We start from the raw sequence: 144,179 nt of genomic DNA on the forward strand, positions 1-144,179 counted from the left end.
GGAAGGTGACAGAGGTTAATGGTCAATGGAGATCTCTCTGTGGAAAGGCATGGTACCAGTGGTGTGCCTCAAGGTTTGGTTCTTAGGCCTATTCTTTATAACATTTTTGTAAGCAATATTGCTGAAGGGTTGTCAAGTAAGAATTGCCTCTTTGTGGATACCAAAATCAACAATAGAGTAGATACCCCTGATGGCGTGGAATGGATAACATGAGGAAGGACCTAGAAAAGCATGAAGAATGGCCTGAAATTTGGCAGCTAAGATTTAATGTTAGAAATATAAGGCCATGTATTTGACCTGCAAAAACCCAAGGGAACGGTAGAGTTTAGGGTGTGAAGAACTTTTGTGCACGAAAGAGGATTGGGACTTGGGTGTGGTAGTATGTAATGATCTTAAGGTGGCCAAACAGGTTGAAAAGGTGACAGCAAAAACCAGAAGGATGCTTTTGCTTGGGTGCATAAGGAGAGGTATGGACAGTAGAAAAAAAGAGGTATTGATGCCCCTGTATAAGACTGGTGAGACCTCATTTGGAATATTGTGTACAGTTCTGGAGACCACACCTTCAAAAAGATGTAAACAGGATGGAATTGGTCTAGAGGAAAGCTATTAAAATGGTAAGTGGTCTTCATCATAAGGCGTATGGGGACAGAGTTAAAGATCTCAATATGCATACTTTGGAGGAAATATTTACCAACAGCGTGCTTAGCCAATGATATTACTAGGAGAGTGGATCAATTATTTATGCAGTACAAAGATAATCAATTTAGATCATCCCTTCATACTATCACTAGAACCTATAGTATAGAAAGACCCTCAGAGATGCCACCAATATACTCAAATTTTGTTTCATAGTATATGGTTTAATGCATCAAATCCTCATCGGGTCCAGTGTTTACCGGTTCTTCTAGTTTGTTAAATAAACCATTATTTTTTCAAAGATGTTTGTAGTGTTCAAATACTTAGCTTAATGTACCTGGTCAAATTCACAGGGACTAACCAGCCAACATGTTTCACCAGGGCGTGGGGAGGGGTTCTTCAAGGCTATTATCCCTACAGACAATGAAATAATTATTATATATTAATTTAATGTCCCCTATTCAATGCATTATTAGACTTCATAACTAAAAATACATCCATCAAATTGGTTTCATATAAATCCAATATAAGAATAAATAAATAAATATCTTAGTGCAGTTTTTGCCCATAGTGCAGTTTTTGCCCAGTGAGTATACCAAGATGACCGCGGTGTGTGTTTCTCACCATAAATACCTCCCATAGTCAGCTGTTAGCGATGTCAGAAAGACGCCACTAACGACCTGGCCATGGGGGGAACTAGATTTAACAATTTTTCTTATATTTTATTATTGCTAATGCTCATCCTCTATGTTTAAGTAACTTTACTTGTCAAATTATCAAAGACCCCCCTCACCCTTCCATCTCAGAGTAGTGTTTGCCATTCAAATTCTAAATTTAGACCGAAAGGGGTAACCGTGTTAAGGTGGTAAATCCACCTTTGCTCCATAGAATTGAGTTTCCTCATTATTCCCCTCGTTCTTCGGCCCTACCAGTTTGGAGGAAAAGTGGGAGAGGGTAGATATAATAGAGACTTTTAAATACCTACGTGGCATAAATATGCATGAGGCAAATCTCATTCAATTGAAAGGAAACTCTTGAATGAGAGGGCATATAATGAAGTTAAGAGGTGATAGGCTCAGGATTAATCTAAAGAAATACTTTTTTACAGAAGGGTTGGCAGATGCATGGAATAGTCTCCCAGTAGAGGTGGTAAAGACAATGTCTGAATTCAAGAAAGTGTGGGACAGGCACATGGGATCTCTTAGGGAGAGGAGGAGATAGTGGATGCTGCGGATGGGCAGACTGGATGGGCCATTTGGCCTTTACTTGCCATCATGTTTCTATAATTCCTAAAATAAGGATGTCTTTCAAGTATGAACAGTTATTTTTGTAATTCTATCCTCCTTTCTTGGTCGCTTTGTTAAACTGCATTCAGTTGGCAGCTGTATTCAGAAACAGGCATTGGAAGAACTGGCTGCTACCCTTATTTGCTGAAAACTAGTCTGATACAAAACCTTGAAAGTTACAATACTCTTTATAATATAGCAATATATTTCATAGCTAAAATAAACTATTATGTTTACATCTATTTAAAAAAGCAATCAGTTCAGAGGCAGGATGCAAGTTCATAGTTAAACTGACTGTTAACATTTTCTAACACAAATATATATGTTCTGGTTATCCTACAATTCTTTCTTTGCCGTTTCTCCTTAATTATTGCATGACTATTATTTTAACCAATGAAAATCTTAAAATCTTAAAAATAAGTTGCTGCTTAAGTGGATGAGCCTATTGGTTAGAACAGTGGGCTGTGAAATAAGGAAGCCAGATTTCAAATGCTGTTGTCATTCTTTGTGACCTTGGATATGTCACTTATAGCAATGACTGAAATTGAAATGGCTTTTTCCTTCCTGGATTTATTGAGTCCTTGAGTTGACTCATATACTGTTGCTTGATGGTAAAGCACATTGCCTCAGGTACAAACTTAGGGGTCTTTTTACAAAGCTGTGGTAGCGATTTTCCTGTGGCAAATCCACTGAAGTCCTTAGGGCTTTGTTGCATTTGCCCGTGGGGGAATTGCTATTGCAGCTTTGTAAAAGGGGCCCTTATACTGTAAGCCTTGTGGGGTCAGGGAAATACCTACTGTGCCTGAATGTGATGTACCATAAACTTTACTGAAAAAGTGGGAGCTAAATTTTTTAAAAATAAACTCTAAGTCTGAACTGGTTCCATTGCACCGACAGAATTATTTCTAAGGCTAAACTTTGTCTTCCGTACACTCCAGTGATTTACGGTGTCTATTTGGTATTAAGTTGATATGCAGTTTATAATAAATGAGTGTCATGCTTGCTTTGTTTTGCTTACTTTGCTGCAATTTGTGAAATTGTTTTCTTCTTTATTTTCTATGACACAACACGCAAGACTATTGTTTCTGTGGTGGCCCCGACACTATGGAACGCACTTCCATGTCATATCAGGAATGAAACATCCTTATCAATTTATAAAACAAATCTAAAAACTTTTCTGTTTAAGGATGCCGTTATCTCTTAAGAAGTTCCCTCCGGTAGGCAGTGCATTTAATTACTCTTACCCCTTCCCAATGTGTCAGGCCTTTGATTTCCTTTTTCTTCTTTTTTTTTTTTAATATTGTATTTTTTCCCTATTCCTCCCTATCTCTTGTCTTTTGCTTTTATAATTGACTTTTACAGTATGATATGTTGTTGTTTGTTTTCCCCTTTGGTTTTAACCTTGTATTTTTATTGTAAACTGCCTAAGCGTAACCTATAAAATATGCTTGTTAACCCTTAAGTCACTTCTTATAAAGCTCCAGCTTTCATTGACAGACTTGATTCCTTAAGCTCCCACTAGAATACTCAGATCTAATGATCAACATTTACAGTCTGTTCCCTCCCTTAAAATTATTAACACTCGAAGACAATACATTTTCTCAGTCACGGCACCACAAACGTGGAATTCCCTCCACATCTACTTAAGGGAAGAGCGTCTTATAGACCGATTTTTAAAGCAAGTTAAAATGCTTTCTTTTTAAAGATGCTTTTGACTGTTAGCTCCCCAAGCTAAGATTGCACCCTCAAATTTTGACCTCTGATCTCTCCTAACCCTTCTCGCTTACCCCTTCCTTTTTCTCATCTTCTATCAACTATTGTATTTCTTACCCTTTCATCCTCATGGTTCGGTATGTCCTGTACATCAGGTCTACGTTACATGTATTGTTTCCCTGAACGTTGTAAATAACTATTTTAGCCATGTTCATCACTTAGAAGTACGATTAAGCGATTAATCAAATTTTAAATAAAACTTGAAATCAACTATAATAAACTTGAATCCTCTTATATCCTTATCCATGAACGCAACAAAGAGACTATTGTTAAGAAAGAGTCTTGAGCAGATTACAAACGAATTAGCTCATGGTAACTGTTGCCTTGTAGGCAAAGCAGCACACACTCATTTATTTGCATGTTAATTGTTATGCCACGTTAGGGGACAGGTTATGGACGGAAATGGGTTTGGACTGCACATTGTAGTTAACATACAGTACTCCTTAAGAGAAGGCATTATGTGCATCCACGCTAATTGTGAATAAAAATACAATACAGAACTATTCTGTATGGCATCTTCAAGGGGCATGCTGGCTAACAGCACTTACTCCAAGCAAGGTTTTACTTTTAAAGCACAGTAAGTGCAAGAATTTACCATACTTTAGTAAAAGAGCCCCATAATGGCTTACACAGGCTGTGCAAACAGAGCTATCATAGAAACATAGAAATAGACGGCAGATAAGGGCCAAGGCCCATCTAGTCTGCCCACCTTAATGTCCCTCCCCTACCTTCGCCCTATGAATAGATCCCTCCCCTACCTTCGCCCTGTGAATAGATCCCATGTGACGATCCCATTTGGCCTTAAAATCAGGCACGCTGCTGGCCTCGATCACATGCATTGGAAGACTATTCCAGCGATCAACCACCCTTTCTGTGAAAAAGAATTTCCTGGTGTCAGCTCGTAGTTTCCCTCCCCTAATTTTCCACGGATGCCCTCTTGTTGTCGTGGGACCCTTGAAAAGGAAGATATCTTCCTCCGTCTCTATGCGGCCCGAGAGATACTTGAACGTCTCGATCATGTCCCCCCTCTCTCTGCGCTCCTCGAGTGAGTATAGCTGCAATTTGTTTAGCCGTTCCTCGTATGGGAAATCCTTGAGTCCCGAGACCATCCGGGTGGCCATTCTCTGAACCGACTCCAGTCTCAGCACATCCTTGCGATAATGCGGCCTCCAGAATTGCACACAGTATTCCAGATGGGGTCTCACCATGGATCTATACAGCGGCATAATGACTTCCGGCTTTCGGCTGACGAAACCCCTGCGTATGCAACCTATGACTTGTCTTGCTTTGGATGAATCTTGCTCCACTTGATTGGCAGCCTTCATGTCCTCACTGACGATCACCCCTAGGTCACGTTCTGCTTCAGTTCTTGTTAGGATCTCTCCATTTAGGGTGTAAGTCTTGCATGGATTTTGGTTGCCCAGGTGCATAACTTTGCATTTTTTGGCATTGAAGTTGAGTTGCCAGGACCTAGACCAGCGCTCCAGTAGGAGTAGGTCGTGCATCATGTTGTCGGGCATTGAAACATCATCTATTGTGCATTTGCCCACTACATTACTTAGTTTGGCGTCATCGGCGAATAATGTTATTTTACCCCGAAGCCCTTCTGCCAAGTCCCTTATAAAGATGTTGAATAGGATTGGGCCCAAGACCGAGCCCTGCGGCACTCCACTGATCACCTCCGTCATTTCAGAGGGTGTGCCGTTCACCACCACCCTTTGAAGCCTACCTCCAAGCCAGTTCCCAACCCATTTCGTCAATGTGTCACCTAATCCTATAGAACTCATCTTGCTCAGCAACCTGCGGTGTGGTACGCTATCGAATGCTTTGCTAAAGTCCAGGTACACGATGTCCAGGGACTCCCCAATATCTAGCTTCCCCGTCACCCAGTCAAAGAAGCTGATCAGGTTGGATTGGCACGATCTCCCTTTTGTAAATCCATGTTGACGGGGATCCCGTAGATTCTCCTCATCCAGGATCTTATCCAATTGGTGTTTTATTAGAGTTTCCATTAGTTTGCTCACTATCGATGTTAGACTCATCGGTCTGTAGTTTGCTGTCTCCATCTTGGAGCCTTTCTTGTGGAGTGGAATGACGTTAGCCATCCTCCAGTCCGACGGGACGCTGCCTTTCCTAAGGGAGAGGTTGAAGAGCTTGGACAGTGGCTCCGCCAGGACATCACACAGCTCCCTTAGCACCCTGGGGTGTAGGTTGTCAGGCCCCATTGCCTTGTTAACCTTGAGCCTTGATAGCTCACTGTAGACACTGCTGGGCGTAAACTCGAAGTTACTAAACGGGTCAACTGAGTCAACCCTTGTCTGTAGCTGAGGGCCAAGTCCCGGCGCTTCTCGGGTGAAGATTGAGCTGAAGTATTCATTTAATAGTTGGGCTTTTTCCGAATCCTTTTCCACATAGTCTCCATCTGGTTTCCTAAGACGTACAATCCCGCCTGAGTTTTTACTTCTGTCACTGATATACCTAAAGAAGGATTTATCTCCCTTCTTGATGTTTTTTGCCAGAGACTCCTCCCTGACTGCCGTTTTGACGGCTTTTGATTTGGTCAAGTAGTCTGCTCTAGAGACCTGTTTCCCTGATTGTTTGTAAGAGATGAATGCTTTTTTTTCCTCCTTGATAAGGGCTGAGATCTCCGCAGTGAACCACTTCGGCTTATTGTTCCTTCGCCGTTTACTTACTAATTTAACATAGCGGTTTGTCGCTTCCTGTATGGTGGTTTTCAAAGTCGACCACAGTTCATCCACACTATCGGTTTCTGCTTGTCCTTGTAGCGCCTGGTGAACGAAGTCTCCCATTTCTTTGAAGTTTGTATCCTTGAATTGGAGGACCTTAGTCAGTGTGGTAGATTTAGTGAAACCTTTCCTAAGATTGAACCATACCATGTTGTGGTCACTGGAGGCCAATGTGTCGCCCACCGAGACCTCTGTGACACTTTCTCCATTGGTAAGTAGTAGGTCCAGTATTGCCTGATCCCTTGTTGGGTCCAACATCAGTTGCTTGAGACCAGCTCCTTTCATAGAGTTTAATAGCCTCCTGCTGCTGCCGGAAGCAGAGGTAAGTGTATCCCAATCCACATCAGGCATGTTGAAGTCACCTAACACTACTGTGTCCCCACGCAAGGTGATATTTTCTATATCACTAATTATTTCCATATCCAGGTCATCATGTTGTCTTGGGGGTCTGTAAATTACACCAAGATACAAGCATTTGTCCTTCCCTCTGGCCAAATTAACCCAAAGGGATTCCCCAGTGTACTGGACATCTGAGATTCTTGTGACCATAATGTCATCTTTAGTATATAATGCTACACCTCCCCCTATTCTGCCCTCCCTGTCCCGGCGAAGCAAGTTGTAACCCGGTAAGACCATGTCCCACCCGTGGGAGTCTGTGAGCCAGGTCTCAGATATTGCCACCACATCCAGGTCAGCATTCCTTATTTCCGTTTCTAATTCCAGGATCTTGTTTCCCAAACTGTTGCGTTGACGTACATAGCCCTCCATGTTGTATTTTTGTTACGTTTCAGTGGGGATGTTCCTGCTTGAGCTACTTGAACATCTTTAGCATTGTTTGTAATCTCCCTAGACTCATAACTACAATGTGTACTTGTATTCTCCCTAGACTCATAACTACAATGTGTACTCCCCTTGGACCCAGAATTACAATGTGTGCTCCCACTAGACTCAAAATTACAATGTGACCCATAATTGTCATATGAACATACCCCCGATTCGAAAGTTTTCGTACTCGCCCCTGACCCAGAATTACGGTGACTACTTTCCTCAGCCCCAAAAAAGTATTGGCAGTTTAGTTCGCCAGGTATGTTGTATGTGCCTGTACCCTCCCCCGACTTAGATACTTTAGCTGTAGGGTTCTTAATGTTGCTATGTGTATTTTATTATAATTGTTGGTTTGTTACCTGCTGTGGGTGTGTTTTGAAAGGACTGGTAAAATATCAAATAAATAATTGGTTTTAACTGATTTTAACCTAATTTTAGGACTTCTAAATCAATGTTTTTAAACTTTCAATCTGTGGCATAGCTAGAGGTATTTCCTCTTCCTCCCTCCCTGCCCTCCCCCCCTCCACCAACTTAAAAAATGAATACCTTGGCTGGTGAGGCTCTCCAAGCCCTGCCAGCTGAAGACGTTCTTATCCCAGGCCATCAGAACATCTTAGTGGGATCCTCTTATTAAGCCGTGCTAAATGCTAAAGCGGCCATAGAATATAATGGATGCCTTAGCATTTAGCATGCCGTAATAAAACGACCCCAGTGTTAGCAGTTGCGCTTCCAGATGCTGGCATCTCGCATATGCTCAGTTCTCATACAAACTGAACATGATTGCCATGGTGCAGATTGCCATGGTGTTCTAATGACTAGAGGCTTTGAGCTGAGGATGGACTTGGGAATCCATACCAGCTACCTCAATGGTCCACTACCACTGCTGGATAGGTCTGAGCCAAAAATGGACAGACCCAGGCCCTCCTAGCCCACGTTTGGTTACACCTCAGCTTGTAGTCTTGGCTCGGCCCTGTCTTTTATCTAATGTGACTATTTTAGGTAAGATATGAGGGGAGGTATGATTGAAGTCTACAAAATCCTGAGTGGAGTAGAACAGGTACAAGAGGATCGATGTTTCACTCCTTCAAAAATTACAAAGACTAGGGGACACTTGATGAAGTTATAGGGAAATACTTTTAAAACCAATAGGAGGAAATATTTTTTTCACTCAGAGAATAGTTAAGCTCTGGAACGCTTTGCTGGTTTTAAGAAAGGTTTGGACAAGTTCCTGGAGGAAACGTCCATAGTCTGCTATTGAGAAAGACATGGGGGAAGCCACTGTTTGCCCTGGATTGGTAGCAAGGAATGTTGCTACTCCTTGGGTTTTGGCCAGGTACTAGTGACCTGGATTGGCCACTATGAAAACGGGCTACTGGGCTTGATGGACCATTGGTCTGACCCAGTAAGGCTATTCTTAGAAACATAGAAACATAGAAAAAAGCAGCAGAAAAGGGCTATAGCCCACCAAGTCTGCCCATTCCAAGTATCCCCTCCCCTGAATTTACTCCCTTAAAGATCCCACGTGAGTATCCCATTTTCTCTTAAAATCCGTCACGCTGCTGGCCTTTATCACCTGGAGTGGGAGTCTGTTCCAATGATCCACTACTCTTTCGGTGAAGAAGTACTTCCTAGAGTCGCCATGAAACTTCCCTCCCCTGATTTTCAGCGGATGCCCTCTGGTGGTCGAGGGTCCCATGAGCCAGAAGATATCATCTTCTGACTCGATGCGTCCCGTGATGTACTTATATGTTTCAATCATATCTCCCCGTTCTCTTCTTTCCTCAAGTGAGTACAGCCGCAATTTTTTTAATCTTTCTTCATACGTGAGATCCTTGAGCCCCAAGACCATCCTGGTGGTCGTTCGCTGAACCGACTCGATCCTCAGCACGTCCTTTCGGTAGTGTGGTCTCCAAAACTGAACACAGTACTCCAAGTGAGGCCTCACCATGGCTCTGTACAACGGCATCATAACTTCAGGTCTCCTGCTGACGAAACCTCTGCGGATACACCCCATCATTTGTCTTGCCCTGGAGGAAGCCTTCTCCACTTGATTGGCAACCTTCATGTCCTCACTAATGATCACCCCTAGGTCGCGTTCCGCCGTGATCCTAACCAAGGTCTCACCATTTAGTACATAAGTTCTACGCGGGTTTCTCTTACCCAGGTGCATTATCTTGCATTTTTTAGCATTGAAGCCTAGCTGCCAAGTAGTTGACCATTGTTCCAGCAACAGTAGGTTATGTGTCATATTATCAGGTAATAAGCTTTTGCCTACTATGTTGCAAAGTTTGGCGTCGTCGGCAAACAGTGATACTCTTCCTCTAAGTCCTTGCGTCATATCTCTTATGAATAAGTTAAATAGAATCGGGACCAGGACCGAGCCCTGCGGCACTCCACTGATCACGTCCGATGCTTCGGATGGGGTACCGTTCACCACCACCTTCTGAAGTCTACCGCTCAGCCAGTCCTCAACCCATGTAGTTAAGAGTGTCTCCTAATCCTATCGATTTCAGCTTGTTCAGTAATCTTCGATGAGGGACGCTATCAAATGCTTTACTGAAGTCCAAATATACCACGTCCAGTGACTCTCCGGCGTCCAGTTGTCTAGGGGGAGGTTGGAGGAAAGGCAGCATGTCACATTGCTGCTAACATTTGGCTTCTTGCAGCATTTAGGAAGTTCGGATCATGTAATACCACTATTTCTGTAATGTTTGCATGAAAGTTCTAACAAAATACGACTTGGTGGCTGTAAGCCATGTGAATCAGTCATGCATTAGTTGACATATTGGAGACTGGCAGAAGTCAAGGGGAGAATGGGGAAGGGTTGAGATGAGCAAAGGCAGCCTTAGTGCTAGCACTGACTTGTACAACCATGAGAAATTGTGTCCTCCATAGCTGGGGTTCCCCTTAAATAATTTTTTTTGTTTGCTCTCAAGGTTTCTGCCTATGAAAATAAACACTGACATTTACCTGAAAAAAAAAAGTCACTTGTATCCACTGATTTTCTACTGTTTCTCTTCTTGTAATAAACACTAATAAATCCCAGGTAAAGAAGCAATGAGGGAAATGGTAAGGAAGAAACTTAGGAACACTTCCAAGAAATGGCAAACAGTAGAACATGCTTGGTCTTTTTTCAAGGACACAGTGGAGCGAGGCGCAAAATCTGTATATCTCCAGATTCAGAAACGGGTGTAAAAAGAGTCAAACAAAAGACCCGGCGTGGATAACTAAAATAGTGAAGGAAGTGATAGGAAATAAGAAAAATTCATTCAAGAAATGGAAAAAGGACAAAACTGAGAAGGACTGGAAAGAGCACAGGAAGTATCAAAAAGAATGTCACCGTGTGGTTTGAAAAGCCAAAAGAGAGTATGAAGAGAGGCTAGCCAGGGAAGCACAAAATTTCAAACCTTTCTTCAGATATGTTAAAGGGAAGCAGCCGGCTAGGGAGGAGGTGGGACCGCTGGATGACGGAGACAGGAAGGGAGTGGTGAAGGAGGAGAAAGAAGTAGCAGAAAGACTTAACGTGTTCTTTTCATCTGTATTTACAAATGAAGACACATCCAACATACCGGAACCTGAGCAAATCTTCAATGGAGATCAAGCAGAAAAATTAAACATCCATGGAAGTGAGCCTTGAAGACGTACGCAGGCAGCTAGAAAAATTAAAAACTGACAAATCCCCGGGTCCGGACAGAATCCATCCAAGGGTTCTGAAGGAACTAAAAGAGGAGATAGCGGAACTACTGCAGCAAATTTGCAATCTATCCCTGAAAACAGGCGTGATCCCGGAGGACTGGAAGATAGCCAACATTACGCCCATCTTTAAAAAGGGATCAAGAGGTAACCCAGGAAACTACAGACCTGTGAGTCTGACTTCCGTTCTGGGGAAAATAGCGGAAGCACTGATAAAAGACAACATTGATGAACATTTTGAAAGAAACAAACTTCTGATAACCAGCCAACATGGTTTCTGCAAGGGGAGATCGTGCCTAACGAACTTATTGCACTTCTTCGAAGGAATTAACAAACGGATGGACAGAGGAGACCCTATAGACATCATATATCTAGATTTCCAAAAAGCCTTTGACAAGGTACCCCATGAACGCCTACTTCAGAAACTGAAGAACCATGGGGTGGAAGGAGACGTACATAGATGGATCAGAAACTGGTTGGCGTATAGGAAACAGGGTACGAGTGAAGGGCCACTACTCGGACTGGGGGAGGGTCACGAGTGGTGTCCCGCAGGGCTCGGTGCTTGGGCCGCTGCTATTTAATATATTTATAAATGATCTAGAAACAGGGATGAAGTGTGAGATAATAACATTTGTGGCGACACCAAACTATTTAGTGGAGCTCGGACTAAAGAGGACTGCAAAGAATTGCAAAGGGACTTGAACAAACTAGGGGAATGGGCGATGAGATGGCAGATGAAGTTCAACGTTGAAAAATGTAAAGTACTACATGTGGGAAGCAGAAACCCGAGGTACAGCTATACGATGGGAGGGATGTTATTGAAGGAGAGTACCCAAGAAAGGGACTTGGGGGTAATGGTGGACATGATAATGAAGCCGACGGCACAGTGCGCAGCAGCCACTAAGAGAGCAAATACAATGCTAGGTATAATCAAGAAGGGTATTACAAGCAGAACGAAAGAAGTTATCCTGCCGTTGTATCGGGCGATGGTGCATCCGCATCTGGAGTACTGCGTCCAATATTGGTCGCTGTACCTTAAGAAGGATATTGCATTACTCGAGAGGGTTCAGAGGAGAGCGACACGTCTGATAAAAGGTATGGAAAACCTTTCATATGCTGAGAGATTGGAGAAACTGGGACTCTTTTCCCTGGAGAAGAGGAGACTTTGAGGGGATATGATAGAGACTTACAAGATCATGAAGGGCATAGAGAGAGTAGAGAGGGACAGATTCTTCAAACTTTTGAAAAATAAGAGGGCATTCAGAAAAGTTGAAAGGGGACAGATTCAAAATGAATGCTAGGAAGTTTTTCTTTACCCAACGTGTGGTGGACACCTGGAATGCGCTTCCAGAGAGCGTAATAGGGCAGAGTACGGTATTGGGGTTCAAGAAAGGATTGGACAATTTCCTGCTGGAAAAATGGATAGAGGGGTATAGATAGAGGATTACTGCACAGGTCCTGGACCTGTTGGGCCGCCGCGTGAGCGGACTGCTGGGCACGATGGACCTCTGGTCTGACCCACCGGAGGCATTGCTTATGTTCTTATATCCTTGTTAATTGAAAAGGGAAATGGTATTTGTTAAGAATGGCATTTTAGCAAAAGAAAAACAAATCAGAATTGAGAAATCCAGGTTGAGTATCTGCTCCTGTCATGACAATAAAGTGTAGTCTTGGCTATCCTGACTACCCTCCCTCCTTCTATCCATTTCAAGTCCCCTAGTATTTTAAAATAGCACCTGACAATTTAGAACCTGTTAAAATACATGGAGAAATGGACATTTATCTGTTGGTTTTCTATGGCAGGAGCATTCAGTTTAGAAACATACCTCCTCCTTTACAAAGCCATACTAGTGTTTTTAGTGCCACCTGCTGTTGTAACAGCTCCGAAACTCACAGAATTCCAATGAGCATCTGAGCTGTTACTGCCCTGGCCGGCGCTAAAACCAGCTGGAAAAGTGGGCGATAAAGTGGCAGATGAACTTTAACGCAGACAAATGCAAGGTAATGCATCTGGGAAAGAATAACAAAGAACATGAATATAGGATATTGGGTGTGACATTAGCCAAATGCGAACAAGAAAGGGATTTGGGGGTACTGATAGACAGAACCCTAAAGCCATTGGCTCAATGTGCGGTGGTGGCGAAGAAAGCAAACAGGATGTTGGGCATGATTAAGAAGGGGATCATGAGTAGATCGGAGGACGTCATAATGCCACTTTACAGAGCAATGGTCAGACCACACTTAGAATACTGTGTCCAACACTGGTCACCATACCTTAAGAAGGATATAACTCTACTGGAGAGGGTGCAGAGGCGAGCCACGAAACTAGTCAAAGGTATGGAGAATTTGAGCTACAAAGAACGCCTCAGAAAACTGGGACTGTTCACCCTCAAAAAGAGAAGACTGCGAGGAGATTTGTTAGAGACTTTTAAAATATTAAAAGGATTTGATAAAATTGACCAGGAAACAGCATTACTGACATTTTCAGATGTGACACGGACAAGAGCCTGAAATTGAGCGGCAGCAAATTCAGGACAAATGTCGGGAAGTTCTGTTTCACACAACGAGTGGTGGGTGCTTGGAATGCTCTCCCAGAGGAGGTTGTGGCAGAGACTACTGTTCTGGGTTTCAAGCGCAAGTTGGATTCATACCTTCTTGCAAATCACATCGGGGGATACGGGAAATCCGGGTCTCCAATAAGGAGCACCTAACTGGGCCTCCGTGTGTGCGGATCGCCGGACTAGATGGACCTAGGTCTGATCCGGCGAAGGCGTTTCTTATGTTCTTATGTTTGCACGGCTTTGTAAAGGAGGGGGATAAATGTCTAAAATATCAACATGGGCACACAAACATATTTTATCTGCTGCCACATAAATGTTTCTTATGAAATAGCAACTATCTTGTCTTGTGACTGCACCATTCTGAACAAATGAGTGTTCCTACCAGCAGATGGAGATTGAAAAAACTAATTTTTTTTTTCTCTGTGAACTCACCAGTATACCTGCTGGTACTCAATGGAAATGCTCTGGGTCCCTGGTCTAGTTCCCCACGTCACGGGCTCAACCTTGCTGTGTGACCTTGGCAAAATGGCCGCTTTCAGGTACCTGGTCTCTTGATCGGACCTGGTTGAGTATGGAGCATGATTCTGCTACTTCCAATCCCCATCCCCCTCCCTTTTCTGGCCGTACACCCTGCGGCTTCCATGGATTAACACCCCCCCCCCCCAACCACCAAATCCTGATTTGATTTGCATGGCTCAGCTTTATTCCCCTGTGTGGAGATATAAAGCTAATTAAGTATAAAAAAATAGGAACAGTGGAGATGCTGGGGCTCCAGGATATGGTCAACTCAAGTAAGGAGGCTGGTCTGCACACTCTGGCTATGTGGCTAGACATGCCTATCGGCAGATACTATGCAGTCTGTAAAAGCCAGAAGCTTAGAACAGCTGCCAGATCTGTCTGCCCCTCCTGTGATGGGCTCCTTTCAATTTCCTGGGACCAAAATTTGGTCCTCAGCATGCTCTCTGGGGTTAGAGTGCATCTTTGATCAAGGACCTTATGCTTCAAGTCAATTTTTCTTGTAGCTATCTTCTTGGCTCAGAGAGTCTTGGGGTTGCAGGCATTGTCTTGCCGGAACCCATTCCTCTCATTTTCAGAAGATTCAGTGTACATCTGCATGGCTTCCTCCTTTTTTGCCTAAAGGGATGCTCCATTACATGTGAACCAGCAGGTCTGTTTGACCTCCTTTCTAGAGAACAGTTCTTATCCTTTGCCTAGCACTACATAAGCTTAGATGTCTGGAAGACATTACTTCACTACCTGGAGCAGACAAATGAATTTCACCTTTCCAGCCATCTCTTTGATCTGTTCTATGGCTCTTGTAAGGGCCAGGCACTTTTGAGGCTAATATTGTGTGTTGGATCAAGGCAGCCACAGAGTCTGCCTATGTTTTGTAGAAATTGGCCAGTGCCTATTTGATGAGGGCTCAGGCAACCTCTTAGGTGAAGGTCCAGAAAGTCACCCAGGAGGATATCTGTATTGTGGCGACATGGTCATCGCTTCAGTCTTTTGTGAAACATTATGATAGACATGCTTGCATATTACACTGTAGACCCAATATAATTGGATTAATTTATAAAGTGGTAAGATATCTTGGATCCTAATATCTGCATTATATCAGGTCTAAAATATACCCCTGGAAACACCTTTACTGAATGCAAGTAGAAATACATGCACTGTAGATCAACTTGTGTCCTTCCCTCATTTACAAAGTATCATCAAGCCTTAACAGTAGACAAACAATATTTCTCTCAATGCATTGAACAGGCTGACATCCAACCAAGCACCTGTTGAGTAAAGTAAACAAACTACTGCGACCCCTACAACAGAATCAGCCTGTCCAGTCAAAACTGAACTGCAATGACTTTGCTGTATACTTTGCCCAAAAAAATTAAAGGTCTCTGTTAGGATTTACAGGCAGTCCCATCCAGTCTCCAATCAGCTCATCAGGAGTGCACAAACTTGCTCCCTCCTGACACAGACATATGGGACTCTTTTAACCCAATAAAAGAGGAGAGCCTTGACAAAATTCCAAGAAAATTTTAATTGTCTATCTGTTCCCTTGCTCTCTAAAACTTCTCAATTAAAAAGTAATTTTTCTTATAGCCCTCACATCTACCCACCATCTGAGTGAACTTCAAGCCCTTGTCTTGGATCCTCTAAATAAAAGACTATCATGATAGAGTAGTCCTCTGATCGTATCCTAAATTCCTCCTTATAGTAGACTCAGAATTCCACCTTAATCAGTTTATAGTTTTACCTGTCTTCTTTCCAAAACCATATTCCCATCCAGGAGAAGCAGCTCTTCTCGCCATAGACTACAAGCATGCTCTGGCATACAGTCTGGACTGGACTAAGCCTCATAGGAGGTCCTCCCAGCCCTTTGTAGCTTTTGACCTTAACAGATGAGGGTTTGTTCTTTCCATGAGAACCATCTCCACTTGTCTAGCAGATTATATCTCCTTCACGTATTCTCAGGCTGGGCTGACCCTACAAGGCTGTGTGACTGCCCAAGATGTATGGGCTATGGCTGCCTCAGTAGCTCATTTCTGCTCTGCCTCTATTGAGAACATCTGCAAAGTGGCTACTTGGTTCTCAGTACATAAGTTTACCTGTTATTACTGTCTGGAACAAAACTCCAGAAGAGACAGTCGGTTTGGACAAGCAGTTCTGCAAAATCTTTTCACTTCCTGAGCGCCAACTTTCCCTCCAATCCTGTTGGATTTTGCCAGGCTCTTGTTTATTCTATACATCCTGGCAGTTTGGGAGTCTCACCATAATGCCTGCTTGTCCTCAGAGAAAGCAAATATACTTACCTGTAGCAGGTGATCTCTGAGGACAGCAAGCATATATTCTCACAAACTGCTCACCTCCCCTAGTTGGCTTTTTAGGTTTTTTACTGAACTGATGTTCTTGCAAGTTGATGTTGGGCAGGAAGGCACCGGCTCGCATGCGGTATGGGCACTGTCTAATGATTTAAAGTGACAGTGCACTTAGCAGTGACCGTACTGGGTTCCATGGATGATATCACCCACATATGAGAATATATGCCTGCTGTCCTCAGAGAACATATGCTACAGGTATCTTCATTTTCTTGGCGGTGACCATTGTGTTTCATAGGAGGGTGAGTGAATGAGCATTGCTTCCTCTCCACTAGATGCCAAGGATCCCTGGTAAGTCTGGGATCTGAGTTAGGGAGAGGAAACTAGCGGACCTATGCCAGTTATGGGGGCCTCGAGTCTGTGGGGGAGTTGACAGGGAGGATGCTATGTGTCCTGCTCAACGATGCACTACCGAAACTGATCAAATACAGTTTTCTGCAAGGGACTCTGCTATCCCTCCTATTATTCAATCTCTACATTAGGCCTGTCCTAGACACAGCCTGTAAATACCAAATACAGATTCACTTCTTCACGGATGACATCCAACTATACCTACTACTAGGAGAAAACCATGACACCCACATTGCAAAACTCCTAAATGGCTTCTCAGAAATCAAAATCTGGATGTCAACAAATTACAATTAAACATCTCCAAAATGGAACTCCTTTTCAATCTGCAATGAACACTGCGATTGTGCCTGTCCTTCGTTATGCTGGGACTCGACTAACGTAACTGCAAAAGACAAAGCGTGCAGCCTAGGAATACTCCTTGACTCCAACCTATCACTTTCCAACCATATCTCTCAGGTAGTATCTTCCTCATTTTAAAACCTGTGACAACTCTGGAAAATAAGGAACTGCTTTTCTGAATCTGACTTCACCCAACTTCCTCAGTTCGTGCCAAACAGGTCCCTCTGCTTTCAGGATTTAATATGCCTCAAAATGCCCCCCCCCCCTTGGGTTGTACTCTTCAACTGTAAACTGCCAAACGATGTTCTTACTCCTACTTCATACTGAGCCATTGGAATCAACTGCCTTCGCAGATCAGATCTCTTGAAGGACTCCTCAACTTTAGGAAAGCAATAAAAACATACCTCGTCACCTAACTCTCCTGCTTCGATCAATGGATCAAAAAGAGGTATATATTGGTACTAGATCCTCGATATTTGGCACGTTGGAATAAAACTTGTATTGAAACATCTTGAACTGTAACTATAGCAAATGTAACCTTTAAACTATGTATTATGTATATTGGTTTTAGATCCCTAGTATGTATTGAATTAGGATACAAACTCGTATCAAAAACTTGTACTGTAACTATGGTAAATTGTAACCTGTTAATTGTATATTATGTATGTTAAACTGTAACCCGTTCTGAGCTCTTTGGGGAAAACGGGATAGAAAATAAATTAAATAAATAAATTTGTTGGGCTCATGGCCACACATGATGGCCTTCCCTGTTGAGGGGCATCCAGGGAAGTCTTGTTGATGTTGGAGGAGGGGTACTTGCTGATGTCAAGAGGTGGGGCTGGATGCTTGATTATATGCCAGGAGGGGACTGGAAGGCTGGGATTGAGGTGTGAACATGTGAGGGGGTGGGGGAGCTAGCATTTAAACATCTGGGTCTCTCCAGCCATTTAAAGGCTGCCATTTAGATGTGTGGATTCTCCTAAAATAACCACCTACTATAACTTGCCTAAATACAGATGACCATTTGTTTGAAAGTGGTATTTAAAAAAAATGTATGGGTCCAACTCTGAATGATTATAAAGCTTGGATTCAACTTAAAATATGTAGGGCCTGATTCATGGTATTTATTTGCCATTTACTATCTTACTAGTAGGTCTACCCCAAGGGCCGGAATCCAGTCGGATTTTCAGGATTTCCCCAATGAATATGCACGAGATCTATTTGCATGCACTGCTTTCAATGCATATTCATTGGGGAAATCCTGAAAACCCGATTGGATTCCAGCCCTCGAGGACCGGAGTTGCCCACCCCTGGTCTACCCCATCTGCCAAGGTTGACATCTTCTCTCTATTTTTCTATCATTCCCATTGTGGAAATCAGCACCGGCTTCCTTCCTCATTTCCCCACTAACCTCTCAACCCTGCTCCCATCACCACCCTCTATAACTGGCCCAAGAATGTCCCTTTCTTTCGGATCTTATTCTCATTTACCTCCACCATCCTTTCACCTCTGTCATCCCTACCTGTCCCAAGCATTTTAATTCTGTCATGGTTTTGGTTGACTTTACCTTTTTGGGTCAACTGTTCCAGGCACCAGCCCTCCTTTCTGATAATTGTACTTTTTTGTGATTAAAAGAGCAGACTATGAGACAGGTACTAAGTTAAATATTTTCTTGAACCCTTCCTCTTTGCAGTTTCACATCATGTCCTTTTGTCTTTTACGCCAATGCAAGAAGCCTCATGGCCAAGATGGGTGAACTAGAGGTCGTAGCCAAGGGGGAGGACCTGGATATAATTGGAATTACAGAAACATGGTGGACAGAGGAAAATCAATGGGATGTGGCGCTGCCAGGGTACAAGCTCTACAGGAGGGACAGGACCCACAAGAAGGGGGGAGGCATAGCACTATATATAAAGGACTCTATCTACTCGGTCGGGATGGATATGGCAAAGAAGGCAGAGGGGCTGGAATCGCTATGGGTCAAATTGCCGGGAAACAAGGGTACAGACATAAAACTGGGGCTGTACTATCGCCCACCTGGTACGCCGGAGGAAATCGGACACGACTTGGAAGCTGAACTGAGACAAGAATGCAGGACTGGAAGTGTAACAGTGATGGGGGACTTCAACTACCCGGGGATTGACTGGAGTACGGGTCACTCCAACTGCACTAAGGAAACAGGATTTGTAGAAGCTGTGAGGGACTGCTTCATGGAGCAACTAGTCAAGGAACCAACACGAGAGAGTGCTACTCTTGACCTCATCTTAAACGGATTAGGGGGGCCTGCAAGAGGGGTAGAAGTGGGAGGACCACTAGGCAACAGTGACCACAACGCGATCCGATTCACATTAGAAAGGGGGACACCCACAGTAAAGAGGACCGCAACAACTGCGCTCAACTTCAGGAAAGGGAACTATGTTGCTATGAGGGAAATGGTGGGGAGGAAGCTCAAAAACGTCCTTAAGATGGAGACTGTAGGAAGCGCCTGGACCCTATTCAGGGACACCCTGCAGGAAGCACAAAGAATGTACATCCCAAGTTTCAGGAAAGGTGGAAAGAACAAGCGGTCAAAGGACCCGGTTTGGATCTCAACAGAAGTAAAGAGGGCAATAAACGACAAGAAAGTGTCCTTCCGGAGATGGAAAAAGGACCCAACGGAGGAAAATCACCAGGAGCACAGAAAATGCCAAAAGGAATGCCACCGAGAGGTTAGAAAAGCAAAAGGGAAATATGAAGAGGGGCTGGCCAGGGAGGCGAAAAACTTCAAGGCATTCTTCAGTTACGTAAAGGGGAAGCGACCAGCGAGAGAGGAGGTGGGGCCGTTGGACGATGGGGATAGGAAGGGAGTGATCAAGGAGGATAAAGAGGTAGCTGAGAGGTTGAACACGTTCTTCTCGTCGGTTTTCACGAGAGAAGACACATCTAATATACCGGACTCAGAGGAGCTCATGAGTGGGGAACAGGCTGAAAAATTAGAACACATAGAGGTAAGTAAGGAGGATGTCCTCAAGCAGATAGACAGGTTAAAATGCGGCAAATCGCCGGGCCCGGATGGGATCCACCCAAGGGTTCTGAAAGAACTAAGACAAGAAATAGCGGGCACAATCCAGCATGTTTGCAACCTATCCTTGAAAACTGGAGAGGTACCAGAGGACTGGAAATTGGCGAATGTCACACCTATCTTCAAGAAGGGATCGAGGGGTGACCCCGGAAACTACAGGCCGGTGAGCCTGACTTCAATTATAGGGAAGATGGTGGAAGCTATGATCAAGGATGGTATTTGCGAGCATATCGAGAGATATGGCCTACTGAGAACAAGCCAGCATGGATTCTGTAAGGGAAGGTCATGCTTAACGAACCTTCTGCACTTCTTTGAGGGAATAAGCAGTCGGGTGGACAATGGGGAACCTATAGACATCATTTACCTTGATTTTCAAAAGGCTTTCGACAAGGTGCCACATGAAAGGCTGCTCAGGAAACTGTGGAACCACGGGGTGGGAGGGGATGTGCACAGATGGATCGAGCACTGGTTGTCGGGTAGACTGCAGAGGGTCGGAGTAAAGGGACAATACTCTGACTGGCGGGGAGTCACGAGCGGTGTGCCACAGGGATCGGTGCTGGGGCCGTTACTCTTCAACATATTTATCAATGACCTGGAAAAAGAGGCAAAGTGCGAGGTTATAAAATTTGCAGACGATACCAAACTGTGCGGCAGAGTTAGGTCTAGGGAGGAGTGTGAGGACCTGCAAAGGGACCTGGACAAGCTGGAAGACTGGGCAAACAAATGGCAAATGCGCTTTAACGTGGAAAAATGCAAGGTCATGCATATAGGTAAAAAGAACCCGCTGTTCAAATACAAATTGGGGGGGGCATTATTGGGAGACAGCAGTCTTGAGAGAGACTTGGGTGTGCTGGTAGATGCATCACTGAAGCCATCTGCACAGTGCGCAGCAGCCTCGAAAAAAGCCAACAGAATGCTGGGCATCATAAAGAGGGGCATAACAACCAGGACGCGGGAAGTCATCATGCCATTGTATAGAGCTATGGTGCGTCCACATCTGGAATACTGCGTTCAATATTGGTCGCCGTACCTCAAGAAGGACATGGCGGTGCTTGAGAGAGTCCAAAGGAGAGCAACGAAACTGGTAAGAGGGCTGGAACACTGCCCATATGCCGAGAGGTTGGATAGGCTGGGGCTCTTCTCTCTGGAAAAAAGGAGGCTCAGGGGAGATATGATAGAGACCTTCAAGATCATGAGGGGCATAGAGAGGGTGGATAGGGACAGATTCTTCAGGCTGAAGGGGTCAACAGGCACGAGGGGGCATTCGGAGAAACTGAAGGGAGATAGGTTCAGAACAAATGCAAGGAAGTTTTTCTTCACCCAAAGGGTCGTGGACACTTGGAATGCGCTACCGGAGGAAGTGATCAGGCAGAGTACGGTACAGGGATTCAAACAAGGATTGGACGGATTCCTGAGGGATAGGGGGATCGTGGGATACTGAGAGAGGTGCTGGGATGTAACACAGGTATAGAAAGCAAACCAAGTAATAAGTATAGAAATCCGACCAGGTCGTGCATGTGCAAGACCAGAGGGTTAGGACTTCGATGGGAAGATAAAACTCAATGGGAAACCAAGGTGGCAAGGGGGCCCCTTCTGGTGTCTCAGACAGGCCGTGACCTGTTCGGGCCGCCGCGGGAGCGGACTGCTGGGCAGGATGGACCTGAGGTCTGACCCAGCGGAGGCACTGCTTATGTTCTTAATAGTCTTTTCTATGGAATATTTCACTCTCCTGTACTTTTCATTTCAATTTTACCATTTAAACAGTTGCTCTAAACCATTAGACTTAATCAATGCATTTTCACCACCATTTTAGAAAGGACATAGAATTTGGAATTGAGAGTTCCAAGTCAGGATGTCTTAAATTTGATTAGTATTTTAGAACAGGCTCTGCTAATGTAGAGGTTATTCTAAAATAGATATTTACGGTATGTGCCAAGTGCAGGTGGTATAATATCCATTTTAGAAAAAAATTTTGAAAATGTCAATGGGTTGAAAACGAGCACAGACACCAGCAAATACACATTTATTTTTACTATTTTATAAAATGAAACTTGTATTTTCCCAGCGCTGTCACAGAGACTGGTTTCCCTTGCCAGTCTGACATTTAAGGGGGACAAAAACCACTGTGGGATTAACAGGGCAATTTCCCCTAATCCTGATAGTGGAGTGCTGTTTAATGGCAGGTGTTTACCAAATCCTAAATATGCCTGGTAGCAGCTGTAACTTTAAATATGGATTTTTTAGCACATTGATGTTTAGTCCCCTTCAGAAATGGGGACTAAATATCTGTCAACTTGCCATGACGTTGTCCTGCCCAAAATATGCCCAGACCCTGCCTCCTTGGGTTTGAGATGTGCATATCCCAGCTTTGTGAAATGGGGCCTTAGACATTCCTGCAAGATAGATGAGAAAGACATGGGGGAAGCCACTGCTTGCCCTGGATCGGTAGCATGGAATGTTGCTACTCCTTGGGTTTTGGCTAGGTACTAGTGACCTGGATTGGCCACCATGAGAACGGGCTACTGGGCTTGATGGACCTTTGGTCTGACCCAGTGAGGCTATTCTTATGTTCTTAAGTGCCTGTTTATGCATGTCTCAAATGTTAATAGGATTTGTAAAATGGATTGAAATCTCTCAACTATTTGACAGTTTCTGTTATGTTTTCCCATCCCTTTCCTCCAATGAGTACATTTTAAGTGACTTATAAAGGGGATGGGACTTGATATACTGCTTATTCTGGGTGGTTACACAATCAAAGCAGTTTATATATTTTAGACAGGTACTCAGTCCTCAATAGCCCCAGGTACGTTAGATAGATTGTGAGCCCACCGGGACAGAGAGGGAAAATGCTTGAGTACCTGATTGTAAAAACCGCTTAGATAACCTTGATAGGCGGTATATAAAAAAACCTAATAAACTTGAAACTTGAAACTTAATACTTATTTTGTACCTGGGGCAATGAAGTGTGATTTGCCCAGAGTCACAAGGAAATCAAAGTCACAAGGGAATCACAAGGGAATCAAAACTCACAATCTCAGGATGCCGAGGCAGCTGCTCTAACCACTAGGCCACTCCTCCACTTATGCCTTTTCTGTGTTGCATTAGTGGTCCTTTCTGAACTCAGTGTCCCTATGAAGGCATGACTTCCAGAAAACAAAATGCTCTTCAAGCTGGGATCCTAAAAGTGACCTATACAGCAGCTATATTATCTTCATTTTTTCCGGCTGATAATACCTCTCTGTATGCAACCAAGCTCTCTCTTCTGCTCTATTATACTGACAGGTTATTACAGTCTCTTAAGCTTTCTCATATTTTACATCTTTGGGAAAAGATCATGATGAATAAGGCCCTAAATGAATTCTTGAGCCTGTCAATAACTAACCAGTTAAGAGCCAAATTTTCCATGTGCACAAAATGGGAGAAATCTTTGGTAAACCTGGCTCTTTGTGTTTAGCGGACTAAGTTACTATGGGGGCCTTTTTACTAAAGCTAATTAGAGAATGACAGGGTGACAAAATTCATCTCCGTTCCTGTCCCTGCAGATAACTGTGGCAAAAAATCCCGTGCCATTCTTTAGTGTCTATCTCAACCTCAGTCCTTCTACACTAGCATTCTTCAATGCAAGGCTTGAGGGTCAGTGGTTGGGCTCATTCATACTCTGATTCTTATGTGAGCCAAGTATAAGATAATGAAGCCATTGTGACATCACTGATAAGCTCGGCTCTTATTGGTGGAATGAGACATTATGACATCACAATATCTGCTCTGGATGCCAGAGACTGTTATTCTCCTTCTACACCAGCATTCTTCAATGCAAGGCTTGAGGGTCAGTGGCTGTGTCCATTCATACTCTGACTCTTCCCTCTCTCCCTGAAGAATGAGATCCGCGGGGTTGGGAACGATGTCGAGTTTTGTCACCGTGTTTTTCTCTACTTTGCATGTGCTAACAGACATCACTATGCACTAAGGCCATGATTCTCCAAAAGTGCGTCCCGATTTTAGGCAGCTGTAGACGTCCTACAGCTGTCTAATCAGCCAATCGGGATGCACGTTTTAAAAAAAAAAATGCTCCCCAAGCAGGCCGCCCGGGAGAGGCGTCCTATACTAAACGCCGATTCTGTAACCGGCGTCTTTAGAGAATCGGGTTAAATTAGATGCGGCCGCTATACTTATGGCAGCAAGGGATCTCCCTGCTGCAATATGTATAGCGGCCGCGGTTGTTGCGGCCGCCTGTCCCATCACCGACAGGAGAATGCCTAACTCCTCCTGTCGGAACCCCGAGCCCCCTCCCCCCCAAACTCGTAATCGCCGACAGGAGGATGCCCAACTCCTCCTGTCGGAACCCCGGACTCCCCTCCCCCCCCAAACTCATAATCGCCGACAGGAGGATGCCCAACTCCTCCTGTCGGAACCCCGGAACCCCCTCCCCCCCAAACTCGTAATCGCCGACAGGAGGATGCCCAACTCCTCCTGTCGGAACCCCGGACTCCCCTCCCCCCCCAAACTCATAATCGCCGACAGGAGGATGCCCAACTCCTCCTGTCGGAACCCCGGAACCCCCTCCCCCCCCCAAACTCGTAATCGCCGACAGGAGGATGCCCAACTCCTCCTGTCGGAACCCCGGAACCCCCTCCCCCCCCAAACTCGTAATCGCCGACAGGAGGATGCCCAACTCCTCCTGTCGGAACCCCGGAACCCCCTCCCTCCCCAAACTCGTAATCGCTGAGGCTCCCGGAGGCGCCTTCAGGCCTGCCTGGGGAGCATTTTTTTAAAAAAACGTGCATCCCGATTGGCTGATTAGACAGCTGTAGGACGTCTACAGCTGCCTAAAATCGGGACGCACTTTTGGAGAATCAGGGCCAAAGTGCCCTGTGATCCACAGATATAAAATAGGTCATGCAGCATTTAGCAGGCTAATGTCTGTTAGCATGCACAAAGCTTTAGTAAAAGGACCCCTATATATATGGTCTGACATTATCCTATCAGACCATATATGACTATGAAACAGAAAAAGCAGTCAAAACATTTTAGCTCTCCACCCCATGCCATTTGCCTGTAAGGAATGTTGTCCACACGGAAGGTGGGTAGGAAGGGCACAAGTGGTAAGAAACTTATTAGCTCCTGCCCCTAAACTACACAGTGCAATCCATAACCCTGGTCAACTGGCTGCTCCAATTTTCCTTTCCATATGTCATCTTGTTCTCAGGCCCTCACATTTCTTTTCTTCAACAAATACTTTCCCCCACATATTTTTTTCTCCCGTTGCTATGCAAGAACTCCAATCTGCCAAGACTTACCTTCCATACCTGCCCCTTTACTAAGCCAGAAGTTAAGCAGGCACGAAATATAATTTTTTTTCTGCGTGATCAGCTAAGCAGAAGCACATCAGACCCTAAAATGAGCCCAATTGAATAAAACAAGTTGCTTCAGGTTTTTTTTTTCCATTTGTTCTAAATAATCTAACAAGGATGATTAGAATGTGTTTTACCTCTTAAAACCATAAATGCTTCTTCCCCAGAGCTTAGTTTCTGCTTAGCAGCTGCTTGAACTGGTATAAGGGGTTGGGAAAGATGTGGAGCTGACCCCAATTGGGCTATCCGACAGTGATGTTTGAGGGGTGCCTACTGCCACACTAATCCCTTTAGTCTCAAGCATGGCAGAGAGGAACTGCTGCTGCTGTTGCCGCAGGGCATCCACAATAAGCAACGGGAGAGAGTTCAAATGGGAAGTTATCTGTTCCAGTTTAGATTCTAAACTGCCAATCTGCTTCTCCAGGTCCTCGCTCCGATCATTCAGCTCTGTGATGAGATCATACATCACATTTTGCATCTATGAGAGAGAGAAGATACCAGCAAGATTATCAGGGGGGCAGTCAATGCACACCTTTTATTCAAACAGAGCCAAACCTTATAATTCTTACACTTTGGCTGTCGGACACTGTGGCTTGTCATATGTACAAAATGGAACTCACCATTGCAACGCAAAAAGGTTATGTGAGTAAATTTCAGAAAGTCTGGGGACCGTTAACAGATTTTTGTAATGAATGATTAACTTTTCCCATGATAAGATATTTGATTAGAGGGGAAAAGGGGTGGGATTTTATTTCTGATTATTACATAATATATCAATATTTGAATGAATTCACAATAAAGATGATTTTATGTATTATTGAATTGGGAGGGAGGGATGGGGGATTATTATATTCAATAAGAATGATATAAATTTAGATTTAAGAACATAAGAACATAAGCAATGCCTCTGCTGGGTCAGACCTGAGGTCCATCGCGCCCAGCAGTCCGCTCACGCGGCGGCCCAACAGGTCCAGGACCTGTGCAGTAAACCTCTATCTATACCCTTCTATCCCCTTTTCCAGAAGGAAATTGTCCAGTCCCTTCTTAAACCCCAAAACTGTTCTCTGCCCTATAACGTCCTCTGGAAGTGCGTTCCAGGTGTCAACCACACGTTGGGTAAAGAAGAACTTCCTAGCATTCGTTTTGAATCTGTCCCCTTTCAACTTTTCCGAATGCCCTCTTGTTTTTTTATTTTCTGAAAGTTTGAAGAATCTGTCCCTCTCTACTCTCTCTATGCCTTTCATGATCTTGTAAGTCTCTATCATATCCCCTCTAAGTCTCCTCTTCTCCAGGGAAAAGAGACCCAGGTTCTCCAATCTCTCAGCGTATGAAAGGTTTTCCATCCCCTTAATCAGTCGTGTCGCTCTCCTCTGAACTCTCTCGAGTAACGCCATATCCTTCTTAAGGTACGGCGACCAGTACTGGACGCAGTACTCAAGATGCGGACGCACCATTGCCCGGTACAGCGGCAGGATAACTTCTTTCGTTCTGGTTGTAATACCCTTCTTGATTATACCTAGCATTCTATTCGCTCTCTTAGCAGCCGCTGCACACTGTGCCGTCAGCTTCATTGTCATGTCCACCATTACCCCCAAGTCCCTTTCCTGGGTACTCTCAGTCAATAACATCCCTCCCATCGTATAATTGTGCCTCGGGTTTCTGTTTCCCACATGCAATACTTTACACTTCTCAACATTGAACTTCATCTGCCATCTCTCAGCCCATTCCCCTAGTTTGTCCAAGTCCCTTTGCAATTCTTCGCATTCCTCCTTCGTCCGAGCTCCATTAAATAGTTTGGTGTCGTCCGCAAATTTTATTATCTCACACTTCGTTCCTTTTTCTAGATCATTTATGAATATATTAAAAAGCAGCGGCCCAAGCACCGAGCCCTGCGGAACACCACTCGTGACCTTCCTCCAGTCCGAGTAGTGGCCCTTCACTCCTACCCTCTGTTTCCTTCCCTCTAACCAGTTTCTGATCCATCTATGCACATCTCCGTCCACCCCATGGTTCTTCAGTTTCCGGAGTAGACGTTCATGAGGCACCTTGTCAAAAGCTTTCTGGAAATCTAGGTATATGATGTCTATGGGGTCTCCTCTGTCCATCTGTTTGTTAATTCCCTCGAAGAAGTGCAATAAGTTAGTCAGGCATGATCTTCCCCTGCAGAAACCATGTTGGCTGGATATCAGAAGTTCGTTCTTTTCAAAATGTTCATCGATGTTTTCTTTTATCAGTGCTTCCGCCATTTTCCCCGGAACCGAGGTCAGACTCACCGGTCTATAGTTCCCCGGGTCACCTCTTGATCCCTTTTTAAAGATGGGCGTAACGTTGGCTATCTTCCAATCCTCCGGGATCACACCTGTTTTCAGAGATAGGTTGCAAATTTGCTGTAGTAGCTCCGCTATTTCCTCCTTTAGTTCCTTCAGAACCCTTGGATGGATTCCATCCGGACCTGGGGATTTGTCAGTTTTTAGTTTTTCTATCTGCCTGTACACATCATCGAGTCTCACTTCCATGGATGTTAACTTTTGTGCTTGATTTCCTTTGAAGATTTGTTCGGGTTCTGGTATGTTGGTTGTGTCTTCGCTTGTAAATACAGACGAAAAGAACATGTTAAGTCTTTCCGCGACCTCTTTCTCTTCCTTCACCGCTCCCTTCCGGTCTCTGTCGTCCAGCGGTCCCACCTCCTCCCTAGCCGGCTGTTTGCCTTTAACATATCTAAAGAATGGTTTGAAATTTCGTGCTTCCCTGGCTAGTCTCTCTTCATACTCTCTTTTGGCTTTTCGAACCACACGGTGACATTCTTTTTGATACTTCCTGTGCTCTTTCAAGTTTCCCTCAGATTTGTCTTTTTTCCATTTTCTGAATGAATTTTTCTTATTGCCTATCGCTTCCTTCACTATTTTAATTATCCACGCCGGGTCTTTTGTTTGACTCTTGTTGCACCCTTTTCTGAATCTGGGGATATACAGATTTTGTGCCTCGTTCACCGTGTCCTTGAAAAAGGACCAGGCCTGTTCCACCGTCTGCCATTTTTTGGAAGTGTTCCTAAGTTTCTTCTTTACCATTCCCCTCATTGCTTCGTAGTTTCCCTTCCTGAAGTTAAAAGTTGTCGCTATGGTTCTCTTTCCTTTCAGTATTCCTAGTTCCACCTTGAACTTGACCATATTTCTTACATAATATTTTAACATTATAGAATACTAATTTCCTAATGAAATGTTAAATTTGATGCTAATATGTGAGTTAATCAAGTGTGTATCTTTAAGTTTTATATGAGTTTAATTGATACATTTGTTGTAACATACAAAAATGAATAAAGAATTATAAAATAAAATGAAGCATAGTGCTGCTGATAATCTACTGCTGCAGCCAAATCAATTGAGATGAATAAGTGAATGCGAGAATTATTGCAGCGACAAGAGAAGAGTGAGAGTTGTGTCAGAGGAGCATGAAGAGCGTCGGTGAACAGATAGGGGACAAGGAAGACTAAGGAATGGGGACAAGCAAGTGGATTAAAGGGGCTGTTAACTAAGTATGAATGAACGGATCAAGAGGGGAAATATGTGGGGAGAGGTGATCGAAAAGAAAAAAAGGGCACATGCAGGATTGAGGGAAGAGTATATGGTTAGTTAATGGAAGGGGTGAGGGAAAGAGGTGGCAAGCTATAGGTAGACACAGTGAAAGAGGGAAATTGAGGACTGAATAGTAAAAAAGAATTTAGACAGAGGCAGAAAATAAATTGAGAAGGAAGACCAGGGAAGGGAGCGGAGAGTGGAGTGGAGAGAGAGATGCCAGAGCAGGGGGGAAGGAGAGGAGACAGATACCAGACCAATGGGGGTGAAAGGAGAGATGGAAGGGGAAGGCATACAGTTTCTGGAAGGGACCTAGAAGGAGAGAAGATGCCATATAGGGGCAGAGAGATGGCAGACAGTGGATGGAAGGAAGAGACTAACAAGAAGATGAGGAAAGCAGAAACCAGAGAAGACAAAGGTAGAACAAAAATTTTCTATTTATTTATTGCTTTAGGAGACATGTGTCACTGTTTCTGTGGTATTGCATTGTATGCAGAGTCCAGCTTCTTGCTGGTTCAATTTAACCTTTGTCTATGTATTTCTATTTTATCCCCCCTTTTACAAAACTGTGGAGTGTTTTTAGCACCAGCCGTGGTGGTAGCAGCTCTGATGCTCAGAATTCTATGAGCGTCAGAGCTGTTACCACCGTGGCTAAAATCCACACTATAGTTTTGTAAAAGGGGGAGGGGTAAGTTTGTGAGGACATTCCATACTAGACGAAGGTGTTCTGTGTGTTCGAAAGACATGGTTTTCTGTTAGGATTGACTGCAGGATTGATCTGTACTAGTCTGGCTTGTTTAGTTTTACAATGGGTGTATTGCTGTTGTACTTCTCACTGCAGTATGTAAGATGCTGCTTTTTCCTAGGTACTCATGTGTGACGTGTGGCTTGTTACTAAAAATCATGTTTTTCGTACAGATGGGGGGAGTGCCAAAAAATGATGGGCCCCAGGTGTCACACATGCTAGGTACGCCACTGCTCCTGGTTCCCTTTCTGCTCTTGTCTGCAATCCCTCTTCCCTGTTCTTCTCCTCTGTTTCCTATTTCCCTTTTGCCTAAGATCCTTCTTCTCTTTCCCTTACTCTGAGATTCCATCCCCCATCTACCAGATCCCTTCTCCTTCTCCTATTCTCTAACCCTTATTTGTCCTGTTTGTCTGTTTTAATTAGATTATAAACTGTATTGAGAAGGGACCCAGGCAAGGTCGACCAATGGCTGAGAACGCTGTCTGATGGCGTCACGAAGGGGGCGGGATAGAACTATATCGGGAGGGTGTTCCTTAAAGAACGCTTTTGCCGTTTCCGCTGGCTTCTTAACTTTTTTCAAACCATAGTAGTGGCGTACCAAGGGCAGTGATGTGTGCCAAAAAAATGATGGGCCAGGGGGGTGTGTGTGTGTCAAAAAAATGATGGGTCCCCGGGTGTCACATACCCTAGGTATGCCACTGTATGTACTAATGCCCATTTACTCAGATTCTACTAATGCCCATTTACTCAGATTCTTTTAAATATGAAATTTCAAATTACAACCTGAAATTAAAGGACAAGGGATACACAAGGTAGTCAATAAAAAGAAAAATATAAAACGAGAAAGGAAATGGGAAGAAGAAGAAAACACATTCCCCAAGTCCATCATTAAAAGAGGCTGAGGGAAACCAAGGAAATATCCATAAAAAAGCTCTATATTTGAACATGTAATTATTACCTGCTAAATATTCATAGATTCTCTATACACTTCTCCCTCCGTATTCGCTGTGATAGGGGATTAACAGACCCGCAAATACAGAAAAACCGCGAATAACTTTTTCATATGTTATTCGCTGTTTTCTATTAAAAACCATTGTGAATATGGTGAAACCGCGAATAACATGGTGGGAGACCTGGCCTATTCCTGAAGGAACGGCAAAACAAGGTGAAGAAAGTGCTGGGAATCAGCGATTTTCTCTGTAAATGCTTGGAATCAGCGATTTCTCTATGCAAGCTGCTGTAATTTGGGGGGAGGAGCCAGCAAGCTAAAAAACGTGAATAATCGAAACCGCAAATATGGATGGAGAAGTGTATAACACCTGTAGACTGAAGCTCTCTACACATTTCCCCTTCCTATTTCCCTAAAATTCTCTTAATATGGCTGAAAAAAAAAAAAAGATATAAAATTTCTAGCCTGATCTTTAACAATACATAACCTAGGAAATTTCAAACATTTACCCATTTAAAAGCTTGATGAAATTGGTGGGAAAATATTATCAAGCATGCTGCTGAGTCTCTGTTGTTTTCATCCTTTCTTTTGAGATACTGAAATCTCTGTTTTGAGGCCAAAGATGTCTTGGGAGGAGAAGAGCCTGGGAGAGACACCCTGCTGTACATGATTGGAGCATTCTTATTTCGGATGCTTAGTGACAAAGGGCTAGTAGGAATAGCCCCAAAGTGGCATTAAAACACTGAAGCAGAGCATCCTTGAACCACCTCTGAGAGAGAAAGCAGCAATCAGTTATCTGTACAGCACACTGACACTCACTTCTCTGTATGAAGGATCGCGTTAAACCCTTCTGTCAGATCTAAAACAACCTAACTGCACCTGCTCCTTAACCGGAAGGTAAATGTCTGGAGTGAATGAACATCTGTAATGTCAGATCTCTCCGCTTCTAGTATGCAGAAAGATGCTTTGGTTCAACTTCAATGATGAATTATGTCGTTAGGGCTGCATTACGTTTGGGAATTTCTGCACAATGCATAATCTGTCAGGCTATGAAGGGGGAAGGTGAAAGACTTGCCTTGGAAAGGTCAACCAGTGTGTTAGCTTGGTCACTTAGTTTTCTCTGCTCCATTTTCACACTCCTTAGCCTGTAAAAGAGACAGAGGCATAAGAGGAGATCCAATTACTGGTGTACTAAACTAAATATCATGATGAGAGTACTTTCCCTAAGCACAAAATGGGGTGTAAAAATCAGAAACGCAATATATCTTGCAGAACTGCTGAAAAATGTATAAGTGGAAAAAAAGACCTCAAGAATTTTTGAATGTGCCCCTGTCATTGCTGATAGGAGGGACTAGTCTAACAGTGATATGCTGGTGTGTTTTTGTTTGTGCTTCCAACACCACTATAGGGTAATAGTTTAATCAATAATATTATCCCTGTTTGACTACTGTAATGCCCTACTACCTGGAATGCCAAAGAAACTAATGAAAAAACTTCAAATGATACAAAATACAGCGACAAGACTAATATTCTATAAGTCAAAATTTGATCATATCACACCCCTATTGAAGGAATTACACTGGCTCCCAGTGGAGAAACAAGAATTTAAATTATGCTGTTTGACACATAAATCCTAATACGGAGACACCCCCAAAAGCTTTTCCATATAGGCAGATCCATATATCACCAAATCTCAGATAAGATGATCTTATCCTTCACAACACTAAAAGGAGTAAAATACAAATCATCACACTACAAATCATCTATCAAACTTTAAAAATCTGGACCTCATTTCCCATAAAGACTCATACAACCTCCAATTACCTCCAGTTCCGGAAAAACCTGAAAACATGGTTCTTCCAAGAAACTATACTATATATAAGAACTCAGTCTAACCAAACAACAAACTATATACAACAAATACTGCAAATCAACTGAAACCTCAAAAAACCCAAACTACTGTTCAATGCAAGTACAGTGCTCCCCCAAAATTCACGGGGGTTACGTACCTGGAATGACCACAAATTGCAAAAAATTGCGAATATACGCAATGTTCCCTTAGCCACGTCCACCGGAAACAGGAAGTCACAGTAGAGATGACAGGAGTCGCACTGGAGAAGAGTGCATGACTAATCCTTGGAAAATGCTCAGGAGAGCATCCGTCCCATGCCGCAGTTCGTTATAGACCTTACTCATACCCGGTAAAGAACATCACGAGCCTGTGAAGCATCTTCTAGGAAAGTCTTCCTGCGGAGGGAAAAACCGCGAATTCTGATCCGTGAATTCGCGGGAGAGTACTGTACAGTAAAACCTTGGTTTGCAAGCATAATTCATTCCAGAAGCATGCTTGTAATCCAAAGCACTCGTATATCAAATCGAATTTCCCCATAGGAAATAATGGAAACTCAGACGATTCATTCCACAACCCAAAAACTTTAATACAAAATACTGTACTGTTGTGCATGCTTGTTTCTTGCTTATATTGTGCTTATTTGTGATGCCTGTGCTGTATTCAGCTGTGCTCAGCGATGCGATGTGCGTACTTGTATGTGGCGTGCGTCAACGTGCTCGTCTTGCAAGACAGCGCTCGCTGATCAAGTTAAAATTTTATAAAATGTTTTTGCTCATCTCGCACACCAAGTTACTCGCAATCCAAGGTTTTACTGTACTCTGCTACAAGCAATCTGTTTTTCCTAGATATCCAAAACACATCCATCGCAGCGGTAACAGCTCTGACGCTCATAGAATTCCTATGAACGTCAGAGCTATTACCACTGCAGCTGTTGCTAAAAACCGCGCTACGGTTTTGTAAAAAGGGGGCGGGGTGTCAATGTAAGAACTTTTCATCTAACATTCATCGCAAATCACTACATTGTAAATTCAACCTTATCCTGGATTCCACAATATATCTCTGTTATGCAACTTGTATCTTCCTATTCTGTAACAAATCTATCTTTTGATCTGATACTTCTAAGTTCAACTAAATGTACCTCTCATATTTCTGCATTGTATCCTTCTACCTTTCAAATAGTAGTGCTCCACACTTAAATCTCCAAAAATACGGATGGATTACTGCTTCAACCACATTTCTCATATGAAATTGAATAAAAGAGATTTATAATGGATCTCAAGCGCTCACTGTTGCACTGCCACTAGAGCAAGTCTCGGCGTACAACACGCTTGTGAGCTATCATCGGTCCTTCATACTCTTTATTCTTATCAAATTCTTTTTTTTTTTTTTTTTTTTTTTTTTTTTTAAATTCTTTATTCAGTTTTAACTCTTGCAACAAGTGTACAAAATTCAATCAAATAATTTGTACAAATCACTTGACATTCTAACAATTATTGTCAAATGCATATAAAAAAGACACCTCCCCCACCCATCCCATTCATCAGGAATAAACCCACAAGCCAGAATTTAAAAAAAGCACATTTGTTACTGAATGCAAGGACTATGTGCTCTGAAAATTACCATAAAGAGCAGTGCATTTCTACTATGTGTATTTCATTGTAATATTTTCCTAACACTATAAGCTGACCATATTTGTTTTTAAATTCTTTATTCATTTTTTTTTGTGTTACAACAAGTGTTACAAATAAACTCAATAGGAACTTAAATACACACTTGACTAACTCATATATTAATATCAAGTTTAACATTAATATAATATTCCCCTGTCCCACCCTCCTTCCCAACCAATAATACATAAATCAATTTTATTGTATATTCTTTAAATATTAATTTAGTATGTAATAATCAAAATTGAAAAACCCACCCCATTTCCCTCTTTACAATTATCTTATCATGGGAAAAGTTCATTAGAGAAATCATGTTAACGGTCTTTAGATGTTTCCAGTGTTATTTATGGGAAAAATTATCCTTCATTACAAAAATCGGTTAATGGTCCCCATATTTTTTTAAATTTATTCATGTATCCTTTATGTGTTGCAATAGCAAGTTCCATTTTATATATGTGGCATACCGAATTCCACCAGAACATATAGTTCAATCTATCATGTTGTTTCCAATTGAATGTAATTTGTTGTATTGCAATTCCAGTTAAAATAAATAAGAGTTTGTTATTACTGGATGAAATTTGGCTTTTTGCTCTCATAGTTGTTCCAAATAATATAGTATCATATGTCAAGGCTACTGGATTTTCTAACATTCTGTTAATTTGGGGCCAAATTGATTTCCAGAATGATAGGATAAATGGACAAAAGAATAAAAGATGATCTAATGTCCCAATTTCAATGTGACAGTGCCAGCATCTATTAGATCTTGAACTATCTATTTTTTGTAAACGAGTAGGGGTCCAAAAAGCTCTATGAAGAAGAAAAAACCAAGTTTGTCTCATAGATGCTGACACCGTACATTTTAGCCTCCAAGACCAAAGTCGTGGCCATTGAGATGCACTAATTTGGTGTTTTATCTCAATGCTCCAAATGTCTCTAAGACCATTTTTTGGTTTTTTATTTATATATCCGGATATTAATTTATACCACTGTGCGGCTTTGTGACCTATTGAGTCCATCTGGAAACATAAGAATTCCAAACTGTGATATTTAGCGAGATCTTTCCATTCAGGGAACCCTTTCTGAATAGATTGCTTCAATTGCAACCATTTAAAATATTGTGTTTTATTGAGACCAAATTTTTGTTGCAATTGTGAAAACTCCAGCAATTTATCATTTTTAATTACATCATCCAAAGTGCGAATGCCTGCTGTTATCCAATGTTTCCAGATGACTTTAAAACCGCCAACTTTGATCTTGGGGTTTAGCCATATAGTTTGGTTGGTTGATTTACTAATTGGAATTTGAGTAAGATTACTTATGTATTTTAGAGTTTTCCAGGTATCCATAAAAATTTTATGATCTTTGTATAACCTTGGCATTTTGATACTAATTACATGATTAAGACGTAATGGAAACATAAGCCTCCATTCTAGCCAAAACCAGTCTGGAATATTATCTGTGGGTTCTGGGAGGATCCAATACATACCATGACGTAAGATATAGGCTTGATGATACCTATAAAAATTGGGAAAATTTACCCCTCCCTCCTTAATTGGTTTTTGTAATGACGCTAGAGCAATTCTTGGTTTTTTATTAAGCCATATAAATTTTGTCAAAGTCCTATTTATTTTTGTATAAAACGAATCTTGAAAGAAAACTGGTATCATCCCCATTTGGTAACATACTACCGGTAAAATCATCATTTTTACAGTTTGTACTCTTCCCCACCAAGATAAGTGCAAAGGATTCCATTGCTCACACATTTCTATTACTTTTTGTAATAAGCATTTTTCATTAATTTTCATTGTTTCATCTACTGTTTTTGTTATCAAAATTCCAAGGTATTTAATATATTCTTCCTTCCAAACAAAAGGGAATGTATCAAATAAACCTTTTGTACAATGTATATTTAGTGGAAGAATTTCTGATTTATTCCAATTAATTTTATATCCTGAAAAATTTCCAAATTTCTCAATCAATTCAAGTAGATGTGGAATGGTGGATTCTGGATTCTTCAGATATAGTAATAAATCATCTGCATAAGCAGATATCTTATATTCTTTATCTGAATGAGGTATACCCTGTATCTCCTTAGCTTGTTGGATAGCTAATATTAAGGGTTCTAAAACAATATCAAACAGCAAAGGGGATAAGGGACATCCTTGTCTAACTCCTCTCTGTAGATTAAATTTTTCTGAAAACGTATTATTAATATATAGTCTAGCAGAAGGGGAGCTATACATTGTTTGTATCATTTGTATAAATCCAGGACCTATACCAAACCATTCCATTGCTTGATACATAAAAGGCCATTCTACTCTATCAAAGGCCTTTTCTGCATCTAATGAAATTGCAAAAGTAGGTTCGTTCATTTTCTTTGTTAAATATAACATATGGAATGTTAATCTGGTATTGTGAGATGAATGTCTTTGAGCAACGAATCCTGTTTGATGCATACCTATTATATGGGGGAGAGCTTTAGCTAATCTTAGCGCAAGTATTTTTGCTAATAATTTTCCATCTACATTTATTAAAGATATTGGTCTATAGTTTGATACCAAAGTGGGATCTTTATTGGACTTTGGCAAAACAATAGTCAAAGATTCTGCTATAGTGCCTTTAATACAACCTTTATTAAGTTGATATTGATAAAGATTTAATAAATAGGGTAATAAAAAGTTTTGAAATGTTTTATAAAATTCCACTGTATATCCATCACCACCTGGAGCGGATCCAACTCTAAGAGACTTCAAGGCTGTTCCTAATTCTTTTAGTGATATTGGTTCTTCCAAACTTCGTTTTATATGTTCAGGAATTTTTGGACCCTCTAACATTTTTAAAAATTCAAAACCATCTTTTTCTTTATTTAGATAATTTTCGGAAGAATAAAGAGATTTATAGAATTTTAAGAATTGTTTTAAAATAGGTTCAATTTGTGTATATGTATTTCCATTTTCATCTTTTATTGCTATTAATTTTGTTTTTCTTTTTTTCGCTTTAAGATAATTTGCCAATATTCTTCCTGATTTGTTTGAATTACCATAGTACAATGTTTGTTGAGAAAATAAATCTTTCCTAATCATCTTAGATGAAATTTCATTATATTTACCTTTTAATTTTAATAATTCTTGTTGAATAGAATATTCCCATTTTTCTATAAGTTTTGATTCTAAATTTTTAATCTCTTTTTCTAAGATTAAAAATTGTTTTTTAATTTGTTTTTTTAGAAAAGCCGAATAAGAAATTATTTGTCCTCTAATGGTTGCCTTAAAGGCATCCCATAAAGTTTCTCTGTTAATATCATCATTATCATTTATTTGAAAAAATTCTTTCATTTTTGTTAGAAGATTTTCACAAAAATTTTTGTCAACCAACAATGTACTATCCATTTTCCAAATTGGTCTGTTATTATTTTGATCTGTAGTTTTAATTTTGATCCACACTCCACCATGGTCAGATAGAATAATTGGATCAATGGCTGCTTGTGTCACTTGATGTACAAGATGTTTTGAAGTAAAGATATAATCTATTCTTGAAAAAGAATTGTGAACATGAGAACAGAAAGAAAATTCCCGACCATCAAAATGAAGTATTCTCCATATATCTATTAAATCACAAGATTGAATCAAATTATCTAGTCCCATAGATTTCATAACTCTACTTGGGTTTTTATCTAATAAAGGATCCATTACAGCATTGAAGTCCCCTGCTACTATAAGATTTGAAGTAGCCAGTGGTATGATCAGTTGTTGAAGAGTTTTAAAGAATTCATTTTGGTTCGAATTAGGGGCGTATATATTGATTAACGTCATGGTAGTATTTCCCATATTCATTTCCACCATTATCCATCTTCCATGAATATCTGAAGCTTTTAATTTAAATGAAGCAGAGCATTTTTTGTTAATTAAAATAGCAACACCTGCCTTTTTCCCTATAGCTGGTGAGAAAAAACACTGTTTGACCCAGCCTCCTTCTAGCTTTTTAGATTCTATATGTGAGAGGTGGGTCTCTTGTATAAGGCATATATCAGCATCTTGCCTTTTTAAAAATGATAGTGCTTTTTTCCTTTTTATCATATGATTTAGACCGTTAACATTTAAAGACATAATTTTAATATCCATTTATTTTTAAATTTTCAGATATTAAATTATGTATATTTTCCCAGTGTTTTAAATATTTCATTTCTCTTTTTTCCTTTATTCCCATGATTTCCTTATATATTTCCCTTTTATTCCCTCCCATCCCTCTTATCCCTCCCTTCCCCCCCTTATTAATTACGAAAACTTGGATACGCAGGTTGAGGTTAGATTTAGATAACTCCCACAAGCTATTAATAATTATCTAAAGTACTACCATTTTTTCTCTATTTTGTATATTTTCTTTTATTTTATTATTAATTATAAGAATAAATAAAAAGTTTTTCATTCTTATGTATTGAAAGATTATTTTCTGTATTTGTATATCTTTAAATCCATAAGAATGATTATATTAAATCAATTATATCTAATAACATTTCAATTACTATTCATTTCTTTTCAGGTGGTATATTATTTTTACTTTAAAAAGCTTTCCAATTTAGCCTCTTTCCTCAGAACTGTAACAAGAGTTTACAGCACAGGAATCCACTCATCTCTTATATTCATTATTTTCTTATGATTCACGAGAGAGTTGTCAATTAAGAGGAGCCAACATTCCCATCAGTGTTCTTGTAAGTTCTGTCTCAATAGCATACTCTCTAGACATCTATGATTTTAAAGTATCTGAGGCCTGTGCAGACAAGAGTGAAGTCCTGTGCCAAAAACTCTCCTTTTATCTCCCATAGAGGATTCACAGGTTGAACTATTGTGGATACTAAATTGAACTTAATAAATGAAAGAATATAAAATTTGCGTTTCAGATTTATTCTTTTCATATATTTCGTATTTGAAATGCATTTTAATGTATCTGAAACGCAAAATTAAACCTGAAGTACCACCTTCAACCGGAAATACAACAAACCAATCACTTCATCTTTTTTTTTTTTTTTTTTTTTTTTTTCGGATTCAATCAGTACATTTTTAAGTTTGTTGAAGAAACTTCCTTCGTCATCATTTGAGTTCGGAGATGTGTTTCAAATCATTTACGTTCCTGCCATTCAGTTTATTCTATTTATTCTGAATAGAATTTTTATATTTTTCAGTTTTTTTGTTTTCTATGGAGAATGTTGCAAGTTGTTTAAGTCTTTAATTTGATTCTTGTGTGTTCTTTTTCCATTGCTTTCCGTTTTGATCTATCTTTAACCGTCAATAGACTTTAGTATGAACCGATTAATTGTTCTTTAGATTGTCATAGGTTGCTCCAGTTGATTTATAAATTCCTGTAGTTTTTCTGGATTTGTAAAGTTTTGCGTTTTGTTAGCAACGGTAACCTTCATAATTGCCGGGTACAGGAGCCCAAATCTAGCTCCTAGAGATCTTAGTTGTGGTCTCATGTCTAAGAATTGTTTTCTTCTTGTTGCTGTTTCTTTTGCAAAGTCCGGGACAATGTATATTTTTGAATCTTGGCATTTAAGATTTTTGATTTCCTTGGCTAATTGGCATATTTCAATTGCTTGTTGGTGTCTTAAAAGTTTGAAAATTAAAGTTCTTGGACCTGTTTGAGTGTTATTTCTTTGTGTTGGAATCCTATGGGCTCTTTCAATTTCCAGTTCCGTTTTAAATTTCAATGGTAGTATTTTAGGTAGAAATTTTTCAAGAAATGCAATCGGATCATTCTTTTCTACTCCTTCAGGTAATCCGATTATTCTTAAATTATTCCGTCTTTCACGATTCCGGCTGTCTTCAAGATTTTTTTTTATCTCTGTTATTTCTTTCCATATGATTTTGCTGTGATTCATGTCAGTATTTAATTGTTCTGTAATATCTTCTAATGTTGAAATTCTATTCTCTGTAATGTCCACTCTTTTAGTTAGGATTGCAGCATCTTCCATTGCTTTTTGTAGTTTTTTGTTACTATCTAAGACGATTTCTTTTATTTGTCTTAGTTCTTCCATAACATCCAGATTTTTTTCTGTTGGTAATGGGATTTTAGAGGGTGTACCTGGCTCAGGTTTCGACCTCTTATTGCTTCCTGATGTTCCAGCTCCTAAGTCAGCTTTATTTTGTTTAGTTGAAGTCATATTTCAATATATATTTTAGTTTCTTTAAAATATTTAGTAGTAATTCTTTTTAATATATTTTTAATATATTTTGCTTATAAGGAGCTATTCGTTTATCCAACTATTCGACAAAGCTACGCCCCTTTTTTTCAGTATTCTTAAAGCAACTGTAAGTTATTTGTCTTAGGCTCTATTGCAGACTCTTGTTGTCATCTAGCCTAAAAAAAAATTTGCAGCCTTCTTGTTCTAGCTCTCCTCTTACAAGCCCAATCGCAGCTTTTACCGAGGAGAGCAATGTTCCATCCAATATATTTACTTTAATCTTTCAATGTGCATGTATATGTATTTCAGTGTCTCTCAACTGTCTCAATGTCACTTTTCTTCAGATCAAAGAAATTACCAATCCTTTTATTTGACCTTCCTCAGAGCCCAAAAACCTATAGTCTCTTATATCTGAATCTCTTGAATTATAGCAGAAGAGATTAACATTTATACTGATCCTTCACAGTTTATTTTTGAAGTTAGCAGCAAGGAAATAGTTAAAAAAAAAAACCGTTGCCAAGTAGCTTTTACTGCAGATCTCTCCTCATTTCCAGCAGAGGACAGCTATTTCAAAGCCCATTCCCTGATTCAAACAGGCATCAGGCATTTCAAAAAAAAACTAATCCTTGTCATTAGGCAGCTCACCGGCAGACCCAGACTTTGTAAAAATTTCTTTTTTTTTTTTTTTCCGATCCAAGATGGCCGCGGTCGTGGTGCACCGAGCAACTGCCTGCTAACCCCCACCTTCGGGAAATCTTTCCTCTTGCTCTCTGCCAGAGATCGTGCTAAAGAGGAGGGGAAGGAAGCCTGACCTCACGGCGTCCCAGACCAGCCCACCCTGGCAACGTTTAAAAGTAAATCTTGTTGCCTCTGCCTGGGGGACCCAATCTTGCCGCCTTTGTCAGCGGGACCCGATCTTGGTGTTTTTGCCAGCGGAGACCCGATCTTACCGGCTCTGTCAGCAGGGATCTGATCTTGCCGCCTTTGTCAGCGGGACCCGATCTTGCTGTTTTTGCTAGCGGAGATCCGATCTTACCGGCTCTGTCAGCAGGGATCCGATCTTGCCGGCTCTGCCTGGGGGGCGATTTTGCTGTTTTACCGTTGAGACGGATTCAGCCCTCCACACCTCGTTTCTCAGATAACAAATGAAAACGGCACCTCTTTCTCCCGATTTTCCCCTTCAATTGTCTCTCTCATCTAATCAAAGAGGCAACTCCAATTTATAATACCATTAATAACGTTTTTTTTGTAGTTTTTCTGAAATTTAAGCTTGTTTATACAGGAGCTCTTTCTTCATCCAACCGTCATCGTTCGCGTCCAAGCCAAATTCTTTATGTTTGTTTATTTATTATTTTTTCCTTTTCTTTTAATCTCTATTTTGCTAAAATTATCATAATAATCCCCTTGCGTTGTAATCGTTATGATTGTACTTAACTTGAAACTCTCCTAAATTGTAACCAGCCTCAAACTCACCTAGTGAGAATTTGGCGGAATAGAAGACCGCATATAACATATAACATTGCGAGAGCTGATGAGTTGTGATACAGAGATGCAGTTCTTTCCCCAAGGAAGCCCCTTTTGTGGGGATACCTGTTGAGACATTTTGAGATTTCTGGATGACCTTTTATGTCTGTTGAAGTTGATTGGGTCCTGGATTTCAATGCCAAATACAGTTGCAAATATATTTTGTGGACAGGGTTTTTTCCTGAAACAGGACCTTTATTTACATTATTGTGAGAACTGCTGAGTTATGCTTTTTGGGATACTTTTGCCAAGTTCATTTGCTAAATAAAATAATTTTGAAGAAACTGACAGTGGAGGTTTTGTTTTTTGTTCTGGGGGGTGGTTGGCTTGAGGCAGGCGGGAGTGGGTATCTCTCCTGCTGACTTCAAAACTAGGTTGGGGGTTCCCTGCATTAGAGGGTCATCCCATCCATGCATCAGGAGAGGTGGGTCTGCCCATGCTTGGGGGGCAGATTTGGCCCATCTGTGCATCAGGGGGGTCATAGAAACATAGAAAAATAACGGCAGAAAAGGGCCATAGCCCATCAAGTCTGTCCACTCTATTGACCCTCCCCCTTAACCCTCTGAGAGATCACACTCTGATGGCCATCCCCTTAACTCTACCCTCTTAGAGATCCAACATGGGCATCCCATTTATTCTTAAAATCTGGCACGCTGCTGGCCTCGATCACCTGCACTGGGAACTCATTCCAATGATTAACCACTCTTTTGGTAAAGAGGTACTTCCTGGTGTCGCCATGAAATTTTCCACCCACTTATGCTCTGGAGGGTTGGCCCGAGGCAGTGGTCATCCCTCCTGCCGATTTCAAAGCAAAGTATGGGAGGTGCCTGTATTGAGGGGGTCATCCTGCCCTTGCATCGGGGGGGGGGGGGGGGAGATAGTCAGCTTGAGACAAGAGAGAGTGAGCATCCCTCCTGCCGATCAACTTAAATGTACAAGGAGTAAGGGATCGCAGCATCAGAGGGATTCCTACTTTATTTATTGTTTATGGGCGCAGCTGCTGTGCATATGTTGCGTGCTCACACCACACATGCACAGCAGCTACAATTTCAGCACCAGTTATTCAGTGCGGGGGTGGGGGGGGCGCATTCCCTTTAGTGCATCACAAAGAGACCCTTAGAGTACTAATGAGCTCCTTGTAATGCATTTGCAAAGGGATTTCAGTGGCTGCTATGGTGATTGGGTGATCAGTAACAGCCATGGAGAACACTTTTGAACAACAGGAGGACAACTTTCCGTACCAGTAAGAGTGCTTTAATGACTGGTATTGCCATGGAAAGCTTTAGAACAGGGTTGTTGCCCAATGTCGGACCTTATGGGTCACAATCTAGTTCGGTTTTCAGGATTTCTCCAATGAATTTGCATGCACTGCTTCCATTGTATACAAATAGATCTCATGCTAATTCATTGGGGAAATCCGAAAATCTGACTTGGCTTTAGAGCATCGGGACCTGAGTCTCTGCCCATGGCCCCATATCTCTATACATTGCTATCAGATTGCCTCAGAATCTATTTTGTTTTCCTTCTGTCCTTTGATAGCATGGGACTGGGAAAACTGTTTTGTCTACCAGATCCATTTATGATTTTCTATTGACAGGAACATCCATTTTTTTCCCCCTTTTCTTTTACATCCCTCTCCACCCTCCTGCATTGGGTTTTTTTTTTTCCTGTAATCAAGATACCTACTGGTGGATAGCCTGCAGGAACTTTCTTTGGTGCTTTCTCACTTTAGCATGATCAATTTTCTTCAATAGCTTTGTGTGTTTGTAAATGAGCCATGTTTCCCGAAGGACATTGGCTGCAGCGTTCTTGATCTGGAAAGAGAATAAAACAGAGAGCTGAAGCCAGGAGAGCTACCCTTTTCCCCTACTAGACAGTAGATGTGTGCAGTTATTATCCAGTCAGTATTCAGCCTACAGTAGTCAGCATTCTGGCACTGGCACTGAATACCCAGAGTTCCAGTGCAAATAGGGATGGTATGCTGAACCATAGGGTTACAGCATCAATATAAACAATATAAAAAGCTCTGAATACTAAGGAACAAAAATGGATTTATTTTTTAAACACTTTGGCTCCCAAAGGTCTGAACGAAGAAATTGACTGGATGTCCCTAGTTTAAACGATAGGTTTTCTTAAGTTTATTAATATTAATAGTAATTAAGATAATAAGGATCTGAGTTACTTATAATTATATCATCTTTGGTTGGCTCTTGCCGGTCCTTCGGATGATATCCGCCCCCCTCCATATAATTAGTTCCGGTTTGAAGTTGTATTTTAAACCGGAACTGACGACAGACGCCAACATAATATGATATCTTTTGGAGAGGAGCACGATGTAAGTTACTATATTTCAAAGATAAGAGAGATGTCCTGGTTGGAAATTATGAAATAGGTAATATAGAATGAAAGTTAAGAGCAAATTTTTGAGGTTCTCAGTGGCTAAAATTGCTTAATTTTGTATTTTTTAGATTACATGTGGGAGCCTCAACCCTGATGAAAAGTATTCTTGAAACATGTGCGTGTTGGAAGAGGCGCTCCCAAAAATCAACTATATATTAAGCTAAGTATTTACAATATTTATAAAATATGAAAAAAGTTGTTAAATATATATACAAAAAAAGTACAAAATAATGATCCTATGACGATCGGGTTATTGTGATTTGTTTCACATAAACCAATAAGGGTTCTTTATCCCTCTGAGGATCATATAAAAAGATAAAAATAAATTAAGAAGACTGGGGTGTTTATATTGATGCTGTGAATAGGGACCAGCCTATGAATAGCCCGCGATATTAAAGCTAAATATTAGAGAACCATATGCATCTGTGCTCGTGAGCATACTGCAGAATATGTCAGTCACAGCTTTTCAACTCCTCCTCGGTCCCTGCTGCCCCCACAAGCATGAAGGTGTCTCTCTGATCTGCTCTGTTTATTTCTTTATTGTTTTGCAATGTTTTGTTTTGGTTTTTTTTGGCTTTCGACCTCATGGCAACTGCAAAGAACAAAAAAATGACTCGGTTCTTCAGCCGAAGATACAAATCCAGAAATGTGGGGCTAGACACACTGGTTCAACCATGGCCATAGACCATGCTACTGTATTTGTTAACCCCCCCCCCCCCCCCAGCCCAGGCTGGGTGATCCACCAAATAGCAAATCACCCAGAAACCCAGGCGGATCTCAAACGCCTGCAGAAGGAGCAAAGTCTCAGATTCTAGGTGCACCCAGACTTGCTCTCGCAGGTGCCACTTGCCGTAAAAGATCTGGGACACTTTGGTCTTACGACATGGTTCTTTAGCACACTGTGTTAGTCCAAAAAGGATATTCAGAGGTAGTCATTGCTACTCTGCTTAGAGCCAAAAAGCCAACAACGGTTTCAGCATATGCTAAAGCATAGGAGACATTTCAGCACTGGTGCAGCAGAGAAAAGTCAGAGCCAGGCAAAGCCACAATCTTGTTGATACTGGTCTTTCTCCAAAAGGGCCTTGACAAGGGATTAGCAACGGTGTCCCTTAAAGTTCCAGTAGCAGGGCTCTCATGCTTCCGGGGCCGAGAAGGGAATGCATTGTTAGTGGCTCATCTGGACATAGTCATTTTCTTGAAAGGTGCCCTGAGACTGATTTGAGACCCATTTCCATCCTGGAATCTTAATACAGTCTTAGCAGGACTCAGCAGGGCTCCATATGATCCCTTACAGGAAGCCTCCTTCATGGATCTATTGGTCAAAGCAGTATTTTTGGTTGCAATTACATCTGCCAGGAGAGTCTCAGAATTGCATTTTTATCCCACAGAGTCCAAAAAAAAAGACAAGGCCTTAAAGGTTTTGGACGTCCGGAAAGTTCTCTTGCGTTAACTGGAGGTGACTAATGAGTTTCATCTCTCAGATCATCCTTTCGTGTTAACCAATCAGGTAAGATGAGGTAGACCCACTTCCAAGGCCACCATCTCTAGATGGATTCATAGAGTGATATATTCTTACATACATCAGTTGCGGAAAACAGTCACCTATATCATTGAAGATGGAGGGTAGGGAAGACGGGTTTTGTTAATCCTTGCTCTGTATTATTTGTGTTTATAAATGGCAATTGTACAGAATATTATTTCTTTTTATACTTTAATAAAATAAGTTCAATAAAAAATAACTATTCGAGGTTTGTGCGGATGGGATCAGACAGTTTGTGGGGAGAGGTCAGGGACAGGACAAATTTTTTTTCCCTGTATCATTCTCTATGCTGAATCCCCTGCCCAGCAATTTATCTGATGTGCCTACTTTCTGATTCAGCACCATAGCTAAGATTTTCTGTCAGTCAAACTATTGGATTAGGAAGGGACTGTATATAGGATTACAAGAGAGAAATGGTTGGACTGTTTATGTTTCTTACTTAACTTGTATTTTCTTGGCTTCATTGTTCTTTTCAGAGGCTTGTTAATGTTTTAACTACATTACTGTTTCTTCATTAACTGTTTTAACTTCATCTAAGCAGATCAGAAACCTGGTTTCAGGGAACTTCTTATATCCCTCCTTCTCCTGTCTTCTTCTGTAGGGCTGTTGCTAGTTTTGATATGAACCGAAGGGGGCAGCCGAGACCATGGAGAAGGAGGAAGAGTTGAAAAGCTTTGATTGACATCTTCTGCAATCTTGAGCACAGATGGATAACCTTATAGGTCATTATACCAAACCTATCTACTGGAAAAATTATCAAGGTAAGAATCTAATCTCTTTTTAATTTATTCCTCAGCCCCTCTAATGCCCCTCCCCACTCCATCCCGGCCCTGGTTCCAATCCTAGTCCAAATCCTATCTCCCCCTCCCCCCAAATAGCTTTAGTGCCTTTGCTGTATTCATTCACTTTGGAACATTCTTGAATTTTCCACTCTCCATACCCTTATACACGCTTTTGTTATATCTCACATTGACTATTGGTTTACGGTTTATTATTTATTTATAATTTTTTCCATTAATCAGACAAGCATAATCAACATATTTGAAAACAAATTCACAAAACTTAAATAGGTATCATATTCTAAAATGGGAGAAAAATCCACCCATATCGGAGAAATTGTTACTATATAGTCCACATATAATAGAGTCAAGAAACAGAAAAAATAAAAGAAAAAAAAAAATCTTAATTACCATGGGAGTATTCTAAGAGGACACAGCTGGCAGCCAGTTCACGTTATTCTTTAGGAATAGTAACAGAACCTATTATGAGCTCCCCACTAGAGAATGACACGGGGAAAAAATTTGTCCCCGTCACCGCCCTGTCCCTGTGACCACCGACCCTCATCCCCACCCCATCCCTGTGACCACTGTCCCCATCCCATCCCCGCAACCACTGTCCCCGCGACTACTGTCCCCGCAGCATCCATACAAGCCTCAGTACTGCAATATTTAGCTTATTCCTTCCTTATAAATCAAAGTTCTGGCTGCTGAACTAGAGAAAGAGATGTTCAGCTGGCAGAGCTTTGACTAATATACTACTTTAAAAAAAAATAAAAAAAAAATATATATATAAATTATTTTTTTTCTACCTTTGTTGTCTGGTTTCTGCTTTCCTCATCTTCTCCTCATTCCTTTCCTTCCATCCACTGTCTGCCTTATCTGTCTCTTCCATATGCTCTATTACTGTGCCTCTCCCTTCCATCTCTCCCTCCATCTCCCCCCCCAATTGGTCTGGCACCCATCTTCTTCCCTCCGCTCCCCCCATAGTCTGGAATCTCTCTCTTCCCCATTTCCCTTCAGCATCTGTTCCTCTCCACCCCACCTTCCCCAGTTCCCTTCAGCATCTGTTCCTCTTCACTCCACCTTCCCCAATTCCCTTCAGTGTCTGTCCCTCTCCACCCCACTTCTCCAGTTTCCTTCAGCATCTGTTCCTCCCCACCCCACCTTCCCCAGTTCCCTTCAGCATCTGTTCCTCCCCACCCCACCTTCCCTAGTTCCCTTCAGCGTCTGTTCTTCTCCACTCCACCTTTCCTCCCTTTCTTTCTCCCTGCCCCTTACTTTCATGGCAGGCAATTTCTAAATTTGCTTCCTACGAGCAGCCGGAGTGTTGAAATTACGTGTGGCTGCAGGAAAGGTCAATGCTCCGGCTGCTCGTAGGAAGCAAATTTAAAGAAATTGCCTGCCGCAAAGGTAAGAGGCAGGGAGGGGATGCTTAAGTGGCGGTGATCAGGCAGCAGCGATCAGTAAGGAGGGAGGGAGATACTTGGGCGGCAGCGGCGGCGGCAATCGGGCGGCGGTGGCTATCAGTAAAGAGGGAGTGCGATCGGTGACTGTGCGCATTCCCTCCCTTAACTACGAAGACAAAGCCATTCACCGCTCCACGGGGCAGTGAATGGCCTTGTCCCCGTAGCCGCGGTGAACACTATTTTCTCCCCCACCGTTTCGGCAGGTTACCCGCGGCTTACCGCAGTTAACAGCCACCATGTTATTCTCTACTCCCCACCTTCTCTAGCCACAATAAATTCTAACAATTGTTTAGGCTCAACGAAAATAAATTTTTTCCCAGAAAGGTTTATGGTTTTAGTTATATCCCCCCTTTAACAAGATGGATTACAATATCACATTCACAATAAGCATTACAAACAGCCATAAGACACACATGCGTAAATTTCATCGAGATATCATACAGATTACCCAGTAAAAAATACTCAGCACCCATGCTTCATTTCACAAAAAAGATGTCTCTTCAAAAGCCTCTGAAAAACAATCACATCTTTTTGCTTTCTAATATACATATTCCGACAGTGAAACAGCTGCGGCTAGCCTTGTCTAGAACTAGCATGTTTTCGTGTGTGGGTCCTCAGGAGTGGATATTTATGACTGCAAAAAAGGATATTTATGACAGCAAACAAGTTTGAGAAGTTTTAAGAAAATGTTGAAGAAACACCTTTTCTTTAAGATGAAATATGGGACTTGATCTATAGTTTTTTGATGCGAGGCGCTGGTAGCCTCTTTGTAATTTTAGGAGGCTTTACATTATCATTATTATGTTTTATTGATGTTCTATCTTTTGTAATATAAGAATAGCCTTACTGGGTCAGACCAATGGTCCATCAAGCTCAGTAGCCCGTTTTCACGGTGGCCAATCCAGGTCACTAGTACCTGGCCAAAACCCAAGGAGTAGCAATATTCCATGCTACCAATCCAGGGCAAACATGGTACAGGATTAGCAATTAAATTTGTATTTATTTATTTATACCCCACCTTTCCCAAGGTGGGTCACATTAAAGTACATACATAAGCAGAATCACAAACATTCTATTACTAGGAATCAATTTGTCATCTCTAAGTTTTCCTTTTTAATTATATTTATGCTTATATTTGTTCATTTTGCTACTGTTATGTTGTTAACAAAATTATAAATTTTATGGCAGTTGTACCTGCTGTATACAGTATTCCCAAGAAATTCACAGGGTTTCCGTTCCAGGAACCCCTGCGAATTTTGAAAAAACATGAATACAGTCTTAGGCAGGGGAAACAGGAGAGGGCAGCCGGAGAGGCATGAGAGGGCAGCCAGAGCACCGGTGAGTGAAGGAAATCACTCGCTGTATGCTCCTACCACCTCTTCCTGTATTAAAGTTGGGCAGCTCTTGATTGGTAAGGCCCGACTTTAGTACAGGAAGAGGCGGTCGGAGCATACAGCGAGTGATTTCCTTCACTCACCGGTGCTCTGGCTGCCCTCTCATGCCTCTCCGGCTGCCCTCTCCTGTTTCCCCTGCCTAAGACTGTATTCATGTTTTTTCAAACTATTTTTTAAACTCTACTAAGCCAATTACTTTCACCATATTCCACTCCACTCAGTATTTTACAGACCTCTATCATGTCTCCTCTCAGCTATCCTTTCTCCAAGATGAAGAGCCCTAGCCATTTTAGTCTTTCCTCAAAGGGAAGTTGTCCCATCCGCTATCATTTTTGTCACCCTTCTCTGTAGCTTTTGTAATTCCTCCATTTCTTTTTTGAGATGCGGTTACCAGAATTGCATACAGTATTCAGGATGCAGTCACAAAATGGAGCAATACAAAGGCATTATAGCAGATTGGCTGCTGAGAACACATATAGGATTAATATAAAGAATCCTTTTTTTATTCTCCATCATGAGTCAGTTCTTCTCTGGTACTTACCCGCTTTGTCAGTTGAGTATCCATCATAAAATTGTGCACATGCTTTTCAGCTTTTGTTAGTTCCAGTTTTCTTGCAACCACAGCGACTACTAGTGCAGTGCATCCTGCACCCTATGGTCAGAATGGAAACAGAAATAAGACAACTTATTAATTCAAGCAGATATTGTACACTTGTTTCATGCACAGCATCTGTGACCATTAAAACAAAAAGGGCTAAACCTTGGTTAGAGAGGTAAGCAACCAGTCATTTTTTTTGGATCGCTAAAAGTGATCACTTTTTTTGTGCATTGGAAAGCCATGTTAGAGCATCAATCGCTCATGGCATTTCAAATTTGCATAGTCGGATCGGAGAATGAGCGATCGTGCAGAAAACCACATGGTGAGTCGTTTTCTGCATTGGGTCGGTAAAGGCGATCTGGTTTAGCGACGTTAGACGATTGCTGACTTTAGTGCATCTGGCCCTATAGCAGTAAGGTTTTGCCCAATCATGATGTTTTCCTTGTTTGAGTTTGAAGGTTTTGCAAGAAAGAACTTGTTTTTTTTCAGGGTTTAGTTTCAGTTTATGTTGTATCATCTAGTCTTCCATTGTTCTCATAACCTCCTGGATTCGTTCTGATTCCTTTGAAGGTAGAGAGGGGTTTGGGAGAATGACCATGATGTCATCAACCTAACTATAGCTCTTAACTACTGTTGAAGCTAATTGGTTCTCCTGTGAACACAGATAGACATTAAACAGGATCGGGGACAGTGCGTGATCCAGACAGGGGAGAGTTCACTGCTGCAGAAGACTTGGTATAAGCAACTTGTCAGAAAGCCCCAGAACCAGTTCAGGACAGTACCTGTGATGCCAATAGCATCCAGGCAAGAAAGAAGTATGTGGTGGTCCACTAAGTCAAAAGCACTGCTCAGGTCAAATTGCAGAACAAGGGCACTCTGTCCTCAGCTACAAGGTTGGTAGATTTCATTCAGTAGTAAGTCTAGAACTGTCTCTGTGGTGAAGAGTAGCCAAAAGCATGACTGGGAATCATGCAGAATATCGCGCTCTTCTAGGAAATTAAGCAGCTGGTGACACACTAGTCCTTCTAGTAGTTTCACACAGAAACTTAAATATTAGCAGATGCATTGGCAGATCAATGTATGGGATTCAGTTTTGGATTAGCAGGGTTATGCAGGGAAGTGTTGTGTATTGGTAGAGCGCTAGGCCCCTATTATTGTGTGTTTTGAAGCTTACATAATACCTGTATACTGTATCTGATTCTCTCAGTAATATTTTCAGTCTCATTAACTTTTTCTGTATAATTTTAATTTAATTTTTAATTTAATTTTTATATACCGCTAATAACCGTGAGGTTTCTAAGCGGTTTACTAAAATTAATGCATTAAAAGATACAATAAATAAAAATAAATAAGATAGGTACTTGGAAATTCCCTAACTGTCCCAAAGGCTCACAATCTAACTAAAGTACCTGAAGAGACAATTTATGAAAAATAAAGATAAAATATAAAGACAGAGATAGAGATAGAAATGAATATTCCACCAAGTAATGAATAAATACATTTAAAGATAGAATTAAAAATAAATAAGTAAAATAAATAAAAAATAGAGATAAAAAATAAGTATCAAGAGAAATAAAAAATATATATTTAAAGTGTTCTCCCCTGCTGGATCGGTGCATAACCACTGTATAGACCAAAGGTCCATCAAGCCTAGTATCCTTTTACTAAAAGTGGCAAACCCACCTGGCAGGATCCCAGAAGAGTGAAACAGATTTCATGCTGCTTATTACAGGAATAAGCAGCAGATATTCTCTTAATAATGGTTTATAGACTTTTCCTTCAGGAACTTGTCCAAACTTTTTTTAAAACCCTGTTACGTTTTACCACATTCTCTGGCAATGAATGCCAGAGCTTAATTATATGTTGAGTGAAATGTACGGCTTAGTGACTTTATTGTATGCCCTAGAAAGGGTAAACAAGTGATTATGCTTTATTTTTAATTTGTTATACCGCTTCATTTGCTGTAAGCAAGTTGAAGCAGTGAACAGTTAAAAAGCAAAGATAAAAGAAAAGGCAACGAACTCCGTGTAATTAAAGGAGAGGAATTAGACAGAACAGACTCACCCAACTTTTAAAGAGGCTAATAAAAACAAAGTAATAAACTAAACATTTATTGCCTGATATTCAGTGGTATTTAGCCAGAAGGGATGGCTCCCAGCTGGCTAGATACTACTAAGCCAGCTATCCACCGATTTTGAGCAAGAAGAGATAGCTGGCTGTCTCCTGATGAATATCCTGCTCAGTGGATTAGCCAGTGACTGGCTATATCACGCAATATAGACAGTCACTGCTGGTTTTCATTGGCTGACAGGCTAAGTCTAGTGTCTAGAAAACAGGTCTGTCTTTGGCTGTTATGTCTAAGCTTGCCAGATGATGAATTTCGGCTTGGCCAGATAAGTCTTCGCAGCCGCATCTAACCAGGATCCCTCTGATGCTGGATATGACCCCAGTACTGAATATCTGGGTTCGCTGCCAACCATGGGATGTAGCTGGGCTGCCTCCTGTAGTCCGAATATCGGCCCCTCACTCTATATTCCATAGTTGAGATAATCTCCGTCTATCCATTAAGACTTCTACTACTTATCACTTATATAGCGCCGAGAGGCATACACTGTGCTGTACATTTTGGCATTTTTAGACGGTCCCTGTTTGGAAGAGCTTGCAATCTAACTTAGACAGACAAGGCATGACATAGAGGGTAGGGGATGCAGAATCTAAGGTGAGAGTAGTTGTCGAAAGCACTCTCAAAGAGGTGGGCTTTTAAACGGGCCTTGAACACTGCCAGAGATGGAGCCCAGTGTAGGGATTTGGGCAGCATGTTCCAAGGATATGATATAGTAAGGCAGAAGGGATGGAGTCTGGAGTTGGTAGTTGACAAGAGGGGCACAGATAGTAGGGGGACTTACCATAATAATAGTATGCTTATGTTTATTTAAGATTTGATATACCGCTCCTGCATTTTACTGACCTAAGCGGTTTACAAAGTATGAAACTAAAATGAAATTAGGTACTTGAGAAAAACTACCCTATCTGTCCCGAAGGCTCACAATCTAGCTAAAGTACCTGATAAACAAAAAATATGTAATAACAACATATAATACATTTCCAAGATCAAAAATCAAAGAAATGGAAAATAGAAATAATGAAAAGATTAAAAATAAAATAAAACAAATTTAAGAGATGGAAAAGTCTCTGAAGCAGTCTGATAGCAAATAGTCATATTTTAGTGCAGGTCTTAATACAACTCCCGGCACAGCCCATTTCACTGGCAGAGCTTGAGAGCATCAAAGAAATTAGCATGTCTAAAACATATCCACTAAAACTGTTATATGAAATAAATCCAAATCAACACGAATCAGTACAAATTAAGGCAGATGGCGGTCCCCATTCCTTTATTCAATTTGGGAGAGCCATTTGACGTCTCTTGAAATGATTCTTCCTTCCTTAACTCTACTGGTAAATTGTTCCACAATATCGGAACCAAGTAGAAAAATGCAACATTTCTGGTTGAGGCAAGGTGAGCTTTTGAGATATTGCTACCTGTAATTGTAATGCAATTTCTTCCATCCAAATTTTTCATATACACACACAATATAATCTTAATACATAACGGTGACCACAAAATTAAAAAAACCACAAAGCACACTGTACGCAGAGAAAACGTTAATTATCATTTATATATGGGGGATTTTTTTTTCAAAGAGGTCAATACAGATGACTTTAAAATATGTAATATCACCTCAGTAACAACTATAGAAAAAAAGACAAATATAGTGCAAAATATAGACAGCAGATATAGGGCTCCTTTTACAAAGGCGTGCTAGGGCCTTAACGTGCGGAATAGCGTGCGCTAAATTGCTGTGTGCGCTAGATGCTACCCCCTCCTTTTGAGCTAGCGCCCGCTAATCCGGTGCATGCGTTAAAAACGCTAGCGCACCTTTGCATGTTTAAATGATTTTTATTATTCCAGCAGTAAGAAGCAAATACAAACAGTAGTACCATTCAGGAAATAACATTTTCAACAATATAATCAGTTCCCCTCCCCTCCCCAAGAATCCATGGCCGGTCCAACAGCTGAGAGTGGGAATAAAATCTTAAAGATTCAAAAGTCTACTGCGAGCACGCGGTGTGAGGTCCTGCCAGAAGTGCTCCCACACCTGACAAAATTTGCGACCTGGGCCAAGAGTCAAGTCTCCCACCATACGTCTCTCCAGTGTTGCGTGCACTATCTTTAGGGATCGCCATTGTGCATATGACGGGGGATCACGGGAGAGCCAGTTGGTGAGGATGGCTTTTTTCCCCATCAAAAGGGCTCTGGAGATAAATGCTGACATTCCCCTGGGTTTGGGCGAGGCTATATTATAAAATCCAAATAACGCCCTCGGTTGCGGAAGCCATTGCCTTCCCCAAAGCGATGTGGTATATAGGCCAAGATGTCTCCAAAACTGTTGGATTGCGGGGCAGGCCCAAAACATGTGACTCAAAGATGCGTGAGCCTGATTGCATTTCGGGCAAGAATGCGACGCAGTAGTCCCCATCCGGGCTGCACGTTCCGGTGGAATGTAAAGTCTAAGAACAATTTTCAATTGCATTTCCCAGTGAGTTAGCGCACCTTTGTAAAAGGAGCCCATAAATTCTCAAAACTGACACATTTCGATCACTAAATTGCTGTGCTTTTCCTTCTTTTTTTTTTTCAGTGCTTTATTTCTGGGTACCACTGCTACTTTTTTGCTGAGTTGTCTTTTTTCTCTTTTGATTTTTTTATGATGGCGTTCTCCATAGTCTCTGCTATGTTGTTTTTTTTCACTCTACATTGAGTACCTTAAAGCACTAGTGTTGTTCTTTTGCGTTTATGTTGCCCGCTTCATACTTACTATGGAGGTTTTCTTATTCTATGTTTTGCATCTCTGTAGCATTGTTGAAGTGTCTGAGTGCCATCTATCGGGTATGTTTTGAATTTAATTTCTTCTTCTCTCATTGTTTGTGAAATGTACAATTTATTTTACTGCATGTTATTTTTAAGAGGATGTGAAATGGTCAAGCATTCACTTTTTTCATGGAGCATACGGTCCTTTCCATTTAATGTTACCTTTAAGAGTATTTTATCATGTGTATTTTATTATCCTTTTTATCTTTTTATAATGTTTGAAATTTTTAATCATGTTCATTTAAATTATCCTTTATTTACAGCTTTTTTTAAAAAAAGTATTTTTCTATCATACAATTTTATTATGTTATTCTTAATTCAGTATTGTTTTTATAATCTTCCCATCCTTTCTGTTATCATTGTCACTTTTATTATACATATTTTTGTTATTATGTATGTAGGTATCATTTTTGTATTTGATTGTGTTTGTGTTTTTTCTAGAATATCACCTGTACCCCTGAGGCAAGCTTCCTTTTTGTAGCCGAAACACGGACCGTGTCGTGTCTACAAGGATTTGCAAGATAGATTGGGCATTGTACATATTTTGGATTTTAGCAATTTATTGTACTTAAACTCTATTTTATCTCAGGTTGGTGTGTACTGTTCCTTCCCCACTTTCCCTTTTGTTGCATTTCTTTCTTGGGGGTGTTTGCCTTGTTTTTTGGATTGTATTACAAAGACATCTTACTTTACATCTTTATAACTATCTGCTAAGAGATATTACATAAATGCACTAATAAATAACTGTGTTTTCAACAACTTCTTAAAATTTACATGATCAGCACAAAGTCGCAGATTCCCTGCTAATGCATTCCACATTTTCACTCCAGCTACTGAAAACATCTTAGCCCTCGTCACAGCATAGTGCACTCCCAATTCCCCAATCACTGTCAATCTCAACCCTCCCTTGGACCTCAGCACTCTTCCTGATCGATATATTTCCAATAATGTTTGAAAGTACACTGGGCCATCTGATATAGAACTTGATGCGCACTGTGGATAACACCTTAAATTGCACTCTCTGTTGTACCGAAAGCCAATGTAACTGTTTCAGGATAGGTGTAATATGGGTTATTCTATAGACCTTATTCACTCAAAAACAAGCCCCACACGGACAAACGATACACACACCCAGCAACACTACAAGGCCTTACTTACAACCCACAACATTCACACTCCCCAAAAAGAAAGGGAAAAAGGAAAAAGAAAAGAAGTGGAGAAAAAGGCCTCAGTTCAGCTTCATCTGGCCAAAAAAACTCCTCTCCTACAAAAGCTGTTTATGTGTAAATGCTGAAAAATAGTCCAAGAAAACAAGGCAACTAAAGTAGCCTGCCAGGTGGTATCAAACGGCACACCTGCCTGCCTGGCCTGGATTTGGAGGCCATTAGCAGCTAAGTTATTTTTTCTTGCTTTTGCTGTGGATGTTATGAGCTGGACTATACTGCCTTTTGTTACATTCACCCACTGACTTTCATCTGTATTAGGCGTGCCGTTTGATACCACCTGGGATTTAAGGGTAAACTAGATGCACATGCCGAATGGAAGCGGTTGTCGAGGCGGAAGCGCCATATCTGAGGTGATCGGCATAGACTCTAACTCCCTGCAGCGATGCAGATTCGGATTTCCTACTGGCAATGCGACATCAGCATGACGGGAGGTCCGAGAATGGCTTTTCATCATGCCTGGAGTCTTACCGCGCCTGATGTCCCACAGCCGACTTGGATTACTGTTGTGAGTGACGGTAACATCAAGGGTGAGGACTGGTTGAGTGAGCTGCATTGTCCAGACCAAGGAGAGGTGAATTGAAGCTGTAATGGACAGTACTCCGGAAAATCGAGAAATGCTTCTCTGCTTTGAAAAAGTGGACCCATGGCTGATGTACAGAGGTCGATGATGGCGGTTCCCCGGCTGAAACGGCTAAAGCACTAGGGATGATGATGTTGATGATCGATGGAAATGAAATTAAGTCCTTCTCAACTTTTGTTCTATTATGCATATTATATCTATTTCTTATTTATCTATTTGTTTAGTTTTCATTTAAAATTTCTTAGAATTCTATTGTTTAACTGTTTCTCTTTCCATTCTATTCATATGCCTTCCTCTACCTTTTCTTCTTTCCTCACTTCTAATGTTTATTTTTCTTTTTACATTTCTATATTTGATTTAATTCTTAAAATTATTTTCTATTTAATTATTTTCTTTCCATTACATTATTATTTTGGAATGTACGTTTTGTTTTTAACAGTATGGTATTGAGAGTTCAATGTATTCTTGTTAGGATGCTTCATATCTCATTTTTTTCCTCTATCTTTATTTTCCTCTCTATTATTTTACTAATTTGTTTGTTCTTGGGTACTTTAGTTAGATTGTGAGCCTTCGGGACAGTAAGGGAATTTCAAAGTACCTATTCTTTATTTATTTATCTTATTTTTATTGTATCCTTTAATGTATATTTCTCTGTAAACCTATATTACTTATAATTTTAATGCACCCTATTGTCTATTTTCTGTAAACCGCTTAGAATCCTAACGGAGTTTAGCGGTATATAAGAAATACATTACATTACATCTCCTTAAGAGTGGCATAGGGTAAGGGTAAATTAGATGCACATCTCCCTTGAGAAGCATACAGTGATATGGGGACTAAAACTATGCCAGGGTACACCTGGCGGGGCCTCCGTGTGTGCGGATCACCGGACTTAATGGATCCAGGGTCTGATCCGGAGATGGCAATTCTTATGTTCTTATTGAAGCAAATATATTTAATAAATATACTGTATATAAATACCATTGGGGCGATTCTGTAACTAGGTATTTGGTTGGAGTCTATCCTGTAAAAGAACGTAGGTGCATACTTGTCTTTACAGAATACCAGCGTAAGTGAAAAATACCTAAATATCTAAACTCGGGCGAAAGCACTTACTTCAGCCATAGAATTTGCCTGTGTGTGTGCTTAAGTTATGTGCCGGAAATTCATGCATAACTTATTTTATAAGATATGTGAATAAATTTGCAGCCAACCTATGCTCCATCTAGATTCTGCCAATATGTTCGCCTACCTGTAAAATACACACTATGGGTGCAAAAAACCCACTATTCTACAATATAAACCATAGCTTATACTGTGAACCGATAAACACATCAACATGTTTTTTTGTCATAATCTTCTACAGAACTCGGGTGATTCTTATGAAATTTGGTGTGTTTTGTTCGGCTCACAATGTAGATAAGCACTTACGCGGGACTCATGAGAACTGACGGCAGCCTTCAGAGAGCGGCGTGGGACCAGGCAGGCCACGAAAAGCTCGTGCCTGCCTTGTGCCACTGCCAGAAGAGATCAGGAGGCAGAGCGAGGGAAGGGCAGGGGAGCTGGACCGCCGGGATTAAAAAGATTGTTAAAGTAATTTTCATCAGCTTCCTGCTTTCTTAAAATAGACAGCAACATGTCTGCTTTTCCATCCCAAGAAAACTGTGGGTCTGTGAAAAGGTCTTTAACTTTGGTTGAGGAGGGGGAGTGCAGGCAAAGCCTTCTTAAGTGAGCATTCAAATTCATGTTAAAGACTGCAGCACTGAACAGGAGGAATTTGACAGGTCGACACGGTGCTAGGGATGATGGCTATATCTGCAGCAAAATTGCTTTATTTTATGCTTCCAGTGTCCACTGCAAAGTTTTTAGGCAGCAGTTCAAGATGACTGGAAAGGATTTTGCACAACGATGGTAACCTCAGGAATACCATTAATACAAAATGTCATGGGTATCTTACATGCTGTATTGCTTGTCCTAGTTTGACAGATGAAAAGACTTCCAGGGTCTGCCCTGTGCCCTGTCCTGGCCTGCCACTAGACCACCAGAGGGGGGACGGGGACAGGGAAGGGCAGTGGGACAGGGTACACCAGTTGGTTTAGAATTTTTATTTTCTTGGTTTTTCCTTCTCTATAACTAGGTGCGTCTTTTGGTCAGGTGCATCTTATACAGCAAAAAATACGGTACATTTTTAATGACTTACATGTGTAACTGGCATGCAACTGTGAGCGCAGGGGGCTTGCTGCTGGCGTCCGCGCTCCTGGCCTGTGCGCTGCTGGCGAGGGAGGGTTACACGCTGGACCACCAGGACATTAAGCGAACAGGGTATGGATATTTAGGTTAGGTAGGGAATACTTACAGGTCATGGACCTGTGGGGGGCCGCCGCGGGAGCGGACTGCCAGGCACGATGGACCCCTGGTCTGACCCGGCAGAGGCAATTCTTATGTTCTATAGAACTGCTCTGTCTATGTGGTATTGCTACTGAAGTGCAACTCGATATCATTTCTCAATGTTTCCACCTGTTCTGTGTGACAAGTGGAAGCAGGATGTTCCAACTCTCCAGTTTTGGTTTTCAAGTACAGAAAATGGGCCAAAATGTCAGAGTCTTGAAAAGATGTGAGAAAAATAAGAGGTCTGTTCCCATGTCCTGGTTTGACAACAAAACAATGGGACTTTGTGTAACACGAGGCTTGAATACAAATGCTGTGGTCACTTCAAGCTGAGAAGGTTTTGATGTGATATGTAATTTGTTAAACTGACCTTACACTGAAAAAAGATGCAATTAACCAAAAATATAGATACCAGTTCAGAAAAGCAGAATGTCTTATGTTGCAGCTAATGAAGGAATTAAAAACAGCAGCAGCAATCTGATTAGAAAATTATTTTTCAGTGGCTATTTTTATTCTGTAATTAAACTGTCAGTGATTTACCTTTTATCTAGCTGCAGAAAGAGTTATCGTACATACATATTACTTATGTAGTACCACCAGTTATAATACAATGCTATATTAGTACAAATAAAATACAAACTCTTCTTAGTGGAGGTAACAGTAAGAAATCACTTAGCTGCAATCCATGCCTCTCAGAGATCCTCAGAACTCGACAAGAGTCCATACAGTAATCCAGGGGCTCTGCAGACTTTGTCCAGGTCTTGAAAAGCATTGAGATCGGGGATGTGTCTGGAGGGCGTCCAGTTATGTGCAGATGCCCTCCAGACGCAGCCCTGTAGGTCGGGGACAGAGCCACACATCCTTTTTTTTTTCAAGGCAAAAATCTGGTAACCCTACCTATGTGTGTACCCTTAAGTAGGTATATGCTAATGCACATACATGCAATTTCATAAAATATCCAATTATCTTGGGTCATATATAACAAAAAATTAAATCATTCAAACACTACTTAATAAAAGAGTCAAAACCAGCATAAAATATCATATAATTAAAATAAAATCACATTTAGCCAAAAAACCCAAACAAATCCAAAGCAATGGGAAAATATGCTTATAAGTAAATACAATAATATAATGGAGACCATTAGCAAAAACTCAAAAATGGACACACAATTCTGAATTTCTTTATATTAATTTAAATTAAATCTTTAAATTATCATTTTAAATTATAATTTAATTTAAATTTTTAGGGGACAAGCCTCAGACTTGGGAGTGCATTTTCCTATAGTATTATTCAGTGAAGTATTTAAATAGTTTGGTTTTTTTTTTTTAAAGTAATTTTATAAAGTAATTAATAAATTAATGAAGTTTATAAGTATTTACATAATATGATGAAGGTAGTTTTGAAAGCGTCAGTTTATTAAAGATTAATTCAACTGGTAGGGAGGTGGGAAACAAGGAGACAGGAGAATAAGTTATTTCTTTTTCTCTTGAAGAAAAATGCACTCCCAAGTCTGAGGCTTGTCCCCTAAAAATTTAAATTAAGTATTCCCTCTAAAATGATAATTTAAAGATTTAATTTAAATTAATATAAAGAAATTCAGAATTGTGTGTCCATTTTTGAGTTTTTGTTAATGGTCTCCATTATATTATTTTGCTAATAGATTACCATTTATATTGTGGTTGTTTGCTATAAGTAAACACAAAACACTTTTGAACCAATTATACTGGCTGCCTATAGAAGCTTGCTTTTTATTCAAATTATGTACAATACATCTGTATGACCTGGGTCCTTACTTATTGGAACTGTTAGGATCTACTCCCCCAGATATAACCTCTTGCATGAATGGGTGCTGCCAAATCCTTTGCTTCTGTACTACTATGAGCTATATTTATCAGGGCCATGCAGTATAGGGCCTTGAAGCTTAGCAAAGAGCATATATTGGACAGCAAAAGCATGCCTCCTAGTGCCCTGTGTCAAAGCCGATGACATTCTGAATGACTTGTGCTTCTTGAGTCAGGAGTGGTTCTGAGAGACTGGAGATGGGTAGATATGGTTACTCTTCATAAAAGTGGAAGGAAGATGGAAGCAACAGGCCCATTGGTTACCTAGGCAGTGAATAAATTAGTGGAATTGCTGCTAACAGAGGAAAGTGCCATCTTTATGTAGTTCCATATAGGCAACAAACTGAGTGCCCTTGGTTTAGGCTCTAAGGTGACTGACTGGGTTAGAAACTGATTACTACTGCTATTTTTCAGCTCACACTTAAATAGAATTTACTCCAAGGGAAGGGTTGTTACCAGTGGTGTATTGCTGGGGTCCTTACTTGATCTTGTTATTGTCAATGTTTTTGCAAATGACACTGTAAAAAAGCTATTGACTGGATGGATCATACAGGTCTTTATCTACTGCCATTTACTATGTTACAATGAGAAAGGTTTGTCATTTTTGCAGATGACACCACTACAAAAAGGTAGACACCCTAGAGCAGTGGTTCTCAACCCTGTCCTGGGGGACCCCCAGCCAGTTGGATTTTTGAGATATCCCTAATGAATATGTATGCATATAATGGGGGAGACAGGCATGCAAATGTGTCTTATGCATATTCATTAGGGATATCTCAAAAATCCAACTGGCTGGGGGTCCCCCAGGACAGGGTTGAGAACCACTGCCCTAGAACATGTGGCAAACACATAGAGGGATCTAACACAAACTGAGAAAGAGTAGAGAGCTGAGATTTAATTTTAAAAAATGCAGGGTCATGTGTTTGAGCTCGAAAAATTGAAGGAAGCAGTACAGTATAGGGGGTGACATGACTGATGCTCTTATCCATCCTAGAGGCTGACCAAATTTTGGTTTCGGTTTTGGCACCACAACTGGCCCCAAATTCCAGTTTAACGCTGTTTTGGTTTCAGCCAGAAATCCCAGTGCATTTTTGGCAGAAATCCCCCTTCCCGCTTCTCATCCTGACCAAAACTACTACCAACCTTCCACAACCCCAAGGGCTCCCCTCCTTGGGCTTACTTTAGGAGCCTTGGTGGTCTGGTGCAAACCCCAGTCACTCCTGCCCCTACTGTCGCCACCATCAAAATAGTGCAGAGACTGCTGTCAAAGATCATGGCAGCCATTTTGAGATTGGAGCCAGTATAATCAGGAGCGATTCACAGCCATTTTAATACCAGAAACGGCAGGGGCATGAATGACTAGGCATCGCTCCTGCCCCAGTTAGGCTACTAGACCACCAGGGTTTAATTTAGGCCAGGGAGGGGAGGCTTTATCTGATCATAGAGGAGGGAAGGGAGGCTCTCTTGGTGATTGCAGCAGCAGCGGCAAGGAGACTTTCTGATTGCAAGGGTAGGGAGTAAGTGCTGTTTGAGGGAGTGAGGCCTGGCCAGTTTCAGTTTTGGTTTTGGTCAAAACTAAATAGTGAATTTCAGTCAAAACCAAAAAGCCTGGTTTCGGTCTGCCTCTAACCCAACTGCACCATAGATAGTTAAGCCCCTCTCAACATTGCTGGCTCAAGAGCTGGTGGTACACTGAGCCAACTGTTGGTCTGGCACCCCTATCTACATAGGTGCCCTCCTTGCTCTTCTCCCCACCCCCTGACATCAACTCTAGCTGCAGTGAGAGCATGTCGTTTTGCTCTCAACAATGTACTGCCCTCTACACTCAGCTGCTGGCATTACCCCAGGTTTAAGTGCAAGAACAGGAGTATCTGTTCTCACATTTTAAACTTGCAGCGGTGGCTGTGCAGAGAAAAGTGCACAGTAGTAGGAGCAAAACACACTCTCGCTGCTATGAAGGCTGAGCCAGTAAGGCAGACTTTTAGTGCCCTCAGTGGCAGAGTAAGAGGGGGTCCATCTTGGTGAGGGCGCCGGCACCCCCTTCCTCTTTTCCCCTTGCTCCTCCCCCACTGGCCGCGACTTCACATCTCCCCCATCGTACTTCTATCTCTTCGCTGGCGCAAGCAGCAACTCTAACTTGCTGCTCACGCCAGCGTCGGCTTTCTCTAGTCACTTCTGGGTCCTGAACCTAAGAAGTGGCATCAGAGGGAGATTCGACACCGACCCGGGCAGCAACTTGGTGATGCTGTTTGCGCTGGGGAAGTTAAAAGAGGCAGGAGGGGCGGAGAAGAGGGTGGGGGAGAGGAACCACCGCCCTGGGCACCTTGCACTCTCGCTAGGCCCTTGAGCTTTAGCATTCTGAATCAGAGCCTCACCTGGGTCATGTCTTGAGCGGAACCTACCATCCAGATCCCCAAAAGGCAAGGTTCCGTTCCCCCTCCCTGGCACATTGTCTATTCATTTTTGAGGTAGTGATCATTCTGTTCCCAGCACGCTGGAAATAGTCAGTTTGAAAGGGCAAAGTCTGTAATGCTGAAATCCCGGCCAACTGAAAAGCATTATTTGATTTCTGCTGAGCTCCACAGAGAGGAACGTAAGTAGGTCAGGATTCAGATAGGCAGCAATTCATTTTAAATTTATAGCCTATCTAATTAAAAGGATGTGTATGAAAGGAAAGGCAAAGCGTCTGAGAATATCTCTCATTTGGCTCAAGCTAGTGGAAAGGACTCAATAAAGGCAGAAAAGGTTTGGCCTTGCAAGCAGAATTACTGTACAGTGGAGCGGAAAAAAGGAGCTAAAGCAAAGACAGTAGCATAGTAAATGATGGCAGAAAAACGTTCTGCACAGTCCATCCAGTCTACCTAACAAGGCAGCCAAAACCACACCTGCCAACCCATGCAGGTTACACTCCTTTATGATTAAATACTCTTTATAAGGAAAGTAAAGCAAAGTAAGATGAAAAGAAGGCTGCTTTGGGTCTCAAAAATAGTAATCAAAGAGGCAAATGAATTATTTTTAGTTTCATTCCCTGTTTTTACCCCTTTGTTTTATTTTATCATTTAAATTTCCCCAGAATTCTACTGTTTAACGGTTCCTCCCTTCTACTTCTATTCCCTCTCTCTACTCTTTCCAACCTTCCAAAGTCCTCCCTACCTTCCTCTGTAACGTCGCCTAGAGCTTGTACAGGTTATGTGTGACTAACCAATGGAAGAAATAAATAAAGGAAAAGAATTAGCCTTCATAAGTTACAAAGCATCACAGAAAGATGATGGTGGGCTACAGTTAACTGGAAAAGCTAAGAGCAGCTGGTAAAGTAGTTAAAAGAAATGGGTCAGACTAACGGTCCATCCAGTGTAGTTTCTTGTTTCCAAACCAGGTCATGAGTACCTGGCAGAAACCCAAATAGTAGCCACGTTCCATGCTACCAATCCCAGGGTACGCAGTGGCTTCCCCCATGTCTGTCTCAGTTGTAGACTAAGGACTTTTCCTCCAGTAACATTCCCAAACCTTTTTTAAACCAAAACAGGCTAACTGCTGTTACCACATCCTCTGGCAATAAGTTCTTTGGAGTGAAAAAATATTTTCTCCTATTTGCTAAAAAAATATTTCCATGTAATTTCATTGACTGTCTCCTGGTCTTTAAACAGTTAATTGGCACCCATGGAGATTGATAGATACTGGATAAATGTAGTTTTTGGTTGCTTGAGAGTTACTATTAAAAACAGGCCTAACTAATACTATAGCCTATACCAGTGGTCTCAAACTCAAACCCTTTGCAGGGCCGCATTTTAGATTTCTAGGTACTTGGAGGGCCTCAGAAAAAAATAGTTAATGTCTTATTAAAGAAATGACAGTTTTGCATGAGGTAAACTCCTTTTGGCTTAGTCTTAATAATAATATTGTCATTTATAGCTAAAGAGACATATGATCAAGAAACTGTTTTATTTTACTTTTGTGATTAAGATAAACATAACGAGGGCCTCAAAATAGTACCTAGCGGGCCACATGTGGTCCCTAGGCCGCGAGTTTCATACCACTGGCCTATACTATGCCATACCATAAACTGGCCTATACTATGCCATACCATAAACTGGCCTATACTATGCCATACCATAAACTGTTCCAGACAAAACCATCAATCATAAAGGAACATTCAATGAATCAATATCCCCCACTATCCTCAAGAAATACTTCTCTATATTTGGTCCCTACATACATACTTTAATCAACATTAGTCTACAACAAAGTAAAGTACCACCAGCCTGAAAAAAATCCACTATACGCCCAGTTCTTAAAGATCATAAAATAGGTTCCGACATAAAAACTAATTATAGGCCAATTGCTAATATTCCGTATTTAGCTAAAATAACCGAAAAAATTGTTTTTAACCAAATATCAGAATATATTGAAAAAACCAACGTACTGCATCCAAATCAAACAGGATTCAGACAAAATCATTCCACAGAACACTCTCTAATTGGTATGACAACATCTTTATTATATCATTTAGATCACCATACATCCGTAATTTTGATTTCTCTTGATCTATCGTCTGCTTTCGACACTATTGACCATAGTCTCTTAATAAATAGGCTTCAATCAATCGGTTTAACTGATCAAGTTCTGCTTTGGTTTCAGTCTTACCTCGATAACCGTTCATCGATTGTCTCTTTTAACGATGTCACCTCAAATAGTTATTCACTGCCTTATGGAATCCCCCAAGGATCAATACTTTCGCCTATCTTATTTAATATTTTCTTAGCCCCTCTGATGACATTGTGTCAATCCATTGGATTTACAGTATTTGCCTACGCAGACGATATACAACTATTACATCCAATCAATAACAAAAATCCTCAAGAAATAGCAATAATAAATGATAAACTGGATCAAATTCAATATTGGCTCAAAACTAATAAATTAGCTTTAAACATTCAGAAAACCAACGCTATGCTCTTTCCATGGAAAGACTGTGAAACACTTTCCTTTCCTATCTCTATCAAAGGCATTCCCCTGCAGATGGCCAAAAATATTAGGATTTTAGGAGTAATATTTGATAACAAATTATCATTTCACGATCACATAAGTCAAGTGGTCAAATCTACCTTTTACAGACTCCGCCAGATCAGATCCATATCAAAATTTTTATGTGCACAATCTTTGAACATCTTACTTCATTCCCTTGTAATCTCTAAAATTGATTACTGTAACACCTTATTTATAGGTTTGCCACAAAAAGAGCTTAGGCGCTTACAAATAATTCAGAATGCCTCTATTCAAATTATTTATAAAGCCAAAAAATTTGATCATGTTTCACCATTACTCAAGAAAGCACACTGGCTTCCGGTAGCACACCACATTATATATAAACAATGCCTACTTACTTTCAAAGCTTTAGAATTCAAAACTCCTGCCTTTATTTTTAGAGTCTTAATACCTTATACTACCTCTAGATCTCTCAGATCACAAGATCAATACCTATTAGCTATCCCCTCATTAAAAGTTATTAACACAAGGTGTAATACAATCTTTTCCATAACAGCCCCTCAGTCTTGGAATAATCTCCCACTCTATTTAAGACAAGAAAAAAACTTAGAAAAATTTAAGACCAAACTTAAAAGTTTTTTATTTACAGATGCTTTTAATGACTAAACTCCTCTGCATTGCCAATCTAATTTTCTTCGTTAATTGTCTGTGTCTCCCTTCCTAATGTACTTCCCTTGAATTATTGAACTTAACAATGAATGTAACCATTAAATAACTTCCCTTTTGTTTTATTATTATAAGTAGAAATATCTCACCTAAATGTATTTATATCTATTTAAATAAGTTTACTTTTTTTACCCAAATTATTGTATGTTTAAATGATATGTTACCTAAATTTTTGAACAATTTGTACATCGCCTAGAATTTTGAATAGGCGATAAATCAAAATATTTAATAAACTTGGAAACTTGCACATGTGGTAGGTAAAGCATGGGCGTACTCAGGTGTGGAGTGCCAAGTTTACACTTTAAATTTCTGCCAAAAATTGGTTTTATTTTCATTTTTTATTTAAAGTATTACAGTATTTCTTAGATTTTTTTTTTCTGATTGCTTGAGAGTTCTGGTTAACATCTTCTCCACTACTTGTAGAGCCTCTTCTTGGGGGATAGAAGTACTAAAACGTGTGTTGTGTCTTTCACAAAGGAAGCAATTTGAAATACCAAGGAGCATAAAAAAAAACAATCCACATATTTGCAAATGTGTTCTAAAAGGGAGTCATGAGCCAAGTCAATTGCATGTCCAGGGGGATCTATCAATCTTATAAATATTTTCAGTAAGATATTTAAAAAAACTGAAATTTTAGCATGTTTATAATTTAAAAAAAACTTCCACTCATTTATTGATTAACCCCCCCTCCTCCAGATCTTGAGCTTCAGATGTCATCTGGCTTCTTCTTTTCTTCATTTGGATCTTTTGTCCATTCTTTGAAGGATGTTCTTTTGGTTCTAATAGCCTCTTTCACGTCATCTTTTAACCATGCTAACTGTCGTTTGTTCTTTCCACCTTTGTTAATACAGTACATGGAATACATCTGGTCTGGGATTCTATAATGATATTTTTAAACAACATCCATGCCAAAAAGTGTTTTTGTAAAAGAAAGAAAGTTGGAATATTAATTGCATTTGGGAAGACTTTTACATCTCGTGAGGACACTGGTTGGTAGATTGGATTAGAGACATTTATTGATGAAAATGGCTGCTATCTCAAGTGCATTTCTCAGTCCGTTCAATTCACAAGAATAACTTATTGTATTACTTGAACAGTATAATGAATTGTACTTTTTGAGGGATGTGTATGATGTGAAAATTATTATATGTCATCATGTGACAGGCCGAGCAGTCAACACCCATCTCACATCCACTCCCCAGATACTTCTTTTATTAAAATAAGGACAAACACAACAGGGTTAAACACACTCAACATTCATCCCCTTCTAAAATCCATGACCAGGTCTTCCCAGCTCCTCCGGGTCCTCCCTGGACTCCATAGTTCTCCCGGGTCCTCGCTGGATTCTGTCTCATCCAGATCTTGCCCTCCAAGTCTTCAGCAGCTTCCGGTGCCATTTACTGGTCATTCTGCCGGTTGCCACCGGCCCAGCCGGATGCTCCTTAGGTTAATTCTTCTAGGGTCTACCAAGCTTCTTCCTAGGGTCTTCTACTAGCTCTCGGTGCCATTGCCGTTCTCTCCACCGGTCGTCACCATCCCCACCAGTCCTGCCACCGATCAGCCGCCAGACCCCCCTCAGCTTTGGACTCCTCCAGCTCTTCTACTCGCCTCTTGTGGGGCCACTGCTGCTTTCTCTGCTCCCCGGCTTCTTGGGTCCCCTCCATCTGGATTCACTAATCGTCAAGCCTGAGCCCCTCACTGGACTCCAGGCTCTACCAAGCCCTCTGGCTACTCTTCCAGCTCTTTCCTGCCAGTATATAGATCCCCGCAGATCCTCTCTCCACCGGGCTTTCCACTGCTGCACAGTCCCCCCTGTCAGGACTGGTCAGCCTGACCACTCTACCCTGCTGCACTGGGCTCCCTATCAGCGCCGGTCAGCAGTGGCCTTAAGGGCTTACTGGGAGTTAGAACTGAGGCCAGCATTCCTCCCCTAGAGGATCGCCCAGCTCCTGAAGGACCTCCTGCTTTCTGAGTTCTCTGTGGTGGAGCTGTTCTTTTCAGCACCACCATCCACTCAGGTCATTTAAGTTTTATTTTGATGCCAAACTTTTTCTATTTAGAGATTTGCTGTGATTATCTCAAACATTTTTACATTCTGCCACTGTTTTTTCCTCCACCATCTCTACCAGGAGGGTATTCCAGGCATCCATCACCCTCGCTATGAAAAAACATTTCCTGATATTACTCCTAAGTCTACCACCCTGCAACCTGTATTCATATCCTCTAGTTCCATAGCTCCCAATCTCTGGAAAATATTTGATTATATATTAACGCCTTTCAAGTGTTTAAATGCCTATATCATATCTGCTCTATCCCTCTTTTTCTGCAGGGTAAGTGGTTTGTTTATTTCTAATCCGCCTTTTACAAGGCGAAGTACAACGACACATAATAGTACTTCAAACATTCAAACATCTTACAAAAAAATAAAAATATACATAACATTCAACATAAAATCAAAATAAAATACCAGCCTGACAATCATAGCAGCACCAATTGCTTCTTCTCTACCAAAAATCAATCTCAAGCAACCTAATACAACTCAGGTTTTCAACAGCCAGCATCTCATGCTGTGTATTTCATACAACAAAACAGATGCCAAATTTTTTTGATGTTTAATGTAAGCCTTTTTTGATGTTTAATGTAAGCCTTTTCCACTCTTCTGAACCACAACATGAAAATGCCCCCCACTCTCACAGCCTGCAGGCTCAACCCTTTTCTCGATGGAATCGCCAGGTCATGTTGTGTTGCTGAGCGCAGCTTTTGCAACCCGATGTAAGGAAATACACTGTCCCTCAGATGTCGCGGGGCATACCCTTGTATACTCAGGTAAGCCAGTAGAAATAGTTTATACTTAATTCTGAACTCAATTTTCAGCCGATAAAGCTTGATATAATAATCTGTTACATGTTAATTTTCTGGAGCCATTATATGATCAAGGGGTAAGAGGGGCACTCAAAGAGGACAAGGCTATAATGAAAAAACTAAGATGGTTATTTACTAACAGTGTGTACTAATTTTGCTAATCTGCATTATTTACTAAAGGCCCATTGCATGAAACAGAACAAAATACTCTGTTCCACCTTTTAGCCAGTTCCCAACCCACAATAGGATACTTCCTCCTATCCCAATATTCTAGAAATTCTCAGTAAAGACAGAAGCAAATAATCCATTTACTAACAGTGCACTAACAATGTTAACTCATGTCATTTATGATCTATTTGTGAATTGCATTATTCCGTAAGATGTTAAAATTTAATAAAGATTGAACTAAAAATAAACAAAAAAAACCCCTCACGTTATTTAGCACAGGGTCCACTGAATAGTTCATTTCCATCTCTAACCTTTCTACCGTTCTCTATCCTACCCCTTAGTCAGGCTCCTTAAACAAATGTATGTCTCCTCTGTTGAAGGAGGAAGATGTTAATTGCAGGAGATCTCCTTTCCTCAGTGTGAAACCAAAAACGTTTCCACCGACCCATAGGAGCCAACTTGTCAAAATGATTGGGGGTGCTAAACCCAATGGAAATTACCCCTTCCTGGATACTATTAAGGAATTTGCTCATTATTAGAGGTGCTCAATTATCCCAGCACCCAAAGCTAGCTCCTTTGCAGCTACCCTACAGTTCTTATGTAGCTGACTAATTTGTTACTTAAACCTACAAAAAAAGATTATTAAATCTATTTATAGAAAGAGAAAAAAAAATATAGTATTGTAGAGGTTTCTTCTTGATTTTTACTGTCACCATAGCAACTGAACCGTGAAGCCCTCTTTTAGGTGTTAATTACTGCATTACACTAATGATCTAGGAAAGAGGAATTTATGACTGTAAAACATGTTCTAAATGGGAAAACCCCACAGAAATGAGTCAGCTCAGAAAAAGAAAGCCGGAAAAAAAAACAAAGAGCACAGCGAGGCTGAACCTTAGCATCTGGCATGAATCTACTGAGACAGTACACTATCCACTCCTACCTATACAAGGGAATAATTAGAAGGTACATGTTGTCATAATACTATACTTATTTAATATATGAGCATATTAGCCTCCGGAAGATACAGGATAAGTGATCACAAACTTTGGACAAGCAGGCAGCATATTTTCACATGTGGGTGACGTCATCCAAGTAGCCCGGTACTATCACTTTAAACTTCTTAAGAAGCTTTGAGACTGCCCACACCACCATAGAAACATAGAAACATAGAAAGATGACGGCAGAAAAGGGCTATAGCCCATCAAGTCTGCCCACTCTACTGACCCACCCCATTAAGTCTGAGTACTAATGACCTAGTTCCTTAACTCGACCCTCGTAAGGATCCTACTAGGGCATCCCATTTATTCTTAAAGTCAATAACGCTGGTGGCCTTGATCACCTGCTCTGGAAGCTTGTTCCAGTGATCTACAACCCTTTCTGTGAAGAAATACTTCCTTATGTCACTATCGAATTTCCCTCCTCTGAGTTTGAATGGATGCCCCCTTGTGACCGAGGGTCCCCTGAGAAAGAAGATGTCTTCTTCCACCTCGACACGTCCCGTGATGTATTTAAATGTCTCAATCATGTCCCCCCTCTCCCTGCGCTCCTCTAGAGTGTAGAGCTGCAATTTGTTTAGTGCTTTCCCATCCGACGTCAGTTTGTGGGGTTTCTCAGTTTTTCGTTCTCCGCAGAGCAAAGAAGTTGTGTTTTGGACTTTGTTCAAGTCGTGTTGGCTTCCCAACCTATTTTTTGCCTTTCGGCTCAGTTTTCTTTATTTTTCTCTGTTATTAATAGTTTCTTTCTTTGATTCTTCTTTTAAAAAAAAAAAATTAAAATGTTATTTTCTTTTTTTTTCCTCAATTGAGCCTTCAGGCCTTCTCTCTTCAATGTTTTCTTACTGGTTTATTCTCGGGCTTTAACCATTGAGTTTTTCGACTTAGCCGTCAAGATTTTTCTTCACATGTCGAGGCCTTCTCCCAGTTCTAAAAACTGCACTCGTTGCCAATGGCCCATCTCCATCACTGATCTGCACAGCTGGTGCATTCAGTGTCTGGGCCTGGCATATTGAGTGGACATTTGCATTTGCTGTTCTATGCTGCAAAAATGCTCTCTTAAGGCTTGACATATTCAGCAGGAGAAGTTGTTTGGACCAGCCATGGCCTCCGGCAACAAATTGATGCCATCGGCACCGACACTACCGGCATCCATGCCTACCTCGCTATCGGACGTTGTTCCTGCATTGGGCAAACCTGCTAAGAAACAGATGTTTCACACATCCCTTGACTTCTTAGCTTGTTTATTATCTCCCCGCCCTTGTGTCGGGACTCAGAGGGTTTCCAACCCCAGGGAGACCAGCTCTGTCTCACCTCTCCAGTGTGGTTCCAGTGGGGAAGTCGCTGACAGCAACCCGATTTCCTGCATCTACCGCATTAACTCTTCTATATTGCCATAAGTGGCTGCTCCGGAGTGCCGCGAGGCCCCGCTTAGGCATTTCAGTTACTGTTAGCCACACAGTAACTGTTCAGTTTAGAGTGAGTTCCCGCAGCGTGTTGCTCAGCTAAGTGAGCCCGCAGCCATCTTGGATCCTCTCTCTCTTTTCCATTCATGTGTACCTTCCCCTCCCTCTCTCTTCCCTTCCCTTCACCTTAACATCCATCTATGAGCAAGTATTTTCACCCACCCCACCCCCATCATCATCTAGCATCTTTCACCCTTACTCATCCTCACTCTCTGAGTCTGGTGTCTCTCTACCTCAGTTCTGCCTGTCCAGTCGGATCTATCTATATCTTTTTCCCATGCCCTCCATTTCCTCCCCCTTCATGCTTCTGGATTCTCTCCCTGCCTGCCTCCCTTTCACCTGACGCTCTTACAAATTATCTTCCCAGCTGCGATTTAGCCAAGTTACCTCCAGCTAACACTAGGGAACTTCACTCTGCTGCAACTTCCTATTGCTATGTGGGAGAGGTATACAGAGGGAAGATTTCCAGGGCTGGCTGGAAGTAGCTTGGCTGAATTGCAGCTGGGAAGACAAGCAATTTGTAGGAGCCCCAGGTGAGAGGGAGGTAGGCAGGGACATATTCCAGACTCACAATAGGGTAGGATATGGAGGGTGGAAGAAAAAGAGAAAGCTAGACCTGATTGTACTGACAGAACTGAACCAGAAATGCTGGATTTGGAGAGGAAGGGTGGGTCAGGATGAAAGATGCCATACTGTGATGGAGTGTGGGAGGGGTGGTCTCATAGAACAGGGAGAAGGGAAGAAAGACCTATTATTAGGAGCAAGTAGTTATGACAGTATTTCCCAGTGCAATGACTGCGGCCAAAAAACTAAAACCAATAGAAAGACAGCAAGGGCTGCCCAGTGATCCCCAAAGTTTGCCATTGCCCCATGAACATAAGAACATAAGAGTTGCCACACTAGGGCAGATCAAAGGTCCATCAAGGCTAGTATCCTGTTTCCAACAGTAGCCAACCCAAGTCACAAGTACCTGGCAAAATCCCAAAGAGTAAAACAGATTCCAAGCCATCTTAATAATGGCTTAAGTACTTTTGTTTTAAGAAATTATCCAAACCTTTTTTAAACCCTGCTAAGATAACTGCTTTCACCATGGGCCTTGCATTGAAGAACACTACCATAAAATAATGCGACAACCTATCCACAATCAGTCCAAGCCATTAGAATTAAAACAGCAGCAATCAATCAACCAACCAAGTATACAATACTACTCAATGGATCTCCAGGATTGAGCTCCCAAATGTGAAAACATGAGTCTTCAATATAGATTTAAATTTCTTATGAGGTTTCCCCTTGAATAAAAATAAATAGATATTTTCAGAGCACTGGGGCCAACCAAAACAGCACTACCTGCAAAGACTCCAAATAAGATGTAACATTAGGGGGAACACAATATATGGCCATTAAAATTCCTAAATACTATACATTCTACCCAGAACATAACAAATAGTTAATAAGAATAAATAAGGTGGGGGGTATTCTCATAAAATGCTTTAAGTCAAGTCAGAGTACGGTAAAAACCTTAAACTCTACTCTAAATTTCATTGGTAACCAATGATATTGAATGAACAATGTGTGTGGGGTGAGATGGGGGTGGGGTGGGGGGAGTCACATGATCAAAATGATGAACCCTACCTGGCAGCTGTATAGCCAAGTTCTGAAGCATCTACAAACACTTCAACACAGATTTACCATCACCAGCATAGATAAGATTAATATAATCAGAACAAGATATTAGTAAAGCATGAAGCAATATATATAGGGTGACTTAATCAAAATAATCTCGATTAGAATATTCTACATTTTATAAGAACCAAAACATAGAGACATCTAAATGAAGGCATCCTATATAATAAAACCCTAAGCGCGCATGCGCACTTAGGGTTTCGTGTTCCCTGTCGCCGTGTTTTCTGATCCATGGCCGGATTCTATTTTAGAACGCGGCGGCAGGGAACACTCTGGTCACTCCCCTCCTCCTGCCCTCACTCACCAACCGCTGGAGAAGCGCAGGCAAGCTCTCTCCCTGCATGCGTCCTGGCCGCCCCGATCTTCCCGCAGCGGACCTGGGGGGGGGGGCTGACGTTGCACCTTAGAGCCTGGGCACGAGTTGGCCATGGCTCTCGGCGTGGCCCGAAGGCGTGTCGCTGAACGCAAGAAAGCGCCCCGTGGCTGGAAGCCATCGTCAGCCCGCTGAACGCAGGTACGGTACGCGGCCCCCTTTGCTTCTCGTCTCGCTGTGAGGATGGGGGAAACCGTGGGCCTTTAAATGCTCTCCTGTTTCTCAGCCTGTGTAGTCACTGATCCAAGTTTGGGTTTGGAGCTGGGGCTGAAAATTTGGGGACATGTGAGGGAAGGAGGCTTTACTAGCACCCGTTAATGTAACGGGCTTAAACACTAGTGTGATAATATTTCTCTTACCATGATACCAGTGAGAAGACATACACCTTTTCCACAGTATGTGTGTGGGACCATGTCACCATATCCAATGGAGAGGAATGTGATAGAGATGAGCCACATGGCACCCAGGAAGTTACTGGTTACATCCTGTTGGTCATGGTACCTGCCAGGGAGAGGAAGAGAGAGGTCAGTAATGGAAAGTGGGCATAGAATGAAGCTAGTAACCTAAGTCTTAGATACAAAGCATCCAGGGAGAGATGTAATTGCAAGTCAATAAAGAGAGAAATCATTTCTTAACATCAGGTTATAAAAGGACAGATAGAATAATAAAAATAAAATAATAAAAATAAAAATAAAATAATATAAAGAACAGTTAAATGATGTAAAAAACAAACAAAAACAAGCAAACCCAAAGACTAATTTCTCCAAGCTGAAAAAGCTGCAGAATTGTCTGCGGACTTCAGAAAATAAAGCAAACGATAGATATCCAGGTAGTTTGCTAATTTGTGCTGCCCACCACACTGCCACATATCTGTAGTCAAGCTGTGGTTGTTTACCTCTCATCTGATTTTGCTCTGTTCTCTGGGGTTGATATTTATAGTGATTTAATTGGCCAGAAGCTCCAAGCCTCTAAGCTGACAATGGGGGTGGTCTGGTTGTGGAGTTTGCATTTATGTGGTTAATTACCAAAATTAACCCCATAAAATAAATGCATAGATAGGACCACATAACACACATGCCTATTTTTATGCAGTACAGTGCTGAATATTGCACTTAACTGTATAAACGGTCACTGACCATTTATGCCTCGATATTCAGAGCTGTTGAATATCCAGGGATCATGCCAGTGGCAGCCAAACGTCACCGACTGCTGCCAACTGAATAATTAGCCTTCTGTTTCAAGCGTTCATTGTTTTTATTGATATTTCGAAACAATTTTGAATGATGCTGATCAATAAGTTGGTGTCTAAAAGTCAATAAATCACATGCCACTAAGATCTTTTGCATGCTTCAGTTCTGCCATAGCAGCTGGTTAACAAATTATCAAACTACACTAAACTTTTACCACCTACCAAAGTCTGTTCCAGGCGTGCCCAACCTTTGAGTAGGAAGATGAGATGGCTACTATAATTAGGGCAATGATTTATCCAGGAAAAAAGCAGAGCCAGTCTTGATTTTAACCAGAAGTGTTTACTTTATCCTCACCCTCTTTGATCTATTCCTTGTCGTCAGCACAATCCACCACTGTCTACTTATTGAACTTTTTTCCTTTTTTGGGTTTCCATTATTTCAAGTTTTATTTAACATTTGATTGATCGCCTATCCTGGATTCTAGGCGATATACAATAATAATTTTTTTTTTTTTAAATGGGGAGTACAAAAATTGAAACAAAGACATATACAAACAAAATACGTAGAGGGATGAACTACAATAAAATCTAGTAAAGAGAACATTAATGGGGAAAACAATAGGAACGAAGGGGAACATATTCTAAACATTTACACACATAACACATGCTACTACCACTACTATTATTCATTATTTCCAGAGCACTACTAGACATATGCAGCACTGTACATAGTCATGAAAGAGACAGTCCCTACTCTAATGAGTTCGCAATCTCATCAATCAAGACAGACCCACAGGATGCCAGGGTAGGGGGTTACAGTTAGCTGGGGATGGTTAAACTGCTGGCTAGGGTGATGAGCAGAGGGAGAGGGTTATGTGTTGAAGGCAATCTAAAAAAGGTGGGCTTTCAGTGTTTTTGAACAAGGGAAGGGATATGACACACAGACTCAAGTAGTCTATTCCAGGCATACAGGGCAGCAAGATGAAAATAACGGTCTGGAATTGGCAATGGAGGAGAAGGATTCAGATAAAAGTAACTTATCTGAGGAACGGAGTTCTTGGGGAGGCATATAAGGAGAGATAACAGAGGAGAGATGCTGAGGGGCTGCAGGATGAACACACTTGTACTTGGAGTTTGAACTGTATGCGAAGGTGGATAGGGAGCCAGTGAACTGATTTGAGAAGAGAGGTGAAGTAAGTGTAGCAAGGTTAGCAGAAGATAAATTGTGCAGCAGAGTTTTATGCAGATTGCAGGGGGGTGAGGCAGTTCAGTGGGAGACCAGTTAGAAGTAGATTGCAGTAGCCTAAGTGTGAGATTACGAGAGTGTGGGCAAGGGTCCGGGTAGTGTGCTCAGACAGGAAGGGGCAAATTTTGGTGATGTTGTAGAGATAGAAGTGACAAGCTTTAGCAGTCTGTTGGATGTGTGTAGAAAATGAGAGGTTGCAGTTGAAGATGACTCCAAGGTTACGAGCAGAGGAGACAGGAATGATAACAGTATTATTTACACAGACGGAGAATGGAGGGAGAGGAGCAGAGGGTTTAGGAGGAAAGAGGAGCAGCTCAGGCTTGGAGCAGCTCATTCTCGGACATATTTAGTTTTAGGTGGTAGATGGACATCCAGGCAGCAACGTCAGACAAACAGGCAGAGACTTTTTCTTGGATTTTTGATGAAATCTTGGGCGTGGACAGTAGATCTGGGAATCATCAGCATACGAGTATAGTTGATACTGGAAACCATGGGAGGAAATCAGGGCACCAAGTGAAGAGGTGTAGAGGGAGAAGAGAAAAGATCTTAAGACAGAACCTTGGAGTACACCAAATGTTATCAGGATAATAGCAGAGGAGGATCCACTAGTGCATACACTAAAGATACGATGGGAGAGAAAGGAGGAAAACCAAGAGAGGACAGATTTGTGGAATCCAAGCGAGGACAGAGCATCAAGGAGTAAGCAGTGATTAACAGTACTAAAAGCAGCAGACAGGTCAAGAAGGTTGAGAATCGCGTAAAGACCCTTGGATCTGGCCAGGAACAGGTAGGTCACTGCAGACTTTGGTAAGGATGATCTCTGTGGAGTGTAGGGACGGAAAGCTAGATTGTAGAGGAGCAAGAATCAGTTGAGATGAAAGGAAGTCAAGGCAGCGACAGGGGAGATAATATGCTCAAATAGCTAAATATGGAAGCCTGAGGGCTCCTTTTACAAAGCCGCGCTAGCTTTTCATCACGCGCTAACCCCCGCGCTGGCTGAAAAACTACCGCCTGCTCAAGAGGAGGCGGTAGCGGCTAGCGTGGCCGGCGGTTTAGCGCGGCTTTGTAAAAGGAGCCCTAAGTTACAGAATTACTCTTTATGGGGGCCTAAAGATACTTGCATTGCAAGATCTCGCTCGTTTAGAACAGTCACTACACTCCCGTAGCGTCAAAGAGAGAAAAATCATCGGCTCAACTGTGATGACGTCAGGCGCGTATACTGTACGTACTCATACTGCAAGACAACGCTCCTTTATCAAGTTAAAATTTAATAAAACGTTTTGCTCGTCTTGCAAAACACTCGCACACCAAGTTACTCGCAATCCAAGGTTTTATTGTATTTGTATGCAACTTTATACATTTAGTTTAAAAATTTAAATAAAATGTTAACCTATTGGCATATTGATGTGGGAGACCCTCTTCTTTATCTGCTCACCTCTCACAAACTCTAACAGTCCATGCTGCAATAATCCACAGGGAGATACTGAATACCAGCAACACTGTCCCTGGGCAGATGGTCATAAGGGTCTTCATAACAAAGCGCGTGTTAAAGTTAATTTTGTTAAGTGCTCCAATGCTGCGTGAAGAGGCATCCGTGAAGAGTTTACTATGCAGTAGCATAACCCGAGCTATAAGGTACAAACGCAAGAACATAGGGATGGAAATAATGATGTCCACATCAGCCTCAGTCCGGGATGGTGCATATGAAAAAGCCAGGCGTGCATTCCAGAAGAACTTGTACTCCCCAGGGATGGGATGGATGGCACACACTAACAGTTCCAGGCTGATATAGAAGATGCGTTCATAGGTCATGGCAATTCGCCAGTCATCAGCACCATTGTCAATCACGAAGAGCTATGAGAACAAACAAGAAGATTGTTAATGAAGAAAGCAAGTATTCTTTCCCTAAGCCTTCCCATTCACAGTAACAAGATATATCAATTGTCTTCTGCATTGCCCTAAAACCAGACATATGAGGGCACAGAGAGTAGCATCGATTTTTTTGAACCAGATGAAGACTGTGCAGATATGTTTTGCACAAACACAGTTACTGTATCGAGTGAAGCCAATGTTGGCATCCTTTGACTTTCGCACTATAGTGCAGGCTATGGTCTTGTCGAGGCTTGACTATTGCAATGGTCTTGTCGAGGCTTGACTATTGCAATGCCCGGTATCTTGGAGTGACTAAGACAAGGTATAGGGCATTGCAAATAGTACAAAATTCTCGTACGAAGAAAGACTAAACAAATTGCAGCTCTACACTCTAGAGGAGCGCAGGGAGAGGGGGGACATGATTGAGACATTTAAATACATCACGGGACGTGTCGAGGTGGAAGAAGACATCTTCTTTCTCAAGGGACCCTCGGTCACAAGGGGGCATCCGTTCAAACTCAGAGGAGGGAAATTCGATAGTGACATAAGGAAGTATTTCTTCACAGAAAGGGTTGTAGATCACTGGAACAAGCTTCCAGAGCAGGTGATCAAGGCCACCAGCGTTTTTGACTTTAAGAATAAATGGGATGCCCTAGTAGGATCCTTACGAGGGTCGAGTTAAGGAACTAGGTCATTAGTACTCAGACTTAATGGGGTGGGTCAGTAGAGTGGGCAGACTTGATGGGCTATAGCCCTTTTCTGCCGTCATCTTTCTATGTTTCTAAAATGCAACAGCCAGACTGATTACAGGAACATCAAAATATGCTCATATTACACTTCTCCCTCCGAATCTGCGGTTTCAGTATCCGCGGATTCGGTTGGGGTTTTTTTTTTTAACGAAACGCTGCATCCCGGACCTCCCTGGAGGCTACGACGGGAACTCCCTGCAGCCATTTTGTATGAGTGATCTGCACGGGGCAGGAGTGTAGGAAGATCGCTCCTGCCCTGAAAGCCCGCTAGACCACCAGGTAAGCTCTGGGGAAGTCCGGGATGCAGCGTTTCATTAAAAAAAAGGTCTGGGATGCCGGGGGGGGGGGGGGGGGGGGGATGGGAAGGCGGGGGTGAGTCAGAGCCAGCCCAAAGGTTATTCGTGAATTTTCAATATTCGCAGGCCGGCTCTGCCCCCAACCCCTGCGAATATTGAGGGAGAAGTGTACAACTTGGCTTCAGAAGTTGCACTGGCTGCCAGTAGCTTTTAGAGTACAGTATAAGACTGCAATGATTTGTCATCAATTTTTGTATGGTACAATTCTAAGAGCAAGATGATTATCATCCTAAAAGATTGTTGAGTTCTGAAAATTCTGCTATGTTTAAGACCAATGTTAATCCAAAGTATATCGAAACTTGTGCTGGGGTGAAATTATGGAATTCGCGGGTAGGGCAGTTGAGAAAACGTGCCGATATGAGGAGCTTTCTAAAAGTTCCTCTAACACAATAGTTTGTTAATGCTTTTTTTAAAGGGCCTGACGTGTCCTGTTCGAGGAATTATTATGAATTTAAATTTTGATGATTTGTCTCTTTTGTATTTTTTTTTTTTTTTTAGGCATTATGTATGGGGGTATACTGTAAACCGCCTAGGACCTAGACGGTATAGAAATTAACAATAAATAAATAATCTCTTCAATGACCAAAACTTGTCTCTGTTTTATCTGCCCAGTTTTCTGTTTAAACTCCACTATCTGTGCAGTGAAAAATATTTCTGCCTAGGGCCACCTTGCAGGTCTTCTATCAAAGTGAAGAAGACGGTGACTAGTAAATCTACAACCCTGAAACTTGCTTCCTTAATCATTACAGAATTCTCTGGAACGGCTATGTCAGGGGCTTCAACACTCCAGATCAGACTTTGCACTCAGTTAAACTATTACTAGCTCGTTAAAGCAATCTACTTGTATATATTCAGTGGCATGACCGTCATTTAAATTTTAAACACAGAGGGGGTCAATATTCAGCACTATTTAAGTGAGCAGAGGCTCTGCTCAGTAAAATAATGCTTTGCTGGTCAAAAACAGATAATGCTGCTAGGTGATGCTGGTTAATTTTAGGTTGGTGCCAGTGGCACAGAAATTTAATTTCTAACTTGACCAGATAGCTATCTGGATACTAGCAATGAATATTGGCTAGACTCAAATTTATTCATTCATTTAAAAATTTATAGAAACAGAAATATGATGGCGATCAAGGCCAAATGGCTCATCCAGTCTGCCCATCCACAGCATCCACTATCTCCTCCTTTCCCTATTGGCTAATGGCTCCTTTTATAAAGGCGCGCTAGTGGTTTAACCCGCGTAATACCACGTGCTAAACCACCGGCCGCGCTAGCCGCTACCGCCTCCTCGAGCAGTTAGTTTTTAGGCCAGCGTGGGGGTTAGCGCGTGATGAAAAGTCGCGCGTGTTAACCCCGCTAGCACGGCTTAATAAAAGGAGCCCTAAGGCTCTTAATATTTGCATCTCCTCTTCCTATAGCCTAAGGCTCTTTACCGCTGCATTGTGATATCATAGAACTTTATGGTCATAGAAACATTGTCTAGAAAAAAGACCTACTCTCGATTCTTGAAACTGTCTTGAAACCAAGGGCTTTTAAATTTGCACTGCTTCATTTGTATTATTTAATCACACTGTTGAATTCTAAATGTTCAATTTATTAATGTGTGGCTAGGGATGTTCAGTCAGTTCATGGGAACTTTTTTTGACAAAAGTCACAAGTTCACCAGGGCTTATCAAGCATAAAGCACCCTAAAGTGCATCGCAAGGTCACCCACAAACATCATACTGTCCATCCCCTGGCTAAGAAAAACTTTTATATATATATATATATATATAAAATTTTATTGTGAATTTTTAATGAATATTCATTCAGAAGTGCAAAAAATGATAATAATAAAGTGCCCAAAATATCAAGTGCAAAATCGCATTGTTCAAAAATTCAAAAAACACAATTAAATGTGAACTCATTAGTTAATGGGCCTCGTGATAGCAGATAGTCACATTCATTGTCAAACAATTAACTATAACTGCTAACTACAAGGATTTACCGCCAACATCCATCTGGTAGAAAAGTCTGTTATCAGGGAGTGCCAACTGATCGCCCTACAGAGCCCCGTTTCCTATCCTTCGTCAGGGGCAAACTCAGGAACACCTCTCGCTGAATGTTGAACCAATCAAATGCTGCTCCTCTCCATTCTTCCTCCTCTAATTTCACTATCTTTGAATTCTACGAGACCTGACACTACCAGATCCATCCAGAAACTTAAACTATCTTTCCCCTCGTTAAAAGGCTGGAAAATTAGGGAAATCTCTTTTCTTCAAAACCACTGAGCTTTGGAATAACCTTCCTGCCCTGCTGTGGAATCTGGGCTCCTTCCAATTATTCCGAAAGCATCTGAAAACTTGGCTATTCTCAGAAATGTAACTCTCACTACCCTCTTTATAATCACTAGTTCTTATTATGTTTTTCCTTCCTTATATTAAAGTTCCTGTAAACCGTGCCGAGCTCTAACTTTATGGAGAAAATGTGGTCTATAAACTTAAGGTTTAGTTTAGTTGGCACTCCCTGATAACAGACTTTTCTACCAGATGAATGTTGGCGGTTTCATTTTTTGAGCCTATGGGATCCTTTTACAAAGGTGCGCTAGCGGTTTAACGCGCAAAATACCGTGTGCTAAACCACCAGTATTGTAATCTAGAAATTCTTTCATATATGTCTAATGTCAGATTTACTTATATTAACACATTTAATCTACACCCGTAGTATAACGATAATATTATCACTTGTTTAGTGCAAAATTATTAGCCGATTTTTAAGTGAAAAATGGATTTTGGTGGTGCTTATATTTATTTGTTTTGAGTGAACCCAGGATGGGCCTAAAGGTTGTACAAAATTATATTTTGTGTGATCAAACCAACTTTAGATTTTTATGGACAGCCCTAATGGCCCAATATTTAGCTGGTGGCAATCGGCACTTACTCGGTTATGGGCACTGCATAAAGATAGTAGGACTGTGATTTATGTGATCTTATTATACAGTTACCCTAACTGGTTAAGTGCTGAATAATGGCACTTAATTTGCCAAGTCTGCCCCAGAATGCCCCTAAAATAGCTGGTTTTAGTTAGGACCTAACTGGACATTTGCATCAGCACCAATTGTTAAGTGCCACCAGGGGCAGATCAAGGCAATCTGCTGTCTGAGGCGAGGGATAAGCTGGTGCCCCCCTCCCCTAATCATCCAAAATAGGGGTGGGGCAAGGGCTGCCCCAACTATTAGGCAAGACTGTCCAGCTGCCTATAGCAGCAGCTTCTTAGAGGTTAGTAGTTTCAGTAACACAATAAATAACAGCAGAGTCTCATGCACCACTCCTTTTAGGCCCAAGTCACCCACATTTAAAGCAAAACAAATAGATCCTGCCACACAAACTCAAAGAATCATGTCTCTTGACACACATACTTTAACTTGCTTTTTATTGCTAAATCACAAAGGAGATTTATGATGCTAAAACAGGGAGCAAAATGAGAAAGAAAGCAAAAGAAAGCGCAATTTAACACACCATAATAATATTAGTTATATGAGAAATGATATTCTACCTCCATACAACGTGCAGATCAGAACTAAAACATTTCTCTTTGGAAGTCACCACACACACAAAATTCCATTTTCATGTTATCTGAGCAATAGCACACAAAGCTCTCCACTACCAGGCATATTGTGAAATACAAAAAGCAGCTCCATATTTTGTACTGAATACAGTACAAAGACATCTGCAATTAATATTTCCCAAAGCTAACATATTTGAAATAATAATTTCCAAATAAAACACTTTATTCTACCCTAATATTGTGCAAAATATAAAGATACATGTAAATTTGAAAAAAAACCCTGAGAAATAGCAAATTAACAAACAGAAATAAAATAAAGCACCAAAAATCTCTTTTCTGCCTTTTGCCGTTTCTGATTTAATCATTGCTCTCTTCTTTTCATACAGCATCTGTTATCTCTGTGCCCTTTCCATCCAGTGTCTGCCCTCTCTCTCTGCTTCCTCCATCCACTGACTATTCTGTTTTCCTTCTCTCCTTTATATGATTCATTTCCGCTTCACCCCTTCTCCATTTTTCTCTCTGTCTCCACCCCTCCCCTATGCTTTGGAATCACTCTTTTCTCCTTTCCTTCCTTCATTCCCATTCCACCCTATGGTCTGGCATCTTTTCCTTCCTTTCTCTCCCCATGTCCTGGCATCTCTCTTTCTCTTCCATCTTTCCCTCCCCCTCCACAATCTGGCAACTCCTTTCCTTCCCTTCCCTCCTCCATGCTCATGCACCTCTCCCTCACTCTCTATGGTCTGGTATCTCCTTCCTTCCTTTCCCTCCCTCCCTTTCCCATTGTCTGACATCTCAATTTCTCTTCTTTCACTTCCCTGATCTTCCTTCTCCTTCCCTCCCTCCCTCATTGGGTGCAGCATTTATCTCCCCCTCCCCTCTCTCTTTTTATCACCCCCCACCTCCGTCAGCAGCACAGCCTTCACAGTTCATGGCTTTTGCTGGCTTTGGGCCTTCCTCTCTGCCAGGCAGGACCCAGCAGAGAGGAAGGCTCAACACCACCAGAGTAGCAAATTGTGAACTCTGCTACTGCAGGAAGAAGATTACGATGCTGGCCTTTGGAACATCCCTTTATGGACTGCACCTGGGGTGGACCGCTGCACACCACCCACCTGACCCTTGGTACGCCACTGCCCCGAAGTCCTAACTGCTGGTGGGCTCTCTGTGCCACTCCCTTTCCCAGTATCTAATCTTTTCATCATCTCCCCCCCATGACATTTTTGTCTCCACCCCCCACCCTCCCCAGCATCTGCCTTTAGATTTGTTGGTGGCGACAAGTGATTCACAGAGCAGCCCTGGTGACCCCAGCACTTTCTGTTTCTGCTGGGATGGGCCACAGTGGAAAGTAGTGCCAGGGTCAGCAGGGCCGCTCTGTGAATCGCTGCCGCCACTGACAAATCTAAAGGTAGATCTGGGGGGGTGTGGTGGAAGAAAAAATGCCGATTGGAGGAAAGAGGGTGAAAAGATTAGATGCCAGGAAGGGGAGCAGCAGAGAGAGCCAACCAGCAGGTAAGGCTGGCCAGTAGCAAGATGTCACTCCCTTAAGAGTGCTGCCTGAGGCTGCCGAAAATGACTGCTTAGCCTTGTCCTAGACAGATGATTTAACAGGCCAAGAGCCATTTCTGGCTGGTGAAATCACTTAGAATATTGACCCAGTGAATTTTATGCAAGGGACTAAGCTGACCACTTGGGAAGGAGAGAAACAAAACAAAGGTGCACAGGGTAGGATTTCATGTGTCATTTGGCTCAACAAGAGAGGCGATTACGATTTTTAATTAAATAGTCCATGCTTTTAGTATTTACATGATCAGGTGGAGATGATATGAGGGATCAGGAAATTAGACAATAAGGTAATCATCTTAGTGAATGGGACAAATGAAGGTATTTTTGAGAAGGCCACATGAAAATTGCAAGGGATACCCTTAGGTAAATAGTAGTGGGAAGTGCCCTAAATGCTGTGGGCAAATCAAGAAGAGGAGGGAGATTGTAGGAGAGGTAGGAAAGGGAGCTGAGAAATAGCTTACAGAAATACAACATATCGGATATTTTGAGACTGCATATAAAGTGCCTCTGCATAAATTGCACATATTTAAGGAAATATGTGAAAAGGTAGGAGGGAGCAGGGAATGGAATAACTCATTTGAGGAAAGGCTCAAGAGGTTGAAGATGAGATGGCTGAAGGTTGCACATGATAGAGATCTATAAAATCCTTAATGGAAAGGAATGGATAAACACCATTTAATTGTTTACTCTTTTAAAAAGTACAGACTAGGGAGCACTTCACAAAGTTATATAGTAGCACATTTAAAACAGGAGCAAATATTTTTTTCATTCAACAAATAGTAAAGCTATGGAACTCATTGCTGGACCAAGTGATTAAAGCAGTTAATGTAGTTGGGTTAAAAAAAAAAAAGTTTGAACACATTCCTGAAGGTGAAGTCCATAAACCATTATTAAGGCAAACCTGGGGAAAGCTACTGCTTATCCCTGAGCTTAAGTAGTATAAAATCTTATTTTTGGGATTCCACTAGATACTTGTGACCTGGACTGGTCACTGTTGGAAACAGGATACTGGGACCCAGTGAGGCAACTCTTTATATTCTTACCCTATAGTCATCTCTGACCACACAATGATTTCTAGGATACGAGAGGTAAGAGAGGGAGGGGGCAGAAAGGGAGTTGGACGGTGAATCTGAGTATTTTTCAAAGAGCAAAAAGAAAACAGATGCTGGTGGGTTAATGGAGGGAATAAATAACATAACATAATAATCAACTTATAAACCACATAACCGTGAGGATCTAAGCAGTTTACAAAAGATTAACTTGTAATTATAAATAGAGCAATGGAGAAATTTAATTACCCAAAAATCTAGAAAATAGATGGATCTTCAAATGTCTTCTGAACTCCAGATATGAAACAGATACAAAGAATAATTGCCTAAAATCTTTGTCCCAAAGAGCAGCCTGATATGATAATGTCTTTTAAATTTGCAACCCTTCACTGAACTCTATTGGAGATGGAGGCTTGGAGATAGTTGGGATGCGGAAAAGGTGTATATGACAAGGATTATCATCCAGGTCTCAGCTAGGGCTAAGAAAAATGAAGAGAAGGTAACTGCTAGAAACGATTGAAGAACTTCCGAGATAACAATGAACAAGATTGGTCAAAGCAGATTTATCAACACACACTGAAACTGAAGCAACATTTGGGTTTAATGAAAATCTTTAATATTATATAAAGTGAGTTTAGAGTCAAAGGTTATACCGAGCATGTGTACTGTATCCTAAAAAGGCAGTAAGCAGCATAATGGGGAGTACAGAGGGAAATGTAGTGTGGGGGTTGGGAAAATGTATGAATGCATGAGAAGGCAGTTGTCTCTGAGCTAAGAACTTATCACCTGAACACAAGTGTCAGATGGGAATGAGTGTGATAAACAAGGTGACAAAGTGAAGAGGAACTGAATATCATCAATATGGCAGTATTGGCTGTAGCCCAGAAATGAAAGCAGAGCTAAAAAAATGTTTATTTCTATTAAAGTACTGATATACCACCCTTTGCAAGACCATCAAGGCATTTTTTTACATTCAGGTACTCTAAGTATTTTCCCCTATCTGTCCCGGCGGGCTTGCAATCTACCTATAGTACCTGGTGCAACAGGACTTGCCCAGGGCACAAGGAGCGACATGGGGATTGAGCCCACAACCTCTTGGTGCTAAGGCAGCATCTCTAACCAGTAGGTTATTCCTCTGCTCCCACTAGGTCACTTGGAGAGGCCTTTTTGAAAGGACGCCTAAGTCTGAGCTTGGATGTTTTGGGAAAGACGTCCAAAAATCCAGTAGAGAAAATGTCAACTTTATAAACTGCAGGGTTTTTTAAACTGTGGGACATCTATCTTTTTTCTTTCCCGAAAATGTCCTATCTAGACATTTTGGCCCTTAGTGCATGTTATCTTTTTTGGCCATTTTCGAATATGAGAACGTTCAAAAGAAAAAAAAAAAACGCACAAAAACAAGTCAATGGGATGTACAAACAGCCAGCATTCTTAGCAAACTGAATGCACAGACATCTGAGCAGAACAGAGGGACATTACTGTACCCACCTATACACCACAACAAAAGCCCTTATGCCTGCAGGTGTCATCTCTATGTAGGGATGGTAAGTTTTGAATGAGTTTGAGGGCTCACCATAAAATATAAGCAGGTTATGGTGACGTGTACTTGGGACTTTTTAATGTAACGTTCACTATAGTACCCCTTAGAATGCTCCTCTACTCTGCTAAGCTGTGTCTGTGTGGCCATCTGAAGCTATAATACAGGCTGGAATTGTTTCTTTGGGTGGTGGAAGGGGGCTGGTGACCACTGGGGGAGTCGGGGGTGGGGTGGGGGGGTCATGTTTTAATCCCTCCAGTGATCATCTGGTCAGCTTGGGCACCTTTTTGACCCTTATTCATTTTAAAACAGGTCTAGCTCCAAATGTCTAAATGGTGCCCTGGACATTTTGTAAAACGTTCAATTATCCCTACAAAAATATCCAAGTCCTAAGCCCGCCCAAAACACACCTTCAACATGCCCTCTTGGAATTTAGATGAACAGGGGATGACCAACCTAGAAAGACATCTAAAATATGAGTTTTGAAAATAGTGATCTATACGTTTTAGCAAGAAAAACATCTGAATGCCACTTTATGTCATTTTTGTGGGGGGACGTTTTTGTCTTTTGAAAATGAGCCCTTAGGTCTGCTGGAGAGTTACTATGTAAAGGAAGTATGCACAGTACCTGAGTCCCAAGGTTGTAGAGATGAAGAAGAAGTAAGTCATTGTCCACCAAGTCAAAAGCAGAGCAGGGGTCGAGAGAAACAAGAACTATAGAGCTGATGATCTACGAGAGAGAGGTAGAGAGGTCCTAATTTCATCATGTGAGGCAGTTAGAGAATTGGTACTATATTCTGGACGGAATCCTGCTCTGCTTGATGGGAATGAAGAGTGAGTGATTTATCCAAAAAGAGGGACAGCTGGTCAAAGGCTATTTTTTTCCAACAGTTTAGAAACAAATAGAATGTTAGAAATAAGTCTAAAACTTTTGGGGGTTGACAGGGTCTAAGTGAGGTTGTTTTTATGGGGGGGGGGTTTCCTTACAAAAAGGAGTGACTATTGTCTGCTTCCACACTGAAGGTCTATGACCTACAAACAGAGTAGTTTTGTAGAAGTAGCAAAAATAAAGGCAAATATGTTGAGCAAAGGTTCGTACACAATGGGACAGGCCTGGGTTCAAAGCTGAAAGAGTAAGGGGGGAGAAAAAAAAGTCCATCTCAAGGAGGACAGAATCTATAATAGAGGGACATTGGGAAAAGAAAGGGTAGGAGAAGGTAAAGGGCATACAGAAGTAGAAGAGAAGGGATGAGAAGAAGGGAGGGAGTTTCAGCAGCCCACTTGCACAGATAAGTCATCCATTTAAAGTTATGTAGCGACCATCAAACTGTTACCTGCATCTTTTTACTGACATAAGTTGTATCTAAGTTTGGGTTGTTTTTTTTTTAATGCTCCTTTGTGATAAAAAGAGAATCATAGAGGACAAAACAGAATTAGACAGCTGGATTCCTGACCTGTTAGGGTTTCTGGTGGAAGGATAAAACATGTTTTAAAGCTTCAGCTGTTGTTTTTCCTGTTTTTCTTATACAGAGATTATTCTGCTTATTCTTTTCTAGGAAGAAGTTTACTACTACTACTACTTATCAATTCTATACTTTATTTTATCTTTTTTTCCTGACACAGACGGGGGGGGGGGGAGGGACACATACATTCCAGTTTGCAGTGCATGCCTTTTATTCATAGCAGCCAACTTTTTTAAATGATAGGGGGTGCTAAACATAACAACACTCGCAGTTCTATGCGGGTAACATAAAGAGAACTGTGCATTCACAAAGAATTACAAAATAGCAATGGAAACATACATTACAAGCACATTATTCCCCCCCCCCTCTAAAAAAATGCTTAAATACGTAAGTTTTTAACATTTTCTTATAATGATCATAAGATGCAGATGCTTGTATTTTAGGGCCTAGGTTTTTATCCAACTAGCAACCTGAAAAGCCAATGGACATTACCTCTCCCTGAACGCAGTCAGAGTTTGTTCAATATTGGGAGTGCTCAAACACCCACATAGCTGGATCCTATGCTTTTATTGCTCTTTGCCCTCTTGAAGATTGTTTGACAGTATTTGTCTACATGTTTCTACTTTTAGTCTCAGTTCATTTATTGTATATGTAGGGAGAGTCGGTTTGTGTGTCTGAAGTAAGGTATTAAATCAGCATGTGGTTTGTGTCTACCATTATCCCATCTGCATTACCAGATGGGAGATGTGTTGGTATCTTAGAAGTAATGTTAGGAAAGCATTTCTTCACAAAGAGTAGAGGAATACGTGGAAAAGCCTCCCAGTGGAGGTGACAGAAGCAAAAACTAAGAACATAAGAATTTCTGTACTGGGACAGACCAAAGGTCCATCAAGCCCAGGATCCTGTTTCAAACAGTGGCCAACCCAGGTCCCAAGTACCTGCAGAAACCCAAAGAGTTACAACATTCCACAGCTAAGATTGTGATGTCATAATGCCTCATTCCACCAGTGCCTAAGAGCCAACCTCATCAGTGATGTCACAATGGCCTGATTGTCCTATACTTGGCTCACATAAGAACATAATAAGTTCCATACTGGGACAGACCGAAGGCCCATCGAGCCCAGTATCATGTTTTCAACAGTGACCAACCCAGGTCCCAAGTACCTGCAGAAACCCAAAGAGTAGCAACATTCCAGGGCTGAGATTGTGATGTCATAATGCCTCATTCCACCAGTGCCTAAGAGCCAACCTCATCAGTGATGTCACAATGGCCTGATTGTCCTATTCTTGGCTCACATAAGAACATAATAAGTTCCATACTGGGACAGACCGAAGGCCCATCGAGCCCAGTATCATGTTTTCAACAGTGACCAACCCAGGTCTCAAGTACCTAGCTAGATCCTGAGTAGTAAAACATATTTTTTTGCTGCTTATCCTAGGAATAAGCAGTGCCGTATAATAAAATTCAAGTTAACAAGGGATAAATGCCGAGGTGCTTTAGAGACCAAGAAGAGAAGGGAAAGCCAGAGATCACCTGTGGTTTGTGGCACTGAAAGAGGAAGCCAATTGGGCAGACTGGATGGGCCTTTGAGTTCCTGACTGCTGTCACATACTCTTTCTCTTAGTCTCTAGGTATAGCACTGACACATCTTTCTCCTTCAGTGTTCACAATGCCAAGGTAAACAGGTTTTCCATAGCAACAGGAACTGCTCTTCCACACAGAGATGCAGAAATAAAAGAAAAATAGAAATAAAAAAAAAACCCAGAACTAGAAAGGACAAAATAGAAAAAGGAAATAAAACAAACAGATTGAGAGAGAAAATGCAGGCATAAATAATATTCAAAAAGGGGAATGCAGCAGAAAGACTGCTATTGACAGAGTGAGAGAAAGAGGTTATGAAAAAAAATGAGAGAGGAAATGGAGAGAGCCAGAAAATGAGAGCATGTGGTACAGAGAGCAAGACAAGATGATAGGAAGAGGTGCAGTAAGTGATCTAGTGAATGACAGAGAGCAATTTCTGTAAGATTAAGGGCTCCTTTTACTAAGCTGCGTTAGCGTTTTTAGCGCACGCTACGTGGCTAGAACCAACGCCAGCTCAACGCTGGCGTTAGCGTCTAGCATGCGCTATTCCGCGTGTTAATGCCCTAACATGCCTTAGTAAAAGCAGCCCTTAGTAAATAAGGAGACTAGAATGGAGAATTATTTGTTGCACTGCTGTCTTCTTTGACTTTACCGCACTTTAAAGGTGGGCATCTAAGACTCTCCCCTATTATCAGCATTGGCAACGTCCCACTGCTAGAAGCAGCAGCTGTGACCATAGCCAAGCTCTTAGGAGAACATAAGAAGTTTCCTCCACTGGGTCAGACCAGAGGTCCATCGCGCCCAGCGGTCCGCTCCCACGGCGGCCCATCAGGTCTATGACCTGTGAAGTGGTTCCTGACCATTTCTATAACCTACCTCTGCTTCTATCTGTACCCCTCAATCCCCTTATCCTTTAGGAACCTACCTAAACCTTCCTTGAACCCCTTTAATGTGCTCTGGCGTATCACAACCTCTGGAAGCGCGTTCCATGTGTCCACCACCCTCTGGGTAAAAAAGAACTTCCTAGCATTTGTTCTAAACCTGTCCCCTTTCAATTTCTCCGAGTGACCCCTATAATGGATACTGTCACTGTGATCACTTCCTAATCGTGCATTTAATGCTAATAGTAGGGACCTGGTCGTAAGTACTAAAGAAATACTTTAACCCCTCCCCCACAAAAAACACGCTACGCTCACCAGAAACCAAACAAGACACAAAGCACCTCTCCTATCTCGATAGATGATCAAGCGTCCTACAAACCGGGAACCCGTAATATCTAGACTACAACACCAGCTATGGCCAATCTTCTCTCCAAACCATATGTCATAATCATACACCTATAATTGCCAATCCGGTATCACTCCCAATTAAAGCATTTTGGTTTTTTGGTTTGTTTTTTACAAAAATCATATGATTTTTCAATTGCACATCCCTAGGCCATAATTTGAAATTATTATCTGCCATATTTATGTGATTTTTAAGACTGTTTGCACTTATTTTAATTTGCTACCAATAAAGAAGGGTTTTGAAGACCAGGCACACACATCCTTTTCCTGGATCTTGCTGCTGCGTTTGCAGAGGGGACTGTCTCCTTCGAGGTTACATCTTTAAGGCAATCACTATGTACTTTTTTTTAATTATGCAATTTGGGCTAAAGATCCTGTCAATTGTCAGCAATTGTCTTCTGTTTAAATGTCTCTGGTTAATGTTTCTCTTTATTGACGTTATTTAATTCAAATCATATAGAGGATTTAATATTAGCAAGGCTCCAGTATTAAAGTCAAGACCTGAATTAGGAGAGTTCAATAGAGAAAAGTGAATTTGCTAGCACTGTCTGTATGACTGTGAACTAGAGAAGGGAAGGGTTTGCAATTCATTATGTCCATCTCACTAAATGCATATCAGCAATATGATAGACTGGAAATGCATGATGATACTATTACTGTGGTATCTCTAGAGAGTCTCTTTTACTTACTGCTTTTAAAACAGGACGATGCTGCTTTAAGTCTTGATGGGAGAACATCCCACTCAGTAGCCAACGTATTATAATCCTGCAAATAGGGGATGGCCTATTGTACCCGTCTCTCTCTATCCTTCCGTATGGTACTTACTTGCACTTCACGAGCGTGGTATGCCACAATCAGCCCAAGCAGAATGATTGTGGATAAACTTATAAGGCATTTAAGAGCCAGAGAAAACATTGAATCCTGCGGGACAAAAGAAAACAAAATTAGCAAAAGCAATCATTGCTCCAAATGGTTATTCATGTATATCAGTATGAAAATACGAAGGTGGTTTGAAAAGTTTGGTTAAAAAAGCAAGTTAAACAACGTAATCTCCATCAAGGGCTATACACGTTAGTCCAGCGAATTTCCAGTTTTTTTCATACTGTAGAAAAAATAGCTTACAGAAAAAACTGGAAATTCGCTGGACTAACGTGTATAGCCCTTGATGGAGATTACGTTGTTTAACTTGCTTTTTTAACCAAACTTGTCAAACCACTCTTGTATATGTACAAAACATGGACAAATTGAGAAACTATCCCCTGGCTTTCAAATCAAGTCACAAAGCCCTGGAACAGTCCATCTAACAGAAGCTTCTTCCATATAGGTCTTAATTAGAGGAAACAGAGAAGTACGAGAAAACTGAAAAACAGAGGAAGTCTTGCACAATCAGAAGAAGATTCAACTTAGACCAGCATCTTTATTCACTTGAACTATGGCTTTGATTTTGCCAAATTCTGGAAACAACAAGAAAGTTGACCCTGATCTCTCCACAAAAAGAGACAAAAACAAAAAAACTTGTGGAGAGTAGATGTCCAAGATGAAGATTTTATTAGAACAAATAAATCTATATATATATAAAATCGGAGGTATGTATGTGTGTATGTGCCGCGATCACGCAAAAACGGCTTGACCGATTTGAACGAAACTTGGTATGCAGATCCCTCACTACCTGGTGTGATATGTTCTGGGGGTCTCGCGGCCCACCTGCACACATGGGCGGAGCTACAAACAGAAAATCAGATTTCACCCATTCATGTCAATGGAAAAAATGTAAAAAGCTGCCATTCTCACAGTAATTCCAACTACCTGGGGTGATATGTTCTGGGGGTCTCGCGGCCCACCTGCACATGTGGGCGGAGCTACAAACATAACATCTGATTTCACCCATTCATGTCAATGGAAAAAATGTAAAAAGCTGCCATTCTCACAGTAATTAAAAAACTGCTTGACCGATTTGAACGAAACTTGGTATGCAGATCCCTCACTACCTGGGGTGATATGTTCTGGGGGTCTCGCGGCCCACCTGCACATGTGGGCGGAGCTACAAACAGAAAATCATATTTCACCCATTCATGTCAATGGAAAAAATGTGAAAAGCTGCCATTCTCACAGTAATTCAAAAACGGCTTGACCAATTTGAACGAAACTTGGTATGCAGATCCCTCACTACCTGGGGTGATATGTTCTGGAGGTCTCTCGGCCCACAACTCTATGTTGCTTGCTCAAGGGTGGGTTCACCCAACAATTTATATGTTCTTGCTCCTGAAGGTGAAACTAAAAATGTTGTTTATAATCACGTTTTGCGTTAGTTGTATTGTATTCATTTTGTCAAATATTTCACATTATAATTTGAATATTGTACTTTTTATTAAGCTGTAAAACAATAATTTCATTCACCACTATAAAGTATCTTTATTTGAATCCATTTACAGTGTTATTGCTATAATTAAATACCCATGCAACGTCGGGGCATCAGCTAGTAATCCACATAAAAATGTCTAGGGCCTGCCCCATCAGTCTAACTGCACTAACATTTCCAGGGTCAGGTTTAATATATCCCAGAATCCTTTGCTTGCACTATGGACACAGTCAGCACACAGTAATGTAATGCTGACATTTTCCACACTTTTCTTTTATGTTTCAACTGCAGAACCTGTCCATATGGCATTCACTCTTGTCCCTGCTTTAGACACTGCAAAGGCCAGTTTGCCATTCTATGAGGCCTCTCTCTTACCTCCCAATAGTATATTATCTGCTATTATCAACAGGGCCCCTTGTCCTACACAGTCTGTCTTCATGGCTATGGAGATGAGCAATTCTCATTATGAGTCCAAACCTCATGTCTTAGGTAGGGCAGCAACTACTGGGTAGGGAAACCCAATATGCCACCTCAGTGCCTGTCATAGAGAGAATGAACAGTGCATAAAGGATGCATGAGGTTTTCTGAGGAGGTAAAGGATTAAAAGTACCAGGATGCCATGAGTGGAGGTATGAGTGTGAGAGAAAAAATCATATACTATAACTGACCCAGGTGTGCCACGTAGTAGACAATAACAAATTAATGTCAGCATTACATTATAGTGTGCTGACTGAGGTGTGTACTCTTGATGTTTAAATTCTGAAAGAAACTCAGCTAAATTTCTCCCTCTTGTATAAGCGAATCTGGGCATGATTTGCAACTCAATGTAAATTCATAGAAACATACGAGGGGGTGCTGTACAGTTCTCAGCCCAACCAAGAAGAGAATGATTTGGATATGGTTCAATCAATGATCTGAAACAATGTCAAAACGTAGAATTTTGTTTCTGCAAACTGGCACTTAATGAAATAAGAATTCTTTTTTATTTTTTTTTCTTAATTGGCTGAGTCTGGGTTATAAATTTAAAACCCAAACCTGGACTCTGATTGTTTAACCTTCATTGTATCTGTTAGGTTTTGCTGTATTTTTCTTATAGGAAAAAATGTTGTAGTATTTTTCTTATAGGAAAAATGATGTAGTATTTTTCTTATAGGAAAAATGATGTGGTATTTTTCTTTTAGGAAAAAATGATGTAATATTTTTCTTATAGGAAAAAAGATGTAGTATTTTTCTTATAGGAAAAAATAATGTAGTATTTTTCTTATAGGAGAAATGTTGTAGTATTTTTCTTATAGGAAAAATGATGTGGTATTTTTCTTATAGGAAAAATGTTGTAGTATTTTTCTTATAGGAAAAATGTTGTAGTATTTTTCTTATAGGAAAAATGATGTATCTGTTTATATTGCTCTATGCTTTGTTTCCTGAATAAACTGTTTAAAAAAAAAGATAACTCTTTTTCAGCTAAAGTGGCAAAATAACACTCAGAATTTAGGAAGTTGGTTGGTTGAGCTGAGAATGTTTCAGCACCCCCTCGTAGAAACATGATGGCAGATAAAGGCCAAATGGCCCATTCAGTCTGCCCGTCCATACAATATATGTCAAAGGTGCCAATGATTCTTAATTATCTGCCTCACTCTAAACCAGTGGTTCCCAACCCTGTCCTGGAAGACCACCAGGCCAATCAGGTTTTCAGGCTAGCCCTAATGAATATGCAAGAGAGAGATTTGCATATAATGGAAGTGACAGGCATGCAAATCTGCTCCATGCATATTCATTAGGGTTAGCCTGAAAACCCGATTGGCCTGGTGGTCCTCCAGGACAGGGTTGGGAACCACTGCTCTAAACACTTGCCAAGAGTAAGACAAAATACAAACCATATAGATCTATTATTATCCTTCTTGGTTGGAGCTACCACTGCTGGTTAGCATACTCTGCCCTGGGATTTTATTTAATGTTTTCTATCCCGTTCTCCCCAAAGACCTCAGAATGGGTTACAGGTTACAGTACAAGTTTTTCGATACAAGTTTTTATCCTAATTTGACACATACTAGGGATCTAATACTAATATACATAACATGCAGTTTACAGAACAAATTTGACATAGTTACAGTGCAATTTCACTAACTTTCCCCACAATCATAAACTCTGTCTTTGCTACATTTAGAACAAACCCACTCATACTCATCCATCTAGTAATCTGACTCATGTAACCATTCAGTTGAGAGGCCAAACCTTCCCTCAACCCTTTATTTCAAAGAAAAACTTACGCCATCAGCATACATACAAAAAAAAGACTCCCATATTCTCTAACCATTTTCCCAATGGTGCCAAATAATGTTAAATGGTCCTGCCAATAGTGAGGACCCTTGGGGCATTCCGCTTACCACAGGTATCCTCTATTACATATGGTGAAATTACTCCTCTATTACATATGCTCTCATTGGATGGACATGCCACTAACTCAGAGCTCCTTTTTTTTTTTTTTTTAGATGCCCTGAGCATGTGCAGTAGGTATTCCTGCTGAGCAAATCCTGGGAATCCCACTTCCATCCTCAACTTCAAATTTCCACCGTTGCCAAAGGTCAGATTCTTCAGCTCTCCTCATTCTACTACTTCACTCAACCTCAGTTATCCAAGATGTCAGACAAACCTGGGTCATTAGGGCATAGACAGGGGGTGGGTAAGCAGAGTGGGCAGACTTGATGGGCTGTAGAAGCCCTTTTCTGCCGTCATCTTCTATGTTTCTATGTTTACAGCAAGAAGAACATTTTGGACGCGGTTCATAGTTAAATGTGCGCAAGACAAATGTCCAAACGCATTTGTCTTACGCACATTTGACTTGCCACCCTTGGACGCCCACAAGGTTTCTATCTGTTGTCTGCCTCCACTGCTTTGTACAAACCAGTGGTTCCCAAGCCTGTCCTGGAGGACCACCAGTCAGTCAGGCCTTCAGGATAGCTCCAATGGGGCAGATTTGCATGCCTGTTGCCCCCCAAATATGCAAATCTCTCTCATGCATATTTACTAGGGCTATCTCAAAAACCCAACTGGCTGGTCCTCCAGGACAGGCTTGGGAACCACTGGTCTAAATGAACCAGGAATCATTCCCTCAGGACTACCTTGACTCTCAGGGCGCAGAGTTCACTTTGATTCAGCCTCCTCCAATGCTGTACCTGGTCATTCGGATGCTAAACACCTCCATTCAGTGGCTCCCATGCTTCACTCCATGCTGCAGACAATGACTCCTAACTCCACTTTTGCTGACTCCAACCCTCCCAGTCAACCTCAGTCCCAGTTCAGCTAATGCCTCACATTCCTCAGCCCCTAGCTCGACCAGCATGCTGGATTTAAGGCTAAACCTCATAAGAACATAAGAAGTTGCCCCCGCTGAGTCAGACCAGAGGTCCATCTTGCTCAGCGGTCCGCTCCCGCGGCGGCCCATCAGGCCTAGTGCCTGAACAGTGGTCCCTGATTAATTTTGTAACTTACCTCTAATCCCATCCCTATAATCTACCTTTACTCTTATCTGTACCCCTCAATCCCTTTGTCTTCCAAGTACATAAAAAACCACCCTTGACAATATAAAACAGGCTCTGTGCGGTGCAAAACAAGAATTAAACCTGGGGGGAGTGGCCACGATGGTAGCGCTAACCTGGCAGCGCTAAGAACGCTCTCCTTGCTGTGGAAATTTTCCTGCATTAGAGATGCCACATACAAAAAGGAAGGGAAGTGTGAGGGTGCCTACCTCCTCAATCCCCTCACTTGCCCCGATTCAGCATACATTGGAGCATTACCTGCCAGCGGTTTGCTTTGAAACTGGGTGATTTGACTTCCGCTGCGAGACTGAGTGGAGAAGGCTCATTCTCGCTAGGACAGGAGACCTCGCTCTTGCCCGCACTGGATGTCCCGCCTCCCTGCCCAGCTGAAGCAGCTGCCCTGGAAGTGGAAGGAAGAATTCACAGCAGATGAGCTTCTGCCAATGCAGACAGCCTTTGGGGAGTTTTCCCCTGCCAGAGAGGATACTTTAGCAGCAATCTTTAAGACGCTCCAGAAATTGGAATGTCGCTACGACGAAGACAGTTGAAGAGGTAAAGGCTCTTGGAGCCAAACTGGACAATATAACTAAAACTTTTGAGCAGTCAAATACTGAAACTAAAAATTTAATTGAAAAACTACAAAATGAAGTCCAATCAATGCAAGCTTATAGAACTACTGCTATAAAGGATAGTGAGTTATTACACCGGAAAATAGAGAATATTGAAAATTATAACCATTGGTTGAGCGTTAGAATTTTGAACTTCCCTAAATCTCCAGGGGTTTCTTCCTATGAAATGTTCAAAAAAAAAATGTGGTAGAAGTTCTGAAATATTCCCCAGAATTTATTCTCCCTTTAAACAAGATTTACTATCTCCTACTTTCTGCAAAAAGGTCCCAGGAACTTATGGAAGGGAAAAATATATCCGCTATCCTTGAGGAAACCATTTCTGAATCAACATTATTGATATTCTTTGTTTTCCAACAGGACTTGGACTCATTTATGAAGTTATAAGAACATAAGCATCGCCTCTGCTGGGTCAGACCAGGGGTCCATCATGCCCAGCAGTCCGCTCTCGCAGCGCCCCCCAGGTCAACCTGCAGACAGAGGATACCTCCATTGAACAAGCCTTTGTTGCATTAAATGTGACTGAATTCTAAACTCCCTGTCAGAGGAACATAACTGTTTCAATCTAAAAAAATTGACTTACTTATATACTATCTCTTAAACTCCTTGGATGGTAACTTTGATAATGCAAAATACTGTTACAACTTGTAAAATTCCTAAAACTTGTCAAAAATTCTTTTTGATCATAATTAATTTAAATTTTTTTGTGAGTGACATATTCTGAAAGTGGAAGGCTATTTTGGTTTATTTTACATTTCAAGGAGATAGGATGCTTGTACTATACCTTTTTCTTCTCCTTTCTTCTCTTTCTCCCTCCATTTTTCCTTCTCTCTGTTCTTTTAAATTGAATTCTCTTTCTTTTGTACTTCATTTTATTAATATTATTGTTATTTTAATGTATGCTGCTGTGTTTTGGTTGTTGTTTTGTTTTTTTTTAAATTATATTACATTACATTACATTAGTGACTTCTATTCCACATGTACCTTGCAGTTCTAGGTGGATTACAAAAGAAGCTAACTGGACATTTCCAGGAAAATTACAGTTTAGGAATTAGGATTACAAAGAAGGTAACTGGACATTTCCAGGAGATTTGCAATTCAGGGAGCTGTATACATGGTTGATACTTTGGAGAGAAAAAATTACAAGAGAGGGTGAGACTTTGAGGGGGGATTTACAAGGGAGGGGAAAGGACAAGGGGAAGAGTTAGGATATCTGGATAAATTTTTTGAATAGCAGGGTTTTGATTCCCTTTCGAAATGATTTGAAGTCGCTCGTTGTTGTCAGCAAGTTGGAGATGGAGTGGTCAAGTTTCGCTGCCTGCGTCGCTAGTAGGTTGTCAAACATTTTCTTGCGTCGAGTACCTTTGAATGGGGGGTAGGTAAATGGGGTCCGAGTTCTTCTTTGTCTAGTAGTGAGGTTCTGATTTAGGTGGTTGTTTATATCCTACAATTCTATGTGGATTACAAATTATTCAGGCACTCAAGCATTTTTCCTTAACTGTCCCAGTGGGCTCCCACTCTATCTAATGTGTATTCAGGATATGCAGTATATCACTGATTGGCAGTGATTAGGCGCAGATCTGCCCTATGTCCTTATTCTATAACCTGCACTGTGACAGGGTGACGTTCCTGTTCCAGGCTAGTAGAGGGAGCCTGAACCACTACGTGTGGAGCTCATTTGCATAAGATCTTGCAAAGATTGCTGGAAGCTGTCTACTCACCTGAGTGAGTTAGGGTGATGACTTCTCGGCCCACTCACATTTGGGTCTCAGTGACCTGGAGAGTACTTAGAGAGAGTGCCTGAAAGACCAGGAGAGTCCTCAGGAATGACCGGTGACCACAGGGTCTGTAGAAGGACCAAGGTACTGGTGAAGTTCTGGCTGACAGCGGCTTGTGGAGAGACTGGTGGTGACCAACGGAAGAATCAGACTGACCGGCTGAAGCCAAGAGACCAGCAACCAGAGGGACTGGTGATGTCCAGGACTAGTGGGGACCCGAAAGGCCAGCAACCAGTGCCCGGTAGGGCCCAGAGTGAATTACTGGTGGTGACCAGAGGAACTGGCTACCAGAATGTTCAGAGATGATCGGTAGTGACCAGAGTGAGTGACTGGTGGTGGCCAGAGCGACCGGCAGAGACTGGAACAATCTTTGGCAGCCCGAGAGACCAGGGAAGTATTGGAGAAGCCTGGTTGTGTGTTTTAAGAACAGTGCCTGGAATTACAGAGTGAACAGACAAGTAAAGAAAACCAGAAAATCTTGGGAGTGAGGAAGCGATGGGTAATGACTGCCCAACCCGTTCACCTGCATGCCTAACTTATCTCGTGTGCAACCCAAAGGAAGTGTGGCCAGAGGAGTGGCATGGGCAGGTCGGGGCATTCCTAGGATTTAGGCACACAAGTTATAGAATGCTTGAATTTTCACACCTAACTTGGCTAGAATAAGTGTTTGCACCCAAAGTTAGGTGTGAATTGCTAGTATTCTAGAATGACCTGCCTGTATAGAATTCACATATAGTGAACATCATCCCAGCACCTAACTTTGGGGAACCTTTAACTAATTCTCCCCCAGATGTATTGAGAAATGAGTAAATACTCTCACCAGTTGCATAACTCCTTCTATGACATTTACTTATACAACTTTCAATTCCTTCCTAAATCCCCTCAAGCTTTTCTCCCTCTTCTTTCATCGCCTTATTTTAACTCATTATGCCCTTCTTTCCCATAATATTCTGTCTTATCTCACACTGAAAATGTTCCAACACAGAGAACTGAATTTGACAAAAGAAAAAACAGTAAAGTAAAAATGTGGCATCTATATAAATCCTCAATTATGGGAGTCTGGTACACTAGTACCACGAGTAAGGGCGGGCCCTGGAACCAGAGTGACAAAGCAGGTTTAAAGTGAACAAAATAATACTTTATTGAAGGTGCCAGGTAAGAGTTCTGTTCAAGCCACAGATGGGGGAAACAAACACAAAACCTAGTCCTTCTATACAGGTGTGTCCGTCTGTGGCCTGCTCCTACAGGTAGGGTTACCAGACATCTAGATTTCCCCAGACATTGTCCAGGAGTCCGGATGGCTTTTCAAAATCTGACACTTTGTCTGGGTTTTGAAAAGCTTCCTCAAAATCGCTTTAGGCAGGAGGGCATCTGCACATGCGCGAATGCCCTCCTGCCCGACGAGAGCAGGCAGTGGGGGACTGGTAGAACTGGGCAGGCCTGGGGGGGCGGGTCTAGGGGTCTGGATTTTTCTAAAGTAAAATCTGGTAACCCTACCTGCAAGACCATATCACGCAACATATGCTGCTGGGCTCTGGTCTGGCTCCCCAGAGTTGCCAGCACAAGTGTTAAAAGTTCATTGAGGCTGATTTCTAGGATAACAGAAATATCTAAACCTGGAGGATCTGGATGCCCAGGAACACCATCACTGTATTTTTCTTACCTAAAGGAAGATAATATACTTGAGTAATTAGAGGAATTGCTCCTGGAGATACTTTAGATATTTTCTTCAAATACTGAACAAACAGAGCTAGGACATTTCTCCATACTAGAATGTATCATTCAAAAACATTCTAGTGTAATTTCAGTAATAGCTACATAAACCTTCTCATTACCGGTAATTCAAAACCCTCACTCACAACCTAAAACAAATGTACCAGCACTTAATTTCCAAATCTCACATGAGTAGTGGGCCGTAGAACACCAATGTACCTATTAGGAAAATTGAAGAAGCCACAATGCTACAGACAGTTACTTCAATGTCTCCCCAACGATTTCCGAATATAGTTCAAACTCCTCTTACTGACCTAAAGTGCATTCACTCTGCAGCCCTTCAATATCTATAAACATTTATCTCTCCCACCCCAAGGGGACTTTATTCATCCGGTAAGTCCCTCCTAAATGTACCCTTCTCCTCCACTGCCAACTTCAGACTCTGACCTTTCTATCTTGCTGCACTTTCTATCTTGCACAGGCTGCCTGAGTCATTATGTTCAAATCTACTTTTTCGAGACTGCTTTCAACTCCTAACTCCCACTTACCATAAGATGCCTATGTCCATCTTACCATTCTCTCTGCAATAAACTCCCCAATTCCTATATGTCCTGTCTAAATTAGATGGTAAGCTCTTCTAAGAAGGGACTATCTATTATACAACGCTGTGTACGCCTCTCAGTGCTGTCATTTCTATAGTGCTGCCATTGGTCATACATGCAAAACACAGATAGACCCTCAAGATGTACAGGATAAGTGGCATAAATTGAGAACAGAAATATGGAGACAAATTTAAACTGAAACACTAAGAAGCCAGATGCAGAATGCAGAGTAACACCAGAGAAATAGAAAGATACGCATTTTCTATGTACAGTACTGTGCAAACTATTAAGACAGCAGATGTCGGGACCATTTTTAGAGGAGGGTGAAACCAGGGCAATTGCTGTCTGCTAGTGGGCTTTGAGGTCACCTTCCAAACTGCTGCTCTGGACTATATGCAAATAGAAAAGGGGAAAGAAGAGTTTTGCCTTGAATGTAACACAGAAAACCAGAAACAAGAGGCAAAAGAGATGTCAGAATATCAACCAAGAGGATAATTTATTCAGTCAATAATAAAAAAGGTCATAAAAATAGACAAAGGTCTATGATATAATGTCCAGCTTGGTGAAGTGTCGCTAAAACACTCCTAACTTGTCCCAACTAGGATCAAAAATTGGTTGGCGGGTAGAAAGCAAAGGGTAGGAGTGAAGGCCACTTCTCGGACTGGAGAATGGTCACGAGTGGTGTTCCGCAGGGGTCGGTACTCGGACTGCTGCTGTTCAATGTATTTATAAATGATCTAGAAACAGGGAAGAAGTGCAAAGTAATAAAATTTGCAGACGACACCAAACTATTTAGTGGAGTTAAGAATATAGAGGACTGCGAAGACTTACAAAGGAACCTGAACAAACTAGGAGAGTGGGCGACGAGATGGCAGATGAAGTTTAATGTAGAGAAATGTAAACTCTTGCATCTAGGAAGCAGAAACCCGAAATACAGCTATACGATGGGAGGGTTGGTAATGGGTGAAAGTACCCAAGAAAAGAACTTGGGGGTAATAGTGGACAAGACAATGAAGCCTTTGGCACAGTGCGTAGCGGCCTCTAAGAAGGCGAATAGAATGCTAGGTACTATCAAGAAAGGTATTACAACCAGAACGAAAGAAGTTATCCTGCCGTTGTATCGGACGATGGTGCACCCGCATCTGGAGTACTGCGTCCAATATTGGTCGCCGTACCTTAAGAAGGATATGGCGATACTCAAGAGGGTTCAGAAAAGAGCGACACATTTGATAAAAGGTATGGAAAACCTTTCATATGCTGAAAGATTAGAGAAACTGGAGCTCTTTTCCCTAGAAAAAAAGGAGACTTAGAGGGGACATGATAGAGACTTATAAGATCATGAAGGGCATAGAGAAAGTGGAGAGGGACAGATTCTTCAAACTTTCGATAAATACAAGAACGAGAGGGCATTCGGAAAATTTAAGAGGGGACAGATTCAGAACCAATGCTAGGAAGTTCTTCTTCACCCAAAGGGTGGTGGACACCTGGAATGCGCTTCCAGAGGGTGTAATAGGACAGTGTACGGTATTGGGGTTCAAGAAGGGATTAAATAACTTCCTGAAGGAAAAGGGGATAGAAGGATATAGATAGAGGATTACTATACAGGTCCTGGACCTGATGGGCCGCCACATGAGTGGACTGCTGGGCACGATGGACCTCTGGTCTGACCCAGCAGAGACATTACTTATGTTCTTATCCCAGTTTAGGCATCCATAGATGCCTTCATCAGAGGATGAATGGACACTAAATAAATAAAACAAGCAAACAAATTTAAAACAATAATAAAATAATAGGACCAATAATATGGATGAGCATAATAAAATGGACAAAGCATATAAATACATGCAAAATTTCAAATACAAGCATAAAAAGAAAACCACAATATGCATACATTTTAAATACATATAGATGAAACAATTAAAAATATATAATGTATAAAATCAGTATGACTCAAGAAAAAGATAAAATAAAATTGCATGTAACATAGTGGAAAGCATATGTCTAACATCAGCCCTGGCAGATACAAATTCCAGAAAATGACATTCCAGTCACTAAGCATCATCCAAGACTAGACAAATGCTGGGTTGCATCTGTAGAAGTTTTGTCAGCCGGAAGCCTGAAGTTATAATGCCATTGTACAGGTCCATGGTAAGACCTCATCTGGAATATTGTGTTCAGTTTTGGACGCCACATTATCAAAAGGATGTGCTGAGAATGGAATCAGTTCAGTGAATGGCCACTAGGATGGTCTCAGGCCTCAAGGATCTCCCATATGAAGAACGTCTAGGTAAGTTGCAGCTATACTCTCTCGAGGAACGCAGAGAGAGGGGAGACATGATAGAAATGTTCAAATATGTTACTGGCCGTATTGAAGTAGAAGACATCTTTTTCCTTACAGGACCTACGGCAACAAGAGGGCATCCGTTAAAAATCAAGGGTGGGAGATTTCATGGTGACACTAGGAAGTATTTCTTTACCGAAAGGGTGGTTGATCGTTGGAAAAATCTTCCACCACAGGTAATTGAGGCCAGCAACGTGCTCGATTTTAAGAAAAAATGGGATAAGCATGTGGGTTCACTTCGAGGAAGTGCTTAGGGGGGAGGGTTCTTAGAGTGGGCAGACTTGTTGGGCCGATGGCCCATCATATTCTATGTTCTATGTTTCTAAACAGAATATCTTTTTTCTACCATTGTTGTCTGGACATTCTATTTTGCTAATTGTGTTGATTCCAGGCTCTGATTTCTGCTTTCTTTTTTCTTAGCTGTGTTTCTAGAGTCACCTGTCAATTGGATTAGATTTATTGATTTGATATACTGTGTGGAACACATTTAAATTTTAAAGCAATTTACAATAAAATAATAAACAGCAATATACAGATTATGATTAAACAAAGCAAAATATAAAACTCAAAGACTAAAACCTTGCAAAATCCAAGGTAAGTCGATAACCCACTAGGAGCATCAGGCAAGGAGTTCTATAAAGATGGTCCCATGTAACAAAAAGTCCTATTTATTGTAGATGTCATAAGAACATAAGAATAGCCTTACTGGGCCAGACCAATGGTCCATCAAACCTAGTAGCCCGTTTTCACGGTGGCCAATCCAGGTCCCTAGTACCTGGCTAAAACCCAAGGAGTAGCAACATTCCATACAGAATCCCAAAGAATAGCAAGATTCTAGAATCCCAAGGAGTAGCAACATTCCATGCTACTGATCCAGGGTAAGCAGTGGCTTCCTCCATGCAACAAATGGCATTGTGAGGAGCACAGAGGTCAAAGATGTCTTGTTTGACCAACTAGTCAGAAACCTCTCTCTCCCTCCTGTCTTCACTTTCTTTTCTACATCCCTCTGTGACATTGATCTCTTCCTTTCAGTTTTCTTCACCTCACCCCAGGACCCTCCATTCTCTATTGCTTTCTCCTTCCCCAATCTTAGTAACTTTCTCTTCTCTCTCTCCTCTCTAGGTCCAGCAACCCTCCTCTTTCCTCTTTTTGGATATGCATCCCCCTCTTTCTCTTCCCCCATCCAGTGTCCTACATCCAACATCCCTTCTGTCTCACTAGTCCCCTCTCCTTAGGTAGTCCAGTATCTTCCCCAAAGGTTTCACTGCCCCATCATGCTCACTCTAACCTCTCCATCCCTCACTTTGAGCCCCCCCCCTAAAGTCCACAATCTCCCCTTCCCACCTATTGTAGCACTCTGAGTCAAAACCTGCAACTGCAAAAGCCATGACAGAAATAAAATAAATTGATCAGGTCATAGAATTTTTCATACTGGCAGGAGCAATTATTTCCAAACCTTGTACATGTGCTCAATGTGTAATTATGAACAGCACAGCAACTTTACAAACAGCGCAGGGTATAGTCTTCAGAAGCCTCAGTGGTGACCAGTTTCACACGATCCACCCCGCCTGCGATTCACCTCTCTTGATAGGCTTCAAATACTGTTTACTCATAAAACAAACATTTTGGGAAAAAAAATCTTTCACAATAATCTATATCCAAAAAAGTATCAAGTCTTTAATAAGAGACACACTTTTTCAAGCTAAGTGCCTTTTTGGATATGGACTACTGTGAAAGATTTTTTCAAAAGTGTTTGTTTTATAAGTATTTAACTAAACAATACTTTAATTTTAGGTGTTTTACAGAAAAGTAAATAAGTAGGCTAGAATTTAATCTGGGTAGGGATACTGTTCCAGTATTTCCTTGATTTAAAGATAAAAGAGCCATTTAAAAGTTCCTTGAATCAAATTCCTGGAGGAAAAGTCTATAGTCTGTTATTAAGCCACTGCTTGCCCTGGATCAGTAGCATGGAATGTTGCTACTCTTTGGGTTTTGGCCAGGTACTAGTGACCTGGATTGGCCACCGTGAGAACGGGCTACTGGGCTTGATGGCTATTCTTATGCTCTTATGTTCTAGCGCGATTAGTAATGAGAACTTAAAACAAACAAACAAACAAAAAAAAGAGTGAAAGCATGAGGAGTACCTGACTACTGGGAAAGTTATAAGCTTTGTAAGCGAAAAGAAGCATAGACAATTTAAAATTCTGAACACTAAACAAGCTGTTTTAAATTCAATTTGAGCATTTATAGGCAACCAATGCAATAGAATTAACAATGACATAACCCTATCAAACTTATGTATTCCAACTATCAGTTTGGCTTTTGTATTTTGTAATTGTAATTTGGAGGAAAGCTTAAGGGGTCCTTTTATTAAGGCACACTAACCGATTTAGCATACGCTAAATGTTAATGCATCCATTATATTCTGTGGGTGCTTTAGCATTAAGCGCGTGCTAAATCGGTTAGCGCACCTTAATAAAAAGGACCCCTAAATTCAAATAGTTTCAATATCAAACTAAGACAAAATGAATGTTTGGACAACTATACAAAAATGATCTAAGCAGAAAAAAGAACATATTAAATTAATTTGTCTCAGTTAAAAAAATAAAAGGGCTTTACTGCTTAATTTATTTGAGGCTCTAAAGTCAGACAGGAATCCAGTATAAAACCCAATACTCTAGAGAAGCTTTCTATCATAAGGTTTTAGCTTAAATTTAAAGTGATGTTGGTGGAATTGGAGAAAATGAAATATTGAAAGACAAGCCTTTGCTTTTAAGCTTGTTAAGTTTCAAAAGATGCTGCCAGGCCATTCTGGCCTCCAGCACTGAATTTCCAAACAGGAAAAACATAGCTGGTAAAATGTGTTAGTCAGCACTTAACCGACCACGGTGAACTGCATAAAGATGGGGCTGATTTTTATATAGTCCTAATGTAATGTAATTTATTTCTTATATACCGCTAAACTCCGTTAGGATTCTAAGCGGTTTACAGAAAAATAGACAATAGGGTGCATTAAAATTATAAGTAAAATAGGTACTTAGATATTCCCTTACTGTCCCGAAGGCTCACAATCTAACTAAAGTACCTGGAAAAATGACAATTAGTAGAGTAATGAAGAAATAAAATAGAGAATAGATGAGAAAAAATAAGAAAATAAACATTCTAATAAAACTGCAATGATCTAAAGGACTTTGAAAGGTCCTACTTATGCAATTACCTTGGCTGGTTAAGTGCTGAATATCAGCCAAGTGGGGACCACCTCAAAGTGCCCCTAAAATAGCTGGTTTCAGCTTGTTTTGTTTTTATTCGTTTATAACTCACTTTTTACAGAGCGGCTCACATTAAAACATTCACAACATACATACCCCCCTCTTCTATGAAACCGCGCTAGCATTTTTTAGCGCAGAGAGCCACGCTGAATAGCCCGTGCTGCTCCCGACACTCATAGGAACTCAATGAGCATCAGGAGCAGCGCGGCTCTCTGCGCTAAAAACCGCTAGCGCGGTTTCGTAGAAGAGGGGGATAGTATAAGCGTACATCAACAATTCAGCGACCAGCGCTTACATCATCACTCTAAAACTCAGTGCCCATATTTCATACTGCAAAACAAATGTCTCTTCAGTAATTTCTTGAACTCACGCAAATTTCCCCGCTGTCGTATATACTGTACAATGGTATTTAATTCCATTCCTGAGGACCTATAAAGAGAACAAGCTAGTTCTGTAACTCACCAGCCTCAGCTATTTAACCGGATGAATATATAGCTCTGCGTAATTGACAGAATGTAGTTTTGGTAATGGAACCCAAGGCAGAATAGACCTCAAACTTTCCGGCAGACCTTAAATAAAAATTGGCAGTCTTTAAAAAAAAAAAAAAGAAGAACAGTAACTTAATAGGTCAAAAAACCTCCGTACAATAAAAGAAAGACACAGTGCTTGTTGATATGGTCCTAAAACCCTGATATAGCTTCCATATGCGAAACACTGGACACCGTCAGTAGGACCATTTCTGACTCATCAGATAACTTTTAATTGAAACTGCACTTAGGTTGTAAAAGGTTTTGTTTTAAAAGTAGTTTATTTTATGGATGGTTTTAGACCTCTGAAGTTACTGTCCTTAAGTCATAGTTTGGAAAAGTACTTGGAACAAGGCTGAGACTGGGTCTTTTTCCTCCTTACATTCATTATATTGAAGATAAATGGTATTTGCTCCTTTTTGAGATTTTGACACAATCAATCTAACCATCAACAAACAACATTAGAACATAACCTAAGAACATAAGCATTGTCATACTACAGACCTATTAAGTCATAAGAACACAATAATAACATAGTAACATAGTAACATATAGTAACATAGTAGATGACGGCAGATAAAGACCCGAATGGTCCATCCAGTCTGCCCAACCTGATTCAATTTAAAATCCTTAAAGGATCAGACCAATGGTCCATCAAGCTCAGTAGCCCATTCTCACAGTGACCAATTCAGGACCTTAGTACCTGGCCAAAACCCAAGGAGTAGCAATATTCCATACTACCGATCCAGGGCAAGCAGTGGCTTCCCCCATGTCTTTCCTCCAGAAAACTGAACAAACCTTTCTTAAAACCAGCAATGAAATCCACTCTTACCACAACCTCTGACAATACATTCCAGAGCTTAACTATTCTCTCAGTGAAAAAATATTTCTTCCTATTGGTTTTAAAAGTATTTCCCTGTAATTTCATCAAATGTCTCCTAATCTTTGGAATTTTTGATGGAGTGAAAAATTGATCCACTTGTACCCGTTCTACTCCGCTCAGGATTTTGTAGACTTCAGTCCTATCTCCCCTAAGCCGTCTCTTTTCCAAGCTGAAGAGCCCTAACCTTTTTAGTCTTTCCTCATACAAGAGGAGTTCCATCCCCTTTATCATCTTGGTCGCTCTTCTTTGAACCTTTTCTAGTGCCGCTATATCTTTCTTCAGATAAGGAGACCAGAATTGAACGCAATACTCCAGATGAGGCCGTACCATGGAGCGATACAGGGGCATTATCCTCTTTCCAACAGTGACCAATCAAGGTAACAAGTACCTGGCAAGATCCCCCAAAAGTGAAACAAATATTAGGCTGCCTATCCCAGAAATAAGAAATAGATCTTCTTAAGTCCATCTTAATGACTTATAGACTTTTCTTTTAGAAATGTGTCTAAACCTTGTTTAAGCCCTGCTAAACTAACTGCTTTCACCACATTCTCCAGCTATATGAAAAAATATTTTCTCTAATTTGTTTTATATTTCTACTTATTAGCTTCATTGCGGAATCAAGCGATGCACGTCTACCTGTTCCACTCCTCTCGGTATTTTACAGACCTGTCATATCTTCCTTCAGCCATATCATCTCCAAGCTGAAGAGCTCTAGCCTCTTTAGCCTTTCCCCACAGGGAAGTCATCCCATCCCCTTTATCATTTTCATTGCACTTCTCTGTGCCTTTTTCTAATTCTGCTATGTCTTTTTTGAGATGTGGTGACCAAAGCTGCACCCAGTATTTAAGGAGGTTACACCATGGATCGATACAAAGGCATTATAATGTCAGTTTTGTTCTCCATTTCTTTCCTAATAATTCCTAACATTCTATTTGCTTTCTTAACAGCCACTGCACACTGAGCAGAGGGTTTTAACATATCATCAATGATGACACCCAGATTCTTTTCCTGGGCAGTGACTCCTAATTCAGAACCTTGCATTATGTAGCTATAGTTTGTATTTCTTTTTCCTATACTGTATACCTACCCTTTGCACTTACTCACATTAAATGAAGCTCTCTGTCTATAGACGTGTACTTTGTCAAATCCCTGAGGCAGCCAGTTAACGGCAAAACAAGGCTCTTGTAGGAGGTGTAATGAGCATGGAGGGCTGACTGCTAGCATTTATTTGGCTTGAGGGGTATAACGACAATGGGAGATGGTGCATCCAAGTTCCAGTAGCTAAGTAAAAGCTTTCTCTTTTTACATACCCTGTACACAGTGGTGGGCTTTGGCTCGATGTGAGATGCACATTTTTGTTATGTGGAGTTTTTTATGCCGATGACAAATTAATGAGCAGCTTGAAATCCATGCAGATTGCTGCCGAATTGTGTGTACATTTGAGGCTTTCTCCACTTTTGATATTCAATGTTGATCTCCTGAGGATATCCCAAAGCTGGCTAGTAATTTTATGCATTTCAGATTATTTATTTAAATGTCTCTAACATATCTCCCCTCTCCTGCCTTTCCTCTAAAGTATCAATACTGTATGGAACTCCTAGAAAGGGGAAATTACACACATTACACCCTGAGGGTTTGAATAGTGAAGTAGAATGGCAAGCATTCTTATAGTTTTTTATTGATTCTTGGCCTGCCCCAACATTAGCCTTCACTGAGTCGGCTTAAGACTCAGCTGGTTTTTAAGTCATCCCGCACAGGCGTGATGACGTCAGCACACTCTATTTTAAACTTAAGTTGGCGTTCCCAAAGCCGTTAAACGAAAGCAGAAGCAGAGAAGCTCTTTTCCTAATCAAGCACATATGGCAAGTACCCACAAACTGCGTAGCTTTTATATTGAATTGATAGAGTTTATCTCTTGCACAAAGTTATACAACTTTGAAGATGCTTAAGTTCTTTTTTCTTTTTTATGAAATCATTGCCCCAATTGCACTATCACTAGTTCTTTGGCATCTGAATCGCTAAGATTTATTTTTGGGTTCCTTGAAACAGAATCTCGAAACATGGTCCATGTCGGGACCTGCTGTACACCTTTAAAAGATAAGTGGAATTTCCTTTCCCTCCTTCATCTGTGCCATCGATAACAATTTTTACTTTTTAAATAGCACATATTAGCATTCACTTTAAAAATTCCATACACAGTGATGGGGCGGTGGGTTCGGCTATAAAAGCTTTGGCTTTTGGCTGAATTACACATTTCTGAGTGTATGTGATAAAAAGATATAAGATTTTTTATATATGATTTACCTAACAGTTCCCCTTTCTAGGAGTTCCATACAGTATTGATATTTCACACCATTCTGACCTCCTAGCATTTATGAGATATAAGAAACGAGTCTCCCTACTTTATTTATTTATTGACTAATTCTTTTCCTCTAAAGTATACATATTGAGATCTTTAAGTCTGTCCCCATATGCGTTATTACGAAGACCACGCATTATTTTAGTAGCCTTCCTCTGGACTGACTCCATCCTTTTTATATCTTTTTGAAGATGGGGTCTCCAGAATTGTACACAATATTCTAAAGGAAGTCTCACCAGAGTCTTATACAGGAGCATCAATACCTCCTTTTGCCTACTAGCCATATCTCTTCCTATGCACACCAGCATCCTTCTAGCTTTCGCCATCACCTTTCCAACCTGTTTGGTCACCTTAAGATCATCACATACAAACAAGTCCCGCTCTTCTGGCATGCACATAAGTCCTTCACCTCCTAAACACTACCACTTCTTCGGGTTTTTGCAGCCCAAATGCATGACCTTGCATTTCTTAGCATTTAAATTTTAGCTGCCAAATTTCAGGCCATTCTTCACGCTTTGCTAGGTCTTTCTTCATGGTATTGACACCATCCGGGACGTCTACTCTAGTGCAAATGTTGGCATCATCCGCAAAGAGGCAAATCTTACCCGACAGCCCTTTCCCTTTATCATTTCCATCACCCTTCTCAGTACCTTTTCTAATTCCTCTATATCATTTTTGAGATGCAGCAACCACAACTGCACACAGTATGTGAGGTGCGGCCGTACCATAGAGCGATACAAGGGCATTATAACATTTTCATCTTTGTTTTCCATTCCTTTCCTGATAATGCCTAACATTCCATTTGCTTTCTTAGCCGCCGCCATATCCTCAATAATCCTTTTCTTGGGCAGTGACTCCTAACATAGAGCCCAGCATCTTTAAGAAAACAGGAAATAGCAAATTGTTTTATTAAAAATCTATAGTTATTTCAACAGTCAGGCACTTCCCAGCAGTATCTTTAAAGAGCTTGTCTTGTTCGCAAAGGTGTTTGTCATACTAACACAAATGCCATCAACCTGTATATCCTTGTGGAATAGTATAGCACTTAGGCTAGGTGTTTAATTTATGGTAGACATACTGTAAAAGACACTTATGAGTGTCACAGTGTTCAAAAGGTATCATAGTGTTCAAAAGGTACCTAATACTGTGTACTCTGTTGTAATTCTTATTTCTGACTACAGTGCTTTGTTATCTCAAGGCCCTCCAGGCCCTGCTCACGAAAATGCAATAACAATTGTTTGCTGTGCATTAATATGTATTGCAAGTAAACAGACCTCACTGAAATTAATACTGCCTATTTATTAATGTGAACTAACATACAACAGACCTCAGCCCATTATCATCATCTTGTCTAATTAGTTAACTGAATAAGTTCTGCAAACAGCACCACAGCGCACAGTTCTTGGTGAACTGAATCTTACACCAGAGCAATCGTTCTGGGACAAGACTCCATGTGGAGGAAAAGCCTAATGGCTAGACCAGTAGGTTGCCAACTAGAGGAGGCCAGTTTAAGTCCCAGTGTTGCTCCTTGCCATCTTGGATAAGCCACTTAACCCTTTGTTGTCTCAGGTACAAAGACTATGAGCCCTTCAAGGTGGCTTGTTGGTGTTAGTACTGCCCGATTCGCCGATTCAAATCGATTCACTGGTTCACGTTGGTGAATTGAGTCATTGTCCAAGAAAATTGGACTCACTGATTCAACGACCCCCCCCCAACCCCCCTCCCTGTTGAGACCAGACATAACTCTGAGGCCTCCCAAAACAGCAGCAGTGGCAGTGCTCTGAACAGGCTGCTTTGCGGCCTTCCCCACTGGGGGGTCTTCTCTCTGCTGCATCACTGATGATGTCATGAGTGATGCGCCAGAGGGAAGGCACTGCTGCTGCTGCTTTTGGGGGCCTTGGAGGTATGTCAGGTTTCACGGTGGAAAGATCAGTGGGGTGCTGCTGCACAGGAGGATCGGTGGGAGAGGAGGAAAGCTGCTGCTCAGGGGGATGGGAGGGGAGGAAAGATGCTGCACATGGGGGGAGAAAGGAGAGAGGGAGAATTCTTGGGGTGGAGGAGAGGAAGGGAGAGATGAAAGAGGGAGAAATATTTTTTTCACTCAGAGAATAGTTAAATCCTGGCATTGCTCCCATCTTTAAGCTTTGGCTTTGGACAATTGAGTGATATTAAGATCGTTTCTGGTGGACATTATATTCCTTCAACATTGTTCAAGAACTTGTGTGATTCTATACTGGGTAGGGTCTGTGCTGGTGAAAATTATCGAAAACCTTAAAAGAAAGAATAAGCTTTGTTTTGGTAATTTGTTTGATAATTGATTAAAAAGTTGTTGATAATTATAGCTTCAATAATTAATATGATTAGAAAAAGTTCAAGTCATAAGCCCATCCTAGTCTCCCCACATCATACCTCTAACAGGCCTCCTTGAGATTTACTACCACTACTAACTACTATTTATCATTTATATAGGGATGAAAGGTTGACTAACAAATAGAAATCCGTCTAGAAAATAATTTTCGAAAATAATGAATTGGTAGAGTTTGGCAAACAAAAAATGTCTATCCTTTTATGCCTTTTTTTAACTTTTTTGGGGGAAATGAGCTCCATAGTGAAATTAGAAAAGGTAAGGAGAAGGGTGACAAAAAATATAAATGAGGAAAAGCTAAAGAAGCTAGGGTTCTTCAGCTTGGAGAAAGGATGGCTGAAGTGTGATATGCTAGAGGTCTACAGTAGAATGGGTAGACGTGAATCACTTGTAAGTACAAGGCCTAAGGGGCACACAATAAAGCTAATAAGTAGTGAACGTAAAACAAATCTGAGAATATATTTCTTCTCTCAGTGTGTAATTATACTCTGGAATGCATTGTCAGAGAATGTGGTAAAAGCAGTTAGTTTAGCAGGGTTTGAAAAAGGTTTAGACAAGTTCCTAAAATAAAAGTCCATAAGCTATTATTAAGATGGACTTGGGAAAATCCACAGCTTATTTCTAGGATAAGCAGCATAAAATCTGTTTTACTGTTTTGGGATCTTTCCAGGTACTTGTGATCTTGATTGGCCAGTATTGGAAAGAGGATACTGGGCTTGATGGACCATCAGTCTATCCCAGTATTACAATGCTTATGTTCTTATGTATCTATAGTTGTTCTGGGAAGAGTAATGTTGAGGTAATCATGGTTATTGAATTTATTTTTCAAAATCTAGGAGGGGGCTAGAGCCTTAACGATCAACAGGGGGGGGATGAGAGAAACAGATGTGAAAGTTTGCTTTGGGTACTTAATACCCTTGCACCAGCACTTCCTGGATAAGAACATAAGAGTTGCCATACTGGGACAGACCATAAGAGTTGCCATACTGGGACAGACCAGTTTTCAACAGTGGCCTTCTCATGTCTTGAGTTATGTAAAATCGATGTTATCTGGATAACTATGAACTTCGTCTCAGCTCTACACATGGACCACCCTAGAACTATAAGGATATTCAGTAGCACTCTCCATATAGTGCTGCAGTTATCAAGATATTTCCCGTGAAAAATCAACTAGTATATGAACTACAAAATTCTATGAAACACCAAACCTTCCTCTCATCCACTTTCTAATTCCAAACGTATCTCCCCTCCCCAACCTCATCTTTAATTCATTTCCTGAAAGACCTTTTCATTTCTTTCCAAGCTAATCTCCAGTTGCCTGCCTTCTGTTACCCATTCACTAGCATCACCCCTTAGTCACTTCTAACCCCATGTTTGTTTTCGTTATTCTGTATCGCCATCAACAACAATCAGTCTTCAGCAACCCCATCTCACCTCATTCTAATGCTCTCAACACAACTGTTGTCTTCTGGTACTGCACAACTCTCAGTTCTTTTGAGCTGTGTAGAAAGTCAGACACCGCGTGTCTCAAGTGCACTGTGAACTGCGCAGTACTGGGAGAGAATAGTCTTTTCACGGGTGGTGGCTGTACATGTCAATGCAAGCTAGGGGATGGATGAGGGAATTGACAGACTTGGCGAAAGGGGGAGGCATTGATAAGACAGAATGTGTAGAACACCCCAGGAGCAATAACTTTCAAATAACCTGAACACGGTTAGGAACCCAGGTTTAAGAACATTGTTACAGCTTTAAAGTATGATTTTTGCACATTTTCAAAGAAAATAAAAAATATAATTCATATATAAGGATGAAAAGAACCTTTGCACTACATAAAGGCCGAAAGTCTTTCCCTGGTTCACAAAAAGTGGAATCTCCTAAGCCAGCACAATGCCCCTTATATTAGGAAAATAATTTCTTTAGCAGCTGCTCAGCTATGTAAGCAATTCCACCCCCAAACAACAAAAAAAATAAAATAAAATTAACACTCCCATAAAAAAAAACAGATTAGTAGCGTCTACATGAGGATGAAACTAGGCTGTCTTGCTTTGTCTTAATTATTTCAAAAACCAAAGATAAATGACTCATTTTGAACATTATTTTAATTTTGATAAACATAAGTGAAGCTGTTCTCTGTTGCATGATTATACAGCAAGGCTCTGTGTTGGGTATTTTCCCCCCTGTCATTGACACCTGTAGCCATTTTTGTCTGAGAGAATTTGAATGCTTTTCTTTGACCTGAAATTCAGGTGTGCTAGAAATATGTTGAAATTTACATAAAAAAGGATTGTTATGCCGGATGGAAAGATTGCTGCAGCAGTTGCGACAGCCTGGTTTCTTCTCTTGTGATTGAAATGCAACAGAAGACAAAAGGCAAATAATACCACATCTCAGTGTTAATCTCCCTAAGGAATAGAACCATTGGAAACTTAACAGAGGAAAGAAACATTTACTGGTACAATCTCAAGGTTATTTTCCTTAAAGGAAAATCGGTACAGAAAGGCAGACTTGGGTGCCAATAATCTGCAAAATACACATTTTTGTAAATGAGATAGAATGTAGCTGATTTATCCTATGGATTTTTTAAATAAATAAAGAAGAAAAATATTTCCATTACAATCTCTCTCTATATTTTTATTTATCAGGCTGCATTCTTTATAATGAAAGCAATGCAAAGCATCTTTCTGTGCATGCAATGTGAAATGTTATCAGTAGCTTAGGCAGAAATATTTTTCCCTTTATCTCAATGTAAAGTGATTGAATCTTTTTTCTCTGTACAAATGTTTTCTTAAGGGTGAAAAAGAAACCAAGCCCTACCTTTGAGTATAAACCCCAAGAAAGCTCAGTCTCTATCACCATTACAACAATTCCAAACATGCCAAAAATTAAAGCATAGTCACTCAGTCTCTTCCTCTTTTCAAAAAGGGCCCTTCTGTGCCCCAATTTGTAACCAATGTTTTGATTTTTCTTCTTATTGGCTTTAGGAAAGGTAGTGATGCTGCTGGTGCCAGAATGCTGGTGGTTATGGGTAGCACTGGGATGATGGAGCACAGTCTGGTTTAAATGGTTATCTTCTCTCGAAGAGATAATAATCTCTGGCGGGTTGCTGGAGCTGAAGAGTTGAAGAGGTTGACTTTCTGGTTCTGACTCTATGAGATTCCTTCGGGAGGCGCTTAGCCTGCTAAGAGGCTTCATTACCCCTCCACTGTACTTACAAGAGCTGATGGCTATTTCGGTGAAAGGATTGCTGTCCCTTCTATGGATCAGAGGGCTTGCTTGTCTGTGCTTGCAAACTCCTCCAGCCCCACTTGTAGATGTTAAACTTGGAGAATGTCCAGCCAAGTGGTCATTTAAATTGAGCTGGCTGCCTTGCCTGGAGGAAGGGTGGAGGGCAGTAGAATTGGAGGAAGGAGGGGCCCTGAAAGCAGTTGGTGAGGAATGCAACAGGCTATGGTGTCCTGGCTGCCGGTGAAGCTGATTAAGCTGGGTAAGAGGATGCTGTTGCTCATCCCCAGTAGCTGGATATTGGCACTTGAGGTCTTCATCCAAATCTCCTACCCCTGAGTCATGGAAATGGGTAGAGGTGTCCATGTTTTGGACTGCCTGGGTTTCTTTCAATAAATCCCCCAATTTTGCCTTTGTTCAGGATTATTTTTCCAGAAAAAAAAGATATCAAAATTCCCACAGCGATGTGTACATTGCTGCAATCCTTTCTTTGGCTTGATTCAGTTTCTCATGGCTATAGTCCAAAATACTGCCACTGATACATTTTACTAGGTAATAAAGGAAAGCTGATCAGCAGGCTCTGCTGTTTCTGTAGCCCTTGCTCTCTTTCTTCGCTTATTAAAAAGCCAAACCCACCTTTTAACAGTACGGCCCAATTGGCCTGGCTCAAACCTCCAAAAAGATGACATCAGCCCTTTCTCAACGCCTTCAAGGGAGGAGTCTTGTAGTGTTTACAAATTGGAAGTTAAGCTGCATCTTCAACAAGCAGTCCTGAGCAGACAGGGAGGGAAGGAGAAGGGGAAATGTGGCTTGTTAGGATGTGCTGGTTGCACAGTAAAGCTTGTGAAATGGAAGATAAAGCCACGATTACCTATATAAAATGCTAAAGGTATTATAGAATAGATTCTCATTACCTTTAGAAAAGAAACACGGGAAAGGTAGATTCTGGAGGGATGGACAATAATGATTCTGAAAGAGAAGCAACAGAGGAATTGAATTGAACAAAAAAGTCACCGAACAGAAGAATGCAATAACTAAGCGCTCATCTTCTTTAAATTAGCCATATAAAATGATTTATTTTGCCTATAAAAATTTAGATATAACGAGGTAACTTGCAGTCTAGAAATATGAGGTCAAGGCTTATTTTTTTTTTAAAGGGGAAAAACATTCAGAAGCCCAGATTTTGAGCTCCGGTACGGAGCAATTACTGCAGAAGCTGAAGAGAAACCGAGGCGGCGACAAAAGCTGCAAATAGGGTTGTCATGGCAACTCGCTTGAAAAATCTTCTCTCCTGCACAGAGCTTATTGAGCCTTGCGCCTGAGATTAGCAGTGATTGTTCCAACAGCACTTAGAAGACAGCAAATGAAGAAACACTTACTGTAAGATGGGGTCCTTTCAGCCTGTATTTGCATCCTCTCTAATGTTACTAGGGCATGCCAATTTTAGGGGTAGATTTTTATTTTTTTCAAACTTTACAAACTTAGTGACCATATTATGTAGTATCTCTTGCTGAATCTAAAGCTATCTTCAGAAACTGCTTAAAGTGAATCTTACCTACATCAAATCCACAGTTGAAATATGTAGAAATTAAAAGTACTATTTATTTCAATGTACAAATAGTCTGAACTATATCTGTAGCCGCATAATTGTCTTTAAAATGTGTATTTATGTAGTTAATTTACCCCCACCTCATTTTACAAAACCGTAGCGCAGTTTTTAGCGCCGGCTGTGGCAGTAACAACTCTGACGCTCAGAATTCCTACGAGCGTTGGGGGGGGGGGCTAATGTTGTTTAAAAAAAATCCAGTAAAGAGGCCATATCTTGTTTGCTTCTATTTTCACTCATGAGCTCCCTGCTGACCATCTGATCCATAATATAATGTTCCCTCTTCTCCTGATTGTAGACATGATCAGCAGCCTCAGTTGTCATTTTTACACACCTTTCTAAGGACTGGGTGTATGATGGCCAGTTGCAATCACCATGGGCTCTTTCAGAAATGCCTTGATCTCTGCTGTTGCCACAGTACAGGTAAGAGGAGGCTCAGTCTCTGGAGCTCCAGTCAAGTCACTGGGCGAGTGTGGTTACCTCTGTGTTGATGGATGATGTTTTCGTGGGTCTCATCCTACCATCTTCTCCACTGCATCTCTTCTCTCCTGTTTCTCTTCACTGCACAACACAGAAAAATAGAAAAATGAAAGCATATCGCCTATTTAGTCTGCCTAATCTTGCCATCTACTCTCCCTTAGAGATCCAACTTACTTGTCTCAAGCTTTCTTGAATCCAGATACACTTTTTGTCTCCATAACTTCCATCAGGAGGCCGTTCCAAGAGTTCATCACCCTTTCCATGAAAATGTATTCTCTGAGGTTATTTCTGACTTTATCCCCTTTTACCTTCATCCTATGTCCCCTCATTTCAGAGTTTCCTCTGTATTCTCTGAGGTTATTTCTGACTTTATCCCCTTTTACCTTCATCCTATGTCCCCTCATTTCAGAGTTTCCTTTCAACTGAAAAAAGCATGCCTCAAGTGCAATTATGCCACTTAGGTATTTAAACTTCTCTATCACATCTCCCCCTTCTTCTGACTTTCCTACAAAGTATACATATTGAGATCTTTAAGTGTGTCCCCATACCAGAGGAATAGCCACAGAGTGGTCCTGGGCAGGACTGTCCCCCAGCAGCAGTTTCTAAATACTGGTCCATCTAGCCCAGTAGCCTGTCCTCATGGTGGCCAGTACTTGGCAAAAACCCAAATAGTAGCAACATTCCATGCTACCGACCCTAGAAGCCTGTCCTGACGGTGGCCAATCCAGATCACTAGTACCTGGCAAAACCCCAAATAATAACATTTGATGCTACCAATCCAGGACAAGCAGTGGCTTCCCCCAAATCTGTCTCAATAAAAGACTATGGACATTTCCTCCAGGAAATTGTCTAAACCTTTCTTAAAACCAGCTACGTTAACCGCTCTTACCACAATCTCTGGCACCACTTTCCAGAGCTTAACTATCCTCTAAGTGAAAAAATATTTCCTCCTATTGGTTTTAAAAGTATTTTCCTGTAACTTCATCACGTGTCCCCCTTGTCTTTGTAATTTTTTGCCGCAGTAAAAAGCACAGTTACTTACCATAACAGGTGTTATCCAGGGACAGCAGGCAGCTATTCTCACATATGGGTGACGTCATCGATGGAGCCCGGATGCGGACGCCTCACAAGCAGGTAGGGGAGGGTCATTGGGGTGGGCAGACTAGATGAGCCGTGGCCCTTATCTGCCGTCTATTTCTATGTTTCTAAACTCAAAGTTTTGAGTCGCCCACACCGCGCATGCGCGAGTGCCTTCCCGCCAGCACAGGGCGTGTCTCCTCAGTTCAGATAGCTAGCAGAGAAGCCCACCAGGGGAGGTGGGTGGGTTGTGAGATTAGCTGCCTGCTGTCCCTGGATAACACCTGTTACGGTAAGTAACTGTGCTTTATCCCAGGACAAGCAGGCAGGTATTCTCACATATGGGTGACCTCCAAGCTAACCAGAATGGGATGGTGGGAGTGTTGGCAACTTAGGAGAATAAATTTTGTAATACTGATTGACCAAACTGTCCATCCTGTCTGGAGAAAGTATCCAGACAATAGTGAGAAATGAAGGTATGAACCGAGGACCAAATAGCAGCTCTACAAATTTCTTCAACAGGTGTAGATCTGAGGAAAACTACTGAAGCTGCCATTGCTCTGACTTTATAAGCTGTGACTTTACTGTGAAGAGGTAATCCAGCTTGGGCTTAGCAGAATGAGATACAAGCCACCATCCAGTTGGAGATGGTATGCTTAGAAATAGGATGTCCCAACAAAAAGTTGAGGAGCACTTCTGTGTGGTTTGGTGCGTTCCAAGTAGAAGGCCAAAGCACGTTTACAGTCCAGAGTATGAAGAACTGTTTCTCCAGGGTGAGAATGAGGCTTTGGAAAAAACACTGGAAGTACGATTGATTGGTTGAGATGAAATTCTGAGACCACTTGAGGTAGGAATTTTGGATGAGTACGAAGAACCACCTTGTCATGATGGAACACAGTGAATGGTGGGTCAGTAACTAAAGCTTGCAGCTCACTGACTTGTCGAGCAGAAGTGAGGGCAATGAGAAACACCACTTTCCAGGTGAGATACTTCAGATGAGCCTTATCAATTGGTTCAAATGGAGGCTTCATGAGTTGAGTAAGGACAACATTGAGGTCCCAAACCACAGGAGGCAGTTTGAGAGGAGGTTTGACATTGAAAAGTCCTTTCATGAATCTGGAAACCACTGGATGAGCAGAGAGGGGTTTCCCTTCAATAGGCTGATGAAAAGCCGCAACTGCACTGAGATGGACTCGTATAGAAGTAGACTTGAGGCCAGAATTGGATAAGTGCAAAAGATAGTCCAAAACAGAAGATAAGGAGGAATGCTGAGGCTCCTTATGATGGGAAAAACACCATGTAGAAAATCTACTCCATTTTTGGTGATAGCATTGTCTAGTTGTAAGCTTTCTAGAAGCTTCTAAAATGTCTCTTACAGATTGAGAAAACTGAAGAGGGGTTCTGTTGAGAGGTACCAGGTTGTCAGGTGTAGAGACTGCAGGTTGGGATGAAGCAGAGATCCTTGACTCTGTGTAAGCAGAGAAGGAAAAACTGGTAGAAGGTATGGCTCCCTGCTGCTGAGTTGAAGTAGAAGGGAGTACCAGGGTTGTCTCGGCCACCAAGGAGCAATTAGAATCATGCTGACATGATCATTCTTCAATTTGACCAGAGTCTTGAGAATGAGAGGGAATGGAAGAAATGCGTAGAGGAAAAGTTTTGTCCATTCCAGAAGAAAAGCATCTGCCTCGAGGCGGTGAGGAGAGTATAACCTGGAGAAGAACTGAGGCAGTTTGTAGTTGTGGGGAGCTGCAAAGAGGTCTATCTGTGACGTTCCCCACTGTGAAAAAATGTGACGAAGAGGCGAGGAATGGAGAGTCCATTCGTGAGGTTGCAGGAGACTCAAGTTGTCCGTCAAGCAATTCTTTGCCCCTTGAATGTAGACAGCTTTGAGAAAGGTGTTGTGGCGGATTGCCCAGTCCCAAACCTCCAGAGCTTCTTGACAAAGGGAGACAGACCCTGTCCCTCCTTGTTTGTTGACATAATACATGGCGACTTGGTTGTCCGTTTGAACGAGGACTACTGTGTCGTGAAGTAGATGTTGAAAAGCATGGAGAGCTTTGAGGATCGCTCTGTTCCAACTAATTGATATGACACTGACGATCCATACTGGTCCAGAGGCCTTGAGTAAGGAGACCATTGAGATGAGCGCCCCAAACGTAGGTCGAAGAGTCTGTCGTGAGGACCTTCTGATGAGGGGGCGGTTGAAAAAGCAAGCTTCTGGAAAGATTGGAAGAGAGCATCCACCAAAGGAGAGACTTCTTTAAGGAAGGAGTGACTGAAATGTGTCGAGGAGGGTCGCAAACTTACATCCATTGAGATGCCAGTGTCCACTGAGGAATTCTGAGGTGAAGTCTGGCAAAAGGAGTCACGTGTGCTGTGGAGGCCATGTGACCCAGAAGTACCATTATGTGTCTCGCTGAGATGGAAGAGCGGGAAGACACTGTGCGACAGAGTTGAAGAAGAGCTTCCAGACGTTTTTGCGGAAGGAACGCTCTGAGTTGGACAGTGTCCAGAACAGCTCTAATGAACTGTAGATTCTGTGAGGGCTGAAGTTGAGATTTGGGAAAGTTGATTTTGAATCCCAAACTTTGTAGGAACCAGGTAGTCCATTGGGTCGCTACAATAACCCCTTGAGATGTGGAATCTTTGATGAGCCAGTCGTCAAGGTAGGGAAATACCTGAAGACCATGATTCCTTAGAGCTGCTGCTACCACTACCAGGCACTTGGTGAACACTCTGGGAGACGAGGCCAGGCCGAAGAGTAGTACTTTGTATTGATAGTGCAGATTTCCCACCCGAAATCTGAGGTATTGATGGGAGGCTGGATGAATGGGAATATGAGTGTAGGCCTCCTTGAGATCCAGAGAGCATAACCAGTTGTTCTGCTCGAGAAGGGGATAAAGGGATGCCAGGGACAACATTCGAAACTTTTCTTTGACTAGAAATTTGTTGAGAGTCCTGAGATCCAGAATGAGTCGCAGATCGCCCGTCTTCTTCGGAACAAGAAGTAATGGGAGTAAAAAACCCTGTTCTGCTTTTCCAAGGGAACTCATTAGATGGCATGGAGACGAAGCAGAGCTTGAGCTTCCTGAAGAAGAAGGGCGGTTTGGGATGGATTGGAAGGATACTCTCTTGGAGGAAGCTCTGGTGGAACCTGAGAGAAATGAAGAGAGTATCCTTCCCTGATGATGGTAAGCACCCAGAGGTCGGATGTAATTATCGTCCATCGGTTGTAAAAATGATGGAGACGACCTCCTATAGGAGGAAAAAGAGACAGAGACAGAACGGTGGAGGTTATGCTCTGTTGTAAACAGTCAAAAAGGCTGAGAAGCCTTAGGTGCAGCAGAAGGTTGGTGTTTCTGTTGCTTCTAAGGTTGTTGTTTTTTCAGAGGAGGGCGAGTATAAAGAGCTGGCTTTGGAGCAAAACGCCTTTGATAGATAACAGCAGGGCGTGCAGGCTTGGCAGGAACTGGCTTTGGTTTAGGTCTGACTATAGAAGCAAATGATTTTTCATGGTCAGATAATTTCTTGGTGGCTGCCTCGATGGATTCATCAAAGAGGTCGTTGCCCTGACAAGGAATGTTAGCTAAGCGGTCCATAGAAGGTTAGGGTCCATATCAATGGTACGAAGCCAGGCAAGACGACGCATAGCCACAGAGCAAGCAGCCGCTTGGGCAGATAACTCGAAGGCATCATAAGATGATTGGAGGAGATGCAGACGTAATTGAGAGAAAGAAGCAATGACTTCTTGAAACTCAAAATGCATTTGGTTATCCAAATAAGCCAAAAACTTTGGTAGAAGAAAAAGAAGAAATTTAAAATAAGTGATGAAATAAAAATTATAATTGAGGACTTTAGAGGACATCATAGCATTCTGGTAGATGCGATGTCCAAATTTGTCCATAGTTTTTCCCTCCCTTCCAGGAGGAACTGTGGCATAGACCTTGGAAGGATGGGATCTCTTCAAGGAGGATTCAACAAGCAGGGATTGATGAGATAACTGTGAGTTGCCAAACCCTTTGCGATGCACAGTTTTATACCTAAAGTCCAATTTTCCTGGAACAGCTGGTATGGAAAAAGGTGTCTCCATGCATCGAGCAAAAGTCTGATTCAAAAGCTTATGAAGTGGAAGCTTATTACACTCTGCTGGAGGTTGAGGAAGATGCATGACTTCTAGATACTCCTTAGAATATTTGGAGCCAGTATCCAATTGAACATCCAAGTCTACAGCCATCTGTCGCAAGAAAGATGAGAAAGATAGCTGATCTGCCAATGCTTTGACTCGAGAAGGACTCGAGGACATCGAGGCAGCCTGTGTCGAAGAAGAAGCTTTGGCATGGAAAAAGGCATCAAAGGAACCTGGTGACTTGGACGAGACAATCGAGACCGGAACATCCTCGAAGTCCGGCATCGGAGACCTCGAATGAGGAGTCGGTGGTCTGGTCGAGGTTGCAGTAGATTGAGGCTTCAAGGAAGATGGTCTGTCCTGAGAAGAAGAACGATGCCTGGAAGGATGCCTCGATGAAGGCCTCGAATAGTGGTGAGAACTGTGTCTGGAACCAGATCTCGAGGATCAAGGAGATTTCGCCTCGGAGACATAAGCAACCGATGCCGATGTATGAATAGGGCTAGAGGCTGTAGATCGAAGCTCCAGAGGCTTGGTGGAGGAACCTCGATGCACTCTCAAAGACTCTGCTCCTTGTTTAGAGTGTGAGGATTCTTGTCAAGGCACTCGCAAAGAATCTGCTCTTTGCTTTTCGTGCTTGGATGGCAGACCAGACACTCGCAGAGACTCTGCTCCCTGCAAAGAGTGTGGAAGCTCAGACTGGGGCAAAGGAAGCGGCTCGACCTCACGGGAGTCTGCTGAATGCCCAGGCTGGATAAGAGGAAGCAGTTTAGCTCCCATGTTGGTAAGGAACTGAATAAACTGCTTCTCTAACATGGTCTGGAAAGAAGCCGGCAAGGATGGATCCGCGTCTGAAACCGGACCACCTGCTTTAGCTGGAGGTTCCTTCGAGGTAGTGTGAGTGTGTTTCGACTTAGAAGTCTTGGACACTTTAATCACCACTGGTGGCTATCTGACCTGAGGATATAGGGGAAGATACAGCAGATGACGTCGAAGCAAGAGCCGCTGCAAATGACAAGGGTCTGATGAGGCTCGAGGTGGAAGCAGTAGGCGCAGACAGAGCCTCGATGGAAGTCAAGGCCGAAGACACTTTCGAAGTCGAGGGATCAGTAGGAGACTCCATGTCGAAAAGCTTGTCCACTAGAATGCAACGATGCTTGAAAGCACGAGGCTGAAGTGTTTGGCAAGGCAGGCACGACCTAGGATGATGTTTCGGCCCAAGGCACTTAAGGCAGCATCCGTGAGGGTCCGTGAAAGAGATCGCACGCTGACACTTGCTACACCTCTTAAAGCCTGTAGCAGGCCGGGACATAGACGGAAAAATAGCCACCGCAAAGTCGAAACCCTCGGGCTGCGGCTGAGCGGCCTGTCCCAGAAAACGAACGTAAGAAGAAAATTTTTTTTTTAAATTAAAATAAAAGAAATAAAATAAAACAGCAATTTGTGAAGAAATAAACACAAATCGCGGTTGAGAGAAGGCACAAAGTGAACAAAGTTAAATGCAGAGAGTCAAAGACGGACTTCTCGGCTCCGCGGAAAACTGAGAACTGAGGAGACGCGCCCTATGCTGGGCGGGAAGGCACTCGTGCATGCGTGGTATGGGCGACTCGAAACTTCGAGTTTCTTCATTCAAGTCTGCTTGTGAGGCGTCCGCATCCGGGCTCCGTCGATGATGTCACCCATATGTGAGAATACCTGCCTGCTTGTCCTGGGATAAAAAATCGATCCACTTGTACCCGTTCTACTCCCCTCAGGATTTTGTAGACTTCAATCATATCAGTCATCTCTTTTCTAAGTTGAAGAGCCCTGACCTGTTTAGTCTTTCCTCATAAGAAAGAAGTTCCATCCCCTTTATCATCTTGGTCGCTCTTCTTTGAACCTTTTCTAATTTTGCTATATCTTTCTTAAGATAAGGTGACCAGAATTGAACACAATACTCTAGGTGAGGTTGCACCATGGAGCGATACAGAGGCATAACATTCTTAGTCTTGTTAACCATCCCTTTTTTAATAATTCCTATTATCTTGTTTGTTTTTTTGGCTGTCGCCACACATTAGGCGGAAGGTTTCATTGTATTGTCTGGCATCTGGTAACTATGATTTGGATTATTCTTCCCAATGTGAATCACTTTGAATCTGTCCTCATTAAACTTCATCTGACATTAGTATGCCCAGTCTTCCAATTTCCTATGGTATGCCTGCAATTTTTCACAATCTGCATGCGTTTTAACAACTTTAAACAGTTTACATGTGATTAAATTTGCAGATGACACTAAATATGTTCTTGTTTATCTTTAAGTTACAAGTTTATTTGCATGTACAAAAAAAGAGCTTCAAAATGAAATTAAGAAGGAAAGGAAATGACAGTGTTCAGAATGGATAAGGAGAGTAGACAGCAGTGTTTCTGTGTAATAAATCTGGCAATTCCCTTACTCCAGCTCTCTTCCCTTACCCAGAGACAACAAAAGGGGAGACAACACAGGTGTGTGTATAAGGGTTAAAGGCTGAACACATCTTGGAACAGAAATGTCTTCACAGCAGAATGGAATTTCTATGTTGACTGTTCTAGGTAGAGATAATGCACATAGTAGTAATTGTGGCTAGAGAATGACATGAGGACACATTTTTTCCCGTCCCTGCAGAAACTCAATTTCCCCCGTCCCTACGAGTTTTGTCGCTCTCCCTGCCCCATTCCTGTAAGCTCTGCCTTAACCGTACAAGCCTCAAACACATGATTTTAAAGTGTTTGAGGCTTGTGCAGATGAGGACAAAGCTTGCAGGAATGGGGCAGGGACAGGAAAAACTTTGCGGGATGGGACGGGAAAATGAGTTCCCGCAGGGACGGAGAAAAATTTGTCCCCGTGTCAGGTTGAAAAGGTGACGGCAAAAGCTAGAAGGATGCTAGGGTGCATAGGGAGAGATATGGCCATTAGGAAAAATGAGGTATTGATGCCCCTGTATAAGACTTTGGTGAGACCTCATTTAGAATATTGTGTACAATTCTAGAGGCTGTACCTTCAAAAAGATATTAAAAGGATGGAGTCGGTCCAGGGGAAGGCTACTAAAATGGTGTGTGGTCTTCGTCATAAGGCGTATGGGGACAGACTTAAAGATCTCACTATGTATACTTTGGAGGAAAGGCAGAAGAGGGGAGATATGATAGAGACATTTAAATACCTTAGTGGCATAAATGCATATGAGAAGCCTCTTTCATTTGAAAGGAAGCTCTGGAATGAGAGAGCATAGGATAAAATTAAGAGGTGATAGGCTCAGGAGTAATCTAAGGAAATACTTTTTTTACAGAAAGAGTGGTAGATGCGTGGAACAGTCTCCCGGTAGAGTTGGTGAAAACAAAGAAGACATTACAGCTATCAACAATAAACTGGTAATAATAAAAAACTGGCTCAACACAAATAAATTGGCATTAAATCTCAAAAAAACGAAATCAATGCTTTTTTCTTGGAAAAGAGATACAGCATTAAGCTCTCCAATTTCCATCAATAACACCGAATTAGAACTGGTTACCACTATAAAAATTTTAGGCGTCTTAATCAATGATAAACTTACCTATCATGACCATGTTAGCAATATTGTTATAACATGTTTTTATAAATTGCGTTTAATTCGCTCACTTGACAAATTCTTAGAGCCTAAATCTATTAATATTCTAATTCATTCTTTAATAATATCCAAAATAGATTATTGTAACTCTCTCCTTCTTAACATTACTCAAAAAGAAAAAAGAAGGCTGCAATTAATCCAAAATACTGCCGTGAAACTGATCTACAATGCGTAAAAATATGATCATGTTACCCCCCTGTTGATTAAATCCCATTGGTTTCCGGTAAGCCACCGTATTACTTTTAAATTACTGTTTTTAGTTTTTAAAGCCTTGAGTTTCAATGAACCACAATTTATCAACAGGTGGTTAATCCCTTACAGCACTACACGATCTCTCCGTTCAACTTCTCACAATCTTCTTTCTGTTCCCTCAATGAAAGTTATAGGAATTAGACGGCACGACATGTTTTCAGTTATGGCCCCCCAATCGTGGAATCTTTTACCCCAATATATTAGAGAATTAAAAGATTTAACCTTATTTAAAAAAACCTTAAAAACATTTCTCTTTAAAGATGCTTACGATTCCTAGCATACTAATTATCGATTTTTACTTAAGTAGCTAAAATTCCCCCCCCTTTTTTTGTTCTTTCCTTTTATGTTTTTCTTTCTCTCCTATCTAAACATTGTAACTTTCTCCCCACTTACCCACACAATTCTTGTAAGTTTTAACCCATAACAAAAGTTATTTTGTATGTATGTATTTTGTATGTTAATTTTTAACCCATAACAAAAGTCATTTTGTATGTTAACACCAATATTTTATCTGTATATTTTATTATGTTGTACATCGCTTAGCAATTTAAATAGGCGATTCATTAAGAACAAATAAACTTGAAACTTGAAGATAGAGACTGTCTGAATTCAGGAGGGCCTGGGATAGGCACATATGATCTCTCGGAGAGAGAATGAGATAATGGTTACTGCGGATGGGCAGACTAGATGGGCCATTTGGCCTATATCTGCCATCATGTTTCTATGTTTATGGACTCTACTTAAATCATATTATATACATCCTTCCTTATCAAAGAACTGTTGATCTTGTAAATCCTATCCTGGTATCTTCAAGTTACAAGTTTATTTCTTATTTGATTGATATACTGCCCATTGACACAGCCATCTGAGTGGTTCACAATCCTAATCAGGATCTGTCCTGGCAGGCTCACAATCTAACTATGGTACATGGAGCAACGGAGGGTTAAGTGATTTGCCCAGAATCACAAGGAGTGGTGCTGGGATCAAACCTGCAACCTCAGGATGCTGAGGTAGCAGCAGTTCTAACCATTAGGCCACTCCTCCACTCCTTTAAAATTTACTATTTGCTTGAGTGTACATAATTTTTGTGCTTCTGTTTGGGCTATATGTAACATTTTTGGAATTCATGAATCTTTGTTATAAACATCTTATTTTAAAATCCCTTGTTTTCAATCTTTGCTCAAAGAAAATAATTGTGTTCTGATTAACACTTTGCTTTCTCTTACTATAAAAATTGTTTCAGTCTCCCAGAAAAATTTGCGCCAGGATGACCATTCTTAATGGTGGAATTTAGCTTATTTTAGTTTTGAGATGTATTTAGTCAGGAATTTAAGCTCTTTAGGAATTAGCCTCTCTGCGGAGAAATGACATCAGCTGTCACTCCAAATGTAGCACCAAGTCAGCCATTGTAAAAACACTAGCTTTTCATTAGCTGAGGTCCGTGTGAGTGGAGGCTATTTTGTTTGAAGGTAAAATATCTTTTTTAATTTAAATTATTATATATTTCTGGCTAGGATACTGTTTGGGTAATTCTAAAGTATTTCTAGGTTCTGTTGGATATGATGAAGATGCAGCATTTTAATCAAGCTTTGTGGCAATACAGAAGCTACCGTATTCTCTCAAAAATAAGACAGATCTTATATTAATTTTAGCTCCAAAAAAGTGCATTAGGGCTTATTTTCGGGGAATGTCATTTTTTTCATGTACAACAATCATCTCTCCCTTCCTCACCTCCACCCCAATTCTTCCTCTTTCCTTTCTCTCCCCCTCAAGTGCATCTTTCCTCCCCTCTCACCCATCCCCTTTTGCAGCATCTTTTTATCCCTCCCTCCCATCCCCCCATGCAGAACCCCACCGACCCACTGTGAGACTGACATACCTCTGAGGCATCCAAAAACAGTGGCAGTACTCTAAATGGGCTGCTTTGCAGCCTTCCTTGCTGGGACCTTCCCTCTGCTGCATCACTGATGAAGGAAAGGCCCCGGTGGGGTGGTCCGTGAAGCAGCCTGTTCAGAGCACTGCCACCGCTGCTACTTTAGGAGGCCTTGGAGCGGAGGTATGCCAGGTCTCACCGGGGTGGGGATTGCTGAATGGATGAGCACAGAAATAGTGGAAGCCTGAATTAAAAAAAACAAAAAACAAAAACCTAGGGATGGAGACGGGGAGTGTCATATCTAGAATGATTATTCCATATCATTCAACCCGATCCCTTCGATCCTCTCATCAAGATTTATTATCGGTCCCATCCTTAAAAATTGTGGGAACAAGGAGAAATGATATGTTCTCTGTTTTAGCTCCCCAACTCTGGAACACTCTGCCTCTTTTTATTAGAAAAGACAAAGATCTTATCTCCTTTAAAAAACTCTTAAAAACTTTTTTATTCAATGACGCCTTTACTGACTAAGTAGTCATTCCTTTGTTTTGTTTTTGTTTTTTCTCTTTCTTCCTTCTCCCCTCCTTTGTGTTTTTTCCCTAATATATGTTTTTTCTTCCCTATCATGAGAAATATTTGTAACTTTTTCCCCCCTTTCCTCCTTGTCATGTTTGTCATTAAACTATATGTACAGAGAAATCATTAAATTTCTAGACATTCTTGTTTTATACTTGCTGTTAATGATTTATGTGTTCTATTTTTAATTTGTTTCTTGTTTTATATATGCTGTTAACAATTCTTGTTTTTTGTTTTTAACTTATTATTAATAAGATTGTTAGTCTCCCCATAATTTGTTTTTAATTGTACATCGCTTAGAATGTTTTATATAGGCGATTTATCAAATAAACGTGAACTTGAACATTCAAGGTGGCAGTGGGGTCGATCTTAACTAGGGCTTATTTTTGGGGTAGGGCTTATATTAGGAGCATCTTTAAAAATCATGCTAGGGCTTATTTTTGGGGTAGGTCTTATTTTCAGGGAAACACGGTAGATTATATGAAAAAGGAATCTGACATTTGTTTTCAAGCACAAGTACTGGTCAGCTTATAGTGTTAGTATGGAAATAAAATTGCAATGAAATGTAGTTAATAAACAGTATATTAGACAATAATTTGAGATACGTATGTATGGCTCTTGATTGTAATTTTTTTATAGCATATAGTCCTCGTATTCCGTAGCATCAATGGGCTTTTTTTTTTCTGGATTGTGCATCAGGATGGTATATCTGGACTCTTTTAATCTATTTTATTAAGAATCTATATCATCTAATCAGTTTTATAAATACAAAACAAGAAACATCTCAATGCTACTTTCTCTTTTAACTTGTGCACAGTTTGGGTAAGCATAAAAAGCTGCCAATCATGATTTTTTAAAACACATTCTCACTAAGGACTCCTTTTACAAAGCCATTGCAGTGATTCCTCTGCGGCAAATGCTCCAAAGCCCATTCAGTTCCTACGGGCTTCAGTGCATTTCCGCAGGAGAACTGCTACCATGGCTTTGTAAAAGGGACCCTAAGTTTCTATATCAGAGGATATTTAACTACATCAGCATTGACTTGTTGAGAAGTCTTTGTTAAAATGGGTCTCCTGGTTGTGCAATTCCTGGGACTGAAGGGTGATCTCCTGTGGGTTTAGCAGAGGGCTGCTGACTGCAAACTCTGCCAATCCTCAATGGGCCTCAATGGCTCTCATTCACATAACTAACCACCTCTTTTACTAAGATGCGATAGCCGATTTAGTGCGTGCTAAACGCTAACGCATCCATAGAATACAATACACGTTAGCATTTAATGTGCGCTAAATTGGCTAGCGCGCCTTAGTAAAAGGACCCCAAATTTAAGTTTTCGGTTTCAGCTGCAATTTTGGTTTTGGCTAAAACTGTTCCAATATTTTCGGTGGCAATTTGGTTTCAGCTGAAACAAAAAAACAAACATAAAAAAACAGTTTTGGTTGGCCTCTACTCCCACTGTTCTACCCTGCTGGGATTTCTATCAATCAATCAAAAGAAAAAAGTAGCAAATCAGTTACAAAGCAAGGCATAGCAAAAGAACCAGGATTTAAGGAACCCTGACCCTGAAGAAAGAATTTGAAACATGGTCATGTCGGGAGGGGCGATCCTTACAATGCCTTTATTTAGCAGATACATGTCCTTTTACCATTTAAAAGAAAAATACTAATAAAAACAAATATTTATAAAATTTTGGGACCTATGAAGAATTTGACTGTTGAAGTGGGACAATAAGCCTGTGTGTTTCAACGCTTATATTGGCCTTCTAAGGATCCAACAAAATAAATGTATGAATATTGTTTCTATATAGCAGGGGTGTCAAACTCAATCACATTAAGGGGCCAAAATCCAAAACACAGCATAATCACGGGCCAGAACCCGCCCAATCTCCGCCCCCATAATAATACTAATTATAACACCATTTTTCCATTCATTTTTCATATATACACACACAATATAATCTTATTAACACATAATGGTAATGGTTAACCATAAAATAAAACTGCTTCTCAACATTCATTCCTACCAGAACCCCTATACAAATATGGGACCAAAAACTAAAAGTACTAATATATTTAAAAAAACACCCTAAGATTCAAGATTCTGCATGTAGTACAAACAAATGTATTTCTTCCTGATCAGTGCAAAAGACAGACAGCAGATTAAAATGCTCAAAACTCAATTCAAACACTAACTTGAAAATAAAACCATTCCCCCTACCTTTGTTGTCTCCCTTCCTCTATGCTGTGCTCCCTCTGGCGGGTGTCTAACCTTCTGTCTGGCTCCAACCTGGCTGTTTTATGCAGCCTACGGTCCAATGCCCCCCGGTGTCATCTTCTGGCTGGCTCCTTTCTCACAGCCGTTGTGTGCATGGAGCCGCGTGCAGCGGCTCCTCGCACATCCTGTACCTGAACCGGAAGCCTTCTCTCTGACGTCACAACATCAGAGGGAATGCTTCTGGATGAGGTGTGGGACGCGCAAGAAGCCACTGCACATTATGGCTGTGAGGAGGAGGGAGCAGGCCACAAGGTAAAACTGGGGACATTGGACCGTGGGCCACATAAAATGACCAGGCAGGCCAGATTTGGCCTGCAGGCCTTGAGTTTGACACCTATTAGATCTTAAATTGATGAAAACAGTTGAACTCTGATCTACCTACCTACAATAGCCACGTTCAAGGAGAAATTTCAAAGGATTTCTATTAGTCATGCTGTACCACTTGGCTGCTCGACTTGGTCTTAAGACAAAGGAAGAAGAGTGTTGGTGAACTGTAGCATAGGCACCTAATACTCTACCTAGTTGGGATCTATACCAGCTATGTGGTATCACTCGGCTGCTTGACTTGGTCTTTTTCTGCCCGCCCTCCCTACCTTCCTCTAGGTCAGTGATTCCCAACCCTGTCCTGGAGGAACACCAGGCCAATCGGGTTTTCAGGCTAGCCCTAATGAATATGCATGAGAGAGATTTGCATATGATGGAAGTGATAGACATGCAAATTGGCTTCATGCATATTCATTAGGGCTAGCCTGAAAACCCAATTGGCCTGGTGTTCCTCCAGGACAGGGTTGGGAACCACTGCTCTAGATGACTGCCTTGTTTGCATAAGAGTTGGCCAGGCCCGATGGAGAAAACTCTCCTTTACATTGTCTCTCATTTTTTAGGTCTGCATAACTATTCCAGTCTCAAGCTTTTTACCTTCAATGTCGTTAGAAGCTGGATCACAATTTTCACACTTTACCAGGGAAGCTGCCTGCATACTTTCAAACTAATAGAGAGAAACAACTTGGCACTTCAGGCTCCAAAGGTTGAAATTTCAGACAGAAAAACAGCAACACACATCACAAACGAGGAACTGCTAAAGGATGAATCACACTCTATTGTCACCTTTTAAATAGCCTAAAATGTATTATCAATTTAATTACAATTCAGAAATGTTATCACACCTCTATTGATTATCTATGCGTTCAGTAAAATGAAGACTGAAAATACAGTTTTAACCCTTACAAATATCATAAAACCTACTGAATTGGTCTGGGAGCTTTGAGGTCCCATCCCCAACAATACTCTGGTTCTTTGGCATTCTCTATTCTCACCAAATGTGAAACTGAAGAGAAGAGAAAGTGGGAAAACATTTGGACGGACTAAAGCAGAAAGGATAGAGCCAAGCTTCAGTGGGTGCCCGGATCAGGCATTTTCTCTAAGAGCATGCTAGTAAAAGGAATGCCACATCATCCCATTCTCTTTCCCAAGCAACGTTGAGCTTCAACAGGCATACTACTGGGCTTAGGGCTCGTGAGCTGGCAGCATTCAGTGCACAATTAGAAACAAAAATGGAATTCAAAACTTGTATAACTTATACTTCCAGTCACCTGACATGTCTCAAAACTACTATATCATGTTGTTTAATTGTTGACTCAGACTGTTTATTTGTATTACATGCCAGCCGAATGGCTGTTCAGCCAGTACGAACAGTGTTGTAATCACTGGTCTTCCTCTACCTCCATTATTCTAAATCAGTGTGCAAAATATGTAATGTAAACATATGTTTCAAGTATCTCAGCAATACAAAACTTCAAAAACACTTATCTTAATGGTGCTGAGATGTTCATTCTAGATACTGAATCTGACGGGCCTGTTTCGCCACTTCTTCTTCAGAGAATCAGGCCAACAATGCATTGGACAAACCGGTCTGCCAAGAAAGATAAGTTGTTTTCTTTCATTTCACTCAATTTTTCAAAGCAATTATTAATATAACACATTGCTTGGACCATCTTCAACAGGAGGTTTTGAGCCAGTGAAGTGACCGCTCGAACACCGATATTCCACCATTGTGGAGGTGGGCGGGCCCCTGTCTGAGGCTTTTTCCTCCATCAAGACTGGTCTTTTGCTTGTGCTTTATTACTGTTATACCATCATTGTATTCCATTTTTGTGAAAGTGTTGTTTATGACTATTACAGTGCCATCTGGTCTGCCACATACAGCCAATTCTGGAGAAGATAGCCGGCCAGAAAGTTTGCACCAGGGGACAGTCCCAAAAAATGTGTGACCACACTTCGGGCAAGAGCCTTCAGAGACAAGTGTTGCGTTAAACTCGCTCCAGGGCGTGATATAAAACCTACAAAGAAATTTATAGCCCATTTCAAAATAGGAGATGTCAGGCAAAAGGCCATGAAGCAATTTCAAGAAGCGTTGGATATGATGACCTTGCAACCTAATCTTCAATTCAGTGTTCCAAGCCTGGGCCACCTTAGCATAGTTCAAGGAAGGAGAAAAGTCCAACAGTGAATGGCGAAAATATAAGATGTAAACTTTTTATTAAAGACTACGTAATGGGTTCTTATAAAATATCAATCAGCATGAACCTATGTACTATGATATGATGGTGCCTCTGTTTGAGAGATAACTTTTCAAACAGACTCATACGCCAACCTCTTCATCAGTCTTAAAATGATTAAATATGTCTTTTGCTGGGGGTCTCCATACATATGCCACCTCCACCTTCTAATTTAAATGCCTAGAAACATATTGCCTGAATTTTTTAGCTAGGATTCTTTTTCCTGCCATGGTAAGGTTCAGCCCATCATTACAATACAGTCTCTTGTTTTTCCATGTATTGCCCCATCCTCCTATGTACCTAAAACCTTCTTGATGACACCAGGCTTTGAGCCACCTATTGAATGAAGTTCTCAGTATTTTTGTATTCTTTCCTTTCGAAGCAGATGTAGTTCTTCTGGATTGGACAAAAAAGTTCCTCTATGCATTTCCGCTAATCCCTCTCATTCTAAAGACCGTTGCAAGCTCAAGCACGAGTCAGCCACCATGATCCCGATAGCTCCTCAGTGGCCCCGACAACCTTGGTTTTCCCTTCTACTTCAGCTGAGTGCCAAGGATCCAATTCCTTTGCAGATCTTTCCTTCTCTGCTCACTCAGAATCAAGGATCTCTTTTACATCTCAATCTGCAATCTCTGCATCTGACAGCTTGGTACTTCTTGGTTTGACTTCAGCAGATTCTAATATTTCTGACTCAGTACAAGCTATTTTAGCTGCTTCCAGAAAGCCTTCTACTTAGCAATGCTATCAATATAAGTGGATACGCTTCAATTTGTGGTATAATCTCCATGACCTGGATGCTTCCTCCTCTTCTCTTCCTTCTGTGTTGGACTATCTTCTCCATTTATCTAATTCTGGACTTAAGACTACTTCGGTCAGAGTTCACCTCAGTGCTATTAGTGCTTTCCATGCTCCTGTCAACAATAAATCTCTGGTCACTTATCCACTTGTTTCCTGGTTTATGAAAGGACTTTTCAACTCCAAAACTCCACTCAAGCCGCCTCCAGTTGTCTGGGATCTTAATGTACTCCTAGCCAGTCTGATGAAGCCATCATTCGAACCACTGGTAACTACTTATATTAAATTTCTCACTTGGAAAGTGGTCTTCTTGATATCTATCACTTCCATTCATTGAGTGAGTGAATTTCAAGCATTGGTTTGCGACCCATATTTCACAGTATTTCATCAAGACAAGGTGGTTCTGAGGACCCATCCAGAATTCCTCCCAAAAGTAGTAATGAAATTTCACCTTGTGCTTGCAGTTTTTTTTTCCCAAAGCCTCATTCTTATTCTAGAGAAATAGCTCTACATACTTTGGACTGTAAGCGTGCCTTGACCTTCTACATATAAAGGATTAAGCCACACAGGTCTTCACTTCAACTGTTCATTTCATTTGATCCTAATAGATTGGACCTCCCTGTCACCAAATGAACTATTTCCACATGGTTAGCAGCCTGTATTTCCTTCAGCTATCTCAGGTTGGGCTGCAGCTCAAGGGACGTATTACAGCACCCAAGATCCAAGCTATGGAAGCATCAGTGGCCTTTTTGCATTCCACTCCTATTGAAGATATTTGTAAAGTAGCTACTTGGTCTTCAATTCACACATTCATATCGCACTACTGTCTACAATCCTATTCCAAACTAGATGGTCATTTCGGCCAAGCAGTATTACAGAAAGTATTTTCTTCTTAATGGCCAACTCTCCCTCCAATCTATTGCAGTAAGCAAGGGAGTCCCACATGTGAGAATATTCTGCCTGCTTGTCCTAGGATAAAGCACAATTACTTACCGTAACAGGTGTTATCTGGGGACAGCAAGCAGATATTCTCACATCCCTCCCACCTCCCTTTGTTGGCTTCATAGCTTGCTTACGGAACCGAGGTACCATGAGCCAAAGTTGGGCAGGAAAAGACTTGCGCGTGTGTGGTGCAGGCAGTCGCCGAGTTTTTCTACCTTTGTTGTCTGGTGATTTCATGAGTCTGGTTGCACTTCATCTGACTGTGCATCCTCTCTTTCATCTCTTTCTCTCTCCCTGCCCCCTTTCTTTCTGTCTTTCTTTCTCTCTCCCTGCCCCCCCAAGCCATCCTGCTTCCCCGCCCCCCACCAAACCAAGCCATCCTGCTTCCCCAACGCACCCTGCTTCCCCTGCCCCAGACATGCCAAGCCAACCTGCTTCCCTGATGCACCCTGCTTCCCCTGCCCCCCCGACACACCCGCTTCCCCAACGCAGCAACACCAAGGCGCATGCGACTGCACTGCACCAGCGCCGGGCCTACAAGCCTTCCTCCTCCCCCCCCCCAACATAAATTCTGACATCGGAAAGGAGTTCTGGGCAAGCCAATCGCTGGCTGGCCTGGAACTTCCTCTGTGACATCAGAATTGACATCGGGGGGGGAAGGCGTGTAGGCCCGGCACTTGTGCAGTGCAGTCGCTGCAGCGCCTGGCCTGTTGCTGCGTCGGGGAAGCAGGGAGAAATCCTGGCCTCCAAAAAAGAGACATTTCAGGTGTACTTCGGGACAACAGGACAAGGTAATTAAAAACGCGACGATCCCATTCAAAACGGGACATATGGTCACGTAAGGTATAATCTGTCTGCCTGTGTTATAGACCTTTCAGTAAAATACTCCTAATATTTTCTGGGGGGTTTTCCATCTCCCTGAAAACATTTCAAGGGAGGATTTTGCACTTTGATTTTCCATTCATAAGCATCTTGAACACATTGAAGTCTATACAGTAGTAGTTCTATTAGCTAGGAAGTAAATGCTATTTTTCAGGCTTTCAAATATAGTAAAACCTATTCTTCAAATCCCAACAGACTACACACCAGCCTATTGAATGCAAGAAGTTTTTGTTTTTTCATTTTCTTCAGAGAGATGAAATTGAATTTGACTTCCTCTCTCACATAGGACACTACCTTTTTGTATGGGAATCTCATTTTCTCAGGCTTTTGAATTTTCCACTAGTTTAACACTGAACAAAGAAACTGAAAGAGTGACTAAATTTAGAGCTCCCTCCCAATACCTTTTCCAGTCCCTCCATGTCTACTTCATCTTTACCCTCCCCCTTCCTTTCCACTTTGCATTGCATTTCTGCCTATATTGTTCAGGGCTGCAATAAAGATTTCCTGAGCACAGGAAATGTTTTTGTTTCCTGCCCATTTTTTCACTAGAAATTGTTACTTGTATGGGTGTCCCAATTTGTGTGTGCAAGGGAAGAAATAGGTAAGGGAAAACTGAGGATGAGATGAATTGAAGAGAATACCGCTAATCATTAAGGACCCAATATTTTAAAAAACAAACAAAGCAAACCTAAAAACTGAGTTGCTAAATTTAGACTCCTAAATTTGCTGCCTGAAATTGTAAGAACATAAGAGTTGCCATTTTTGGACAGACCGAAGGTCCATCAAGCCTAGTATCCTGTTTCCAACAGTGGCCAACCCAGGTCACAAGTACCTGGCAAGATCCCAAGGAAAAAAACAGATTTTATGCTGTTTATCCTAGGAATAAGAAGTGGATTTTCCCCAAGCTAGCTTATAATTCTTATCTAACGCTGGACTTTTAAGTACCAGTTTCACACTAGCTTTCTTTAAAGGTGCAAGTAAATTCCTTCTGTCAAAGACAGATTAATCATGCTCACAATTCCACCAATGGCTCTGAGCACAGAAGGATTTTATTTCATTTATTATACATTTATAAACCGCCTTATTCCAAGGCGGTATACAGAACACATGCATTAGGATATACGATAACTAATCTGCATTCCATTTTTCAACAGCAGTGATAACATCACACTGACTAAATTTAGTTGTATTGCTTTCTGCCCTCTCTCCCAACCCAGGTAACTCATAAGTTTTACAATGAAGGGATACTTTATTCATAATAGGAGTTAACATTTTTACCTTCAGACATATCCGAAATTCAATCATAAAAATGAACTGACCGTGGCACTGGAAAAATATTTATAGTTCTTAACTGTTTTAAATGCGATGTTCCTATCCCAAACAAATCAAGTCTAAGGTATGACCCTTTTCATGTGTTGGTCTGTCAATAACTTGTTCCCAATCTAGAAAATACAGAGCTTCCAAATAGTTCAGCTTCCAATAAATTCTGGGTCATATCATCATCCATCCTAGAATCTATATACACGTTAAAATCCCCTAATGTTTTTGGAAGATTTAACGCAATCAGTATTTCAACCAAAGGAGTAGCCATAACACCCCCAGAATACAACATAAAACTATATTTAAGGCTGTTAATGACAACACTAAAATCTCAACCTAAAATCTCAAGTTGCTTTCTTACAAAACTGAAGATCTTCTTTAAAAAGGATCAACACTCCCCCCTTCCTTTTCAGTCCAGCCTAGAGTGAAAGAACCCAGAGAAAAATTCAAATGTAATTTAAAAACATTCCTTTTCAAAAATGCTTTTTCAGTTTAACCCTAATCTCCGCGAGCCCAAACAGCATTCTTGTAATCGGCAGTACAGAATTAAAAAGCTTCTTTCGAAGCAACCCCTATTCTAATGTGCCTTTGCCCTCCTGTTTTTTCCCTCCCTTTTCGCTTTTTATTTTTGACATTGTATTTAAACTCTTACCTTCTCCCACCTTCCTTTTTATCCCAGTAAGTTTATTTGTCTTGTCATCCCTTCTACTTTTTTACTTAAAGTTTTTATTTTATTTTAACAATACTCTGTTATTTGTAAAATGTTTAGGTATGTTTTTTGATAAACGGTATATCAAAGTTTAAATAAACTTGAAACTTAAACAAGCAATCATAACTGATTCAAAATTATTGGACTACCGGTATATCTTCTTGTCCAAGACCAAGGGATCCTTTTACTAAGGTGCGCTAGCGTTTTTAGCGAACGCAGATTAGTGCACGCTAACCCCACACTACGTGGCTAGAACTAACGCCAGCTCAATGCTGGCATTAGCGTCTAGCGAAAGCAGGATTGTAGAGCGTGTTATTCCACGTGTTAATGTCCTGATGCAGCTTAGTAAAAGGAGCCCCAAGTTTCAGATATGCACATAGGACTGGATTCTCTAAACCAGGGCTGCCCAATTCCGGTCCTCAAGATCTGCTGGCAGGCCAGGTTTTCAGGCTATCCACAATGAATATGTATGAGAGAGATTTGCCTGCACTGCCTTCTTGGTATGCAAATCTCTCTCATGCATGTTCATTGTGGATATCCTGAAAACCTGGCCTAACAGTAGATCTCGAGGACCGGAATTGGGCAGCCCTGCTCTAAACCATGCTGGTTCAAAGTCCTCTTCAACTGTGTTGCCAAGTGGAATGCTTGAGGTGATGTAGTTTTTATCAGCCAATCATCCATGAAACCCATGAATACGCAGTGTTGCTGCCACGACCACTAGGCACTTGGTGAATACTCTTGGAGAAGAAGCTAGGCCAAAATGACAGAACTCTGTACTGGTAGTGTTATTGAGCTATCCAAAAACATAGAAACTTTCTGTGATTGGGATGTATGGATATGTGTGCGTAGGCCTCTGAGGTTTTTGTTCTAGAAGTAGGTATAGGATCCCTAAACATAGCATGCTAAACTTTTCTTTGACTAGATATTTGTTTAAGGCTCGTAGGTCAAGAATTGGATGAAGACCTCCCGTCTTCTTTGGAATTAGGAAATATCTGGAGTAGAACCCCTGATTTTTCTGAGAAAGAGGAACTATCTCTAACGTTTAGCTGAAGTAGAGATTTGATTTCCTGAAGAAAATGGACGTCTGTGGAGATGTGAAAGAGGACTCTCTTGGAGGGTGGTTTGGGGAATGGTTACAAAATGGAGAGACTGACCTTCCTTGATTACTTTTGAGGACCCAGGAGTCCATAGTGATGAGAGTCCAGTATCGATGGTACAATTGAAGTCAACCTCTGATGAATTGGGGAAGAGGCTGAAAAGGAGAAATTGTGGTCATGCTCTCTAGACAGTAATAACTAACATCAAAATATGATCTTTTTGTTTCTTCAAACCTCAGATAACAATGCCGTGGCATAACTCACAACGGTTCACATCCTCACAGGTTCCTTTACTTGATTTTATCCAACTTTAGCCCCATAAAAGTGCTTTATCTTAAAGTGCTCAATTCTTATTTTCAGCAGCGTGTAATGTTAGATAAAGAGAATAGATTATTTCAATGTAAAACTTATCTTGTGTTGCAGCGTATAGTTACTGCCCCTTCTGACGCGTTTAAAAGACTTTCCTCAGGGTCGAGACTAAACTGCAACATAAAGTTTAGAATTTACTGATCTAAGCATCCTCACATTTAAAGCACTTATTATAATACATTATGCCAATCTTACCCAAGTTTATTTGCAATAGATTACTTTTTAAACTGCTGCAGAGACTTGTTCATCCTGCCAATGTGCCTGTCAAAAATGGCCATGGCTGCATTTGAAAGCTAGTTAAAAGGATTAAACCCTGATGTCAATATCTGCTGACAGGAGAGAAATCCTCCAATCAGAATTAAAGAAAAAAAGAGACCCACAGAAATACTCACGCTGAGACTGCCAGCCATTCAGCAGTGTCATTTAAACCATGGGGGATCACCGTATTAAGCTCAAAAATCCAGCAGATTAAGGAACTGATTAAGTAAGATTTAAAAGTCCTGAATCTGAAGTATGTGAAAATGTCAATGTTATTGTTAAAAGTGTTTTGCAACCTTGACAAGTTAACACACCTATAGATGGTTATCTTTGGCTTGAGCAATACAATCATGACTTCATGTAAAGCAAAGACCAGTCACTACAATTTAAAACTAAAAAGGAAATCTTGACTTGAAAGAGAGAGCTATGTGAGGCTTTAGCACCCTCTAGCTACCAAATCATGAATGAATTAAGTGAATTCCTTCAAGTACATAAGAATAGCCTTACTGGATCCCAGATGCACTAAAATCATCCTTAAAATCAAGTGGGTCACTGTGGGCCCAACAAGTTGTCTGATTTCAAAACAGCGCTTGATGTTCATACGACTTCCCATGCAAATGGGTTTCGCGGAGGTCTGGCGTAATCTCACCCCATCAGTCGTTGAGAAAGTGACTGACACATGCACAGAGCTGGCAGGGGAAGCCCGAACAGCTGCGCAGCAGGGAAAACCCTGGCGCAGCCTCCCGCCACTTAGCTGTTTCAGGGCAGGAAGACTTTTTTTTTTCAAGTTTATTAAAAATTTGATGCAAATGCTTATAAATATTTCTAAGCAATATACAATACTAAAATGGGGAACACAATAACATGCCTGTACAAATAAACTGACAAAAATAGACCTTTAAGGATGGGATAGAAAGAAGGTGTTGCAGAACAGATCATAATGTTATGTTGAAAACCCCCCACAAAAAACAGTGGAATTGTCCGTCAGAATGGTGAGCACCAAAAAAGTGTCCTTCAACTCATCTGATGCATACAAATGCCTTTATTCATCCACCAAGAGCTTGTACATATATCCAATAACTCAACGACCCAACACACCATTTATCATTCAACCCAAAACCAAGAACAAAAACAGCAATCTTGTGAAAGTGTTACTTCTAAGGCACTTATCTTAGCGGTCCTGTAGGACTCCAGCGCTGGCTAGATTTAAAATCTCCTGACATATGGACGTCTGTGACCTTCACAAATTGTCCAATAAAGTCATTTCGATCTTCATCTAGGGAACCTTCATAAATTGGGCCTTCCTACATATGTTGAAAATTCTTATTTCTACGTGGCAGCGTTACCTATCTCCTAAGTTTCAATTGTTAAAAAAAAAAGCATAACTCCTTTTGAAAAAAAATAGAACACAATAACTGATTTAAGTTTATACATTATTTTCACCTGTAAGTGGATGGAGGAACTAGTCATATGATTAGAACCTGTCTGGCAGGATGGGGATCTGGAATGGCTTTAAAGTCATAACAGATCCTATGAGCTGATCCATAGGCATCCTCCCTCCCTTCATTCCTCTCGCTTGGAACTCCTCTAACCCCAATTCCACCAGATCCACCCAAAAACTGAAACTTTCCTTTCCCTCTCTAAAAGGCGTTTCCCTTGTAGGAAAACTCGGCTCCTTCCTCCCTTTCAGAATCACTGAGCTTTGGAACACCCTTACCTCCCCTCTTAGGAATCTGAGCTCCCTCCAACTCTTCCGTAAACATCTGAAAACCTGGTTATTCTCAAAAACGTAACTCCTCCTCCCTCGCTGGTCATCCTAGTCCTCTAAATTTTTCTCCTCATTTTGCTTCTTTCCCCCACTGGAGTTCCTTTCTACCCGAACTCTTGTTAACCGTGTCGAGCTTTTACGAATGTAGAGATGATGCGGTATACAAACCTAAGGTTTAGATTAGATTAGATGATTCACT

General features: G+C 41.2%; 1 protein-coding gene across 1 annotated transcript; it reads right to left on the reverse strand.

Moving 5' to 3' along the window:
- Positions 1–25,683: 25,683 nt before the first annotated feature.
- Positions 25,684–117,767, reverse strand: KCNN3 (potassium calcium-activated channel subfamily N member 3). Its single transcript, XM_033924838.1, has 8 exons — positions 116,994–117,767; positions 92,647–92,742; positions 78,258–78,676; positions 74,747–74,888; positions 50,110–50,220; positions 43,676–43,803; positions 31,844–31,913; positions 25,684–25,980 (listed from the first exon to the last, which is right to left on the reverse strand). Exons 1-8 carry the CDS (start codon positions 117,765–117,767, stop codon positions 25,684–25,686), a joined length of 2,037 nt encoding a protein of 678 aa, XP_033780729.1.
- Between the last annotated feature and the right edge of the window lie 26,412 nt (positions 117,768–144,179).

This window comes from Geotrypetes seraphini, chromosome 16, assembly GCF_902459505.1.
Source record: "Geotrypetes seraphini chromosome 16, aGeoSer1.1, whole genome shotgun sequence".
NCBI classification, from domain to species: Eukaryota; Metazoa; Chordata; class Amphibia; order Gymnophiona; family Dermophiidae; genus Geotrypetes; species Geotrypetes seraphini.

What these genes read in the sequence shown, in the direction of transcription:
- KCNN3 (XM_033924838.1), bottom strand. Translation starts at nt 117,767, where the DNA reads ATGGACACCTCTACCCATTTCCATGACTCAGGGGTAGGAGATTTGGAT. An exon ending in ATACTCAACTGACAAAGCGG is followed by an intron (nt 43,804 to 50,109) that starts GTAAGTACCAGA and finishes TTCTCTTTCCAG; the next exon opens with ATCAAGAACGCTGCAGCCAA. An exon ending in CACTGGTTGACCTTTCCAAG is followed by an intron (nt 25,981 to 31,843) that starts GCAAGTCTTTCA and finishes TCTCTCTCATAG; the next exon opens with ATGCAAAATGTGATGTATGA.